The sequence below is a fragment of the Mauremys reevesii genome, linkage group 21, assembly GCF_016161935.1.
Source record: "Mauremys reevesii isolate NIE-2019 linkage group 21, ASM1616193v1, whole genome shotgun sequence".
Lineage (NCBI taxonomy): Eukaryota > Metazoa > Chordata > Testudines > Geoemydidae > Mauremys > Mauremys reevesii.
Genome location: NC_052643.1, coordinates 9066048 through 9208737, shown reverse-complemented (window position 1 = coordinate 9208737; position 142690 = coordinate 9066048). Strand labels below are relative to the sequence as shown.

The 142690-nt window shown below is 47.9% G+C and overlaps 4 protein-coding genes across 11 annotated transcripts; 1 reads left to right on the top strand and 3 right to left on the bottom strand.

The window, feature by feature from the left end:
• Positions 1-66576: 66576 nt before the first annotated feature.
• On the top strand, positions 66577-73292 carry LOC120387681 (TAR DNA binding protein). 3 transcript variants are annotated; one of them, XR_005590294.1, is made up of 7 exons: positions 66577-66715; positions 67540-67792; positions 68605-68768; positions 69562-69702; positions 70749-70919; positions 71385-71971; positions 72455-73292. XR_005590294.1 is itself a non-coding variant. In XM_039508650.1 (6 exons), exons 2-6 carry the CDS (start codon positions 67555-67557, stop codon positions 71913-71915), a joined length of 1245 nt encoding a protein of 414 aa, XP_039364584.1. In that variant the 5' UTR covers positions 66577-66715; positions 67540-67554; the 3' UTR covers positions 71916-73292. The 3 variants fall into 3 exon arrangements, 2 of the variants coding, with proteins under 2 accessions (XP_039364584.1, XP_039364585.1); XM_039508650.1 differs by having other exon boundaries at positions 71385-73292; XM_039508651.1 differs by having other exon boundaries at positions 66623-66696; positions 71385-73292.
• Positions 73293-74598: 1306 nt separating this feature from the next.
• MASP2 (MBL associated serine protease 2) lies at positions 74599-118502 on the bottom strand. Of its 5 annotated transcripts, none has more exons than XM_039508646.1 (13): positions 118366-118500; positions 117366-117462; positions 97380-97518; positions 96896-97115; positions 93042-93219; positions 91960-92091; positions 84300-84496; positions 83612-83759; positions 82501-82619; positions 81207-81285; positions 79846-79983; positions 79032-79106; positions 74599-76721 (listed from the first exon to the last, which is right to left on the bottom strand). In XM_039508646.1, the coding sequence occupies exons 3-13, from the start codon at positions 97382-97384 to the stop codon at positions 75952-75954; spliced, it is 2061 nt and encodes a 686-aa protein (XP_039364580.1). In that variant the 5' UTR covers positions 97385-97518; positions 117366-117462; positions 118366-118500; the 3' UTR covers positions 74599-75951. The 5 variants fall into 5 exon arrangements, with proteins under 5 accessions (XP_039364580.1, XP_039364579.1, XP_039364581.1 ...); XM_039508645.1 differs by lacking the exon at positions 118366-118500 and adding an exon at positions 117944-118288; XM_039508647.1 differs by lacking the exon at positions 97380-97518 and having other exon boundaries at positions 118366-118502.
• A 1362-nt stretch (positions 118503-119864) lies between these two features.
• Positions 119865-124112, bottom strand: LOC120387683 (somatostatin-2-like). The gene is made up of 2 exons (XM_039508653.1): positions 123865-124112; positions 119865-120263 (listed from the first exon to the last, which is right to left on the bottom strand). Exons 1-2 carry the CDS (start codon positions 123964-123966, stop codon positions 120042-120044), a joined length of 324 nt encoding a protein of 107 aa, XP_039364587.1. The 5' UTR covers positions 123967-124112; the 3' UTR covers positions 119865-120041.
• Positions 124113-133339: 9227 nt separating this feature from the next.
• SRM (spermidine synthase) lies at positions 133340-142058 on the bottom strand. Of its 2 annotated transcripts, none has more exons than XM_039509125.1 (8): positions 142037-142058; positions 141113-141233; positions 140638-140730; positions 139262-139415; positions 137236-137319; positions 136466-136611; positions 135210-135332; positions 133340-134345 (listed from the first exon to the last, which is right to left on the bottom strand). In XM_039509125.1, the coding sequence occupies exons 2-8, from the start codon at positions 141155-141157 to the stop codon at positions 134328-134330; spliced, it is 663 nt and encodes a 220-aa protein (XP_039365059.1). In that variant the 5' UTR covers positions 141158-141233; positions 142037-142058; the 3' UTR covers positions 133340-134327. The 2 variants fall into 2 exon arrangements, with proteins under 2 accessions (XP_039365059.1, XP_039365058.1); XM_039509124.1 differs by lacking the exon at positions 142037-142058 and adding an exon at positions 141804-142015.
• Between the last annotated feature and the right edge of the window lie 632 nt (positions 142059-142690).

The following is a 142690-nucleotide window of genomic DNA, read 5'->3' as shown; positions in this document are numbered from 1 at the left end:
TTTAAAAATACATTATATCGTTTTTTATTATTAATGGTAATGATCTGAGCCTGCTCATTATCTTTTCTTTTGTAAGGAACCCTGTAATCTGATGATGCCATGCAATGTGAAATGGATAATGCAGCAGTACCACTGGATTTTGTTTATTTATTAAAACAGAACCAATATAGAGAGGGATGGATAGATAGATATGGGGATAGAAAGAGAGATCTCAGGAAAATCAAACAACAGTAATACTACTTTGTTGCTCTTATAAATGGTTTGATTTGTCACTACTGAGTCAGTGGGAGTTTTGACATTGATTCAATGGGTGCAAAGTTTACCCCAATAGCACCTGGGACTTGGAGATCTCACAGGCCTTTACTCAGATGGCTATTATCCTCATTCTACAGCTGGTGCCACTGAGAGGCACAGACGTTAAGGACCCAGTCCTGGAGTCTTTATTCCATTTTTACTAAGACAAAACTGCTCGAAAAATGCAGAGACAACTTCTGCCCAGGGTAGGAAAAAGACAGACAGCCTCATCCCCAGCTCAGGAGAAAACTGCACAAGGACAGGAGAAGGGTCTAGCCAGTCCCCTCCTGGCATGTGATCCCTTCCTATCACAGGCCAGGAGGAACTCTGGAGTTTAAACCGGAACAGGGATGCTGCACCAAATGAAGAGCATCATTTTTCAGTCCTCTTCCAGCATGGGAACTCTGGGGTGATGGAGAAACATGCATCCAGATCTGTACTCGCTGGGATAAAATGCAGAGGGAGATGAGCTTCCAACCTGAGCACCTGCAGCGAATCACAACAGCTGCAGCAACCCTCCTTGGTGTGGTTATGTGCGTATGTAAAGGGGTAGAGGGTGAATGCCCCTAGATGAGGTGGGGTTTTCATTTTAACAGAGAAAGGGTCTGTCGGAGGTGGAGGGGGAGAGAGAAGGAACTTACACAAATATAAACACACCACAAAAAGCCTCCTCAAACTCCTGGAAAGAGGAGACAAAGCAAAAAGTGTTGGTTGAACTGGAAGGAACTGGTTCCCCCCCTGGTCTCCAGCTGTTAATGATCTCGGTTGACGTGAGCATCATTTCCTCTGCATTCTGCCGTGTCTAATTGAGTGGGTCTGCGAAGGGGAGAGCACGTGGCCGTTCCCAGCTTCCCAGTCAGCAGTTACTGACAGCCTAATCTTGGCTCAAGAAATGTTGCCGAGGTATTGGCTTCTGATGCCATGTTATCTCCCTGGCTCGAGCAAGGCGAGCGCTCGCCCTTCCGTGCAAATATAATAGGAGAGGACATCACCTTAATTCCACCTCCATTAGACCTCCGAGAGTAGACTGCGACCCCTTTCACCTCATCAATATTCAAAAGCTTAACAAAAAAAGGCTATAACCGGGGAAGTCAGAAATAATGTAATGCAGTATTGATTATTTTATGGTACAATTAGCTGTAATTACATCTCTCAAATTTTATTTTAATGTTACTTTCTACTACTTTTAGCCTTTTAAAATTGTCCAAAACATCTCCCTTTAATGGAATGAACATGCCTTCAATTTAAATGTGAAACACTCTTTTTCTGCTAAAGTGTGACCTCAATATATTTGAAAACATAAATTACTGCTATGTATAAACCATAAAAAATGAATGATGAATTTAATTCTGGTGAAGCGTGAGGGACTGGGAATGCAAGGGGTGGGGGGAATGCTGCTTATCCAGAGGAGAAGGGACAGTCGGGGGGGCGGGGTGGGGGGAGGTGACCTTCTCTAACATTGCAATGGGACAGGACACTCGAAGGACTTGTCTGACTTACAAAGGGGGTAGTGAGAGAGTAATTCATTCTCGGGACCAGGTCCTCTGCTGCCGTCAGCTGGCACTGATCTGCTCGCAGCTAGGGAGTTATGCTGATTCATGCCAGCTGGGGAGCTGGCCCTGTGTGATCGTTTAGCCCTTGGTGCCCTCAAGCTCTGTAGCAGGAGCAGAGAGGTAGACACCATGCTAGAGAACTAGACACTGACCTTCTACTGCTACCACCACATCCCAGGCCTCTCGAGAAACTGGAGGAGACAGAACTCAACAGGGGACAATTGACCCCTGCTTTAAGGCCTCTTTGCAAAGCCAGAGCCCTGGTGTAAATGAGAATCAGGCCCAGGGAATTGAGCTTAATTCTACAAACTCTTCCTCCAACAAACCTCATCCTAACTTGCAGGTATTGGCTCGCCTACTATTATTACTAGCTATTTGTATTACCATAACACCTGGAAGCCCAAGCCATGGAACAGAACTCTGCTGTTGAAGAAGTAAGAGAGAAATTGTAGTGGCCCCATTCAGCCCTAGTAGAGAGCCTAACAGAATGGGACCCTGACCTGGCTTGTCCTTAGGTACTAGTGTTAATAAATAATAATATCCTACCACTGCTTCATCAATGGATACAAGCAAGGATGCCATCTCCCCCTGCAATCAGCCTGAGATGCAGACTCCATGGTGAAATGTAATGTAATCCTGGGCTTCTCCAATGGTCCACATGTCTGGGATCTCTCTCCTTGTGTGAGAGCGGGGAGTTCAGATGCCATGTTCCGTCTGAGGCCTCAATCAATAGACCTCCCCATAAGACATGGAGATGGTGGAGGATAGGCTCTCACCCCATAAGTCTACAGGATCATACATGCGCAGGCCAGAGAAAAGAAGCCTGAAGCTAGGCATCAGTGTCACAGATAATGGACATGGAGCCCCTCTGGGCCCTGTGCAAAGAACAGACCATGGAATGAAAATAATTTTTGCATTAAATATTTTTTGAAATTGAATAATTGTGAGCTTGGGCTCCCTGCATCACTGTGGGCAGAGACAGATTGAGGGGTGTGTACAGGTATAGATAAAGGGAAAGAATCTGAAACAGAGTGGCTGGTGGATCTTAGCCTCCCTGCTAACATGTTCCACATATTCGTTGCAAATGGGAGACTCTAAACAATACGGGTACCAAATACCTGGGGAGGGTTATTCTCCTCTGCCTCTCTCCACTACATACTCCTGAAGACATCAACCACCACAGAGCCTCCCTCAATATGAATGTCAAAGAAGTCCACAGAGGGTAGCGGTGGGCGTATTTAGCAAGCTGTCTTGAAATACACAAACTTGGCTGAACGCTTATTGATCTGGGAGGTCAAAGAGGGCATACCCCATAAGTGGGAGGTCTAAGGAGAGCTGGAGTATCTCTCTGACAATTAGACGGGTTTGCCCTAAGTGTGGACTTTCAGGACCAGTGCAGTACGTGGAACATCAGAAAGGGAACAGTGCTTTGGTAAAAGGAGAAGATTCACCCTCGGCCCAGTAGTTAATACAGACCACGAAGACAACTGCAGGCAGCAGCCTTCTATGTCATGCCAACGTCCCGGGAGAAACCTGTGTTTTGGAGGAACTTTGGAAAAACTGGCAGAGAATTTGCTCATCACTAGGAACAATATGTCACCTGGGGAAGCGCTGCAGAGCTGCAGGGTTTATTCAGCAGCCTTTAGAGAAGGGCATTAAGGGTACCAGTAAAGACGAACTTGTCCATGCATTAAATGGTCTTGCTCTTCTACTGGGTATCGCTTCTCTGAGTAAAACTGTCTCCTGGTAGCCACAGTCAGCTAGGAGAACCTGCCTGCTGCAAGTAAAAGCATCTTACATGAGGACTCACCTTCCATGTCCTACTGTATCTGCAAGTAGCTTCCATCGGGGAAAGGGCTTTATGCATTGCTTCCCCCTGGCTCTCTGCACCTAGCAGATGTCCATACTCTGGCAGCTGTTGCGGTTTCATAGACTTTTAATGAGAACCCTGTCCAATGAGCTTACTCAGACAGCTCGATTTTGTTTAGTACCCCAAGAGATGAGACCTTGCGCCTCAGCCTGACACACTTTGTTTCCCTGTAGGTCCTGTTAGTTTGTTCCCCTATTTCTCTGTCTCTGCAGGTTCCTTTTTATTCTGCCCAGCCTTCATTTCAAGGCTAAGATACACCCCGGTTTCTGCCTGCTGACTTCCATGGACTTCTGAAGGAGATGCCACTGCAGTTTGCAGGCAGGATCTGGAAGAATATTTAAGTCATAGGGGGGTGTCTGCCATCAGCTTTCCTTCTGCTGGCTGTCGTCATTCCTAGAGAATGACTTTGTCCCTTCCTGACCAGCCAGGAGTGGCAGTTGTCTTTCTGATCTTGGCTGTGCCCTGGAACTCTGCCTGCCAGCTGCCACAGCACTTCAGGTCAAAAGGGGGTCTTAGAAATGGGCACAACAGGTACTGATCAGCCCCTCATTTGACAGCACCATGTGAGTTAGTGGGAAATCAAGTTAATTCAGAGGAAGAGAATCTGAGGCCTTGCCAATAATCAAAAGCTTACACCAAAACGCATCCAGTTCCACTGGTGCAAAACAGACTCTTCTAAACAGATTGAGCTGAATGCAGTAGTTGACCCCACAACGCTAACCCAGTTTAAGATACACCGGTTTAAGGTTAAGTGCATCTATAGTAGGGGATGCACAGCACAACTGGACCAGCCTCAATCACACCAGGGAAAGTTCTCCATCACAGACAAGGACTCAGACAAGTGATGTTAGTCATCTGAATCAGAAGAGCACTAAAGTTGGTCTGGGTTGTCCTTTATAAACCTATTCTCTGTGATGCCTGTGCTGCTGCTATCACAATGGATCTTCTCCCCTTTGCATTTGTTCAAATTGTTTTACTCTGAATCAAAGTTTGATTGACAAGCCAGTCATTGCCCAGCATCACTCTTCTTGGCCTTTTTGGAAGATCGGTACCAAGCTGTCTTGGTTCCAGGCCGCAGGGATAGAATCAACATCAAGGACCTGCTCGTTTAAGCTACAACTTTTCAAAAATATCCACCAACAGTTCATTGAGTTCAGCATCTCAGGATGCTTATCAACTGGACCTGCTGATCAGAGCAAGGAAGGAGGCTGTGGCATCCTAGAAGACTCCATAGTTAAGGCTGGGCAAATGACAATCCTTCTGAAGAAGCAGCTACCTTAGCTTCATGTGGGACTGTCTCAAAGATCTGAGGCTGCTTTGAATACTGGAAGCCATACTGTAAATGGAGAAAGGAAAGGGAAGCCAACTAGCAAACAGAAAATCAGTTACAGGGCAGGTAAACAGAGCTAATGTTGGCCCAGGAAGAGCTGCTTTCATAGAATCATAGAATATCAGGGTTGGAAGGGACCTCAAGAGGTATCTAGTTCAACCCCCTACTCAAAGTAGGACCAATCCCCAGACAGATTTTTGCCCCACATCCCTAAATGGCCCCCTCAAGGATTGAACTCATGACCCTGGGTTTAGCAGGCCAATGCTCAAACCACTGAGCTATCCCTCCCCCCTTTGGAGGAAGGTGCAAGAGACCACAGGGAATGCAGTTATGAGATAACCTGTCCACAAGGAAAGTTTCCTCCCAATAGCTAGAGACTGACTAACAACAGAGAGATAATACGCTTCCTTCAGATCTAACCCCTCGTGCTACTATATTCCTATACAAACCAATTTCTTTGTGTGCTGAATTGAAGGAACTCAGGGTCACACACCCCAGGTTCCCAGATCAGTTGCTCCCTGTTGGTAAAAAAAAAGGGGCCTAAGATGCCTTTTACTTTGGCTCCCTTGCCTCCGCTTCCTTGGCACTTCCCTTGCACTGGTTTGGTTACTGGTTGGGCTGCTGTTGGTCCTCAGTCTCCAGCTGCTTTATCATCCTGCAACTTGCCTTGTCTTGACTGAATGGCGCCTTGTGTGTCTGCTCTTATCTTCTTCACTCTGCCTCCAAGATCATCTCATTCCATTAGATCCCACTTTTGAACATTTTCCCCCCTTCTCCAACACAGGGAACAACAGTGTCCTACTACAGCCCTCAACTCCAGTCAGTACAAACATACGCTCAGGGGCTCAGCTTTTCAAGTAACCCTAAGGGAGTTAGGCACCAAATCCCATCGACTTTCAATGAGAGATGAACACCTGATTCCTTTGAAAATTCTGCCCTGTAGAGAGAACCCTACTGGCTGCTAGTATGCGCTGGATTTTACCTCTCCTTCCAGATGAGCAATTTATTCATAAGACCAAGGTGAGGAAATCCACCCCTCCCTGGCCTAAATCAAGTTTTCACATCAATTAGGCAAATTGATATCAGATTTAACATTGTTTTCAATTATGCCTGCAAAAATGCTGTTAAAGCAAACACCCAAATTGATTCAAACAAAATGCTGTGATAAAATACTCTCCGGAAAAAGCTTCAAACAGGTAAACATGGTTAATGAGGACAAGAGAAAACCTCTAACAGAAGATCAGCCAACCGCAAAGAGGTTTTGATCATAGGGACCAGAATATACAGTACAGCTTACAGGCATGCTGGAGTCTTCATCTTCGGACAGTCTGCTCTGTCACCCAAACAACCACACATTGAGGGCAAAGCTGGCCAGATGTAGAGACTCGCAGGTAGCCTCCACCTGCCCATGGTGGAGGGAAAACTGCTACAGCCACTTGTGAGGCTTCTATTATGTTGTAGATTAATGAGAGGAGGATGTTTGGGGAGATTTGGTTAGTGATGCCATGGGAATCAAATGTGCAGGTGTGAATGGCCTGCTGTGCCCGTGCATATTAGAAAGCATGTGCTCTGGGATACGCTCATGCAGGCAGCTCCCTCTCAGAGCTGGGGGCACAGTGCTGAATCCTGGCCCCATGCAGGCTTGGAATGACAATGGGGGAGTGGTGACACCCCACTGACCTACATTTAGTCACTCTTGGCCACAAACAGACTCCCCACCATTGCATCGTCCCTCTGGTTTGCATTTGGAAAAAGGAGGCCAAACAGCAGTTCCCAATGGCATTCACTTCCAGGCAGCTCAATCATCTTTCCATTTCATTTGTGAGAAGCAGCTATGTTATTCCCTGGTGAATACCAAAGGCCATGCTTCTTGTTCAAAGGATGTCTGGTGGCTGGTTAGGTGGGCGTATATTTCTGATGAACAACCCAGATGATCTAGCCCAGAATCTGTTGTATATTCAAGGTTGGCACAGTGACCACTTAGAGAGACCCCATAGGTGCATCCCTTATGGAGAGTCCCAGTATCAAGTCTCCTAGGACAATACCGTCCACCCATTATTACATAGTAGCACCTAGAGAAGCCCACCGAGTTCAAGGCCCCACTGTCTTTACGCACTGTACAGACAGACAGTCCCTACCCAGAAATCTTGCAATTTAAAAAACAGACAAGGCAGACCAAGGATGGGAGAGAAAAAGAGGTGCAGAGAGGTTAAGGGATTTGCTCAAGGGCACAGAGCAGGTCCGTGACAGAGCCAGAAGTAGAACACAGGTCTCCTGACCCCCTGTTCTGTACCCAAACCATTAGACCAATAAGTAAAATAGAACATGAGCAACAGAGGGCTTTTTGCATTATTTTGTAGCCGGTACTCATTGTCTAGCAGGATGTATGACAGGTTTCCTTCCCTTGCCTCCTACCCATCCTGACTCCCTATTCCATCAGTATTAGACAGCACAGAACCTCCAAGATGTAACAGCTCAGAAATTATTCTTGCATATTCCCTGCATGCCAGCCAAAAAAGCTTGTTTTGATATTTGCAGAAGTGAATTAATTTGGGCTTTCAGATAAGATCTCAGCCACTCCCTGATGACACTGACACCCACAGCCACAGAGGCTGATAACATCATTGGCTGACTACTCAGCTGCAGCCTTTTTCAGTCATTTCTAGGATTATGAAATACATATTTTGTTAGGCTGGCTAATGCCAAAATTACAAAATCCATGTAATTAAGATTAATTTAAGAGCTGGATTGGATCATCCTGTGGCATCCACCCATTAATTAAAAGAAACACTTTGAATTTCAAGTGCCTGCCTTAATATTTCACTCTGTGCTGGCATTATTAACCTCTAGTTGGCAAGAAAGATTTAAGTGCCCAGGTGTAAGAGGCTGAGGGCTAACAGAAGGCTGTCTGGGCTGGGAAATAGGTGCCCTCTTCTGGAAGGTATGTATAGTGGGAGGCTAAACAAATGTACTGATTCTGTGTGTACACAAATACATGTACATATCTCTCGCTATATATATATAAAAACAAACGCATGTATAAAGCATATTTATATTTTTATATATACACACACACACTTATATGTACATATTCTACATGCACACTTATAATGATGTACACATCCTGTACATGAATGCCTGGGAGAATATATGGGCACATAGATATGACTTACAAACATGTGGCTACACGGAAATCTGTAGGTGTGCACATCTATGCAAGCAGTGTGAGTAGACATCTACACTTGTGAGAGTGCACATGGCTTTCTGAGTGTACATATGCATGCGTGAAGTGCAAGTTTAAATAGATGGACACGTGCCCTGTATCAGAGTGCGGGAAACAGAGCTGAGTAATCAGATGACCAAGTTTCTGCAGAATGTCATGTGAACATTTTTGATGTTTCTTTTGAGGCAATTTCATGCCCCCCAAATTTCCATCAAATCGGACAATTGCTACTGTCCCTAATTACCGCACTTGCTTTGCAGCAGCACCTGAGGTCCCAATCAGGCCCTGTGTGCTAGATGCTGTACAGAGAAACAGGTAGACACAATGCCTGATCGGAAGAGCTTTTAGCTAAGGCATGGCTAGTTAAAACCATGCCAAATATTAAAATGCTGAACTTCAGACTCCTAGTACTGTCACCTTTCATTTAAAATAGGCCCAACACCCCAACTGGGCATGAAATGGAAAACGGTACAGCTTTGTGCTTCACTGTGAATATTTTGTTCACCTCTTGTACATCAGTCCTCGCATATTCAGATGTGTGAACACAGGTGCATACATGTACAAGGAAGTGCACTGGCATACATGCATGTGAGTCCATGTTAACTCATAGGAAGCTGGGTGGCTGAATATAAGATTTGTGTGAGCCCGCGTACATCAGACATGAAGTATGCAACACATATACATGGATGTAGGAGTGTGAATGTCCATATGGATATGTACACGAAGATGGATGAGCAAACATGCCTGACAACATGAGATGCATAAGCAGCTGGGAGGAAGTGTGTCAGCACATTTCTTCCTTACTGATACGATACCAAAAAAAAAAGTTTAAAAATCTTTTCCAGATCCACAAATTTTCTCTCTGATTTTACAGCTGCGGGGCCTATTTGTTTTATGTATTTTTTATACTCTGAACTGCTCTCATGCAGAGACACAATTTTAAATCAGAGAATAAAATCTCTCACACTGTTCCATTTTCTGCAGTGCTCAACATTGCCTGAGGCATATACTGCTCTAACCACTACACATCTCACTAGTCCCCGTTCTCTTCAGCACCCCGTTGGCTGAAGCAGAACCCGGTCTATCCCATGTGTATCCCTTCATTTAACCCAGAGCCTGCAGCCAAAATGGAGATCAACATCATGTTGCTCTGCATCTAACCCACTCCCAAGAGCGCCTTCTTCTGGTTGAGACCAGCCTCTCTCTCCCTGCCTTATTCCCTCTATGTCAATGGTTCTCAAACTGTGGGTTGGGACCCCAAAGTGGGTCGTGACCCCATTTTAATGGGGTCACCAGGGCTGGCTTAGACTTTCTGGAAAGCCAAAGCCCGAGCCTGAGGACTTCAGCCCTGGGCGGCAGGGCTAAAGTTACAGGCCCCCTCCCTGGGGCTGAAGCCCTTGGGCTTAGGCTTTGGCCCCCTGGTCTGGGGCATTGGCTTTGCCCTCCCACCCACCCAGGGTGGTGGGGCTTTGGCAGGCTCAGGCTTCAGTCCCCCCTCCTGGGGTCCTGTAATAATTTTTGTCGTCAGAAGGGGGTCACGCAACAATGAAGTGTGAGAACCCCTGCTCTATATCATTCTGTGCAGCACTTAGTGTTGCCTGAACGCAATGCTTTGATAAAGTCAGTAGCTTCGCTTCTGGACACCATCATGTCGGACGCCTGACTGTTCTCCTGCAAGGCAAACTCCAATTCCTCCATTAGCTGCTTTGTATTTTCAATATATGGCAAATGTGCCTACAGGCCAGAGAAGAATTTTGGGGAGGGGGGGTGGAGTCGGAACGGGCATATAATCTAAATAACTAACATGAACTAAATTCTCTTCCATCTACAAATCTGTTACATAATTCCCAATATTACCAGCCTTCCTTCTCTCTTGAGATCCTGAACAGCAGAGACAATCCATTTATATAGAACCTTGCACCAAAGTACTTCACAAACTGATGCATATAATTTCACCTACCTGTGAGACAGCAGCTGTTTAACAGAGCACAGGAATGCAGCACACCAATGAATCTGGAAGGGGAAGACAGAATGCAATTAACCAAGTTACAAATTGAAGAGACAAAAATACCCATATTTGTCAAACTCGCATTATTAATTTTTATTACCATAGCTGGGTAAACTGAGGTACAGAAAGGTTAAAGTGACTTGCCCCAGGTCACATGCAAGTCAATGGGAGAGCTGGTGACAGAACACAGGTCTCCTGGACTCCCCAGTTTCTGCTTTAAGTGCTAGACAATAATGCATCTCAATCTAGCACCTCTACTCTTGTAAAAAGTTCAGTGGGATCTTTAGCAAGCACAAATGGCCAGGACTTTAAGTGTCATTCAAAAAGACAGCAATGAAGCAGCAGTGGCTGATAACCAGCGCAAGGATCGCTGTTGGGACCCACAAGTGCAGCCATTTCTGCCAGGGATGGCAGAGCACAGAATGCTGCCCTGTGCCATAAGCAGGTCCCATGCCCACCTGCACCTGAAGCCAGGGCCTGGTGCCGTTTCTCGAGGTGTCGGTGTACTCTACATGTGTTCTCATTCTTGGGGAAAACGTTCATGATTATTTCATTTTGTGGCAGTAATGGAAAATACATTTTAGTGCTTGTGTTCTGCATTTGCAATTCATGTTCTCATACATGATTACATTAAGTCTGTGTTCTGTCATTTTTGATGAATGTAGCTTGTTTTCCGTAAAAAACAGACTCCAGGATGGAAAGTGACAGAAGTGAAGCTATAACAAAGGATGATCAATTTTTTATGGCCAGCACCAAATGCAGGGGGAAGTCCCTAAGTGTCTCTCTGTAGTTAGGGACCCTTCAGTCACAAGCTGAAGTGTGACCCATTCCTGTCACCACAGTGCCTCTGGCAGTCACAGGGCAGCAATGGCTAATAGCTCCTCTCTTTTCTTTTTTTTTTCTGAAATTGACAGACTGGCTTTTCATTAGCAGCTCAATGGTTCAGGCGGCAGCAGGAGCCGATTGGGTGATAGTGATTTGGCCTCTGCTCCTGAATTTCCACAGGTCATGAGTAAGTAGAATGGCTGATGGCAATGGGTAGGTTTGAACTAATTTAGAGCTTCTTTGGCTTGTTCTGAACTATTACCAAGGCAGTGCCTATGAGCACCAACCAAGATAAGGGGCCCCCTTGTGAGAGAGTATTCCCGTCTCAAATTGCTCTGTTTCTAACCCTCCTTGTCTACTAGACGCCACGAAACTTACACAAGGCCAACAGCAGAGCCAGGTATAGAAGCCAGGTCTCCCCTGTCCCAGCCTAGGGCTCCAGCCATGAGACCAGACAGTCTTTCCAATTGCTTCTCCACTTTATTTAGTTCCTGGATAAACATGCAGCAGGCTCTGTCTATCTCACCAGAATGGTTCTTTAGCATCATCGTCTGAATGCCTTGGTCGGCCAATCCCTCAATGGGGAGGGTGGAGAGTATGCAGGGCAGGGCTAGATCTTCAGGGTTTGGCCTCATGGAAGTTCTGCCTGAGTAAGGACCTAATTAAAAGCTTGAGTAAGAAGATTTGGCCCTGTGTGTTTCCAGCATTCATGATCTTCCTCTTGACCCACAGCAGTTCCAAATCCTGGCGTGAGCTCTGTCCCTATGACCTTGGGACAGATCTTGAGCTCGGGTGAAGCTAGAGAAACCAGCCTAAAGTCAGTGGAGTAACACCAGTCAACTTGGTGTAGCAGAGAGGAGAATCAGGCCCTTTGTCATATCCCTTGAACCCCCTCTCCTTTTTTTTTTGTTGCTGTTAAAAATCCTTGCTCTGGCTGCAGCAGAGTAAGGCAGGGGTTTGCTTCACCCTCAGGGAAATGTGCTTGCCATAAGCAGATGGTTTCGGAGATTAAGTTCTAAGAAAGCATTAGCAAGAATATCTGCGCACAGGGCCCAGGCAGCTGTCTCCTCTTGCACCTGTTCAAAGTTCTACAGCTTTCAAAGAATAAGTGTCCTCGGGGTTGGTTTGAGGGGGGTTTGGGAAGTGTGTTTTTTTTTTGTTTTTTTTTTAAACAGAAGCTTTCGGGCCAAATGCAGCTGTAGCTTCCACAGAAGCTTGGATTTTTCTCCCCTGCAAACAGGCTTGCTCCAGCCACGCCATGGCCAGGAGTTTCACCTGCTGTCGTCTCAGCTCGGACACAGAATCAGGTTATTTCCTGCAATCTGGGAACTGTGATGACAAGAAGAGTTGCAGCCAGGGCAGAAATCAAAGGTAATTGCTTTTGCACCAGACGAAAGGGAAGTTCAGAGATTAAAATACACTATCCAGCCCCTCTCCACTCTCTGCTCCCATTCCCTTCACTCCTTAATTTATTTCTCCAGCAGAGCTCAGTTCAGGTGGAGGATCCAAGGTCTGGGGGGGAGCACAGGCCAGAGCAGCACTTGAGACATCTTCTACATGCTGTAGCACATGCTCTTCACTATGCTGGACCAGTACCAATGGGATAAGGAGGGGACATAGAATCTGTGACAGGGTCAGGCCAGATGGCTACAGGAAAGTGATAGAAGGCAGATATATTAGCCCCAGGTTAAGGTGGTCCCTTTTCCCTGGGTAAGGTAACAGGAGCAGTTCCAGAACAATCAAGAACTTGCTGGAACAAATTAAGGCAGATAGGCTAATTAGGACACCTGGAGCCAATTAAGAAGCTGCTAAAATCAATTAAGACAAGCAGGCTAATCAGGGCACCTGGTTTAAAAAGGACCTCACCTCAGTCACTTCATGTGTGAGGAATAAGAGGTACAAGAAGCAGTAGGCATACTGCTGGAGGACTGCAAAGTACAAGCATTACCAGACATCAGGAGGAAGGTCCTGTGGTGAGGATAAAGAAGGTGTTGGGAGGAGGCCATGGGGAGTAGCAGCTGTCACCCAGCTGTTACAGGAGACACTATAGATATCTGCAATCCACTGGACTGGAACCCGGAGTAGAGGGTGGGCCTGGGTTCCCCCCCCCCCCATCCCTTCAACTCCCTATTTGATCTAAGAGGAGTTGATCTGGACTGTGGGTCCAACCGCAGGGGAAGGTCTCTGGCCTGTCCCCCGACCCATTAGGTGGGCCAGCAGAGACTGCTGGGATTGTTCTCCTCCTTTTCCCAATGCTGCCCGGTCATGAGGTTAACCAAGTGAACGGCAGGTTTGTGCCACTAACAAAAGGAGCCAAACTGAGGACTGCCGTGCACCTCTGAGGCGAGCAAATTCGTCAGAAAGCGCAGAACCCACCAAGGCAGAGGAGGAACTTCATCACAACTCATAGAAGATTGGGGTTGGAAGGGACCTCAGGAGATCATCTAGTCCAATCCCCGCTCAAAGCAGGACCAACCCAACTAAATCATCCCAGCCAGGGCTTTGTAAACCGGGCCTTAAAAACCTCTAAGGAGGGAGAGTCCATCACCTCCCTAGATAACTCATTCCAGTGCTTCACCACCCTCCTAGTGAATAGTTTTTCCCTAATATCCAACCTAGACCTCCCGCACTGCAACTTGAGACCATTTCTCCTTGTTCTGACATCTGCCACCACTGAGAACAGCCTAACTCCATCCTCTTTGGAACCCTGCCTTCAGGTAGTTGAAGGCTGCTATCAAATCCCCCCTCACTCTTCTTTTCTGCAGACTAAATAAGCCCAGTTTCCTCAGCCTCTGCTCAGAAGTCATGTGCTCCAGCCCCCTAATCATTTCCGTCACCCTCCGCTTGACTCTCAACAATTTGTCCACATCCTTTCTGTAGTGGGGGGCCCAAAACTGGACGCAATATTCCAGAGGTGGCCTCACCAGTGCCGAATGAGGGAAAAGATTTGTTCCCCTCTAATCTGCTAGCAATGCTCCTACTAATGCAGCCCAATATGCTGTTAGCCTTCTTGGCAGCAAGGGCACACTGTAGACTCATATCCAGCTTCTCATCCACTGTAATCCCCAGGTCCTTTTCTGCAGAACTGCTGCTTAGCCAGTTGGTCCCCAGCCTGTAGCAGTGCATGGGATTCTTCCAGCCTAAGTGCAGGACTCTGCACTTGTCAAACCTCATCAGGCTTTCTTTTGGTCCAATCCTCTAATTTGTCTAGGTCACTCTGGACCATATCTACTTCTCCCCGCAGCTTAGGGTCATCCACAAACTTGCAGAGGGTGCAATCCATCCAGATCATTAATAAAGCTGGTCCCTAATTATGAGCCATCCCACCCCAGCATACGGTGTTTGCCAATGCCAGAGCTAGAACACAATCTAGGCCCAGCAAGTCAGGGGTCAGAAATGCAGCAGTTCTAATACGTTAGCACATACAGTAGCAAGTCCATCGTGCCAGGAACCTCCTCTACAGACCACCAAGCTCTCCACCACCATGTCATTGAAAGAAGCTGGCCCCTCCTGAGCCCACTTGGAGCCGTGGTACCCAATGAGTTATATGCTATTTGAGTTAATTACAGAATGGGTCTGGTCTAGACAAGTTGTGGGAGAAAGGAGAACCAGATCCTGACTTTATGGGCCTAATTGCTGTCATGGGTCTGAACCAAAGCCCCAGATCCAAACTATCTGAACTTGAAGGGAATTCAGATCTGAGCAACAAAGTTCACATCTAGATCCATCTCCAGATTTAATTAGCAAGTATGGCAATGATCCATAAAGATGACAAGTGTTATCTATCATCTTCGGCACCTCCCATCCAGCGATCTCAAAACACTTCATGAAAGGTATTATTAGCCCTGTTTTAGAGATGACCCTGAATCAGTGGCAGAGCGAGGAATAGAATCCATGTCTCTTAATTCTCATTCCTGGGCTGTAGCCGCTAGACCACATTGCCTCCACCTTCGAGGAAGAGTTCACACTGAGGGTACATTTCACCACAGGTCACTAGAAGAAAGGGGCAAGGTCATGTCACAGCCAGCTTGTCTCAATCAGCAGCACCACCAGGAAGGTGTACAAGGCCACACACAAAGATCTCTCAGAGAAATAAATGGCCAACAGAGTTACTTGTTTGTCTGGCTGGGAGCAAAGGAAGCCAGGATGTTCCTCGATCTGTTTCTCTGCATTAAATATTCCTATGGGTTTTTCCAATCTCATTTGGCATCTTGGAGTCAGTGACTGGGGATTTTGGTCAGCCAATCAGGAGTCTAACCAATATTAGTTCAGCATTCGATAAAGGAAGAAAAAGAACAAAAAATCAAATCAGCATTTGAAGGGGAGGTATTTCTGAAGATATTTTAGATAGAGGGATCGGTAGAGCCAGGCAAATCTGCAGCTTGATATCTGTGGACCATGTTTGCAGATCATGGATGGATGCAGATCCAAATTTTACATCTAGAGCCCTGCAAATCTGCAGGTATCTCTGGACCATGTTTGCAGATAGTGGATCAGATGCAGATACAAATTTTGTATCCACACAGGGCTCTAGGGATCGGAATTCTCTCAACTCGATAGATGCACGTTAGCACATGGTCCTCCATTTATCACCTGAGTATGTATGTACAGACAGACATCTTCAGATGTGGCCAGCAATTGTAGACACCTCACTGTTTACATGCTCAACCTGAGATGCCTAATCTTCAGAGGTGCCCACTGACCTCAAGCAGAGCTGCAGGAAATCATCACCTTAGAAAATTAGGCATCAAGGTGGGTCTCAAGTCCAGGTCTCCCATTTCCAAAGGCTAAAGCAACAATCTGATAAGGTTAGAAAATCCAGTCTTCCAAGTAGTTATGAGTGAACATCACAGAGTTCGGAACGAAGGCTCAGGTCAGATAAGCAGCCAAACGTTCTGATGCTTCTCCAAAGGGACCCATATTTTTGTCCTCAGTCCTGACACAACCCCTACCTACTTCCCTCAACAGCCAGCAAAAAAACTTCCCTGGTCTTGAGAGAACCCCCTACTGTGACAGACATCCCTTAATACTGTCAGGTGCTGAGCAAGTGCTGAGACAGATGAAGAGGAAGAGGATCCCTGATGGGTGACAAGGAGTACTCCAGGCCGAGGAGGCAGTATGAGACAGGGCCCAAAGGTGAAAGCGGAAGCAGAGCAGTAAAGAGAAGCAGGACCAAAGGATTGGGACCAACACAGGGAATGGGAAGCAGAGAGGGGGGAAGATTATATAGAGGCTTGCAAATGAGGATAAGGTGCTTCAGTGTGATGCATAAGAGACAGGGAGCCAGTGGAGGGGTTCAAAGAGCTAGGGGGGCAGCAAAACAATCTATCAACAGTGCATGCCTTCAGCCATCAATGCCACTTTATCCCACTGCGTCACACATGTCTCTCAGTACCAAGGTGCCATCTGCATTTATTTACTAATAGCAATATGTCATCTGCATCATCCACCAGCGCCAAAGCACCGACAGTATCTATCAATACCCATTTGCTATTCACATTTATCATTGCAACCCACAGCTGTCAGAGGTGGTTCACCTATCATAAACAATGTCTGATGAGCACCCTATGTGCTAGGCAGGGCCGGCTTTAGGAAGTGTGGGGCCCAATTTGAACAGTTTTGACGGGGCCCCGGCAGGGAAGACGAAAAAAACCCCAAAAACACGTAAAAAAAACACGTGAGGCTTGTACTCACCGGGCGGTGCTCCGAGTCTTTGGCGGCACTTCGGCAGCGGGTCCTTCACTTGCTCCAGATCTTCGGCGGCACTGAAGGACCCGCCGCTGAAGTGCCGCTGAAGACCTGAAGCGCCGCCAGGTGAGTAAAAATTAAAAAAGGTGCCTCTAGCCAGGGAAGAGATTCTCACTGGGCGCGGGGCCCTCTTAGGCGCGGGGCCCGATTCGGGGGAATTGGTGGCATTGGTCTAAAGCCGGCCCTGGTGCTAGGGTGCCACCTGCACCTCCCTAGAAAACACCTCACTCATTAGAATGTCTTGGGTGGGAGAATTAGTTAATTCTCTGGTGCAGTCTTAATGTAATGCAAACGCCTGTGCTTAGGACAGGCAAGTTGGGGTGCTTCTTCTGGTCAGAGGAAGAGGCTTAAGCCCTGCCCTTTCAACCTCTGGATAGGGTCTGTCTACACAACCCAACAATGCCATCTGCAGGGCTTGAGTTGGGTCACTTTGCATTGGCTCTGCTAGTCATTCTATTTTTTTTTTTAAGTCTTCCCTTTTTGAGCTACTGATTCTACACCTTCATTTAAAAAAAATTAAGCTTCTATCCCTCCTGGTTGTGATGATAATCTTCAGAATTTGAACTGAGTGTAACTGATGTAGTGATGTGTGGCTAACTCTGCAGACTGCCTGGAACAACTGCTCTAACTGGTAAAGGTGTGAACTATCCCCCTCTTCAGCTCAACAAAAAGTTAACTCTGAAACCTAATGAAGCCCATTTACATGTCAGCAATATTAACCATTTCACTGCTGACCGAAGCACACAAAAAAGGAGGGAGGCAATCATATTATGAGGAGCTGCACAGTCTATGGTGAGTATCATCTCATTGTGGTGTCTTGCATGGGTGAAGCTGGGTTTGAGGCCAGGACACAGGAAAGTACGACAACTCTTTTGTATCCCAATTCACCTGAATCTATCAATTCCAGGGAACTATTTATCAATCTGCCATCTCCATCACTGGATATCAGCCTATTGATCTTGGTATCTGCCACCTACATCTATCAGCGCCACGGTAAGCCCTGCTTCTGTCATTGCTAGTGTACCACCTGCACCTATCAATGCCAGTAATCCGCTAGCATCTATCAAAGTCCAAGCATTTTCCATAGTGATTCTACACAGCTGAGGGTGGGGCCCATGTGATAAACTGCCGGGAAATGGAATTTGCTATGCACTTGGATCGCCTCACCTGCATGCTCCCCATTCATCCCTCTCAGCTGGGATTGTTTCCACCTTCCCATACCTTGCAAACAGCTGCATTGAAAAAAAAAATCCCATCCCACTACCAAATCACTAATCATGTTTGTTATGGTAACGCCTCAGGTCCGACCAAAAGTGGGGTCCCGTTGTGCCAGGCGCTGCACAAATATAGAAGAGTAGTCAGTCCCCGTCCTAAAGAGCTTCCAATCCCAATACATAAAACAGACACAGAGTGGGGAAAGCAGCAGAGGATTGAAGCAAACGTCATGTTAGTGCCACTGTGTTTTGGTGGCCGGGGAGGATTAGTTAGGAGAGAATCAGGTAAATGAAAATAAAAGGGAAGGGAGTGGATTAGGAGGACAGAGCACGGGAGAAGAGGGTAAGATGGGCAAGTGTGGAGGAAAGGAAGGGGGCCCCAGAGGGTTGGTGCAAACAGCCAATTGGCACAGGGCAGAGACGGGCAATACCCAGCTCCTGGACCGGTGACCGGATTTCAAGCAGGTTTTCCTGCAAATCATTAGGGCTCAAAGCGGGAGCCTCATCCTCATGGGAGAATTGTTGAGAATCTCCTCTCCCCAAGGGTACAAGGAATCTGGTTCTTACCCTCCCAGACAGGTGAGCTCGCAGGCCTTCAAACCAATAGGGTTGTGTACACAGAACAGCTCCCTGAGATCATGGTTAGTCTGCCTGCCCCGCACTAACCATCATTTCCTCCCCCCCAGAGGTCTGTGCAGTTGGATGCATGGCCCTAAGGCAGTCTGGCTTTGCAGGAGGAAAAAATTGTGCCGATGCAACATTAAAACACATTCCTAATGTTGTTTTTCAGCAAACTATGTGGCATAACCATAACCTCGGTGGATGTGACGTGGTCTAATGGGTTCACCTCCACGCATTTGCGATAGCTGACTCGTGGCAAAGGCAGCCAGCCCATGTTCACGTCAATGCAATGTTTGTGCCATCCCCCATCATGAGGTGTTCTCTACCAGTGCAGTGTACACCATTTACTCACGTCCCTGCACAACCTGTTCATGCCCGTGATCCACTGGTAGCCTTTGATGCTACCCATTTGATGGGTTGCTATCACTGTGCCCTCTGCATATAGCACTGCCAGTGCACCCTCTGCATTTATTGCTTCCTGTGCATCACCCAGCAATACTAACGTTCCATGTGCATCAAACACGAGAGCGCCATCCCTATCCAATCATACTGGTGGCCTACCTGCATTTTGTAACACATGCCATCTGCATCTGTGTAGCCAGCAATACCAGTGTGCCATCAGCAGCTGTTACCTTCCATAGGGGTTGGCACCATTGTATTTTTTTTTTTTTGCATTAGACACATTTGAGCCTCTTTCCAACCTCTTGTTGCCAGGATGCCAAGAAAAAAGGGGGGCCTGGTGGTATAGGGCACAGATTCTGCCCCCAGCTATACCACCAACTCACTGTGTGCTCTCAGGCAAGTTGCTTTGCCCACCTATGCCTCAGTTTCCCCATCCACAGAATGAGGATAAGAATTTTTACCTCAGAGCCTGGGGCATTCAGCTCCAACAGCAACGAGCACCACAGAAATTGCCTATCAATAAACAAATAGAGATGGCACCAAGGGACCAGAGGTCCCAGTGAACTCCCCTTCTCCCATCCCATCGCCAATCTTGCCAGGGAGAACAACTGCCGGGGCTACCCTTCTTCTGCCTGCAACTGCGCAGAAGTCCAGCCAGTTCCATCCTCATCGAACCATCCTGCCTCTATTTGATAAAGATGAATATTGCTTTTTAAATAAATATAAAAACTCTGCTTCCTCCTTGGCGAGTTCATTTTGAGTCATTTTATCTCTTTCATCCCCCCCCCCCAAGATTTTTTTCCCCAAATAATGTGATTAAGTGAGTCAGCGTTCTGCTTTCCCTGGCAGTCTCTGGATTTAATTCAGTTTGAGGACTGCAACCTTTGACTCCTTTTTACTATACTAACCCAGCTAAGAGAACACTTAGCGATTTCTCCGCTTCCTACTGGGAGAGGAGCTGGGGGGGGGGCGAGGGGGAACCGAGGTTGGGGGGAGGAAGGGAAACAAACTTTCACATAAAATTATGGTATATGGATAATTGAGAAGTTTAAAAACATGAATCTAATTGTGCTGTCCCCTGAGAAGCAGATATTGAGCCATCCTATAAAAGGCTTGGAGTATCCCAATGGTGATTTATTGCTAAATCCTAGTATTTTTCAATACATTATAGTTTTTAAATTGTGTTTAAATTGAGTGTAGAAGAGCAGAGGCCATTAGGAGATGCAGAAATGATGATTATATTTAAATATTCATGCACGCAGTACCTTATTATTGAATCTGAACACTAACAAAATCAATATTAAGTGCGGTTTGACATGAATTTATTTATGAATTTCGACTTTCTAAGTACTGTATTTTTTCACTCAAAAATTGTGAGTATAATGTAGTAATGATATCAAAACAGAGTGTCAGAGAGCATTAGCCGAGGAGGTTATAAACCTCCATATTACAGGGCCCCATATCGCCCTCAAAAGTGCTTAGTGCACAAAACCAAAATGGGTTTTTTTTTTTTTTGAAACACGTAAATATATACACACACACGCACACAGGAAGGAAATTCTCAGGTCGGAAATTGCACTGCAGCAGCTTTGATTACTCTCAGAACCTGCTTCAAGGACCAAGTGAGCTGGGATTTGGAGACACCCAAATCTGAATGGAGTTGTTTGGGCATGTGGTTTTTGGGGGAAGCTCGGCGTGCTGGTAAAAGGAGCACAGCCAGCAGCATGGCCTGGCATGGAGTGTACCCAAGATCCCTATCAGAAGGGAACCAAATATATATAAATCCATGCCAAGAATCCACCATCACCTCCCTCTCCATCTGTTCCTGCTGGGTTCAGCTGTTCTGGCACCTCAGGGAGGAAATTGCCCCAGGTGGGAATCTCACAGATAAAGAGGGTTAGATTGGGAATTTTGTGCTGGATGGTGAGGGTAGAGTGAGGACGCCCTCAGCTCATGCATCCCGTGTAATACCAGGAAGGGGCATGGGAACAGGATTGGGTTCATAACAGGCTCTGGAACAGACAGCGGAGCAGGTGAAGATAATAATAGCTTGAAGCCTTCACCCAAGGCTCTCAAAGAGCTGAGCAAAGATGGGGGAACATCCCCATTTTATAGGTGGGGAAACTGAGGCAGCAAGTGGTGCAATCTCATTTTTTTCCAAAGATCTCCACTGATTTAGGGTGTCTTCATTTTCAGGCATGAGCGTCTCATGTTGGGCACCCAGCAACGGAGGACCCCAAAATTAGAGGCTACTTTTGAAAGCTGGGGCCTTGGTGACTTGCCCAAGATCGTCCAGTAGAAGAGTGAGGATTAGAACTCAGCTTCCCAGACTCCTAGCCACCGCACTCTGATCACTAGCAGAATGGCATTGTCTAGAGTTCCTGCTGGTGAGTCCTGTGTGGATCCTTGCCAGCGTTTGTACCACCCTGTGATTAAATGTGGTAGCAGTGCTTTCATTAGTGGGAGGTCGAATTTTTCAGTTTGGATGCAGGGGGAAGGTCCAGACTGAAGCCCTGCTCAGACTGGACTCAACAGACTGTGGTGAGGATATGTATCTACTTATGCACCTGGGCAGCCTGGAGTGAGAGCTGTTGTGGCCTCCTGCACCTTGGAGTTCTCAGTTATGGCACAGACTCCCCGAACTCCATCCCCATTGACTCGCGGGGACCGCTCTTAGATGTGAGGGATTAATTGAGCCTCTGGTGCCCATCCACACCTTGGCCTCTGTGCTGAGGCTGCCAACAAGGGGTGAGATTTGTGTCATGTGTAGAGATGGTTTGGGGGAAGGGTTAGTGCCCTGCAAGGAACAAGACTGAGTCTGCTACAGGCAGAGGCGGCTCCAGGCACCAGTGCAGCAAGCCTGTGCCTGGAGCGGCAAGCTGTGGAGGGTGGCGTGCCGGTCCCCATGAGTGCGGCAGTCAGGGAGCCTTCGGAGGTGTTCCTGCGGGAGGTCCGCCGGTTCGGCAGCAATTCAGCGGCAGGTATGCCGAAGGCGCGGGACTGGAAGATCACCCGCAGAAACGCCACCAAATCCGTGTGACCAGCGGACCGCTCGCAGGCGTGCCACCGAAGGCTGCCCAACTGCCGTGCTTGGGGCGGCAAAAAACATAGAGCTGCCCCTGGCTACAGGGACCACCATGCAACCATCTAGACTCTGTCCGATAGTCCGTGGGCCGAAGCAGCCAATCACTCACTCTGCTCTCATTCTCTAGTGTAGGAACTGCACCCATCCTGGCGTCATTCTCAATGGGACATGCTCTCACTGCTATATGCAAACTGCATCCAGATTGGAGTCAGGTTGCAGACTGTGTCAAAGTAAGGTGGAACCGGTTGGGTTGACCTCAGTCCAGATCACGGTTCACAAGTGCCTGCAGCACAAGAATAAACACCATAAAGGGCAATGATGGGCACTATGGCTTAACCACCCTTCTCTGCCCCTGGCCTTCTGGAGAGGCTAATGCAGCAGCAAAACAAGTCTGGCATGCATATATGAGAGAGAGAGAGAGAGAGAGAGAGAGAGAGAGAGACACTGACTCTCAATTTTTTCTTACTTCCTCACTGGGGCATGATCCAGTGCTCACTGAAGCCAGCAGAAAGGCTTCCGTCGACTTCGGTAGGCACTGGATCGTGCTGTAAGGGCCACATTTTCAGGTGCTCAGTACCTGCAGTCAGGTCCAGATGCTCAAGAGGGCGCAGCTCCCACTTAGTCATCTGAATTGAGCCAGATTTGCAGAGCAGCCCACCACCCGATGTACCCTCAATGTGCTGAGTTTCCTTGAGAATCTTGCCCTAGGAGCCACGAGTCAGGGATGAAGAGCAAACAGGGTACCATGGGAATGTTGTCAAGAGCCCAGGGTAGAACTCCTGAGCTCAGAAGGCTCTTTGCCAGTATCCTCCAAGGTGAACAATTCTCTGCAGCTCCCCTCACCCTCAGCAGCAAAGAGAATGCTGAAGACGATCCCCCGTGAAAGCCATTTTCAGATACTGAATTTCTGCTCAAACTAATCTTTTCTTCCTCTTTCCTGCCTCCTTATTCTCTAGCCTGCATCTCTCCTCCCCTCTTGTTCCAGCATTTCCCTGTACAGCCTGCCGGGCTCTTAATGGACTGGCAAAGTTCTTTGGGGACTGGAACTGACACAGAAACCCTTGTAAGGTATCCCCTCATGGAAGGAGTTTGATCACAGAATGCTGACATGATGGCAGATCGTGCAGCACAGCAGGGAGGGGGGCACATGGCAGGGCAAGCGGCTGCAAAAACATCACTCATTAAAATTAATTCTTTTCTCATTTTCATCTTAAAAAGAATGCTTGGATTCAGCTTGGGCTGAGCCCCCGCGAACAGAGATCTGCATTAACAGCCACCAGCATACCCAGTTTGGCTCAATTCGTGGTCTGCACATGGAGACTGGACATGCAGCAAGAGAGGTAGCACACTCTCCAGTCCAAGGGTCAGGAGCCATTGATGAAGCTCAAGACTGCATGGAGATGGAGGAAACCAGTCCCCCTCTTGCCCCAGAGAGAAGAATTGTGGGATCCTGCCAGTGCCTTTGAGGCCTGAACACCATCAGTCCAAGAAAGACCCCAAGCAACTCTTGTCATTGGATGTCAGAACTTCTGAGCTGAGAATGGGCCCCCACTGTACCAGGCACAGTACAAACATGGTAAGAGACGGTTCCTGCTCCAGAGAGCTTACAATCTACAGAGACAAGGCAAGCACAAGGCAGGAGAAAGGAAAGATTACTGCCCCATTTTATAGATGCAGAACTCAGGCACAGAGAGGGTAAGTGACTTGTTGTCTACACAACAAGACTGCAGCAGAGCTCAGAATCGACTCCCAATGCCTTAAGCACAAGACCATCCTCAGACTGGGACCCACAATTCACCACTGGTGGTAGTAATAGTGGAAACTGGAGCACAGACAGAGCTGAGGAGTTTTCACCGTCAGGCTGTCGAGCCCTGTTCTGATCCCCAACTATGCTATGGCTTCCACCTCCACTACCACCCGTGGCAAACCACAGGACCTATATTTGCCAGTGTTAGATGTAGTCTCGGAGACAGGATGCTGGACTGGATAGGCTGGAGATTTGACTGGATGCAGCAGTTCCAGAGTTGCACTGAGGTCTTGTTTTCAGACGAGCTGAGCACCAGCAGTTTCTAATGGTTTCGGTGGAAGCTGTGGGTGCTCAGCACCTCCAAAATCTAGCCCACCTTATCTATAGCCTGGTTCTCCTGAATGGATGAATTGTTGCTCAGCAAGAGGTGCCCTGTCTTGAAGATTCTGCTCGCCAGGAGATCTCTAGCATGGGCACTCTTTTTAAAAACTAACAACTAGTTAATGGAAAAACTTAAGTGTCTGTATCAATATTTTAACACAACTGTTACAAGGAAAACTGGGGGAGGCTGTCTCCTCCCCACTCTCATTAAATCGGTGTGGCAGGCTGTTCCTTAACTAAGTGAATATCCTGGAAATTTAAAATCTCCAAAGCACAATGACAGATTCCAAAAGCTTTCCAATCAAGAGGTTCCAATCCTCCCCTCCTCTTCCAGCAGCTCCAACCAGGCTGCCTGCAAGAGTGCTCCACAAGAAAGGAATCCAACCAGAGGTAGAGAGCCTGATTCTGACCTCTCTGTAGTACAAATCAAGAATAACGCCACTGAAGTCAATGGGCCTGAGTCCCCATGGCCTTGCACTTTGTATGGGCATCAACAGCAGCATAAAGCAATTGCCAAACCCCAGCCGTTGTGACTTGGTAGCACTTTACAGCCCCCTGGCCCTGGGGTAAGGGACAACACAAGTAACAGCAAGGCAAAAATCAGTGTAAGTGAGATCGGAATCTGGATTGGAGAATCTAGAGATAGAAAAGGACTGATGAGGTCCCCCCCCAGTTCAGCTCCCAGCCAGTGCAGGAGGACCGGCCATTTACCAGGGATCTGCAAATTCGTGCTTGGTGCAAATAAAACACATGGTGGGAGGAGAGAGAATTATATCAGACACCCATAGAAGAATGAACCTGGACTGGCGGCACCAATCAATGCTCTACAACAGGGGAGAATCCGTCAACGGTCAAGATGAATTTAGAGAACTTTGAACTGGAATATTCACCAGTGTTTTAAAGGTGGAGGCAGAGGGGAAAGAGTGCTATCATCAAGGAGAGGAAAAAAAACGAAAACAAAAAAAAATAAACCCTCTTTTCCAGTAAATCGATGTATTTTGCTCTAATTTTATTAGGAATATAAAAGGAGCCTTTTCAAAAGTGCTTAGAGAGCAGAAAGAAAAAAAAAGAAGAGATAGGGAAGGCTAGCAGTGGAAACATTAGTCTGTCTGTATTAGGAATCCCATACTCACATTTTATTGTTACTGTCAGGATGCAAAAGGCAGCGCTTAAAACAAAATAATACATAATGTATTACAGGGGCATAAACATCAGCAGTCATTTTTATTTTAAAAAGAAAATGCAAAAAAAAAATAATAATAATATGGAGATGGCTCATGAGTGAGGGATCGGAGGCACACCATTTATATCTGTGTCCACCAAGATAATCAAAAAGGTATTAGAGCAAATGATGGAAGGGGGGATTGCAAAGGACTCCTCAGCAGTTTAGTGCTGCTCTTCTCTTTGCTCGGCATCAGAGAGATGGGGAAGTGAGAGGTGGTTTAAAGGGGCCGTTGGGGGAATTTTCTGGTAGAGAAAAAGGGAGCCTTGAGCTCTGGAGAAAGGGGCTCTGCGGGGAAAGCGTAAGTAATGAGCTTTGTACTTTGGAGATGTGACATCGACATGAGTCAGTGAGAACGGAAAACAGGTCTGTGTTTTGGTGAAAATTTTGGCCCATTTTGGGGGCGAGGGGGTGTCAAAATCTGAAATTTCAATGGGAAAAAAGGTCATTACATTTTTCCACCAACTCTAGTTATTTTTTTTGTCTAGTTCTGCCTATTTAGGACTATCCATTTTTTGAGGCCGGCTTTTACCTTGTCAATAGCACCATGGGGCCCACGGCCTGAATGGGGTTCTCTAAGCTCTACCATAATACAAATAAATTATAAGAACCATTTGGAGCTGAAAAATCTAAAAGTGAGCAAGGGCAGGGTGTGGGGGGAAGCTGGCTCTTCCCCCCCCCCCCCAACTCCACCTGCCAAGACCTCTCTCTTCCAACTGGCAACTCAATTCCACTATTTCCTTCACAGGCCTTACTCAGCTCCCAGAGACTCCCTTGCAGCTTCAGCATGCATCAGGGACTCTCCCTCCACACCTGACCCCAGCCTCCCTGCCACACATCAGCCAAATTCTACCACCTATTTCCATAAACCATTGCATCAGCTTTTCTCCATCCTCAACTTCTTCGCTCAGCCCTGTCAGCACACAGCCTTCACCACCACCCTACACTGTAGAGCATGCCCACCACTCCCATTTAGCGTCTAAGTTCTAATGCAGACACTGGCAGTCGCTTCAAAAACCCACCCCAGTTTCTACCCTACTCCTCCTTAAATCCCATCACAACATATAGGGCCATCTCCCTCCATTCCACCATTGACACACCCCCGACCCCGTCCCATCCATATCATCCTCCATCACATTTAGGATGTCCCTGCACTTTTATAGCCTGCTGCCAGCTCCACCATCCTGCCTCAACATCTCATCGCAGACTTCACCTCCTCCTTTGTATTCCCACAGAACCTACCCCCACCAGTCAAATCCAGCACAGCCCTGCTATCCCACACCAACATTTCTCATAGATTTGATCATCTCAGCAGTTTTCTGTAGAAACCTCTGTTAACCCACTTCAGTTTCCACCCCACTCTCCCACCACATTACCTCAGCTTTGGGGACAGACTCACACACACCCTGTTGCCCCAATGAGGATACAGGGTTAATTGGGTTTGTTATGTGCATGTCTCAAGGGAGCCACAGTTTCTCTTCAAACTGTCTCCTTTCCTCACAGCTTCTCCTTTTGTTTCACATTGGGGACAGAGAAGGCCCCCTGACCGGCATGGGTTACCATGTGTGAACTGGGGCAGAAGTGAATCCTGAAGGGAAGGGGACAGGTGCATAGAAGAAGGCACAAAGATGAAAGTGTGGGGAGAATGCAATGAGTGTGACTGGGGTGAAGTAAGTGGAGAACATAAGAGACAGGATCTGAAGTTAGGCCAGGGCAGCATCATCCGCGGTCTTGGAGAAGTCTGAAATGGATATGGCAGCCAAAGGTAGCCTCAGGTTGGGAGTGGTGAGCTCATAGCAACAGGGGAGGGAGCATTGTGGCTGGAGTGAAGAGGAGTAATGCATAGCTTATCAGGCAGTCCCAGAGAGAAGGAGATTCCAGTCCTCAAGGCAGAAGACCAGTACCTGGACCAGTTTTAGTCCCCAGGATGGAAAGGAAGGGTCAAATTTTTGAAATGCTTTGCAGGAGGGAGCAGCAAGATGTGGCAACAAGCTGGCTTTGTAGGGAGGAAAAGAGCCAGGAGTCACAGGGGGCACTCATGTTTTGGTCCTGAGGAGGGTAGAGAAGATGGCAGTGGTGGAGGAAAGAGGAGGCAGAACATGGTTAAGAGGACAAGAAGAAGCTTAGTTTTGGCCCTGTTGAGCTGGAGTTGCCAGCGCGCCATTCAGGAGAGCCAGCTGGGTCTAGGCACTTAGCAAGTGAAAAATAAGTAATGCAGTTTTATGTAGTGGTGGGGAGAAGAGACACCACAAAGCAGCCTGACCCAGGGGCGGCTCCAGGCCCCAGCATGCCAAGCGCATGCTTGGGGCAGCATGCCACGGGGGGCGCTCTGCCGGTCACCGGGAGGGCGGCAGGCGGCTCCGGTGGACCCTCCACAGGCACGTCTGCAAGAGGTCCACCAGAGCCGCTGGATCAGCGACCGGCAGAGCGCCCCTCGCAGCGTGCCGCCGTGCTTGGGGCGGCGAAATGGCTAGAGCCGCCCCTGGCCTGACCCCCTTGAGTACATTTCCTTTTTGAAAACAGAGAACATAGACTTTAAATATTCCAGCTGATAGCTGGATCCAGCACCCCTCAGACCCTCTACATCCGGGCACCCCGCCCTGGAAAAAGCAGCTTTTCCTTTTCATTCCCTGCAGGCTCTCAGCAGGCCTCAGGGGTTCTTCCCCCACCCCCCACCCCATTTCCCTCTATGGTTGCACCAGCTTTGTCACATTATATCATGCACAGTGATGTGGCATGGCCATAGTGATCTGATGGGAGGGCTGTCAAGAGGATGTGACAGTTGATGCCCTGAACAGGCACTCATCTGGGGCGGGAGGAGGTCACAGAAATGGTGTAGGAACAAAAATAAAAACAAGGATTACGCAGCTTTGGGAATGGAACAAGACATGATATAAGGGGCCAAGAACCCTGAGATGGGAACACAATGGGCCGACTCTCAGCTGCCCCCCATCTTGGGTCACAGGGCACAGAGTAGGGGGTGAATTAGGCGTGCTGAGTTCCTTGACCTGGACCAATTTAGGAAACTGAAAGGTTGGGCCCTGAAGGTTGGATTTGTTCCCCTCTGTAGCTGGGGTGTCACATTGCCACTTCCTGCAGTGATGTGTGATGCTCTGCAATTCAGGGGGCATTTGCTGCGGGGAGATGGAGAAGGACTGTCAACTGGGAGCTAGTGCCGGGGAAACAGATTTCCATCCCCAGCTTCACCAATGATTGGCCGTGCGACCTCAGCAGGTCACTTCACTTCTCGGGGCCTGAGTTTACCTGTGAGGTAGCCAAGTGTTATGGGTAAACATCACCCTACCTCTAATGCTCGGAAAGAGCGTCAAGATCCTAGGATCAGAGGCCCTATATAAATGCAAAGCACTGGTGTTATTACAGTGGTTTCAGATATTGGGGGGGGAGGGTGTCACAAGTGTCAACCTTCAGGGCTCTGCAGATGGTAGGTGTTGGGAGCTCTGAAGGAGATAAGCTCTACAGGTGTCTCCTAACAATGAGCACAGTTACTGGGGGCTCTGCAGGAGTCTGTTCAAATCCAAGTGGTGACATAAGTGGAACGAGTTTGCTGGTCTCAACCTTACTTTTGGACGTGCTTTGTCTGTGCCATGAAACAACTATGTGTTAGAGGCCTCTGTTCAGGAGAGGATCATGGACAGCAAGTCGGGGCTGAGATGCACTGCTAGAACTGAATAAGTGGCAGTATTGGGGGCAGAAATGGAACAGCAAGATCAGTTGCAGACCAGGAGTGAGGGGCACTGGCAGAGCGGAGTATGGGGAGCTTGCCCCTGCCCATGGTATACCTGGCTCTGGATAGCCCTCACAGCCCCTCGCTTTCATTTGTACCACATTCAGCCCAGATTTAAAGAACAAAAAAACCCAGAAAGAGAGAGATGAACCAAATACCCTGTGAAAATCCTGTCCTCAAGCCATGGCCCAGAAGATAAACCTCCCCTCCCCACACACCAACTAGTATCTGTGACATCTTTCCACTCCAGAAATCTCCGCCTTGATTGCTGGATACACAGGGGCCTGCGAGCCCAGTCACTGAGAGGCAGATCTGGGAAACAGCCCCTTGGGGACCCGGCGAAGAACAGTTCCTGAAAAGCCTCCATGTGGAGCAAGAGGCATCTTCTCATCATGGTACAAAGCAAGCAGGGGCCTAATGCTCACTGCAACTGCACGAGGGTTCTTGGCACCATCTAGTGCCAAGAAAGGAGACTGCGGCATCCCTGTCAGCATGGAGAGAGCTGTGAGAGAAATTAGACAAATCCTCTGCTCAGGTGGAACCGGCAGCTCTTCTAAAAAGCAGGGAGGCCCTGCAGTAGGTGGGTGGCTTTCCCCCATTGCATTCACAGGATAGATACTCCCCTGTAACAGTCTCACTGGTGGGGGGAATCCCACTGGGGAAGGAAAATGGCACCTGAGCAAAGGGTACAGGCTCCTGCCATGCTCTCACTGGTGGTGCTGTCAGCTCCTGGGAGGCTGTGCATGCTACTTCCTTTGCTGCAGAGTCCTCCCACAATTCTCAGTTCCATCCAGCGCAAGGAAGGGTCTCCGCTGACGGCTTCCATGGTTTATACCGACAGCCTGCAAGACTGTCATGCTCCTCGGCTGCAAGAGAGGCTGCCTGGCCCATAGGAGAAGGAAGGTTCTTTCAGGCATAATGGCAGCAAGAAGGAAAAACAAAGAAGGTAACATCACTGGTGGGAGAGGGAGACCAAGGCAGCTGGGTTGGGGGAGTGGGATGAAATGAGTGTAGAGACATAGGCAGAGGCTAAGCAGTGACAGAAAGACAGTGAACGTGTCAAGTGGGGTGACATGGTAAGAACAGCAGGAGAGGAAGAGTACTTTAACCATATTGTTTTGGGAAGGTCAATAGGGAGTGAGGGTATGGACAGTCATTGCAGGGCAAGAGAACCAAAGCAGGAACCAGCAGAGGGAAAGAGAGGAAGGATGGGCATTAGGAACACTAAAGGAGGAAGAGGCAGGATTTGACCAAAGCCTCAGAGAACAAAGGATTGAGAGGGATTGAAGAGGACTCTATGATTGGGAGGCTAGGCGACAGGGAGGCTGGTGGAGGTGACAGTGGGGAATGGGAACAGGGCAGTATCATACTGCGATATTAGGAAGATTGGAGTATGGCACACTCTCCCACATTTCTGGCAACAGGCACTAGCAAAGACCAATCGACTGCCTTATCCACCATTTGCCCATCTGTCCATTCACCATCCAGATCTCATCTTCAGTGTGCTTATCACCATGGAGTTCGGATCCTACCTGCAGTCACTGACTACAGTCTGAGAAAGTGACACAGGCTGTCCATGCAAGTGGTGTGGAAATAAAATGGTTGATTGGACAAAGAGTAGGGTAAATTGAGTCTGTCCAGCAATCTGCATGTGCATCCCCAGCACAGGTGCTGCACTAAGGGGACAGGGAATAACGGAGGGAATAGCAAGGATGTGTATTTGGCATGCTTGTGTCCACCCACCTGCATGAGGAGGTAATTATCACCTCAAGAGCAAGGGGAAAGTCATACAGCAGGGCGCATTATTCACCCACTCCCTTCCTCTCCTGTACAGCATGGATTAGTGAGCTGCTGCCCGAGCTATCTAATGCAAACAGCGTGTAAATAACACTTCTGGATTTTCAGATTTTCCTTGAGCTCCTCCTCTTCCTGCTCAGGTGCAATATCCTTCCCTCAGGCCAGGATGTGGGATGGGCAATTGCAACAAGTTACACAGAATCATGACATTGCTGAACCCTGATATAAACAGCTCCCAGGCATTCATCACCTGGGACATGCTCTTGGCCTTCAGTCTTTGACTGGAGGTTTGGAACACATCAACCTTCTGAGACAGAGTCATCCCCAGCTGGACTCTATTGAAATCAATGGAGAACCCATAAGGGATCAATTTAGCTCTTTGGAGAGTAACATTCAAAATCAACCAAGTCCTTCACCTTTGCCAGGTAAGTAAGCCAAGGATCTGTTTGCTGTGGGGAGCGGGAGGGGGCATGTGTAGGAGACCACAACAGGCGCTGGCCATGCTGTGGACATTGAAGATGCCATGGCAATTCTCCAAAGAGCAGGCATGTGCCTCAGTGTCCTTAGCCAGCATTTACTCTCCTTGCTGTGGTGAGGACCTAGCTATAGATCATCTGGCTGGCACTTGATCTGCAAGGAGGCTACATCCCTTTGGGATGTGCCATGAAGAAGATGATGATTGCTGATGTGAAGTGTGCTGTGAGCCAATGGGGTGCCATTTGCCAGGGCCAGGGTTGCTATAGAAGAAATTGGGGGCCTGGTTCTCCCCTGCCTCGCAATCTGCACCATCATTTACACCTGTGCAAAACAGGGGGGGGAAGTCTGAACTCTCCACTCACTTACAGTGGAGAGAGTGTTTGATACACCCTTTGCATAGTGCAAGGTGGCAGTGGGGAACCAGGGACTGGGATTGCTGTGTGGATGATCACTGCTCATGGCTGTCACTGACAGGGGATCCATCTATAAGGGTGTGACCTTGACAGTGCTGAGAAAGCAGAGTGCTTGGTGCAGGCAGTGCTCAGCCCCACAGGATCAGGCTCTTATCCTGGTCCTATATCTTTCCTATGAAGACATGAGTGCACACAGCTCTCTTCAATCTTACTTGTCCAAAACAGTCTTGCTGAACCTAGTTACCAACAGCCTTTCAAGAGCTTTAAGCAGCTAATTAGGGCATCATTTTTTTCTCTTTTCTCCCCACAAGATAATAATTGCATTATAAAAATGAATATGTAACGAAGCAGAAACCACAGGCGCGGTGTTGGTAGAGAGGGAGATGGAGTGTGTGCCAGTCCTCACTCTCCAGTCGCAGGGGGAAGCCCTCACATCAGAGGGACTAGGGAGCCAGTGCGGTTTCCACAGCCGTGGGGAGGAAAACCTCGAAAAACCACTATGTCGTTTAGAGTCACAAGAGTCAGCGGATGGCTTAGTGCTTAAACAATCGATGCGCAGGAAGACAGAGGATCCATGTGTGTGTGCACGTCTGTGTGTGTGTGTGTACGTCTGTCTGTCTGTGTGCGTGTGTGTGTTCATCTCTCTCTCAGTCTCCTCATATACGAGGAGAAAATGTCAACAGCAATGAGGGTAATTTAGAGAAAAAAGCCAGACTTGGCTTGGCTGCTAGTTGTACATGTGAAGGGAAGTACAAGCACGCGTCAGCTGGGCCCAGGGATATCTGTTAGAGGGCTAGAGCGGGGCCTGGAAGGAGCGTTTGTGGGACCTTGAGAAGCGTCCCAGGGCAGCGTGGCGAGGCCAGCAGCTGAAGGAGAGATGGCGTTGAAGAAGCTACAAATTGATGCAGTTCCAGCCTCCTGAACAAGGAGTTAGTGCAGGGTGTGGATTGGAAGCAAGGGCTATTGCTGTTCCTCCCCCCACCCCCGCTATGGGTATCACTGGAGAGACTGGGGAGAGATGTGGCATGTTCTGGACAGAAACAAGCATCTTTTTAAGAGCAAACAGCTGCAGGGATAGTAATTAATGTGCTAGGATTTCGCTGGGGGGGCCTTTTCCCTCCCACTGCCCATTCTTTACTGCCCCCTGTGGTGCAAAAGCAGCCTCTGCTCTCCTGGCCTGGCCTCCATCTCCAAAGCGCAGTTATGAACCCTCCAGCACACACAGTTAATTAGGGAAAATATCCTTTCTAGCAATTTAAATGATTTTGGCATTTTCAGGAGGGCACATGTAATATTCAAATTACTTCCACTCCACGCTGCCTTGTCTTGCCTGGCTCATCTTCCCAGGTGAATTTGTAGTCTCTGAAATGCTCTAATTTCCCACACAAGCCATGTCAAATATAATTTTGGTGCAAAGTTGGTAATTATACGTAACATCAGTCTGATGTTAAAAACACTGAAAAATTTAGCAAGAAGAGACGAATGGAGAGGCACAAGTCTGAGACCAGCCAACGAAAGGCGTGCGGCCCCCTTAGTATTTGCGCTCTTTAATTAATAATAGCATGTTTTCAGGAACTGAAAGGATGTGTTTCCCGAACTGACTAGAATTCACTTATGTCCCAATTACATTGTCTTGGTGAGAACGCTGGTCAGGTCTGCCAAAGAGCCATGGCTGCACCAGAAACAACATCTGGGTCCCCGTCTGCAGTCCAGCAGGATCATGAGAGTGTAACCAAGAGCAGAATCTCATTCTTCGGTGCTAACCTGGAGTCTAGACCCCCCCACACACACACACATGCTTCTCTTCCCTGCACAGCCCCTTTGGAGAAAGCCACACGGATTTGCATCAATGAGTCATGCAGTAAAATTATGTATTAGAATAAATGGAGTTTTACCTCCGGCCCAAATGTATTGAACAAACATTTTAACAGACTTGGTACTTGGCCCAAAGAGATGAATTAACATGGAGAGTGAATTATCCGACACCCCCTCCCCCACCAGCAGCTCTTCCCCAAGGATGCTGGGCCTGCCTGCTTCACATAATATTCCAGCCTTCCTTGCTTTCTGACATCGCTGTCCCACAGAGTGGCCTGTCCGGGATGGCGCAGAACTCTCGGAGTTAACCCAGGCCATTCTGAAATGGGTGCCTGTTGCTTAGACTGTTATGGACTGAACGGTTAAGCCCCTGGAAACCACTGCCCCAGGGATTTTGGAGGAGACAAGCAGAACTCGGGCACATTGAGACGTTTCTGCCTTTTGCCTCACACGAGTGAGAACTCAGACCAGGCTTTGTAAAGTTCCTCCAGCATACGGAGAGGAGGGGTGTGGTCAGCCATGGTATTGTCACCTCATTCTCCTGGCCACCATTCTCCTTAGCAGTCCATGGGTCAGCCAGAAGGTGCTCATGAGCAATACAAGGGCCTTCTTCCCCCAGGCACTGAGACCTCTGTAGTGCTTCCAGCACCAGCCAACAGCAGAGCCAAAATTTGCAAACTATCGCACAACCATTAGAGCAGCCTTGCAGTTAAAGTGCAGGACTGGGGGTGAGAACGCCTGGGTTCAATTCAGAGTTCAGCCACTGACACTAGTGATCCTGGACCCGTTCCTTAAGCTCTCTGTGCCGGAGATTCTTTATCTGGAAAATTGGGATAATGAAACTTACTCAGAGGATTCAATGACTGTTAGTACCGCACTTTGGATGAAAGGCGTTATTGAAATGCAGAGCAGCCCCACCACTTGTATGACTGGTCCCAGTCCTATTGCTAATAACCAGTGCACCTAGTCAGCTATGAGACATGACCCACAGCTGTGCCTAAGACTATCAGCACCACAGGAAACATGCATGTCACAGCCAGCAGAATCCTCTTATAGTAAGTGATTGTTTTCACAGATCACCACCACTCTGAATGGAGACTTACTAGAACCCCAATAGCAATGCACCAGAGCAAATCAGGATCTGCCCTCTAGCTTCACTACCTCCAAGTTCACTGCCAGTGAGACCCGCTGTAATCTGATCACAGGACTTTGACTATCACAACCAGGAGCATCACTGGCCTTAACCTGACACTTGCCACATGTGTAAATCTACCGCATCGAGGTAAGAATCTGGCCCCAAAGAATTAGGGAGCAAGTCCCATCATTAAGAGAGTTCACATTTTAGAGGGATAAGTTTTCAAAGATAGGTGCATCCCCAAAATATGCCTGCACCCTTCATGGCATATGTAAACCCCTCATTTACCTCACATTTTGCCTGTGCAAAGCAGATAACCTAGGTATATCAGGCCTACTATGCTTTAGCACAGTGGTCCCCAACGTGGTGCCCACAGGTGCCATGGCACCCGCCGGGGCATCTATCTGCACTCACGACTGGCTGGCGGACAAGCATCCGCCAAAACACCGCCAAAATGTGGCAACATCAAGAGGTGTCGCCGCCGAAATGCCGCTGATTTTCGGCGGCATTTCGGCGGATGCTTGTCCACCAGCCATGGTCCTCGGTGGCTCGTCATCCGGTGCCCGCCAGACAAAAAAGGTTGGGGACCACTGCTTTAGCATATCCTGCCCTCCAGTGTCTTCCCCAGAGTCCAGCTCAGAAGAAAGAGAAAGCAAGCTCTTTAGAGAGTGATCCTTCTCCAACCTCACACAGATCTTCCCTTCCACCCCCTGAAAACTAGCTCACCCTTCTCAAGCCCTTGCACAAACCAAAGAGAGTGTTGCTCATTTAACAATGACTGGCTGTGCGTAAACAGAAAATCCATCACACCGCGACCACACAGGCCAAAGAAACCCTAAGAACTTTCACCACAGCTTTGTGGCAAGAGATGAAAAAGAAGGGACTCTTTTCACCCCTGTCTCATTCAGAGCTGAACAATCTCTGGCTCCAAAAGGCAGGTCCACAGTCCTGCTAAAGAGCAGTTTAGGCTTCAGTTAGGGCAAAGAGGAATACAGAAGATCCAGCTATTGCTTTTTGCTCCCCCAACCAGTACACAATGGAGAGTATAACAATACCATCCGCTACTGGAACGTGCAACAACCCACCTATAAGTGTAGCAGCAGAAATAGAGGGAAGCAGAGGGAAGGGCTGAGAAAGATTTTCTGCCACTCCCACTGGGCTGACTGACAAACTGACTTACCCTACAAGTGTCATCATGGGCTCTTTTAGATCCACTCACATCTCTGCTGACTTCCAGGAGCCTGTTTTTATGGTGTACTAAAGCACTGCAAAGCACCCACATGGAGCCCTTTACCAAGATGCTTAGCTTGCATTAAACAGAGAAGAGATTCCAAGGCCTTTGCACTCAGCACAAATCTGTGCCCTGACTTAATTAGACACAGGTTCAGACTGTAACATTAGTTGCAACACTGTACCTTTCAGTGGCTGCACTGCAATATAACACTGTGCAAAGCACATCCAAACCAACTTCTACTGTCCTGAGCATACACCTTAGAACCTGCATTTGCGCACACACTAAACAGGTAATTGTGCGAGCAAATGGACACATATGCACAGTTACTCAGGTGTGCAAGCAAAAGCCTATTTGCAGGCACAAATGCAGGTTTAATTCATTTCATAGGTAAAATGTTGTTGCCTGCATGTGAAAATTTGACCCATGACAGTTCTCTTGCCCCCACAATTTAAAAAAAAAAAGGACTTGTGGGTACAGTCATTGCTTCACTCAGTACACATAACCAGTCAGGGGAGCCCCACGTGACACAAATCTCACAAGCTGCACATGTGGCAATTTACACTGGATATTTTCCGGTCAGGATTTCAAAGCACATTAAAGACATTAACTAAATAAGCACAAGCTGGATGACCCACTGCTCTCACCCTGTAAATTTATTCCACAGGCTTCAGGTCCCAAACACTTTTGCTACCTCTTTTCCAAATCTCATCTGGGGAAACCAATCAACTAACCAGAAAAATACTCTCGTATATGGGGGTCGCTAGGAGGGCTTTTATGCAATGATATGGGACCAGATTTTCACCAGTGCCCAGCACTCAGTATACTGAAGATCTGGTGGCTGGGGCTAAGGATCCATTTTACCTACATCAATGGCAGAGGGAAAAGGTTTGTCTCACGCCACTGCTTGTCCACCTTGCATTAAAATGCCGCCAGTGTGGCCAACTGACTAGCACAGAGCGTTCACAGCCAGGAGACCTGGATTCTAGTCAAGGCTGTCACTGCTTTGCTACTCTATGAAGTTATTAAACTATCTCTCAGGTGTGCTGTTAGGATTAATTAGTTAATTTTGCAATGGAGTGTGAATATTGAGGGTCCAATTCACTATTGCCATGCACCTTGTGCAAAAGGTGCAAAGTGAGTGTGAAACATTACCACTGCACTGATGTCAATATTTGCATGAGTAGTAGGACAATGGTAAATCTGGCCCACAAAGCACTATACCTGGTAATAGAGATTAGAGCAGGGGTCTGGGCATCAGGATAGTTCCCAGTTTTGCCATTGATTTTCTGAGCAAATCACTTACACTGCTCTGTGTCTCAGTTTCCCCAACGACAATGCTTATTTCCTGGGGATACATGACCAAATCTAGTGCTGGTGTAGCTCCTTTCTACCTCAGGTAGAGGCTGATGCTCCAAGGCCCTTGAATGAAGCAGCTCTATAAGCAGAAAGGATTATTTGGTGAGGCTTTTCCCCCCTCAGTCTGACTAGATAATCTCTGGAAGGGAGAAGAGCCAGAGACAAAGCCATCCGTGACTCTAAAGCCTGACAGTTCTAAGTGGCTCTGCTTGCCATTTCATATCAAGCCAAGCTTTGTCTCAGACAGAAGACCAGGATGTGGCAAGGTAGCGGGATGAGTAAATAGTTCCTTTGCTGCCATGGCAGTGGTGCAAACAGACTGAAGCAAACTCAGAGGGAAATGGCCATAAATCACTACATTGTCAATTCTGTTAAGTTTCCATGAAGGAGTTTGGTATGGTGGTCGGAAAGTGCCTTGTTGACAAGCCCACTTGCATTTTCTCCAGGAAAGGAGTGTGGTTTCACTCCATTTAATGGGCTCTCTGATGCAGGCTTTGCAGGAGAATAGCCAGAAGCTCCAACCCAACGTCTTTTTAGCCTTGCACCTTGCTCTGCCTCGCACTGAGAGGCTGTTCCCAGGTCCATCACTACCTGTGCAGCCCCAGCTCCCTTTAGCAACTAGCAGGCTGCCCGTGCAGCTTAAACTCTGCCAGGGTAACAGGGGCAATAAGGGCCGGGGGGGTCTCAGAAGTCAGACTACTCCCACCTGTCATTCCATTAATGTCAGCCTAGGGCCAGATTCTGCTTTCACTGACAATCCTGAGAAGCTCTGCTGACTTCAGAGAACTTATCTGGAAATCTGCTGGTGCGAGGCCAGAATGCAGTGCCAATGTACAGGCTTTCATGTGTTTTCAGAGAGCTGCTTTCCCTTCCCAACCCATCTCTCAGCAGGGTTGTGGTCTGGGTAACTCTGCATAAGAGACATGGTGGGATTCCCTGTTTATTCTCACTCACTCAGCAGGATAGTCATTCCAGTTGCAAATCCATGGGATGTTTCCTCTGACTGTCGCCACCACAAATCCCACCTGGGATCTGAACACATCGCTGGATTCTTTCTGCTTCTTTCATCACCACCAGGAAATAATGATTCTGCACTCACAGCACTGATGTGCATGGATCCATGATGCACAGGGCAGAATAGAATCCAGCTCATTCATCTACACCAGTATCGGCTCTGCAGGGCAATGTCAATAAAGAACCCAGGAGCCCCCTCAGGCTGCAGCTTTGGCAGCATCGGCTAGTCCAGTCCAAACCCTGACCTGCCTTGCAAGGTAGCCATTTGGCAACCACCTCCCATGCATTGTTGTGGGACCACCTGGGAGGGCCAGCTAACAGAGTTGTTCAGCAAACCTTGGAGAGCCCTGTCAACACCACATTTCAACTGGATTAATTAAAAACATGTTGGAGGCTAACCGCTCCTCGCCTCCCCCGGGAGGGTTCAGATACAGGTTGTAAAATGTTAGCGTGCTGACAGGGTCTCAGGCAGTGGGCTCCAGTTGTATCATTAGGCCCATATGCATCACATTCCATTCTTGTCCCTTATGGCATTTTACTTTATTCTCAATCCAGACTCAATCCCCATCCGCACGTTACCACTATTAACCACTATTAACCACTGGGCCCAATTCTCCCCTGCTTTGCACCTTGAGTGTCATTTACACCCATCCTAGGAAAAAGGAAAATGCTACTTGATCAGAATGGTGCCGTTTTCACACTAGCCGGTGCATAGAATGTAAATGGCACAAGGCAGGGAAGGATCAGATCTCCTTCCTGCCGCTTCCCTTGGGCTGTTCCTGAACTACCAACCTGCTTAGCTGAATGTGCAGGTACAGGAGGATGGGAATGTTTTCCCAAGCTAGACAGTACCCTGCTGACTGGGTTATTGCTAGCCTGCCACCATCTGAGTTACCGGTCTGATCCAAAGCCTATCTAACTCAATGGAAAGACAATCAGCATCAGTGGGCTTAAGGATCAGGCCCTGTGAGAATAGTGAAAAAGCACCAGCTCCAGCCATGAAAGTCCTCATAGTCATTAGCTGATGAGATTCGCTTCTAGTGGGCAGAGGGACCCCACAAGCTGCTCCTCATTTGGAATAATACATGAGCAAACCGTCCTACCTGAGACAGCACCAAGGATATCAAGAGTTGGGTGAGTCTGTGCCTCTCCATCATGCATTACAGCATCACCCTGGGCCTGGCTCAGGTCCAAGGGCACAGACAGGGCAGAGTGTGCTGAATGCTTAAATGGGATCTGAAAGAGTTTAACTGGTTCTGGTTCTGAAATTGTTGATTAGATTAGAAAGGGGGCAAAGGGGTGGAGAAAGAGAGGAGGGATTGGCCTCTGGCCATTTCATTTCAGCATGGTCAACCCTAAGCAGGCAAAATTCATGAATCAGGCCCCAAATAATCATGAGATTGGCTTAAAAATCATGACATTTAAATATGAATAAATGCTGAGTTCTTATACTGACCTTCTGATTCTTAGCAATTTAGCGGTCACCTTTTAAAGTTTTTCTCTGCAACCAGCAGGTCTAGAAACTAACTTTTTTTAAATGAAAGCCAAGATTGTCACCTAATCACTTGACTCCAGGAGTTGAGGCTTTAAGAAAAATACTAAATATTGCATGAGTAGTCAACACCACATTTTAATTGCACTAGCCCTCACCCTTTCCCCAGAGTCTGAAACTGAATTACTACTAGGTAAAGGTGGGTGGGCTCAAACCAAAACCCCAGATCCAAAGAACCCAAGGCTCCACAATAGGAGCCATTTTATTATATTTTTAGATTTTGCGTTAATCCAGAGGGAAGGTGGGGAAGAAATTGAGACGGAAGATATTCTGTGGGGCAGGCCAGGTGGAAGTAGAGGGCACTGTGGGTCAGTAATGACTACAGAGGCAAGTCCACACAAGGGATAACAGCCTACTACTGCAACTAGCAAGTGGAGCCACTCTTTTAGCTCAAAACAGAGAGGTATGTGCTGGGGTGGGTGTAGGTCTCATTATGATGACCCAGGAGGCACATCCAAAACCTTGGGAGGCAGCCTGTTATTTCCAATGGGAAACCCTACTGTTGCCTCACTACAGCCCAACTATGACATCCAGCCACTCTGTTACCACTGGGATGACACAATCAAGCAGTGTCTGACAGGCTGCTGTGACCACCTTCCTCCCAACACCAGTGGATATGTCAGAGTGAAAGCATCCCTGAGTTTTTCCTCACCCTGGGGTCACATCTGGTTCAAGTTGGGCCTCTCATTTGGTTCCAATCTGTTGATTTCCTGCTACTGTCCATAAAAAGAAAGCACAACTCTGTGGCTTCCCCTGGGTGTAATGGTCTAATCTCTACCTTGTTGCATGCTGTATGGGGGAAGGGGAAATCAGGGCTACTTGGGAGTCAATTTCTCTTCCTTTATGGCAGCAGCCTGTGCTTATGCCACGCACCTTTATTCCTGCCAGGAGCAGCAGCCCTAGACATCCCAGTGCCCAACCCCCCTTCACCAGAGTTCCTCTGGCCTCTTAATTGAATCCTTCCCTGGCTGGGACAGGTTTTCTTCATTACTGAGGAGTCGGCACATGGATCCAATCCTGCTTCCCCCTTCTCCTCCCCTTATGAACCCAGTGCAGGCCCCAGGAGGCTCCTGCGGGTGGGTGACCTCACCAGTGAACTGCTCCCACAGCTACTGTAATGCTACTAATGAGGTCAAGGAGCAGTGAGGCCCCAGACAGGTACAGGGCAGCAGGAGAGAGTTCTCAGTCAAAATTCTGGCAAGCACCAAGATGCAATTCAATGCTGAATTACAATACCCAACACCTTTAATCTACAGAGCTTACTGCACTTCAGAAAGGAGGTCAGTACCATTATCCCCATTTTACAGGTGGGGAAACTGAGGCACAGAGTGCTGAAGTGACTTGCCCAAGGTCACCCAGCAGACAAGTGGCATAGCCAGGAATAGAACCCAGTCCAGTGAATCCCTGCACCGATAGTCCTAAAAGCCAGCTTCCATTCTGTACAGGACAGCATGGGCAGTGCAAGCTCCTTCACTCCAGCCCAGCCTCACACTCTGACCCCTTCTAGACCCGAAAGGAGTCCATTCCCCAGAGTCCATTCAACCCTTGGTCTCTCAATAGTGCCACACTTGGGGCAAGCCTGAGACCCAGCAACCTCACACTGGCCACTCAGAAGCCACCATTTGCAATAGATCATTCTGGTAGGGGTATTGTTGCCATGTTGTCTTTCCCCTTCTTTATAGGGAGAGATTCCTTGTGAATGTCTTTGGAATTAAAGACAGAGCTCCAGGGGTGAAGCTGGGTCAGGCTTGGGGCAGAGCTGACAGCCAGGGCCGGCTTTAGGCCAATTTCACCAATTCCCCCGAATCGGGCCCCGCACCTAAGAGGGCCCCGTGCCCAGTGCGAATCTCTTCCCTGGCTAGAGACACCTTTTTAATTTTTACTCACCTGGCGGTGCTCCGGGTCTTTGGCAGCACTTCGGGGGTGGGTCCTTTGCTTGCTCTGGGTCTTCGGTGGCACTTTGGCGGCGGGTCCTTCAGTGCAGCCGAAGACCTGGAGCGAGTGAAGGACCCGCCCCCAAAGTGCCGCCGAAGACTCGGAGCACTGCCCAGTGAGTATAAGCCCAACGTGGTTTTTTACATTTTTTTTTTTTTTGGTCATCCCTGCCGGGGCCCTGTCGAAACTGTTCGAATTGGGCTCTGCACTTCCTAAAGCCGGCCCTGCTGACAGCTGTTACTCAGAGCTGCAGTCCACTCACAGACATCTCACCTCAGCTCCACTTGAGAGTTCCAAAAGACTTTGGATATTAATATTGATGAATATTTGCAGCCACCAATGTCGAGAATTCTGGGCAGATTCAGCACCAGATCTTATGCACAGGCTCTCTCTCCCAGGACTCTCGGGTGGGGATTTCTTTACAAACTGCTGTGGAAATCTTAACCATCAATATATCCAGCAAAAGGCAAGGTAGGAAATATCCACCCAAGCATAACACCTCTCCCGCAAATCCCAAAGACCTAGAACTGTGCTGCCAGGAGTCTCTCTAGTGGAAGAAATATACAGCAACTTGCCTTGGAGGTCATACCCAGACTCCACTCATCGGAGAGGCTACTTCATTTCATACAGCTCTGTGCTTTATAGCCAGGTGCTAGCATCCAGACTTCACACAGCACTATGTAATGACTAAACTCAGCTCTGCCCCTTCCTGGAAATAGGTCATTTCAGTTCCAGATAAATCTCCTTTCTCATCATGTCTGCAGGGAGAAGTGGTGTCACACTGCAGTTGCTTAGGTCGTTCCCCAGTTTGCATTCCCTATAAAGGGAAACCATCCCAAGTTCTGCTTCCTATAAATGTAAGACCGTGGCTAGTTACATTATTCTTTGGCATTTCCAGCGCTAGTCCCTATGGATTTCCCCTGAGAGACACTTTTGGCTATTTTATAGCTAGAGAAAAAAGTCCGGATTCAGTTCCGCTATTAACACTTTGCTCTTAAACTGTATCTTTGAGGCATTCAAAACACTTTTGCAGCAATCAGCAACACCTCAGTGAGTAACAGAGGCACAAGAGAGGGTGGTTGCGTTGATTTGCCCACGGTTAGTCCATAGCAGAACTGGGAGTAGAACCCAAGAGTCCAAATTCCCAAGTCCCCTGCTCTGACTGCTAGTCCACACTCTCAAACTGCACTAGCTACATATGGATTTCATCATGGTCTGAATATTATTTAAACAAGAACCGTTTGGGGAAGAAAAACCCTCTGATCCAGAGGCTTTTTAGTAGTGTGGGGAATGAGTGGTGGTATTATTATTATTATTAGACAGGATCTAAAGGCAACAGAACAAGAAGTGGACCTTCCCCTACGGGGCTCAAGTATGTTTGTTATGAAATGATTTGGATCCACAGAGGAATTCCATATGTGGCTTCCCCCCACTGGGTAGAGGTTCTCACTTTGGCACCAACCCTGGGCTCCCATGCCTATGGGCTCGGCAGCGTGGAAGGGGAGGGTGGACGCTGGAGGAGTAATGGGATTGTCAGCCGCTGAGGCTGCTGTTTGGCAAGCCGACAATGTTTGTTTGCACCTCTTTGAAGATGAGAGATGAAAGTGGGGCCCACATGGGCTGCCTTTGATTAGCTTCTTATTTTTAACATTGCAGCTGCGATTATTTTTCTTTTTCTTGACGCATTTCTTCTACAGCACCAGAAACTCTAAGGTTCCCTTCTCTGGGGAGGTTCGACTTCAAGGAAACATAACAAAGAGAAGTGTGAATATAAAGAAGACTGGACAACTCTGAGCCAAGAGGGACTTATGTCATTTTATTTTTAATTTTACTTCCATTTTTTCCCCAGCCCCAATGCACCTTGGAAAGAAAATATTTGTTTACTTCTGTTTTAATAGGGAAAATAAATGAGTCCTGGGATTGCGCAGAGCTGTCATGGAAAGGCAAATGTCTAATGGTTAGAGCAGGGGTCTGGGAATCCAGAGTTTTATCCCCAGATCTGCCATCCTGGCACTTGGGGAAAAGTCAGTTTGACCATCTCTAAACAGGGATTGTAAAGTGCTGCCTCCTGGAGGCAAGGGAAAGCGTAAGCAGGATCGGTGAAGTGCTTCATAAGCTTTGACAGATGGTGCAATAGCCCTGTAAAGTATTGTCATCAATAGATGTTCAGCAGACTATGTGCTATCTAGGTACTTATATGGCCTTCATCACTGCAGAACTGAGGGTCTCACAGCTACAAATGGATTTTATTCTTACTACTTCCCTATTTTACAGGGAGATTCTCAGGAAACTAAGGCACAGGGTAGATTAAGTGATTTGGTCAAGGTCACATGGGGAGTCAATGGCAGAGCCAGTTACTGCTCCCGTATCTCTTCAGTTCCAGTCTGGTACCCTATCCACTGGACCATCCCTCCTTCCCCACTGATTGGGCTTACAGACAAGAGATGCCCCAGGGAGCCGTCCTGCCTTTTCCATGTGTCAGTCAGTCAGTCAAACGTAAACACTCAGGTTGTGCCACTCCTTCTGCTACAGAGGGAAGATCACTGACTGATGTCAATGGATGCTTCAGGTGCTCAGCATCTTTAAGAGAGTCCCATAATCTTTTGAGAAGCCCCTACTCCCATCTCAGCGCACACCCAACTTCTTCCACTGCACATTAAAAGACAACCAGGACAAGGACCCTTTGCTGAGGGTGGCAGTTGATGAGTTGTGGCACCACAGAGAAAGGATGAGAGGAAAGCTCTATACGGACAAGTCATGCTCAGGATCACAGCGCCCATCTATTAAAATAAATACCACTTTCCTGGTACTCCTGTCTTATGAACAATTTGCCAAGACATTCACCAGTCAAAGAGAAAGGTCTCAGGGAGAGGGTATAATCACACCATGACGTTTCAAATCCACTTCATCCTGAGAAGAGGATCTAATTCCACCAGATAAAAAGCCCACCAAAAGGGCAACCCCAGCCCAATTTGATCTAATCCAGCCTTATCTCAGACAACCCAAAGAGACAACTTTCCCAGTCTTTCTCTATCTCATGCAGCCCATTCCACAACCTCTCACTCTTATCTCCCCTCATTAGCTCCAGTGCAAAGACAATCAGCTGAACCAGCCCCACTAACCATCCATCCCGAACAATCCAAAGTCATTTCTGGCCTACTACCCACATCCCATCCAAACCAGCCCTCTCTAAAAAGATAAGCCATCAGATCCTCTCCAGTGTAATACATAGAGACAATCTGCCCTACTACATTCCATCCCATGCATTCAATGCAGAGAAACAACCCACTTCCACCCAACCCCACAGACCCCCAATAAAAACACCACAAACCCATTATACCCCATCTGATCAATATGTCCAGCCAGAGCAAAGAGGAAACCTACACCCAATGTCAGTCAGGGAAGAGGGGCAATCCAGTGCAGTCTTATTCACGTCACTTCTAGATCACCAGAGAGCCCAGACCCAAATGCCAAAAACCTTATGCTGGCAAAAATAAAACACAATAAAAATATAACATTATTAAAGGAAAAACTAATAAGGTTAATTCAAGGGCTGTTATTTTTACACAAGTTTCCATGACCAACCCTACAGTTTAATGACCTAGGTAAGGGAGCGTAAGTGTGGACACATAATTAGGAAAAGGGAAAGCAAATCATTCTAGGCACACACTCCTTTCTGCCGCAGGTGATTCAGAAATCAAGGCACACAGACCTCCATAGTGAGATACAGCACTAGCCACTTTGTGGAGCACGTCTACATAGCATGACCATTCTATACTCATTGCACTGACCAACCTTCCCAAGTCTGTCCCATCATGCACTGGGCTTAGGATAAAACCTGGGATGGAGTTTCTGGAAATAGTCCCTTATTTGGTTGCTCCAAATTCCAGGTGAGGAACATGGAGGGGATTCTTCAAAGGATGCCTCTGAAAGGCACTCCTACAAGGATGTTCTCCACTTGAACGTGGGTTAATCTCCTGAGTCAGATGGCAGCAGGGCTGGTGAGGAGAATGTGCTATAGAAAGAGCTTGTGTTGTTGGATGGAGATGAAGGTAATTCACACCGATGAGGTGAACTTTAAAAACAATAACTTGGGATATTTACTAAAGTTATAAACCCGCCTCAGCCCTTTCCTCAGTGCTCTTGGTATGCACAGCAAAGATCCTTGATGAAGTAGGTGTCATCTATCCCAACTGCTGGAGAGATGAAAGTTAAAAATCAAATCTCACCTATCTCTGGGGGGGTGCTCTGAAGCTGAATTAATTTAGATTTGCAAAAGGCCTCAAGAAAAAGTGGTGCAGAAGGGCAAAGTATTATTATTAATATAGAAGATATTTTTAAAGGGACAAGGTTGATCAAATAGAAAAGCAGCATATGAGAGGCAGTATAGTCTAGTGGATAGAGCACTGGCCTGGGACTCAAGAGACCTCACTTCTATTCCTGATTCTGCCACTGGCTGGCTCGGTGACCCTGGGTAACTCACTTCCCCAGTGTTTCCCATCACATCCTTTGTGTCACTTGTCTAGACAGACTTAAAACTCTTCAGGGCAGGAACTCTCTCTTGCTGTCCATATGTACAGCACCTAGCACAATGGGGCCATGATCTCAATTGAGGCCTCTAGCTGCTACTGTAACACAAACAATAATAGCCCTGGCTTGGGACTGCAAGTATAAGTTCAAGGAGATGGGAGAGAAAACCACACGAGGAGAGAGTCCATATACTTATCCCTCCACTGGGAATTCTAGCCCTCACCCTCAGTCCAGTTATTCCAACTGCAGCAACACATCCAACTCCCACAGCAGAGCTGGCTGCCACATTGTGGCCTGTTCCCCTGCACGTCACATCTGGCTGATGTAAAACACACATGTTTTGACTGAAGCTTTTTCTTTAAAACGCCAACATTAAAGGAAAGTTTGCTTTGTAAAACTGAAACTGTAAAACTTCTCTGAAACCCAATCTGGGGGATTAAAAGAACCACATGAAAAGGGCTAAATATGACCTGGATATTTACTTCCTGTTCAAAAGTTCGCTGAACATGTGCCTCCCAGCCTTTCAGTAAGAAGTAAGACCTTCAGGAACTTCTCCTCTTTTGTTTCAAGAAAGAAAGGAAGGAAGGAAGGAAGGAAGAAAGGAAGTTTGGAAGCTGCTAACTCTTTTTTAGCTCTTGTCTAATTTTAAGGGTTTTGCTTTCTGTTCAGTAGCATCTCAAACTTCTTGGAGGCCCAATGAAGTTGCACCGCTGGGAATAACCATTTGTCTACTAACGGATAAATTGTCCCTATGTGCACAGTACCAAACAAAAGGCCTAATTATGCTATTGTTAGAGGCAGTGGCAAAACTCCCATTGATTTCACAGTGGGAACAGGATTAGGACCAGAGATGTTATGGAGGGGCAGGAGCAGGTCGAAAGATTCTATGATGATGCACATGAGGATAGATAGACAGACAGATAGATAGATAATCTTTTTCTTCAGGCAGTCAGAAAGCAGCTCTTTTTCAACACACCACTCCAAAGGATCTTTTTAATAGTAACATCAACTCCACACATTCAAAAGTTCATAGATTAATAGCTTCTAAGGCCAGAAGGGAATGTTGTGATCTTCTAGTCTGACCCCCTGTATAACACAGGCCATACAACTTCCGTAAAATAATTCCTAGAGCAGATCATTTAGAAAAACATCCCATCTTGATTTAAAAATTGTCAGGGATCTGTAGATACTTAATAGACTATAATCAAATAACCCCTTAGACTTCTCTCTGTTAAGCTAAATAGATTGAGCTCTTTGAGTCTATTAGTATAGGGCATGTTTTCTAATCTTTTAACCATTCTTGTGGCTCTTCTCTGAACCCTCTCCAATTTATCAACATCTTTCTTGACGTAAGTCTGGCCTACATTCTTTGTTCCTAGATGTATTAAAACACATATTGTTTGCTTGCACCCAATTTACCAAGAGATTCAGATCACTCTGAATCAATGACCTGACCTTCACTATTTATCACACTAACAATTTTTGTGTCATCTGCAAACTTTATCAGTGATGATTTTATGCTTTCTTCCAAGTCATTTATAAAAATGTTAAATCATTAGTCAAGCGCCCCCAAAAAATCATGAAATTAGCTTAAAAATGACATTTTTAAAAGATAATAATTATGGATTCTTTTTACTTGCCTTCAAGATTTTGACCCTTTGTGGGTCATTTTTTCCAAATTTTCTCAGAAACCATGAAACTGCTAGAAACATGGGAGGTTTTTAATGAAAGCTGAGAGTCTACCATACTATACCATGACTCCAGGAGCTGGGGCTTTAAGAAAAAAACAACTATTGAAAGATTTGGCAACACTATGGAGTCATTTTTTACCCACAGAACAATGTTATTCTGTGCTAAGGGTCCAATATAACTCGTCTGCAGTATAACTGGAATTGAAGAGTTCATTCTTCTGTGACACAAGTGTTGCTTCATCATGGTCAGGTTCTCTATGAGCCAATTCTACTGTACCTTGCTTTTAAGGGGGTGGGGGGTTTGAAAGACCTTTTTTTCATTGATTTTCACTTAGATAATAATGCCAGAGCATGGCACTGAAAATTACATGACTGCCCTGGGGTCTACTTGGAGACCACACACTACGGGAACACTCTGTTTCAGCTGCAGATAGGCTTCAGATGCAAAGCACCAAATCCTACAATTGGAACAGTGTGGGCTGCCCCACCCCCATCCTCATGTCTATATGCAGATCCCCACTGTCTCTGCACCAGTGCAGGGATTCACCCATGTGGATCCAGGTGCAGGATCCAGCTCACAGTTTGGATTTGGATCCGTGGTTTTGGTTCAGCTCAGTCACCAGTTCAAATATATTTGCTCTTTTTCATTATGATTAATTTCTAATATGTTGCCATCTCTATGCGCCCCTCTCCATTTGGGGAGGCTAGTAATAATTCTGGGTTGTACACACTCACACATTTCCACACACACACACACACACTTTGATACGTGTTCCCAGAGACCCTCGCATCCTACGTACGGCCTGATTTTCAGGAGTAAAAGCGCATCACCCCATTTGTCCATCCTCATTCAGAAGTTATCATTCTCTCATTCTCACTGAAGCACTTCATAACCCCTGGCATCTGTGAGCGCCACTCTGGCAAACTTTTCATTACATCAGTCAAGATCTAGACCAGGTAGGTCACAAGGAAATAGAAAAGCTCTTTCATGAATGAGATGATTTTTGATTTGCTACAACTTCGAACATACACACTGAGAAGGAGAGAAGAACCAGTTTCTGAGCCAGAAACAGGTCAATTTCTTAGCCAAAAAGAAGCCCATTGTCTAGCCCCTCACAAGCCATGGTGTAAGCCAATCAATACTAAAGAGCAGGATGAGACCTATGTGGGTGGCAGATCATCCCACATCTGCTACTGCAGGGCTCTCTCTCAGTTTCATGGTTGCTGAGAAAATTTGGAAAAAATGACCCACAAAGGCTCAAAATCTTGTAGACAAACCCATAGAAGCCAGTGTCCAAAGCCAAAAGAGGCAGGTTTCTGAATAATTTCCACCCCAGAAAGAGGCCATTTATGAGCCAAAAGCATCCATTTTCCAAGTCACTCCTGAGCCACAAAGGCTATTGTCTGAGTCAGTTCCAGAGGGGATATTTGGCACTTCTCCAAGCTTGGGAGTGTTGCTATCACAGCAATTGTTTGGTGATGCCACCCCAATAAAGCTTCATTATGGTGTTCCTCTTTCTATAAACTTCAGTGCCCTCCAGTGTCCCCAGCAATCACTTATCTAATATTAGGATATTAAAAAATATGGAAAGATTTTAAAGAGACTTATTAAAATGCAATTAGCGGCACGTACAACTTAAGCAGCAAGATTATTTTTAAAAACGACTTGATTGTGTGGAATGCCATGCACCTTACAGAGATAATAAAGCTGCCAATCAAGTCCATTTTCAAATTAGGAAATTTTCATTCTTTTTTTACTGCCCCCTAAGTGAATATTAAAACTGATTATTAACCTCAGAGTGCGGCAGCGGCCCCTAAAACCTGCATGCTCAAAAAAAAAAGAGGGTTTCGTAATTGTTAGGTTGGGCTTTGTTCCCCATTTGGGCTGAAAGGGCTGTGATCTTTTAAAGGGCCAGTGTCCCCACTTTGAACAAGGTGGTTTAAAAAGCCTGCATCCCCTGGTTGGAAAGGGGCAGCACTCCAGATTTTGCCACTGCAACTTGGGAGGTAGAAGTGAACTGACTGTAATGAACCATCCCCTATATTACACAGCAAAATGAGTTTCACTGCCAACAAACAGCAGATAACACTGCCCCCTCATGTCCAAAGTGTGAATCCCACCAGGTCTTTAAAGCCCCTCACAAGTAACCCTGGCTTTGTCTGAGCAAACAGGGACATGCAAAGCAAATTAACGCTAATGTAAGAACACATACCTTTGTCACATTCAGGTAGCAGGTGTGCAGGGCTTCAGTGTATGTTAGTATTTGCTTTTCCTATATGTCACGTGTCTCCCCCTTCTCTGATTTTTTTTTTTTAATTTCTACTGGCAGTCAATTGAGTATGATACTTCCTGGCATTTGATTTGGCTGGCATTTTTATTCCACCCCATAAAATGGATCTTTCTCTGAGAAATAAAGCCACATCATCAGCCTGACATGTTACTTCTTTCACAGCTCTTTATCCACTGTCAAAGTGGATTTATTGATGCTTCCTGGATTTCTCTCCATGAGTCTGCAGCTGGAAATGACGAACGCTCCAGAAAGTAGTAGGCTGGGTCTTGGCTTGGGAGCTTTGTTTTGGGGGACAAATGCAAAGATTTGGGGGCAAGAATTTAGTTCTATGGGCTCAGTCTTCCAAGGTGCTCAGTACTCTAATCCCAACCAGCAAAGCACACAAACTCATGCTTAACTTAAAGCATGTGAATAGTCTCATGGACCTCCAGGGGACCACTCACATGCTTAAAGTTATGTATGTGCTTCAGTGCTTTGCTAAATTAGGGCCAGATTGCTCAGTACCTTGTAGGATTGGGCCCTTAGAAAATATCTACTCAGGGATAACGATAAGGCACCTGGAATCTATTTAGGATTCACGTGGAAACAATCTATGGCACCATTTTCAAGGAAAATAATCTTCCAGGGCTGGAATAAGGGGGTTAGGAGGCTGACAAATTGGGTTAGCAAAGCACCACCACAAATCCAGATTTCAAATATGGAGTGAGTCACAGGTGAAGGGTTTAGTGGCCAGAGCCTTACCTTAGTCCTTGGTGGATATTTGACCACGACACTAAATGACCACGTGATCCGGCATAATTCAATACAATTGATAATCCATAATAAAGACACAAGGTCATCACCAGCAGGGGTCCGCAGCAAGTCAAGGTAATGGAGCATTGGCAGAACTGTAGGGTGGGGTAGGGTAGGGTAGAGTAGGGGTGGAAGAGCAGGGGTGCTGTTGAGGAGGACTGAGGAGTATTGGCAGAGCTTTGGGAGGGCTGGAAAACCAGGGGGTGCTTTGGGTCAAGACTGAGGTTCATCAGAAGAGCAGTATGGAAGCCTAGGACAGGAATAGCAAGGGGTACCATAGGTGCATTGGTAGAGCTGTGTATGAGAACCATGCTTCAGCCAATTCTAAGATTTTCTCCATGTCATAAAAATGACAATTTACAGCTAAGCAGAGTTTATAGAGACATGAATCACAGTAACAGTATCATGTTGCACGTAATGCATGGAATTAAAGGGCATATAATATCAATATAATCTTTGGGTTCCTGAGATACTGCATATACTGTAACACCAGCACAGTAAATAACTCAGTTATTAACACACTCCCAACAAAAATAACATTCAAAATCATAGGGACAATTCCTGTCTTGGTGTAAAATTGATCCCAAAAGCTTGAGTGATTGGTGGGATGGATGCCTGGGGCAATTGCCAGCTTAGGGGTTGAACATTAAAATTATGCAGATCATGTCCCTGAACCTGCCCTGTGCCCCCAATCATGAACGACTTCAGGAGCAGCCTCTCTGTGGCTCCTGGGAGAGCCAGGGGATGAGGAGGACAAGTTCTACCTGATGCTCCCCCTGCTGGGTCCTGGTTCTCCAAAAGGCAACCCCCAGCAAGCCATTATCCCAGAAAGTCACAGGCCAAGATTACCCACGTAATAAAGCAGCAGCTATAAGAAGCTGGCACATAGGGAGAAATCTGAGATCCAGCTATTCAAAAGCATCAGACTAAAAAAAAATAAATGAGAAACTAACCTTAGATGTTGTGAAACAACTGGTAGGTAGGGATGGGTCCTGGATCCAAACACACCTGAACTGTGAGGGAGCGCAGATCCAGATTGGATGGAGACTTTGCCTCATCTCAGACTCATCTCCACTCCTGAGAAACAGAGGTGGGAAATCTGGAGTGAAAAGCTTTGTTTCCTTAATGATGGAAAAGAGGGGAAATAATTAGTGCTACTGAAACCTTTATTAGAAAAGGAGGGAGGATCCAAGAAGCTGGTCTTTTCCTTCCCCTTGCAACATTTCCAAAGCTGAGTTTGCATCTTGCGTGGAGTTTCTGGCTTTCTCATTAAGACCTAGCTAGCTACACCTCAGCAGTTGCCCTCCAGGTGTCAGCCTTGCACTTCACATGCAATTTCCTTTCCTCGGCCAACATTGGAGGGAGGCACCTGGCTCAATGCTCAGAGCAGTATGGATCCTCCTCAAGGAGAGATCATCAGAGCCCTTAAAATATTACATGGATTCTGTAATCTGATTTCAAGAAAGAAACTGAAAAAACACACACACCCTTTGCCACGGCAGAAATGTCTCAATGCCATTGTGTAAAGGGAAAACCTAAATGGGCCCATTAGCCTTCTTCAGGCTACATCTGCCAAGAAAACTACAGACAGAGCTGCAAGGCCAGAAACAATTTAGAAGCCAGGACTTTCACTTAAGTTTTCTTTATTTAGGATGTAATTGATATGCCTGTCCTTCTTTCTTTGGCCTTATTTCCCAACCGCTAAAAGCCTCCACTCTCTTCCTCTGCACTTCCGTACATAACTGGACTGCATTAGTAGTCTTCTCAGATGGATTTCTCAATCAGTGCAGCTTCATTGGAAGCTAGCATGGAGATGAGGCACGTGCAGGCTCAGGCATTTTTATCACTGCATTGAGGTCACATGTATCACCTGCTCTGAGGTCAGGATCGAGGGCTTTGCCAGAGCTGGATTGGCATGTATTAGAGTGCAGGTCAGGATGTTGAGGATGAGGCGGCAATTGCCCATTAGCAATACCCTGAGTCATCCATTCCTCCTGTCGTCTGCCTTGATACAGTGTAAACTTCATCACTGTGATGAGGGCTTATCCTGTTTCCCATGAGATCACTCACAGGCCAAGATTTTTATAGCTGTTGGGAGGAAGCTTATACAACACCTAACCCAATGAGGCCCTGGTCTGTGACTGGGGCTCCCAAGCACTAAGGTAATACAAATAAATAATAATAATTCAGGCTAAGGACTGGGTATCAGGAGGCATGGGTCTCCACTAGAGACTTCCAGTGTGACACTGGGCAAATTACTTTGCTGCTCTGTGCCTCAGTTTCCCCATTGGTTGGCTTTAATGCTAACTGAATAGCGCCGGAGTGAGTAAATGCAATATAAACACAAGGGTGCTGAGAAGAGTCAGGAGGAGACGGGTGGAGCTCTTACTCTTTTCATGAGTTTGCCTAAATAAGGAGTCCATCGGGTTCTATGCTGCTGGCTGCTTGCTCCCCTCAATCTAAATACTCATCAGTGTCTTAAAGCTGGACCCCACTGTGCAATGTGTATTATGTGCCCTCTCTCTGGAGCTGATCCATTGTCTCACTTTTCCATGACTACTTCTAGTTCTAAAGTGACCTATATTCCATACCAAATGATGGCGCCTTGCTTTCATTGTAGAACATTATTCATATGAGAAATTAAGACTTATGAAACAGAGGGTACAGAAGGGGTTATTCACACTAGAAAAATAGCGTTTAAAGTCTCCAGCACTAATAATTTGTGTGTGCGCTCCTCATCTGGGATCTTTGTCACATATTGTGTCCCGTATTTGGGCCTTGGCAGATTGAGAGGTCTGAGGATAACTTCCTGCTACTCTTCCCAGTTCATGGATTTAGTCCTTTAGTCACAGAGGTCTCCGGTGAAGGTTCATACCCTGTTATCAGTCCGTGGTGGGGGTTGCGGTACACAAGAAGGTCTCTGACTCCCAGCTCCAATGGACTGTGAAAGGCAGCAAGTTCCACTGGGAACTCCATGTCACCCTCCAACCAAGAATTCAACTCTGGTAACGGACAGGATGAGTCCCTGATGAACACAACCATGGTGACAGTTCTTCCCACACCCTGCTGTGGATGGCCCTGCAGTTCTGGGGAGGTGGCTTGTGAGCAATTCCAGCTGACCCTGCAAAACAAAATGGGATGAATGTGATCCGTGCGCTATTCTTGCACAAGGCGCCAGCATTTGACAGTTGGTTGGCTCTCTCTGAAACAAGCGGGTGGAGATCTCAGAGCCTACATCCCGCTATGCTTTGCCTCCAGATTGCCAGCTCCTATGATCAAGGCTAATGTATGAAAAGAGACACAGAGAGATAAACTTACCAGTTTAAAACTTCCAAATGTGCTGCAGGCTGCTAGGACTATAGGCCACAGGGAGTGGGACATATTACATAATGTCCAGCCCTGCTAAATATTAATGACACACCCACCCATTTGCTGGCATTTTCCCAGTGCATGTGCCACTAGCTGGGGGGGAAACATTTCCCTAGCCCATTGCACAGAGAGCAGGTAAACATTTCTGCCTAAATGTTCCAGAGCTGGCAGTTACTCCAGCAGGAGACTATAACAGCATTGTTTCAGTGCGGCTCTCTGCTCATTAAAACAAGAAAGACATTTGCACTTGGGGATTTGCAGTGTCAATAGATACACCGGGAAATGTCTCTCACTCTGCTTTCATGGATCTCTCCTGTTCTCCAAGGCTTATGCACAGCACATAAACAAAGATGGAGGTTGTGAGGTCCAACTGCAGGCAGCAGCTGTGGAGGTCAGGAGTTCCTGGGGCTCAGGACGTCTCCTGTGGATCAGAAGGGATCCTGCATTTTGTGTTGATTTTCCAATTGCCACAGTAGTGTTTTCTTCCCTGACTGAGCTCCCTGACGAATAGCCCTGCGGATTGTGGTAGGGTTCTGGACAGATGGATGGCTGTTGGAAGCACATCAGATCTATGGGTGGTTGAACCCACTCGTACAATGAAAAGCAGCCACATCAACCCTGCCCTCAGATAATTCCACTGGCTCCCTTGTTTGTTTCTCTGTGACACCAGACAGACAAAGCAGGTGAGGTAATATCTTTTATGGGAACAACTTCTGTTGGTGAAAGACACGTTTTCAAGCTTACACAGAGCTCTTCTTAAGGTCTGGGAAAGATTCTCAGAGTATCACAGCTAAATACAAGATGGAACAGATTGTTTAGCATAAGTAGTTAACAAAATATCAAGGGAATATTCAAGGTGAAGTGGCCAGTTAATCCTCTTCCTAAGAGCTAATCCACCTCCCCAACAGGCGGCAGCTAGGTCGATGGAAGAATTTCTCCATCAATCTAGCGCAGTCTACATTGGGGGTTAGGGACTGGTCTACACTACAAATGCTGCATTGGTGCAGTTGCACTGATGCAGTTGCACCACTCTAGCATTTTGATGAAGACACTCTAAGCCGATGGGAGACAGCTCTCCTGCTGGCTTAGTTACTCCACCTCCACAAGAGCAGTAGCAATGTCACCGTGAGAAGATCTCCCACCAACATAATGCTGTCTCCACAGGGGGTTACAGTCAGTATAACTATGTTGTTCAGGGGTGTGGATTTTTCACACCCCTGAGAGATGTAGCTATGCCTATATAAGTTTCCAGTACAGACCAGCCCTGAGATACCTAAAAATCAGGCCTGATCTATACCAGGAAAACAACACCCATGAGTGACACAGTAAAACTGATTTAACCCCCAGGGTAGACAGCACTAGAATTCTCCCATCGACCAAGCTACTGCCTCTCGGGGAGGTGAATCCCTCCCATCGGCAGGTAGTGTCTTCATTGAAGCGCTACATTGGCACAGCTTTAAGTGTAGACAAGCCCTCAGTGGCCACTGAAATTTTTCCCTAACAAAATACAGTAAGCTATCCCAAATAAGGGCATTGAGAGGGGTATAAATATTGGGGCAATGAGACAAATTTTACTGTCAGGTATTTTGCATGTGTAGAGTTTGACCAACTATATTTCAGTTAGGGAAATGTCCTGTACCATTTATTCCCAGGAAGCAAAGTGTTGCTTCACTGCTCTATCATTAATTTACAGAATATGTACCCAGAGCCAAACTGCGCTGAATGACCCAGGTTATCCTACTTACTTCAGTGGTATTATCCAGTGCTGATGAGAAATTGGGCTCCACACAATTTAAAATAAAAGTTCAGGCAATAAAGAACCTTTAATTGTATCTATTGTAGAGTTTCGTATTAGCCCCCATCCTGGTGGTATCTGAAGGCCTCCCTGGTTAATTATATTAGCCTCGGGCTGGATTAGCACCTTGCTATCCAGGCTAAAGAAGGGGCATCACAGAGCAAAATTGATTGTGCTGCATTGTGACTGTGAGCCAAAGCTCTGCCCCATTCCTGCTTGCCAGTTCCTTAGCCACCAGACTGGGAAGGGGAGTAGCATCAGGGTTTGGCCATGTGGGTGATCTGTGCAGCAGGGGAGCTCGGCAGTGAGACCATGGTGAGTCCCTAGTGGGCTTCACGGAACCTTGAGCTCTTCTCCTTTCTCTGGACATGGGAAACTCTGCTAAGGGGAAGGTAAGAAAATGGATAACAAAAAAGCATTGACCTTAATTTTTTAAACATGTATTTTTCAACTTCAGCCAATAGCCAAGAAGCTCTGATGATCTCATCTCCCCAAGGAATAGCACCTCCCTCTCAAAGACATGGCTCCTGGGGCTCTAATCTCTGCACGTAACAGCCCCAACAGCTTTAATCTATAAACACGAATAACTGAACTGCCTCCAGGCAGCTGTTTGTCCCCTTAACTAGTGACACTCAGCGTGTGCTCACTCAAGGTGTGGGGCAAAGAAGGTTGTGCTGACATATACAAGAGCAGGCATGGGCTCGGCAATTTCACTTGCGATGCAGGCTGCTTCCGGATGCAGTCCCAATGGCCCTGCGGCAATGAATGCCTTATTATTACTCTTACAATTATTTCTAATGGGCAGCAGCCCAGTGACCCTGATGGTTCTATAATGCCCCCTACAGGCTGCTTTGCAGAGTCCAAAATATGGCTACCCTCCATCGAGCTAAAATGAGGTGGCAGGTTGACTCAGTGGCTATTTAGTGTGAGAGGATGACTAATGCAGGATTAAAAGAAGGTAAGTGGGGATGTGCATCGAGGAGCGAAGTTTATGAAATATTTACAGACAACAGGCCTGGTTCTGATCCCAACTACAACAGTATCATTCAATTGAATCCTCCTGCTTTATACTGGCCTAAGTGAGATCAGAAACAGGCTGAAATGCTCTGTGTTTTTGAAGTACCCATAGCTAATTCTTTAGCACAAGGTTATATTTAGATGCCCATAGATGTTCCTTTGCACCTGTGGGCGCTCTTTATGAGGGTCAGTGGCTAATCATTATACTGAGTTTGCTTGTACCCCTGGGCACACTTAGCCCAGGGCAACAAATAGTTATTATATTGGATTATGTTCTGTGCCTGTGGGCACACTTAACTGAACACACATGATGGCTACTATCACTGCATTGCCTTTGTCTACACCCATGGGCATGCTGAACTGCTGGTGTGGAGGAGTCAGTGAATTAAATATCTGCATGCCCACCGGTGTGCAGTTAGCAAATGCTACTGCTAATTGTCTTACTTGAAACTTAATATTAAGCTCAAAGTACAGCAAGGAAAGTGCTGCAAAAATCACAACTGTCACTGAGAATTAACAGATGGATTTGAAATTGCTTAATTCTGAGCCTGTATGTTGCCAGAACTGAGGAACCAGCTTTGGGAAAAAGTCTTTATTGCAAATAATTGTCCTTTTTCTGACTATTTTACAGCTACAAGACTCTGAATCAGACAGTTCACTCACCACTCTCTCCAAGCTGCTTACCTGTGTGAAATCTAGTCCATGGTTGATGCTTACTCTGCTCATTAGTGAAGTTACCACCAGATGCTTTGTTAGCAAGAGGTCACTTTGGCCAAATGCCACAGAAACCTCTTGAAATAGTCTGACTGCTAACCTATACATTTCACTTGACATGGTGCAGTCTGGTAATGCTGACAGCCTGCAATCACAGCTCAGTACTTACAGCATGTACAAACAACGCTGTTTGACTCAATGCCAGCTTGGCACCGTCAAAATGGGATTTAGGATGCACATTGAGCATGGATAGAAAATGTGGGAATCTCAGGATAATGGCAACCTGGAAAGCGAATTCAGTTCTTTAACCTAACTATACAAAACATGGTCCTTTCACAGCAGTGTCAGGATATGCCAGTTAACTGATATGGCCAAGCCTAATGTTAAATCAACATAGATGGCTCGGTTTTCAGAGGTGCTGAGCACCTATTGCTCCTACTGATTTAAATGGGAGCCATGAGTGCTCAGAATCTCTGAAAAAATCAGGCCAAGAGACTCAATCCACTATTCCAAGGAAGTGTTCCCTCTAGAACTGAGATCTAATGTTGGTTTAGCCCCAGTCTGACTGGCATTAGAAACTGAATCACCCTCTCCCCTCAAGTGAGGCTGGCTTGGGTGGAATAGTGTAGGGAACCCTTGATTTTAGCAAGGCTTTTGACACAGTCCAACATGACATTCTCATAAGCAAACTAGGGAAATGTATGGTCTAGATTATTATAAGGCAGGTGCACAACAGGTTGAAAGAGCAGTTATGAATTGTTCACTGTCAAACTAGGAAGGTATATCTAGTGGGGTCCTGCAGATGTCAGTTCTGGGTCAGGTACTATTCAGTATTTTCACTAATGACTTGGATAATTGGGTGGAGAGTATGCTTATCAACTTTGCAGATGACATCAACCTGGGAGGGGTTGCAAGCACTTTGAAGGCCAGGATTATAATTCAAAATGACCTTGATAAATTGGAGAACTGGTCTGAATTCAACAAGATAAAATTAAATAAAGACAAGTGCAAAGCACTTCACTTAGGAAGGAAAATACACAACTACAAAATGGGGAATAACTGGCTAGGTGGTAGTACTGCTTAAAAGGGTTTGGGATCACAAACTGAATACGAGTCAACAGTGTGATGCAGCTGTGAAAAGGCTAATATCATTCTGGGGTATATTAACAGGAGTGTTGTAGGGAAATCATGGGAAGTAATTGTCCCCCTTTACTCAGCACTGGTGAGGCCTCAGCTGGAGTACTTTGTCCAATTCTGGCTGCCATGCTTCAGGGAAGATGTGGAAAAACTGGAGAGAGTCCAAAGGAGAACAACAAAAATGATAAAAAGGTTTAGAAAACATCATAGGAATAGTTAAACAAAACTGGGCATGTTCAGTCTTGAGAAAAGTAGACTGAAGGGGGACCTGATAATAGCCTTCAATATGTTAAGGGTTGTTATAAAGAGGACGGTGATCAATTGTTCTCTGTGTTCATGGAAGGTAGGACAAGCAGTAATTGGCTTAATCTGAAGCAAGGAAGACTTAAGTTAGATATTTGGAAAAACTTTCTAACTCTAAGGGTAGATAAGCTCTGGAATAGGCTTCCAAGGGATGTTGTGGAATCCTCATAATTGGAGGTTTTTAAGAACAGGTTGAACAAACACCTGTCAGGGATGGTCTAGGTTTACTTGCTCCTACCAGAACACAGGGGGCTTCACATGATGACTTCTCAAGGTACCTTCCAGCCCTACATTGCCACAATAAATATAACTGACTATCAAAATGGAACTGTCCTTTCTCCCCAGAATAGGGTGGTACAGCCATCTGTTTTAAGTTACACTGAGGGAATTGCATGGGGAAGATGCACTGAGCGTTTTCTCTCCACTTGTCTTGTAAAGAAGACCACAGCCAGAACTATTTGGAGTCTTTACACCCCTCCCAATGCTAGCATTATATGGTTTCCCCTTCATATATATTTGAAATGAAAAATCGATTGAGTTACAGATGTCTGTCATATGTGACTTTCAACTAATGTAACTGTTTTATATGACTGATGCACCAATTATTGAGTTTATCATTTTATTCTGATATTTTTAATAATCATTTACAGAAACGTTGAAGGGCAATTATCCAGGCACATAAAAAGTGATTGCTTAAAAATGTGGAAAAGCTATTAATTTATTGTTTTATAGTATCACTGAAAAGTATGAAATGAGAGCGTTTAATGTATCTAGAGGGGTACCCCATGGAAAACAGAACATGGATATCATTAATGCAGCCATACCAGGTGGGAATAGCAGCATTCTTAACAGCCATTGCTTCTCCCTCTCCATGTGGCTCTTGGAGACCCAAAGTTGTATAATCGGGGAGAGGGAGGACAACACACCACTCAACACTGTCATGCAGTCAGCAGTCCTTTCCATGACTGCAGGAATTAGGATGATCCTGAATGGTTAGGGTAGGCAGCACAGGCTATGCTAGTGAAGGAGAACTACAGGCTCCGTGTGTGATGGATTTGTAACTACTCTGTCATAATTAAAGCTGTGTGTCTGTCACGGAGATCACGGATTCTGTGACTTTCCATGACCTCCATGACTTCTGCAGCAGGCAGCCCCATTGCACCGGCTGCTGCTGGGGCAGTCTTGGGGCCCCTGCATCCCCCACAGCAGAGAGCTGCCTGGTCACACCTCTGCCTAGCAGCTGAGCGAGGGGGATGTCACCACTTCCAGAGAGCCCCCCAGGTAAGGGTCGCCCAGAGCCAGCCTCACCCTGTCCCGTGCCCTCAACCCCCTGCCCCCTTCCACACCCAAACTCTACTGCTGCTGGGGGGGAGGCACGGAGCCAGGTAGGGAGCCTGCCAGCCCCGCCACCCACCCACCCTCCTCCCCAGCACCACTGGGGGTCCCAGGCCGTGCACCACCCCCCAGTACTTGGGCCACCCAGCCCCAGCACCTGTGTGGCCCCCAGGCAGCCCCCCCAAGTTTTAGTCACGGGTATTTTTAGTAAAAATCATGGACAGGTCATGGACCGCAACTTTTTGTTTACTGCCTGTGACTTTTATGAAAAATACCCGTGACTAAAACGTAGCCTTAGTCATAATTTATTAATATTCTACATTGGTCTGGGTAGTAAGGTATTTTCTGTAGGATCCTATTGGTTTAACTCAACAGGAGGCTGTCTGGAAAAACATGCTAGAAGGAAAAGAATAGCTCAAGGTAGCCACCTCTCAGCAAACAATGACAAGCTGTTACAGGACAACGCAAGAGCTATTCGCTTTGATGATTTTGCCTCCTCTCCAGCCTACCTACTCAAATGGTTCTGACCAGGACAGGATAAGACCCATGAAAACAGGAGAATAAAAACTCTCTCAGAATTAAAAGGGACCCTCTCAGAAAAGTGAGGGTGTAGTTGTTCAAGAAGAACCAGATTGAGGCCCAGGACCACGTAGGTCTGAGGAAGATAGGCCTGTCTAGGATTTCCAGCAGGAAGTGGTAAAACTGTGTAGACTGTTGTTTCAAAATCCTATTTTTTTCCCCTGGAAGCTTTGTTTTTCTTGCTAAAATGCATTACATTGGTTTGGGAAGGCTGCCTGGTTGCTGGATACCAGCAGTCACAGACTCCAGAAGGGAAGAATCACAGGTGCCCCAACTCAGTCGGATCTGTAGGGTAAGCACAGTGGGTACACGGGATACTCTAGCCCAGGGTCCAGTCTAAGAGTGGGTGAATTGCAAGAGTCTGCCCCAGCATAGGTAAAGGCCTGACATGTGAGGGAGTCCACTTGAGAGAGACCAGAGGAGGGACAGACGTGCAGCCTGTCCTGTAATCTCACCATACACATCCAGTAGCCTAAATATCAAATCCCTTCTATGTTCAGTCCTAGTGAGTCCTGTCTCTTCTCTACAAGGGTCACTACAAACACCCTTTGCCATAAAGAGAAATTCATGAAGCAGAACCTCACAAACAACCTTTTGTAGAAAAGACCACAACATCTGAAGGGGTTGTACACCACCAGCAGCTACAGTTCTAGCCTCTCCCTACCACTTTGCCCACAACATAGCAGTAACGAAAAAGGGAAATGAGGAAGACAGGTGAATGGGGATTCAATGCTCAAATGAGATTCCTTCTTACTCAGTAATAGAATAGTTTATCTCCCAACCTTGGCAAAGCTCCAGGGAACCACATGCTGCTTGTTCCATGAATATTAACCTGTCCAGATTTCAATTAATTTGGTTTAGCCAATTCTTTTTTAAATTAAGAGGAAAGGCCACAGTAAAAACACAGATAGAGAACAGACTAGAGGAACCCTCGTCACAAGATACAGAAGGAGGCCACATGAGTGACAAAGTGCCTGAGGTTCAAAACCAGTGCTGCTAACATTACAATACAACCTTACAGAAGGTGCTGTCCAGTTAAATGCCTACATACAGCAGTACTAGGTGAATCTCAAAGCCTAAGAGCCGTAGATCTTGCTCCGGGTAAAACAATGGGAGTTCTTGCTTGGGATCTGACAGCATAACGAAGCTATTAGAGGTACTAGGCTTTGGATAAGACATGAAACTAAGCTGATACTGAAGATCCCCAGCATTTTATCTAAAGAAAGGGGACACATGCCCTACCTACATTTCCTCTCTCATAAAACAGTATCTAATGTGTATATCTGTCTGCAAGTCATTGCTGAGAAAACGGTTGCCCAGTTTGCCTATACAGTCACCACAATACCAGTAACTACTGCATTCACCTTGAGAATGAAAGATGCTATAAGGAAAACAATTTTTATTCTATGAATGCAGCTTTGTGCAGTGCATTTATCAACCCCAGACTCAAACCTGTCAACCACTATGTAAGAATTATGATGGTTTAAGCAGATTGTCAATCTAACATGTGGGATCTTTCTTTCTTTGGGCTTCAATGAGATGACATATGGAAACATGCATTTAGACAGGGTCCATGTGAGTAGCTTTGGCTCTCTAGAAAGACTCAGACCAAACTCTGAGCTCCTGTCTCATTGCATAAAGTACAACCTGTCATTAAGCAGGAAACTAACATAACACTTGTCACATACACTAACGCTTTGTCTAATAGTTTTGCACAGTTATCTCACATTTCATTCATCCAAAAAGCCAATCTCCACAAACTTTTTGAGCACTCAGCAAAGGAGCCTATTATGTTCTGAAAGCTGCATAACTTGTTCACTTTGTTCTTCGTTGCATTCCCAGCAAATGGCCTCATTAGCCTTGTGTCCTTTGATGCATTTAACTCGCCTTTCCCTCCCCCTCACATGCTTTGAGGTCCTGCCAACTTTGTCTGAGACAATGTGCAGGGAAAAAACATGTATTCAATTAAATTACAAAATGAAGGAGCAGTTTGCATGAGCAGGGTGAATGCAGCAAGACTGTCTAAGCACAAGGGTAGGTTGGGGGTGTGGTGGTAACAGCCTAAGCAGAAGAGCAATGATTTAGAGAGACATATTGTAACCAAATGAATGGCTGGGGAAGACCATCTTTTGGTGGTAATAAGAATAAAACCCTGCAGATCTCTAGCACCTTTCTTGGTCAAAGAACTTGACAGATATTAATGAATTAAGGCTAAAAAAAATACCTCAGTGTTATGTATTATTCTCCTCATTTTACAGGCAGGCACAGCAATAGGAAGTTAAAGAATTTGACTACGGTCATAAAGCAAGTCTGTAGCAGAGATAGGAATAGACCTCAGGAGTCCCAGCGACAAGTCCCCTGCTCTAGCCACTAGCCAACATCCCACAAGGGTTAAAGGGACAATATTGATTTCCCACACTGATTAACAAACTCCAGGCTATAGGTTGTCCCCTTAGGAGCATCACAGGAGTTTAGCAAAAAAAACAAAAAAAAACCCACGAGGAGTCCTTGTGGCACCTTAGAGACTAACAAATTTATTTGGACATAAGCTTTCGTGGGCTAGAACCCACTTCATCAGATGTATGAAGTAAAAAATACAGGAGCAGGTATAAATACATGAAAGGATGGGGGTGCTTTACCAAGTGTTAGGTCAGTCTAATGAGATAAATCAATGAATAGCAGGATATCACGAGAGGAAAAATAACTTTTGAAGTGGTGAGAGAGTGGGTAAGCCCTGAATGGAAAGCTCTGCATGACTGAAGATCCCAATTAGCTGGACTTCAGATTGTCCCCTTATACCTTCAGAGAATTGGATTTTACCTGTAATAAACTTTAACACTATAATACTGTAGTACCAAGAGAAGTGTTTTCATTGTTTTAAATACAATCAGCATAGGGGAAATGTAACAGAATTAGGCAAATACAGCAGAAAATGTGTTAAGGCATCCTTAATTCAGCCATCACATCCCCAGGAAATAACCATACAGTTACTACTGATGTATTCCAGTGTTTGTGGCCCACATCCTCAATAGTATTTAGGCACCTAAATCCTATTGAAATCAGTGGGAGTCAGGCTCCTAAATACCACTGAGCATCTGGGCGTATGATCCAAGATTAAAGTACGCTGATTTTTTGTCATTACAGGGAAGAATCATGTTTGAGTGTCTTACCTCAAATTTAATATGAAAAAAGTGTCTTTAGAAGTCAGTTTAATTTGATCTAGGACTACAAATATTAATATGGATTGCATCACTCTTGTAGGGCCCTTTATTTTCAGTTTATTTTATTTTATGTTTCCTGGGAATTTATCAGTGTTTACCACCACAACAACAAAAACGGGTGAAAATCTGTGCAAAAATTATTCATTTTTCTGGGTAAAATAGGGATTTTGGTGGATGGAAAGACAGGGGGGAAAAAAGTATTCAGTAGATTAATGCTTTGAATTCCATTCATCAATGTGGTTTGCTGCAGAACCAAAACAGAAATCAAAACATGCCACCTTTGAGTTTAAGAAAACAATATATCCCTAATCAAATAAAACTTTTTATTTGAATAAACAGTTTACTGTTGTAGACTTAGAACTATTAGCCCATAAATATTTACATTTAATAATTGGGCCACACCATTTGTAGCACATATGCTCAACTTCATCCTTTTCTCCTGTTTGTTTTTCCTTTAAACTTTTGAATACTTCCTAGTGTTCTGAAAGATATTGATACAGATTTTCATTTTCTTCCCATTTTAGTGTGTCAAATCTTTAAACCTGTTATCTGCTAACAGCTTGAATGTGTACATGAGATTCATCAGTACGTTCAGATGCACACACTTCAGAGCTTCCACGTGTGCTTGTGTGTATCTTCTAGACTAATACATAGCCTTATTTCAACAGGCAGCTTTACATATACACACAGACTAATGTATTATCATAATACATATATCTCATGCAATGTATTGTATTTTCCTAATAAAACAAGTTATTTTTATATGTTTGAATGATAAAAAAAAGTAGGGTGAAAATCAGAAAAAAAATATTTTTTGTAAAAACTGGGAATTTTTTGGTAAAAATTGGTTTAAACTGAAAACGAAGGGGGTTAACTATAGAGAAGAGTTAAAGTGGCTTGAGTGCCTTAAATGTGCTTTTCCATATCAACTCTGAATTTCATGTGCTGTAATGCTTGTTTTGTTACACCATCTCTAATGTTTTTACCCTTACATTTATCTGAATTCTCAATCTTAATTTTAAGAGGGTTTGCTGGTGGAGAAATGGGGGGGGGTGTGAGAATGTGTGCACACATATGTACACAAATACTTACCCCATTTTTAAAAAATTAAACATTTTTATGTGCACAAGGAACAAAAAACAGCTGGCCTTCACACTTCACTCCACTGCACCATAAGAGAACATGAGAGTCTGAGTTTTTGATCAGTACTTGAAACAAGTTTCACACATGTACAGCCAAAACCCCCTTACGTTTTCAGTGGCAGCGTTGTCCATGGCACGGTGCCATCCAGAGCTCAGTGGTCTTTTCCGTGCATGCCTGAGGCACCGAATTGAGCAGCAGGCAGGCAGTGCAAAACACCAGCTGCTGCCCAGCTCCCTTAGCCTTAAACGTGCTTTTGTCTTTAAGGGCAAAAAAGCAAGGGAATTAAATGCAATAACGCTGCGTTAACATCACAGAGGAAGGCTCCAGACCTAGTGCTGGTGGGGTCAGTGCCGAGGCTACCATAAGCGTCGCCTGCCTTCCAGGGGAGTAACGCCGAGGCCAGGTTCTAAGGCCCTCCCGCCAATTTCCCATCTCTCCCCCGGCCCAGCCTTACGCATGCGCGTTTCCGGCGGGACGGATCATACCATTGCTCTGCGGAGCGTGGGGGGCGGAGAAATCCCAGCTTTGCTACCGTCCTCGCCCGGAGGCACCGCTCCGCACCTCCCGAGCGACGGACACGAAGGCCTGTGTGATCTCTGCTCTACGCGGTTCCAAACAGGCCAAGTTCCCGACGTTGGCTCTTTCCAGTCTATTTCCAGTTCGCCCCCCCCGAGGGAGGAATGGTTCGCCCAGAGGCCGGGCTCTGCCTCTGAGGGCCGGGGGCCGCCATTTTGTCAGCGGCAGGAAAGGAAGGTGGAGGCGCCCGGAGCCCCCTCGCCCCGTGTAAGGCCCCCCTGGCCCGGTGAGCAGAGCGCGGCGGGAGAGCTAGAGGCTCAGGCGTCTCGGGTCCCAGCCGCGGCTGGGGCGGGCCGGGGGGCGCGGGGAGCTAGGCCCAGCCTGGAGCTCGAGAGAGGCGGGGCGGGCACGCGCGCAGGGGCTCGGTGGTGAGGCCTAGCGCGCGCGGGCGGGGGGGTTATAAGCTAGGCCTCATTTAGGCGCAGCCTATCGGTGAGGCATGTGGTCTGGTGCTCGCGCCCGTCTCCCGGAAATGGTTTGGTCCTGACTCCCTTCCTGCCTTTCCCTATGGTCTGACCTCTGCTCCCCCGTTCCCAGACTCCCTCTTCCCGGGGTGAGCTGGACATTCAGCTCCCGCCTTGGAAATGGTTTGGGCCTGGTCTGAGCCCTGCTCCCCCTTTCCCTTCCACCCCCACTGCAGTATGGTCTGGTCCTTGGCTTCCCCCCTTTTTTCTCCTCCCAGCAATATCAGTTGGTTGGGTTCTTTCCTTGCGCCCCGCCCCACACAGGCTTGGCCCTTGCCCCATCCCCTCAGTTGGGGTGATTGGTGAGGTCATTGCAGATTGTAAACAAATCCTCTTTTAAATAACTTTGTTCATAACCCCTCCTCTTCAGGCGCTACCCAGAAATGTCACTTCATATGTCTGTTGTTAGAACATAACACAACACTTAAAGCTTAGAGAAGATAAAATGCAACATCTCTTGGTAGGTTCTTAGTGCCTAGTGTCAGTGTTTTACAGAGAAACAAACTGATTTATTATGAGATTAAAAATGAATAAAATAAGAGGGAGTAAAAAATTGCTGATGCCCCCCTTTTTTTAAATCCATTAGTAAAATCCAGCAAAGATGTCTGAATACATCCGTGTTACTGAGGATGAGAATGATGAGCCCATTGAGATCCCTTCAGAGGATGATGGCACTGTGCTGCTATCCACAGTTACTGCCCAGTTCCCCGGAGCATGTGGCCTGCGTTACAGGAACCCAGTGTCTCAGTGTATGAGAGGAGTCCGGCTAGTGGAAGGGATTCTGCATGCTCCAGATGCTGGCTGGGGAAATCTCGTCTATGTTGTTAATTATCCCAAAGGTTTGTCTTTGTTCCATGAATTTTTGGTACAACCATACTTTCTTAGTTACAAGGAATTTTACATCAAGACCTATAGATTCCTTAGTTTTTATGTTTTCCTCTTAACTTACTAACGAACCATAGCAGCAACTGCAAATAAGTCTTTTTTTCACTTAAAGTGTGTGCCTGGCCCACAGAGTGAATTTCAGAGAGTTCCCTATTATTTAGCACCATAATTGTACAAGGTACTTTACAAATAAGACTTTGCCTTACAGTTTGTAAGGCATTTAACAGTGTTATATAGCTACCTTCCAAAGGTCCAATCCTACAATGAGCATCGTGCAGGGCTGAAGTTTGCCCATGTGACACTTATTGCATGATCTGGGCCAAAGACATCAGTGTTGTAGGGGAGGGTGTGGGAAAGGTGAAGGATGAAAAGGAAAGGGAAAAGTAAGGAGAGCACTTTTCCTTTTTCATTGAGTAGCTATTGTCTCAAACTATATATAATACACACAAACTCTGGTCAGGCACATGAATGTTATTTGGCAGTACTTCAGTGGAAAACAAGCTGAAAGTGTGTTTTTAGATGAGAGTTTGAATCTGCCTGTTTTCTGCACTCCTCTCCCCAATATTGTAGGGCAGTTGTATGCGGATTATAACATATATGAAGCAATTAGTATGTATCTGGAAGAGTCTTAGTTCTTAGCTTCCACAATACATCCTGCAAAAAAGAATCTAATCCTTGTGCTATGCTGTTCTGACCAATGGAAGTAGCTATCCTTTCCTTTGATGTAATGTGGAGATGAGTTTCTGATGTACATCTTTACATTCAGATAACAAGAGGAAAATGGATGAAACAGATGCCTCATCAGCTGTGAAAGTAAAACGAGCAGTACAAAAGACATCTGATTTAATAGTTTTGGGTCTTCCCTGGAAAACCACTGAACAAGATCTAAAGGAATATTTCAGTACATTTGGAGAAGTTCTCATGGTGCAGGTAAATTTTTGTTGTACTTGACTCTACTTGAGTCAAAAGCTATGAATTCAGATGGAAGTTTTTCTGCATGAGCCAGTACAAGGCAAAAAGGGCAGTATAAATTTAAGAGCATTGTTGTAACATTAAAATTTGCTTTATACTATTTTTTCTTGGAGATGTCTTGGTATGTGTTCAGGTAATTGACCCATGTCAAGACTGATTTCTCAAAAGGGGATGATTCTGAGGTTACACTAGTGTAAGCAAGACATTATGTGGCCCACTGTGTGATGTTTGGTTTTTGTGCTTGCATATTAGTTTATTGGTATGGGGGTAGTTGTAGCATTTGTGAAGACTTTCTTTTTACGGTTCTTGTTTGATTTTGAACCTTAACTTTAACAATAAGTTTGAGTTTAGGTTTAAGGATTTGTTTTATATTGATATTGGATTAGCACTTTACCAGGATGCATCAAACCCATGTTCTTTTGAACATTGTTTGCTATAATGGTAATTCACAGCCTGATTTTGTAAGTATGAAACTGTCAAATGCTTTTGTGTATTGTCATTGATCGTACCAGTGGCCATTTCATGAGGGATATAGAAGCTTCATTAAATTAGGATCAAAACTTTTCACATTGCACTCTTTTCATCATGCTTTGGTAATCCTAGCATTCCTTTTGATCTAGGGAAAGACTACTAATTAGCAGCTAGTTGCAGCTAGTCTAAGAATACCAGTGCATATTACTGCTTCAGTATTTCAGCTATCTAGATTATCTTTTTCTCTCCTTTCCCCATCTCCCCACCCACCCCGCTTTAGGTTAAGAAGGACATTAAGACTGGTCACTCAAAGGGATTTGGTTTTGTTCGATTTACGGAGTATGAAACCCAGGTGAAAGTGATGTCTCAACGACACATGATAGATGGAAGATGGTGTGACTGTAAACTTCCTAATTCTAAGGTATCGTTCCTTAAATTATTTTAGTGTTTGTAGAAACAAAACATGCACTCCTTTAAAGAATCCTGTTGAGTGAAGAGGGGATTAGATATATATGGGCAAACAAAGGGAGAGGGGGACTTTAACGGGATCCTTGAGGCAGATGAGAAGACAAAAAGGAGGAGTGGAACCTGGAGGTTAGGTGAAGGAACAGTGGGATGGGGGTTTGAGAAAACAACTAAGCACAGGGGAGAAGATGTCGAGTCTGAAAACTACAGAAACCAGCCTGCCGACATCATAAATGTCTAGCAGCCCCTACTTCAGATACTGCCCACATTTTGCAGAAGGGAGGAAAGTGAGGCACAGAGGATAGGTACGTAACTTGCCCAAGGCCAGACTCGATCAGTGGCAGAGCTGGGATCAGAATCCAACACTTTTGACTATGTATATTTCCTCATTATATATGTATTCAGCTGAAGGATTTAAAGCACAAGGAATGCTCTGCTGCCTTCCTAACCAGTCCTCATTTGCCATCACTTTTCAATTCTCATCTCCTTCCCACTCTCCATTTTTCACGTATATTCTCCTGGCACCACAGCTAGGAGATCCCCCTTGAGCAAGATGTTCTAAACAAATCTCTAATCATCAGAAGAGCTTTAGATTATGGTTAGTAGATATGGCTGTGGTCAGTATATACTGGTGTTTCCACCATTGTCAGCACTACTGGAACTGCACCACTACAAGAGCAAAGATAGGAGATTTCCCTACAACTTCTAGTGCAAAGGTCCTAGGGGGTAAGATTGCTTCCATCTACTCAGGAATTCCAAGTTCATCCTTGCAGTCTTCCTCTCAGGTGGTACAGTTTTTAATTACATTATCTCGGGTAGAGTGGAGAGCAACTGGAGGGTTGCTTTTCTTTAGATCTTCCTATAGCTGTGATACACCCTCATAACCTGGTTAATAGTTTGTTGTGAAGTTCTCTATCACAAAAGAAACTAAGTTGTATTTGGTATTCAGAAGGATGATTGCAGTGTTTTGGTCAATATTTCTTTTTCTGCGATTCTACCCAGCAAAGTCCTGATGAACCTTTGCGTAGCAGAAAGGTGTTCGTTGGGCGCTGCACCGAGGATATGACTGCAGATGAGCTCCGGCAGTTCTTTTCTCAGTATGGAGAAGTGGTAGATGTCTTCATCCCCAAACCCTTCAGAGCTTTTGCTTTTGTTACATTTGCAGATGATCAGGTATTTCTTTAAAATATTTTAGCCCCTGACATTTAGGAAACGGTTTCCTAAGTCTTTTCAATATCTCTCTTTACCATTCTGACTATAATGTTGACAAACACTGTCACTTAGCATGTAATTATTGGAATTGATTGTACAGTGCTTGTTTTTGTCATTGCAATTTGAGAATTTCACTTGTACTTTGAATTTCTATTGAATTACATCAATATGCTTACAGTTCATGTCTACAGATTCACACTTTTCAGCTGGTACTGTGTATATGGATCTTCACAGTAGACTAAGTAACTTAAGTTTATTCAGTAAAGCTAAAGGATCTTGTTTTTAGTTTGTGTCAAATCTTCACACCCCCTTCCTTTACAGTTTACACTTGTATTCAGAATCATGTGGTTTGTCTTGTTATGTTGTAACAAGTACCTTAAAAAATGGTCTAATTCTATATTTATTTACATCCCTTATTTCTTATAGGTTGCCCAGTCTCTTTGTGGAGAGGACTTGATCATTAAAGGAATCAGCGTACATATATCCAATGCTGAACCTAAGCACAATAGCAATAGACAGTTAGAAAGAGGTGGAAGATTTGGTGGTAATCCAGGAGGCTTTGGGAATCAGGGTGGATTTGGTAATAGCAGGGGGGGAGGAGGTGGTTTGGGGAACAACCAGGGCAGTAATATGGGTGGAGGGATGAATTTTGGAGCATTTAGTATCAACCCTGCTATGATGGCGGCAGCCCAGGCAGCATTGCAGAGCAGCTGGGGAATGATGGGCATGTTAGCTAGTCAACAGAACCAGTCTGGGCCATCAGGAAACAACCAACCTCAAGGCAACATGCAAAGGGAGCAGAACCAGGGTTTTAGTTCAGGAAGTAATTCTTACGGAGGATCTAACTCTGGAGCAGCAATAGGTTGGGGGTCAGCATCAAATGCAGGATCAAGCAGTGGGTTTAATGGAGGCTTTGGTTCAAGTATGGATTCCAAATCATCAGGCTGGGGAATGTAGACAGTGGGCTCTGATACTGACTCTATGGTGGGAAATCAAATTTTTCTAAACTCATGGTAAGTATATTGTAAATTGCATATATACTAAAATTTTCCTGATCAATTTGTTCAATGTGCAGTATATTCAACAGTATTTTTGACATTTTTCTTTTGTAAAAAGAAAGGTTAAAGGAATTTTATAAGTTTTGTTACATAATTTGTTGGAATATTGAATGATTGAAAGTGAACTGCTGTTTGCCTGATGGGTAAACTAACACACTACAGTTGAGAGGAAGGGTTTCTCCTGTAATATTTTATTCCATGTTTCCTGGTTAGCTGAATTCTTTGCATGTTCAAAAAGGAAACCATTGGTCAGAAACTACATTCTTTCTTTTCCTCTTGTTTGTTTTAATTTGATCCCCACCATAAGAATCTCTCCAAATGCCCCAGTTGGAGAACGCAGCGTCGGTGTTGTTTTTTGTTTGTTTGTTTGTTTTCCTTTTAACACTGTCTCCCCTCATATACTAAGTACAATATGAAGGCTTCATTTAATCTCTGCAGTTCATCTCATTTCAAATGTGTATGGAAGAAGCACTTAGTTGAAAGCAGTGCTGTAAATATTCTGCTTTAGGAATACTTCTGTCTACATGCTTTCTCATCCAAGAATACTTCATCACACTGCACATGCTACGTCTTAGACGGTGGGTGTTCCATTTTTATCCGCTACTCTTTATTTCATGGAATCGTATCAACGCTATGAACGCAAGGCTGTGAGATGGAACCAGAAGGCTGTTTGAACTTTTGAAACCTTGTGTGGGATTGATGGTGGTGCCGAGGCATGAGAGGGCTGGTATGTGCGAGAAAAAGGAGAGAGCGCATGCAGAGACCTGGTGGTGCATTATGGGATTTTATTTTACTTGGCGAGATGTCTCTCAATCCTGTGGCTTTGGTGAGAGAGTGTGCAGAGAGCAATGATAGCAAATAAAGTACGAGTGTTTCTTGCATTCAAAGGACATCCATATCTGGAAGACTAAATGGGTTTTATACCTAGTTAACCAATTAGTTGAATGTGTTAAGTGAAATGAATATCTGTATTTTTTTTTCCTTATGTCAACTGCTGTGAATGTTGTATGGTGTGTGTTCTTTTCTGTTAATGATATGTAAGTGTGGTAATGTGAATCGAAGATGATGGGGTTTGTGACGAGAACATTGAGTTTGTGGTGTGCTTTGCGGTAGTTGTAGCAGAGTTCACTAGCGAGCTCAGTGTGCCTCTTAAGGGTGGAAGTTCCACTGTCTGTAAGATATCCATAAGAATGCTGTTTGCTGCAGTTCTGTGTTTGGATGCTTTTTATAAGACTTGTCAATGTAGGAAATTCTTAAATAAAACTGATTTAAGTAATATGTGTCTTTGTTTTGCAGCCCTGAATGCAAAGAATTCATAGCAGTTAATTTATTTTGTCCTTTGAGATGAACTTCTGTAAAGTTGTTTTTGCAGTAATTCAGTTTGTTTCAGATAAGCATGCTTTAAAAGTTGACAAGTCAAATGGATCCATCACTCTTCATGCATTGATACCTGACACCCAACTTGTAATCCACTGCCTATTTTTGCATTGTTCTGAGATACATATCTAAAATCCAGTTCTCACAAGGTTGAGTGCTCTCACCTAAAATGGTAAGCCATTCCCTCCAGCTTGCACCCTCACCAAGGAAGCTCCTACTTGTTTTTAGGAACGAGGGTGGATTTTTTTTTTTTTGGAGTTGGGGAGAAAGGGCGATGGGGAAGTAGCTAACACATATACCTGTCAGTAGACTTGCTGCTCTTAAATGTATTTTCCAAAGCAGCTCCTTTGAGGATGAGAATGTAAAGCAAAATAAATATTGTAGGCTGCTTTAAATCAGCCTGCTGATTGGGAACAAAAGGGAAAATATTCCCACTCTAATTTGAGCACAGAAGAAACTGTAAACTTGTGGCTAAAATAAAATATTAGCTCATGATGAAGAATATCCACCTGAAGAAAGTATTGATGAATTGATGAGGCTTCTTATCTCCAAAAGAGAAATGTATCCAGTAGTAACACATCCAGCAAGGTTACTTCCATAAATATTAGATCTTCAGAAATTGATATAGTGTATGCTTGAAATCCACCACCACCACACTGATCCTTTTATTACTGTATTTCATATTCTGCAGCTTCTGAATATGGAAATTTAAGGCAATTTACTTTAGTTTCTGCTTTGACTTGAATATTTAGGTTCTTAAAGTGGATCTTAATTAGGATGTATCCTATTTATTTGAATCTCAATATGGTTTATCATGAAGGGGAGACTATCTAATTTTTAGATATTTGCACTGGTATTACTTTAACTCCAGTCCAAGGGGATAGCTGTCAACTAAGTCTCAATCTACATACTTTATTAAAAAAAAGGGGGGGGGTTGCGATCTCTCCAGAGATAAATTGTAATTCCACCTCTTCACTATTCAGATCCCTTTGCAAAAAGTTGCTTATTTTTTCTGCACCTAAATCAGATACGATTTCCAAACTCTGTACCATCTGTGAATTTTGCATTTTAGCACTTGCACTATTACCAGCTACTGCTGCTGAGTAACACTTAAAAATGGTATTCTGGGACTTCCAAAGACTTAAACGGTGGCATCCCTGCAAGGAACCTGATGGTAAGTTTGTCATTAGCATGGCTTTAATATATTTAAACTTGTTTAAGTTGAGGATCAGGTATTAACAGGTTGGCAGCATTGGGTAATCTTGACTATGAATTTTAGTCTCCCTTGACCCTCAAAGAAATTCCTGAATGTTTTATAGCAGTTTTCAGACTTTATTGGTCATTTTCTCTATATGCTTTTTATATTCTAGTGTTTTAAGTGAGTTAATAAAAGGTATTTTTGTCACCACCTGCAAGCGTTGTCTTGTTTTTTAACAGTTTTCATTTCAAGTATGACAATATCATGATTAAACAGACAAAGGATGTTTATAGAAACAAACAGTTTAACACAATTAGGCTATACTCTTCAGGCTCATTTAGCAAAAAAAAAAATTGCATTTTAGTATAACAGCTTCTGAGCAAACATTTTAGGGTAACCTGCTAAATCTTTCTTAATCTGACTAGTGGGAATGTACTGCTAAAACTGATGGGATGTTGACAGTTTCCTGGGTAGTACTGCTTTAAATATGAGTGAATATGGAGACTGGACCACTACGATTTAATTACATTTCAGTAATGACTGAAATGTGAAAACACCTTCAGAATCTTGATTATACTATCTCTTTGCTATGTCTGTTTTTTTGTAGAGGCAAGTTGTTATAAGATCCCTGCAATTGTGATTAAGGGTGTTTACTCTATTCTTAGTAATATCCAAACTGGCTCTTAAGAATAGAGCAGAAACGTTCTGTCCATACTTTGCCATCATCTTGCAGAGCTGGCCGGCTGAAGCTGTTGGGATTTTATCAGAGGCAGCAAGCATCTCAAAGAACTAGTAAAACATTTTATTTCAACATTTGTATTCTAATTTGAGGGGAATTATTTATGGCTGTGCTAATATAACAAGTGCTAAACTCTTTCCCGCTGTCTTGACAAGTATGTTCTTCTATTAACTAGATTGGTAATACTATAGTTTTATTGCATATGTATTTTTTGAAAGGATTGTGATCCACAATATTAAGTGGACATAATCAATTTAACACTAACTTTCAGATGGAAAGTATTTAACACTTAAGATTGAGTTTTCTGTAATACTTGCTTTTTTAGTTAATGTAAATAAACTAAACAAGGTGCTGCTAAATGCACAGTTTCCCTTGATCATTTGAGCCTTCCACCTAGCAACAGGTATGGAAAGCAACTTTAAAATAAGATTTGAGTGTAAAACTAATTGATTAGGTTAGTTGGGCAGATAACACCTGAAAGTACTAATTGACAAAATGAAGTCTATTAAATCAACTTTAAAAATATTTCAAAACTGGAATCTGATCTGTTAATGTACCCAAAGGGAAAATGTTAGTTTTACTCCCTTTTCATTGTTAGTTACTGCACATAAGAAAGACTATTTAAGAATTTTTCAAAATGATGTTTTCAATCCATGAAATGTAGTTAATCACTTTCGTATATACCCCATATTGGCCAGCAACCCCACAGTCTACGCCCCAGGACACAATACCACCAACAAACCATTTCTTAGTCTGATTATCTAAGAAAGTTAATGGTCCCCCACTGTCACCCTGGCAAGAATCTTTTCCCCCTTCCTCCTCCCCAGCACACAACATGTTTTCTGTTACTAGCAGAGATTTTCCATCTGGCAGCTTTGCAAATGCCTCTTTACACTTTCTGTTGTCAATAACTACTAATTCAACATACAATAGATGAGGGGAAGGCCTCCTTTTCTCAGTTTTTCCCCAGCCAGCTACAGTTCCCATATCATCTGTTTTCACATGGAATCTTTCTTCTTTTCTTGGCAAGCAAATAGGGGTAATATTTGCATTAATTGGGACTTTATGTTTCAGTTTAATCAGTGCAATGTCATTGTTATAACTGGTGCCATCGGTGTAACCTTCATGTACAAAAATTTTTTCTGCCCAGGCTCGTTGGTAGTGAACTGAATTTTTGTTCAGAAATCCCATTTTGATTGTCAATGTTGATGGGTTTATTTGACTGATGAGGACATGAGCAGCAGTTAAAACCCAATTGTCATACAAGAGGGCGCCACCACCTGCTTTTCCATCTTCAGTAATTAGCATAACTTGCCAGGGGAACTGTCCAGGCTTTGCCGTTTTCCCTCCAATTATACGTTCCAGAGTTGTCCTGGTTTGTATTCCACAAACTGATAGAGAAGCACATGAAGTGATAAATACTTAGTAAAGATTTGGACTATGGCAAGTGGTTACTAAGTCTGGCTCAGCTGAAGTCACCATGTGTAGACATTGCATCTAACTAGCTAATCAATTTTGGAACAGAGAAATCAGTCATCTGTGACCAGCCCGAAAACTTAGACAAGAGCACAGTTGTAAACTTAAGTTTGCAAATGGGTTGACGTCAAATAATATTGATTTAGGGGGTGATTTTCAATGGGCCTTGTGGTCCTAGCACACTTATGCACGTCTGAAACTCCCACCTTTAATTTCTTGCACTGTGAGCAGAATACACGTAGGGACCATCACTTGAAGAATCCTACTTTTAATTTCTTAAGAATAAAGAAAGAGGCTACATATGAAGTATGGGCATAAGGAGAAGATGAGGAGGTTCTTTGTGCTGTGTGGTCCCTATCTGTATTCCACTGTGGTTATGCATGTGCCTGGAGTCAGAGAATTTGAAAGTAGGGTCTGGTCTGTGCATGCACTCTGGCTCATCTTGTGCCTCTGATGGAGGCAAAAGAGGACAGAATAGAAGCAAAGGGGAAGGAGTGCAAGTAGTGGATAGGGGGACCACACATCTCTAAGAACTCCAGTTATAGGTAAGTAATTTCCTCCTCTTCAAGTGATGGTCCCTATTGTATTCCACTGTGGGTGATTGACAAGCAGTACCTAAGTAGGGGGAAGATGTGAGGATGAGGGCAGTAGGGTTGAATGGAAAACCTCCATCCCAAAGGATGGATCAGCAGCTGAGTCCTGTAGCAGGGTGTAATGCCTTGCAAATGTGGATGGAGCTCCACGTGGCTGCTTTACAGATATCTAGGAGCTCACTAAAGGTTTCAACCTAGACCATGCAGCAATGAAAAGGAACTGAAGAGGCAATAGGTCCGTCCCACCCTGTATTGCTTTGGTTGGAAGTGGGAGGTGAGCAGGGTGCATGCACAGAGTAGTGGATGCTACTTTCAAATTCTCCAACTGCGGGTGCATGGTACACGTGTAATACACACTGGAATACAATAGGGACCATCACTCGAAGAAGAACAGAAGGGAACAAAAACATTTAGTGTAAAACTATAGAGGTGGATGAAAATCAATTTTAGTGTAAAGGATGCTTAATATAATACCATGTGAAATTACAGAATAGCACAAAACAACTTCATGGGTTTTCATGCTCTCTAAATACCAGCTAATTAGGAAATAATTTAATTGCCTAAACATTAAAAATCATGACATTCTGCAGTAAAACTACCTGACAATGGGCTCATTTTCACTCAAGTCTTTCTGTTCTAGCCTGATACTCATGCAAACTGGACCAATGTTGAATATACAAACTACGAAATTCTAATTTTATTGTGAAACTTTTGCCTGCTTCTGGTACCAGGCTCAAAGAGGCATCTGCTCTACTGTAAGTTGGGTCAGACAGAATCAGGTACAAGCTTAAGAGGTACCGAGAATCCACAGCTTCCACTGTGCTTGACATAGGCAGCGAGTTAAATGGGCCCAGGCTCCACCAATAATTAAGTGGGCCTAGCTCCACCAATGTTTGGGCTTACCGTGTTTCAGGGGGACACGGGGTCCAGGATGGCCTAGAGGGTTAGTAGGGGGGGGCCTGGCGCTGGCAGCAGTGAGAGACTTGGTCCCAGCCCACCCCTGCTCCGCCCCCGTTCCATCCTCTTTCCAGCTTCCATCCCCTCCCCCGAGAGATGCTGGGAGCCAGTGAGACAGAGCTGAGCAGGGCAGGCTGGGTTGCTCGCTGCTGCTAGTGCCAGGCCCCCTGCTAATCCCCCAGGCTGCCCTAGACCCCACGTGCCCCTGAACGGCCCCCCAAAGCACATGGCCCAGGGTGGTTGCCCCGGTCCATCCTATGGGTATCGCAAAAATTTAGACCCATAATGTGTCATCTTTTACTGTAATTATATCACGTTCCTCATCCTGTTGAGTCTCAGATTACACCACTTCTAAAGGTATGTCTACGCTGGATGCTTTTTTCGGCAGTATGTAGAGTACCTACATGGGTAGCTCCACCAGCACCATTATAAATAGCAATACAGATGATGAAGCATGGCTTAGGTGATAGAGTACAGGCATGCCTGAAAGGTACCCTACATGCTGCTGGATCCTTTTATATAACGTAATGAATAATGACCATGTACTAGTGTAATTTTTGGCAACAAATATTTCTAAGACAAATTATACTAAACAAAGCTATACTTATTATCCTCATACCAAGTTCTTGCTAATCTACATCAATTATAAACTTCTTGTATAAATCCATACATTACCTGGCTCACAGATTGGCAGTACTTTTTCTCCCTTGGAGTTCTTCCAGTATCCATCAGCACCACACTGATATCTACCTGAATGTCACAGAAAAGGCAAAAATACAAGAATGCACATGTTAAGTGGCCATCATGTTTTTAAAGCTCTGCATCTACGGAACATGGCTGTATCTGACCATATAAGTACAGAGTTTTTCAGTTCTTAGAGTTCAGGTCCTAATACCCTCTTAGGTTTTGTGAATTCCTATGTGAAGGTGGCTCTGTGCATCATCCCTCTCACTAACTGGGCTGTGAGATGTGGGAGGTCAGGGCATTATGCAGCATAAGTATCCTACCTAAGCCTGAAGCCACCACTGTCACTTGTAAAGTGGCACCGGCAGATGTGACTTGAATGTAAATTCCACCCCCTGAAGGATAAGGGAACGTATGAAGTGTTAGGTACATTAATTAAATCCTCTGAAACATCTTTTGTCGCACTCCAGAGCCAGTCCTCACATAAGGATCGTTTCTTAAATCAAAGATACACAATGTTTTTGAGATCAACATTAAACTGATCTTGAATATAATATTTTAGGGCCACGTTCTACTGAGCTGAACGTATTGCCTGTACGTGCTACCACACCATCCCGCATCCACCAGCTGCAGAAGAAGAATTCTGTCTTGAACCTCTCAGTCAAAGTGACCGGCTGAATTTTTTGTGCCCCATGCCTGATTTCTAAATGTTATTGCCTAATGCAGGGCCTGGACCTGGGAGGTGCTGAGTTGCTTGTTTTCAGCATCTGAGGAGCAGCCTGTAAGGAATAATGTCTCCCCTTACCATTATTAGTTGCTTTCATAGTGTAGAAGGTGCTCTCGCATTCGTACTGAATCTCAGCTTTGTAGGTAGTCACCTCTGGACCTGTGATGTAAGTAACCGTGCCGTTGTCTATGTCTTCAGGTTGACCACAGTTGACAACTGAAAACAGTTCCGAAAGACAGAATTGTGAAAGGTTCCTCTAATTACCAATGTAAAAATGGGCTGCAACAGTCAAGCCAGGAGGGCACGAGTTGATCGGCTCCTACCCCTGTCAAGAGTGTGGCATGGGAGGAAGTTTGCTGTCTTCATGTCCTACTATATGGTGGCCATCTGAGACAGGAGATAATCTCTGTAACTCCTTAGGATGCACTTTGAAAACTGCTTAAAGGGAACCTTTTAAAACTAAAGAAGACATTAAAAAAAAAAGTGGCCCTTTTCAGTATTTGTGCAGACTCTTGAGTGCTGATCTGCAGGGAGGGAATGGGTAAAGACTTGTTTTAACCAAGGTTTTTCCTGGGGGTGGGGGAGGAGGTTGGGTAGTGAGTATGAGGGAAAGTCTGGGTCAAGTGGAATTATTGGACTATCTTCTGAAGAGTAAATTATAATGCAACCAGACACACATTTTTATAAAATTAAAGTTAAAGGTAGCATTTTTGGGTGCTGGAAGCAGTTACGCCCAGGGCCTTACAAGGAAACAGACATGCATTCTAATCTAGACCAGATCTACTATATAAAGTATGTCATACTGCATGTTGTTCATATAGGTTATTGTTATGACACACACCTCAGAAGGAAGTAGGAATAAATCTAGAAGTTCTACTACCAGAGGATTCAATGTTTCTTATAAAGGAAGAGACTATGCCTAATAGTTCTGTTCTCACATGCTAGTGACTTGCTTTGTGAGCTATACCAAGTCCCTTTTACCTCACTGTCTCCATTTACCCACCTACAAAATGGGCACATCACTACCTACAGTACCATCTAGGTGTTGTGAGGATTTGAACTTAACAAAGTAGTTGTAATCTGTGGGGGGAGGATTGAACAATCGGAATAGTTTTCCCTCTATGCTAATAGCCCTCATAAGTTTCTGGATACCTGTAGTGTAGTTTTCAAGTAAACTAACTTGGTGTTGCTACCATCATTGCATTTTAAAACATGCTTTTAAGGAATGGTGGGAAAAATTCAAGACAGCTTCCAATTTTTAAATATGAAATACAATTGAAATAATAAGAGGGGTGACTTTTACGCAACTAAAAAAAAAATGAAGCCTATATTGCCTCCTACATCTTGGCACTTATGAAGGTAATTTTATATTCTGGGTTTGACAGGAGAATTAAGACATTGGTATACTGCAAAGTTGAAGACAATTAGTGTTGACTTACTGATGCACTTTGCCATCGGTTTGTTCCAGGAACCACCCTTTTGACATTCTGCTTTAAAAGACTTTAAAACCAGTTCATTCTGCAAGAGGAAATTAAGAAATGTATTTATTTCTCTAAAATGACTAACTTGGCTTCATTAATAATCATGATGTTGCTTATTGGGCGAATGTGTCAGTTAAATATAATGTATAGAGTTTTAGCTCACTGATATGGAATGAAAAATATGCATAAAACAGATGTATATAGGGTTTGTGATGCTATTCTCAGATGTCCTACTTTGTTCTTAAACAGTAGATGTATCATTTTAGTGAGTGGTAAAGCTATTTCCTATACTGCAGCATCTTGGATATAAACATAACCTTTCTTACCACGATTTGGTGGAATAAGTGAGGGTAACTTAACACTTCTGGATATTTGTTTTGGAGTGGCAGTTCTACCCACTTATGCCTGCCCTGTGCTCCTAAAGGTTAACAATGGAGACGGCTAAAGTCATATAAAAATATTTCAAGTAAGAGCATGCTGTATCTTCTGGATTTTATCTATTTCAGTACATGAACACACCCTTTATTGCATCTCATTTTGATTATTAATTTAAACTAACACAGCTCAGATGCATTTAGTTATCCTGGGTCTGTACATGAACAACAATGTCCTCAAACTGTCAAAAGCAGGACAGATTCTAGAATCTTAATGAATGTATAGAAAATGGAGAGAAGACTATTAATGTGGGACTAGTACACTTTTTATATTGATCATGAAGATGAGCCTGTGTGAAACAAAATAATAAAGGCCAAATTGTGATCTCAAGCTTACTCTGAGTGGGTGCTGTATTTGGAATATCTTCAGAAATTACCTAATAAACACTGAAGTTGAAATGCTATAGGAATGAATATAAAATGTCTTCCAGTGCAGCAATAGAGAGCAAACATCTGCAGAGATGTAACAATTTAAAGAACTTTTTAAAAATCATTCCGTTCCATTAAGACAACATGGCAAATGTTTTTAAAGTTATTCTCTAGCTCCCAGCTCAATTACAGACAAATCTATAAGCGATGTCCGGAAAGTTTCTAAATCCTGACACTAAAACTTGTTTGGGAAAGGATAATTTCGGAAGGACCACAACTGCACAATAACTAATGCAAACTGTGTTTGTATAGTTGATGAACCCACAATTACACTAGGAGCAGCACAGAAGTTAGCCACTGTATAAAGTCATTTAACTGGAGAGAAACACATTTAATTCCACAAATTAACCTCCCTAGGGAAACCAGAGGAGGAGCTGTAGTTTACCTACTTCCAACAGCACATATCCAGTATCACAGGATAGAGTATAGTAGTCTTTCAGGATGTATTTTACTTGCACTGGATTGATGCGACCATGGGGTGGTGCTTTAGGACTGGGGCATGGCAAAGCTGTAGAGGAATGGAAAACAAAACATTATCCTTCCTCCTAAAGCAGATTCTAATCTTTGTTTCTAAATCTGCTGTTAGGAAACCAAGTACCATGTTTTCCCCTCACAACATAACTAAGACCAAAAGGAAACATTTCATAGAGAAATGTGCAAACTTGCTGTGTTGTACTCATGACCGATGGCTGGGTCACACAGGACTGACTAGTCTTCCTGAAGCTGTGGAGTGAAGGGCATCTCTATAGCCTAGACATCAATTCATAGTTTACCAAGCTGGGTGCTTGTTTCTTAAAGCCAGAGCTGGACCTGACTATTCTGACACTAGACCCAAGGAGAATCTCACCATGCGCCGTTGTTCTGGCTCTCCTCGAGGGGTTTTACATTGGTTAATGAACCAAGTAAAAACTAAGTATGAAAGCAGTTTAGAACGGTTTGCTTGCTGTGCACGCCTCACTGGAATGAAATCCAGGGAGTGCTCTGCAGCTGAAAATTAAGTAGGGGAAAGTGTCAGAGATGCGCTGTGTGGTAGTGTAACGGAGCAGTAGCAAACAGCACGGCATCAGTCACTACTGTGCTGTACCCCTTGGCCTTTTGGGACTTCACACTGATAGAAATTCTCCTGCTCCAAAAGTGCAAGCCCTTACTACTTGAGCTAAAGGAGAATCACTGTTGAGCAGCATCGAGCCTATGAGATGCAGTTGATTCTATCCAGTATAGAGAAGTGGCACGCTTACACAATAACCAGTTCATTACATGATCAAGCTTCTGATGCAACAGGAAGTGCAGGTTAGTTTGAAATGAGTAGCACAGCAATATTGTCAGTGAAATGGATCTCTCAGAAATACCCTTACTACTGATCCTAGCCAAAAAGGTGATAGACTGAGAACGTAGCCAGAATTAATATCAGTAAAAAATATTGGTTCTGGAATCAGCATCAGCAGCCCTGCCTCCTACAGAAGAGCTAGATTTACAAATGGCAAGAACTGAGCTACCCACCTGTTGTAGTGTATGAGATCTTCCAACCAGTGTGGTCTCCGGAGATATCGGTGGTGAAAGTAATATCCACAACGTTGCTGCCTGTCTCAATTTTTGGAGGTACATTCTGTCCACAGAACGGGCCATATTCCTTTTTGGGTGTTTTAATCTGAAACAGTGAGAAGAGTCAGACAACCATGCTTTGCCCATTCCTGGGTATTCAGATCATCTAAGGAGCATACAACTTGACTTCAATATGACACCCAGGTAGGAACTGTGAAGACCTCTAGCTGTGGCTCTCTTAGGGGATGATAAATTTTATTAAATGTTCAATAGAAACAAAGCTATCGTTATCTCACTGATGACAAGTCATCAATAATTTCATATCGAGCATCTTTCATCAAAGCATCTCAAAAGTGCTTTAGAAATATTATTAAGCCTCACAATATCCTCATGAGGTAGATATTACGTCCATTTCACAGGGCGGCAACCTGGCACAACAAGAGGTTAAGTCACTTGCCTGAAATCACACAGTGAGTTTAGGGCAGAGCTTAGGATAGAAGCTGGGAATCTTGCTTCCCAATCATTTTATTAAAGTGTGTTGTTCTTGGTGACGTTCACAAACAAGAAAACCTTAAAAGGCAAGGGATAAAGGCACAATTTGAGGAAGGTGAAGCAAGTGATGACAAAACAATGAGACTCAACAGACCTTAAGGGCATCATAGGGACACACTGTTTCCACGTGACTTTCCACGTTAAAGGTTTCCACAAATTCCAGGATGATCATGAAGCCATCTTCCACCCGGATAGTGTAGCTGCAGGTGGAGAGTTTGGGATAAGGCTTGGGATAATCGGGGCTGGTGATCACTCCAGATCTCTTAGTAAAAGCATTGTTTTGACACTGAGCTAGAAGAAAAACAAAAACGGTAACAGTGATAATTTCCCCTACAGTTGCATCTCCTCACATAGTAGGAATTGTAGGGCCTCTGCTACACTAGACTCTCTTCTGGAGAATAATTTTCAAATCATTGCTTAGGACACAAGGGAAACAAATTGTGTATGTGGAGGGGGTTGCTTACAGATGTCCCTAGTCTGGATTTGTCTCTGTTGCAAAAGTCACTAGATTGGTCAGTGACTTTGGGGCATAGTTAGAGGCCCAGCACAGCAGTTCTGTCTCAGGAATGGTACCTTGACATGGGCAGAGATTGAGTGGGAAGAAGAGGAGGAGCCAGAAACTTAATAGCCAGGGTGTTGCAGGTCAGCATTAAGAGCCCATAGTAGGGCTGTGTCAGTCCAGCAGTGGCTGGCTGGGAAATATTAGAATGTGACAGAGCTGGGAGGCAGGCAGGAGTGAAACAGAGAATCTGTGATGCTCCAGCAATGCTGTAAGCTGCTAAATGCAGGGCTTTCCTACCGTAGCCAGACTGTGCATGGTTCTAGCCAAAGCCATCAGTCCCTCACTTCCAGAAGCCCCACAATACATCTCATCCTTCTTCCTTTGCCAGAGATTGAAGATATTTTATTCTCTGGGCAAAACCAGCTGTGCCCCTTGAAGCCACAGTGCTTCCTGCTGAAGAGAGACAGGGAGGAACAACCACAAGGCTCCCTGCTTGTTGATTGCTGTGAAGTGGTGCTTGGATCAGCTGGGCACCAAGGGTTTATGATGTGCTGCCAAGAGTCAGATGAGCAGCTTCCTTTAATTAATAGGGAATGATGGACCGGTTGCTAAATTTGGCATATTGTTCAGTCTATAGCAGCACTGGTAAAGCTAAATTAATTATAAAAGGGAAAAACTGTTTAGCTTTTAAAAACATACCCACAGGCCCACAATGCTAATCCCTGTCATCAAAAATGCCATCACAGCCCCTCGCCTCATTACACACACTCAATGCTCTAAAACAGAACTTTCCTATGCGTTGCCCATCACATTTTGTGGTGTCTAATTAGAGGGCAAGTGTCTCAGGGACTGTCTATTGTATGGTGCAGAGCATGTTCGTGCCACTTAAATTCTCAGGTTTCCTATGGTAAAATTGGGGGCTCCTCTTATTTTGGAGAATGAAACCTGTTCTCACCTGACACTCAATTATACAACAATCCAGTCTGCTGATGCTCAAATTGACATTGTAAACTTTTTGAGGCAGAGATCATATGTTTGTTATGTGTTTGAACAGTACCTAGCAGACCTGCACTACCACAATACAAACAGTAACGTGCTCTGGGCTCTGCTTACATGTCTTTTAGAAAGGTAGTATCCTTCCAGAACAAGCTGAAGTTTCAGAAACATAACTCTGACCAGCTCTTCTGGAGCAGCTCTGAGCAACTACATAAACCTATTTATCGCCATGGTACCTGAGCATCAGAGTGCATTGTATTTCAACCTGGTCACCCAAACATCAGAACAACAACATACAGATTGTACATAAGAACATACAAGAGAAAGAAAGGGCGTGCGGTCAGACCACCAGTCCATCATCCCCAGTATCATCTGTCTACCGACAGTGGCCAATGCCAGGTGCCCCTGAGGGAGTGAACCTAACAGGCAATGATCAAGTGTTCTCTCTCCTGCCATCCATCTCCATCCTCCATCCTTGTTAGGCTTTTTGCTTTAATACCAGGCTCCTCTGTCATGGACTCTGAACACACTCTCAATTTTAAAGTCCAGGCCGAAGTGCCCGTCCCGCCTGCAGAGCGCAGTTGCTTTTGCCCTGAAGGAGTAAGTACATTCTCTGGTGCATTAAGTGCCAGGAGTTTGGGAGCTGATTCTGACTCTGCTCTTGCAGCCCGCTGCTCACTTCGTTTCCTGTAGCTGGTGTAAAGGAATCAGTTGAGCTATGTTAGATGTTGACACCCATCTCTTCCTCCCACTCCACACACCAGAAGAATAATTGGCAATTGCTTTTTTCTTTAAGTCACTGCCACATTTTTTCCCACTAAATGGATGGCCCTGTAATTCTACGGTCTGTGCCTCAATGTACTGAAGCCTTTGGTGAGTATTAGAGAGAAAACTAGGGCCTCACAATGCTATTAATCTTCTGTGATATGCCTTCCTGAGCCATTGATGGTGTTGCTTACAGTACTGACTGGGAGACTTTGGGTTCCTTCCTTTGCCTTAAGAGCTTGGTGGAAAGTAGCATGACCACATCCTCACTTTCATCCACTGCAGGGCCAGAACAAGAAGGAAGTCCTATTCAATACAAAACATTAACTCCTTCCTGGTCACAAACAAGGTAGTGGAAAATCGCTTGCTCTCCAAAAACTACATTTCCCTTGTATCACAAGAGGCTGGGCTAATCCTATCACCCTTAGGAGTGGTCATAAAACAGGTGGGAGCCAACGGGCAGTACCCTTCTAGCCTGGAGAAAGAGACAGTGCATGTTCTAGTACCAAAAAGCCAATACTTTACCTACACAAGCCTTCACCCATGCCTTGCTTCTACTGCATGAATTAGGAATACCCGTGGAGGCGAGAGTGTGGGACAGGGCCATCTCTGTTACAATGACCTCTGTGCTAGGCTACTTGATCTTGGCTTCCATTTATTATACATGGGAAGTTATATACTATAGTTACTGTAATCATCATATATATTGATATTTAAAATACTGGGATTAGTTAGAGAAGAGATTAAAGGGGAACAGGATAGAGAAATCTAAGATAATGAATGTTACAGAAGTGGTCAGTTGGGCTCCTATATTTTGTGCATATATTACCTATCACCACAGTATCCAAAGACTCCTTACTTTCTCTGATAATACAAGAACAAAAGGACACCTACATGAAATTAAGGGCCAAGAAATTTAAAATCAGATATAAGGAAATACTTGTTTTTAAATGTTGCATATAATTAGGGAGTGGGTAATGGGGTAGATCACTTGATGATTACCTGTTCTGTTCATTCCCTCTGGGGCACCTGGCATTGGCCACAGGGGGTTGGACTAGATGATCTATTGAGATTATTAGGGTTGGAAGGGACCTATGATTCTAAGACAGGATCCTGGGCTAGTATGACCATTCTTATGTTCCCTGTGGAACTTGCTGACACATGATGTTAATAAAACTAAGAGTTTATTGGGATAAAAGCAGACTAGACAATTACGGCTACACTAACTAGGACCAAAATGTTTAAGGGGGATCTACAAAGGACATAAGGCAGCAGCCACCATTTAGGGTTAGGAAGGAACAGCTCACAGAGGTGTATTTCAGAACCGTTGATTATGAGGGATTTATACCATTCTCTGAAGCATTTGGAACTGACCATTGTCAGAGACCAGGCACTGAACTAGATAAACCACGGGTCTGATCCAGAAAGGAAATTCCTATGTTCCAGAATTGCCCAAAAAGTGTCTCTCTCCTAACATAGCACAAACGAGGTTTGTGGAGAAGCTCTTTGGGGCAGGAACAGTTCAGACAGCGCCTCGCACAATGGGCCCTGGTTTGTGACTGGAATCCCTCAGTGCTGGCACAATACTAATAAGAGGAAAGTGCAGACAACTCACTAATTCAGAAAATGGGTCCTCACAATCTTAACTTTGTGCTGAAGGACTGAGGAAGGGCAAAGATGGAGGCTAATTCATTCTTCATGCTTACGTAAACCTGGCTCCTTTGAGCCGTGAGTGTCCACTGCGACTCATTGTGGTTGGTGGTTTTCCAACAAGAAAATTTGGGGACCTGTGAGCAGACACCAATAAACCCTCTTGATGCGTAGCCACAAGCAGCGGCAAAAACCAGCTGACCAGACAGGAACAGGCGCCTCATGCCAGACCAAGGGATTTGCAGCTTGAAGATGGAACACTTTAGGACCTGTTCTACTTTTCTATTCAATAGCTCCTGGATGTGGCCATGGGGAGCTGCCTTTGAAAGGGCTGTATTTTTACTTCACAGATCTGCAAGTGAGAAACTCATAAACTAGCCAGCACAAAAAGAATCAAATCATGTTCAAACAGCGCCCGGCAGGAATGCAGAGCCTGGGTTTCTCAGACCAACCTTTAGAGCTGCCCAGAGAGCACTCAGTTCTACTTAGTCTGTATTTTTTATTCGAATCACAGTGAGCTGTTCGCCAGAGACTTGAACTCTAAGAAATGGGCCCCTCTAAACTTGTGAGCTCAGAGCCACTGGCTCATTGGTTTCTAACAAAAAGTGGGTTGTAAATCGTGCCATCGAGCCACCAGAAAAATCTCAAGCTGCTATAAGCATGGAAGCCAACAGAACTACTGTGAGCATGAAGCAGCCTTCAAGACAAGATCAAGTACATCAGGACAGAGCCTTCCTACCCATGAAGAGCTAGTCAGTCTGAGATTGGCATTGATATCTCTGTCTAGGTTTGAATGTAGCTTCATCACCAGAGTATCTAAGCGCTTCACACTCATGGTGCGTGGGGGGGGTTACCCTCACAACATCCTTGTGAGGTGGTGTTGTTCCCATTTTACAGATGGGGAACTGAGGCACAGGGTAGATTAAATGACTTGCCCAATGTCACACAAGAAGTCGGTCACTGAGCCAGGACTGAGCCCAGGTGTTCCAAGCCTGTGTCTGATGCTCTACCTATTAGACCATCCTTCCTCCCAGTTTTCCCTTGGAACAGGGATTTGGGGTATGCACGAACGGAGCATAGAAAAGTAGAGATTGGAGTAGAGAGACTGAGCCTCTGAGGCTTGTTTTAAGTGTCCTCCCGCCCTTATTTTTTTACTTCAGCAATGAAGAGGCTCCACGGCCATTAAACTATCCTTGGGCTCATGAACTTACTGATCTTTTTTAATTTATCTTCAGGGGGATTTTCCTGGAGCCTCTCATTTCCACTAGTGAATGTCCCACTTGCAGCCAGAAAACAGGGCCTGGAACCTGGCCAGTGAACACCCCACTGAGGTTACCTAGCCAGCTCCTGTGTTACCTTGAAACAGGAAAGGGAGGCATGGATCAATGCTATGGGGACATTAGTGGAGACTGCACCCCAGGAGTTCACCTGGCCACTACTGTGCCACTTATAAAGAAGGAACCAGGCACTGGATGGAGCCACTTATTTAAATCCACCTCTTCACTCTGCTGTATCCAGGATACTATCTTTGTCAGTGGCAGACAGAGGACACATGGCAGCATAGGAGACCTCAGCTGAGCTGCCTTGTGGCTACATTTGGAGCTCTGGATCTGTCAGGCAAGAGATGGGGCTTCCTTTCCACACCCAGCGGAAAGACACCACTCCCCCAAAGCTGGCTGCTTTGCTTACACTAACCGCTTCATTATTTTCTTTAGCAAAGCACCAGGAGCCCTTTGCAGAGGGCTCACCAGACTGCACCATAAAAACAGGGTTGGGTTTCCAGTGGGAGATGTGGCTAAAGTCATAAAGTTTGGGTCCAGATCCAGATTTTTCCCACAGTGTCAGCATGCTCAAAACGGGGGCTTTGGGCTTGTCTGAAAACAGACACAGGTTCTCTCTCGGAGTCGAACTTACCAGTATTCAAACTGGGGGAGGAGTTCAGGCCCTGTTCTAGTTTAAGCACTTTGATCAGTCAAGCAAGAAAAGCCATGGGGCTTAAGACCAGAGGCAGTCCCACCTCTAGGTAGCTTCACTGCCAATAGGACGGCTCTCTCTTATCAGCCTCTGCCTTATCTGCCTTCTCCCTTCCTCAGCAGCACATGGCAATGCAAAGAAATGATGGGGAGGCTGCAGTTGACTTTAGAAACAGGAAAGGCCATTTTATTGTCCTCAGGAGGCAGGTCTGGAAGGAAGGAAACCGAGACACGCGCAAGTCACTAATCAAACAAGCAAGCGGAGCTGGTGGCCCTGTGACATGCAGCTATGGACAGGTCAGGAAGAAGGACGAGCCAGCTCTTCCCAGCACATCTGTCTTGATCTCTGCCTATGCGAGGAGAAGCTTAATTATCTCACACTGGAAAATAAAGGAGAAAGAGAGTAAATGAATAAGAGGGCAGCCAGTCTCAGCCTTCCCGGAGCGGGGCCAAAAACTCAAAGGGGGCAGCTGTCAGCATGTTTCCAAACAGACCTTTGGAGTCTGAAGGATGGAATGAGCTCAGCGCTTGCCGTTTTCAATCAAGATGGGAGATTTGCTTTAAAAACAACAACAACAACAACCCCAGCCCCCCTGCTGTTACAAGCCCCAGTGATGGGAAGAGGAACTGGGGCAGCAGGCAAGAGTTACCAATGCACTAGAGATATGCCTGAGTTGCACAGGCTGGCTCTCACATCGGGCCCAAACATCCCCACAATTTGTGCACGTTTGCAATGGGCTGGATTGAAACTCTAGATCCAGAGATCCAGGCTTGAGCTTGAGAGTTTAGATCTGAATCCATAGCGAAGTGGTGGGAAAGCTGGGCCGCTGTGTCGTTCCACTCCAGCCTTGACCAAAAAGGTAAAGGTAATAATTGGAGATATACCTATCTCCTAGAACTGGAAGGGACCTTGAAAGGTCATTGAGTCCAGCCCCCTGCCTTCACTAGCAGGACCAATTTTTTTGCCCCGGATCCCTAAGTGGCCTCCTCAAGGACTGAACTCACAACCCTAAGTTTAGCAGGCCAATGCTCAAACCACTGAGCTATCCCTCCAAATACAAAGTAGCCCTGGTTCTCCCCAGGCTCAGGAGCCAGCTCCCGGTCAGCAAACCTGCATGCAGCAGGGAGGAGTCTGGCACCAGGAATCTGCACGTTTTGCTGCAGGCAGAACCAAGCCCGAGGTGTTGATCATTGCACTGATTCAGACAGACATTCACTCCTTATTGTCAGATCATAAAACCTTCCTTCAGCAACACGTGCAGAGCAGCAGAGGCAGCCATTCTCTGTCGGAACTGGGAATCCACTATCATTCATCAGCAGATTGTTCCTCCTCGAAGCTGCCCCGAGCTCAGGTCCTGAAGTGCCAGAAGACTCAAAAGTATTATCCATCGCAGCACTCAGAAGGCAGGAGTGCTGGCCGGAGGGGCTGGGCTGGCAGCCCTGCAGACTGAAGGTCTCTGATACGAGCAGCCACGGGGCAGGCTTCCTTTCTCCAGCCAACATGCCGAAAACCTGATCTGGAGGGATGATTTCTGGCAGCGTTCTACCCTCCACGTCTAGCCAAGCACTGGCCTCTCTTCTGAGACTGCTGACACTAGGGCTGGTGAATGCCAGGGGCGGGAATCCGGGATGCCTGACTTGCAGGAGCTAGACTGAGGCTCCCCTGCACTCTGCCATCAGCTGAGGAGCGTGTGCACTGACTCACACCCTGCACCATCAGGGTGACTTCATCTGGCCTGCAGGGGCCGTAAGCCAGCTCTGAACTTGGCTGCGGCGTGGGTTCCTCACTGACCTGTTGTCTAGAGTGGGAGAGGGACACCTGTTCTGACAGAGAGGGGGCAGCCCACCCAGCACACGGGCAGACTCACCTGCGCAGGTCCTCTTGTTTTCATGGAGGACGTAGCCAACCCTGCAGCTGCAGTAGAAGCCGCCCAAGTAATTATGACAGCGATGGTCACAAAGCGGTTCGTCGTCAATCAGCAGCTCACACTCATCAACATCTAGCGGGTTGAAACACAGCAGCGTTAACTGGACTGCATCGGGTGGGGGGAGCTCTGAGCAGGACTGAAATGGGAACTGGGGGGAGGTGGGAACAGAGCAGGGACATGTTTTTGGAAACTGACTTGATACCCTTTAAACGTGTGTGTGTCTGTTTGGGCCAGGCTGGTGTTTCTTGGTATTCTCTGTAAAACATAAAGGGGGGGCTTTCAGAGGAGTCTAAGCCGGGCAGGGGCAGGTTACCCCAGGAAGCGAATGCGCCTGGTGCTTCTGAATCACTCTGGGGCTTTTCCAACACACTTCTCCTCCCCTTAGCTTATACAGTTGGACGATCCCCTGCTCTAGGCACCATATGCAATTCAAAGCCAAACACCCACCACAATCTGACAGCTTGTGAAGGAGCATACGGGGATTCCCCCTTCCCCAGACACCAGCTCCGCCTGACCCACTGTGACAGTGCCGTCTTGCACAGTGATTACTGCTGCCCACTTTGTATTCTGATCTCACACGGATTCCTGCCGTACTCCCTTGTCCTAGGAAGAATCTACCTCCTAACACTTTGCTCTCCTCCAGCGCTCTCAAATCCTGTACAGGCGTTAATTAACCATCCCAGCAGCCCTGGGTGGTAAATGGGAGTCTCCCCATTTTGTCCATGGGGGAAGAGCAGGTTCAGAGACAGGAAGTGACTTGCCCAAGGTCACACAATGAGACAGTGGCAGAGTTGGGGCTAGAACCCAGATGCCCTGAGTTGTAGTCACCTACTCGAGTCACTACCTGTAGCTAATACAGCTGCTCCTAATCCATTCGCCAGTAGCAGCAGGCAGAGTCTCCATTCACCTGGGAAGCCCAGCCGTCTCCTTCGGCCAGCCCCTGCTGCTCGCAGCCAGAGTCCCTAGCGTAGCTGGGTTGGTTTCTCTACCCCTGCCTCCTCACTGCGGGGCCCGTCTCTCACCTTCAGCTGCATAGAAGGCCTCGAAGCCAGTGAACGGGTTCTCGTTGGAGTAGTCGGATCGGAACGTCACAGTAAGGGTGTTGTCAATGGAGTGGTACGTCCTGTTGCCCGGAGCCTCCTCGGTGTCTGTGCTCTCGCGTCCACACAGCGTGGCCACCAGCTTCCCGCCGGAGCTGATCTGTGCAGGGGATGGAGGAGTCAGTCACGTCTACGCTCAGCTGCAGCCTCTATTTCCACACCCGCCCCCCACCCAGTGCATGGAGCCCAATCAGGGGGACCAGGAGCAGGTCCTTGTGCAGGGCCACACCCAGCTCCCTCCCTCACCATGGTATGCCCCATGGTCAGCTCCATATAATTATCTCCACCCCTGCCTGCTTCCAGCTTGCCTTGATTCCCCCACCCCCACCTTTCAGCTGTGGCATCCCTCCCCGTGCAGCCTCGGGAGCATGACCCAGCAGGGATAGAGGGACTGGAGATTGCTGGAGAGGCAAGAAAAGGAAGGAAGAACCATGACAGGCACTAGCAAGAGCAGCTTTAACTTGTAGCCAGGGCTCCACAGGACCCTGAATGAACCAGCACATCCACCACGTGCCCTGGCCACGTGCTCTCCACTCTGCTGGCAGAGCTGAGGCTGAAGGTCCCCTGCTCCTGGCGGACTTTCCACCACCAGAAACTTTGTCCCCCAGTGCGACAATCAGGGGGTTTAGAGATTACAGCATTTGTGATGAAGACCATCCATCTGGATTTGGTTATACAATTGCGGATGTCACATTTCCCCACACCCTGACTTGCCCCCCCCATTTGCCTCCCCTCCCCTAAATCCTTGGCTGTAAAGCTCATTGCCTGAACCCTCCCTTCCCCCCAACACACACACACACACACACACACACACACACACACACACACACAGCCAGCTTGGGCCACCAGCCCGGGGTTCTGTTTGCTGTGGGTTTTGTTCCTGTTTGCTTGCCCCTTTGATCCTATGTGGGAGCAATCCCGCTGGGCTATGCCCAGTCACAAGCGAAAGTAGGGATGAGGTTTAAACGCAGGTTAAACACACACAGCTTTGAACTTACCGTAAAGCCCTGCTGAGCTGGGTCTCTCCATTCCCACATTCTCTCTGATGCAATGTTTCCTGGTGGGAAACACCCACTGGATTCCCCAATTGTCCCACTCCCCGGGCCCCATGTCCCTGAACATTTTGGACGCTGCTACTAGGCCAATTTTGATAAACAGGGTTTGTGCTGCCCCTGGGGGCGGGGGGATGAGAGCTCATGCACACAAGTTCTAGCAGCGGGTAAGAGGCTGAGCAGTCTGACCGACAGGGTGCAGCCTCCGAGGAAGGCGTGGTGAAAAGCACTATGGCCTTAGAGCAGTGGGTTCCCAAACTAACAACCCACGAACCCTTTTCACTAAAATGTCAAGTCTGGTGAACTCCTAAAAATGAATATTTCCAGGGATTTTCTCCCTTGCCTCAGCATAAATTATAAAAGCAGTGATCTTGGAAATATAACATTTGTTTTTATGACATGCTTATTACACACTATTTATTAACTATGATTTATCATCACAGTATTTTTATTACATTATGAAAATGGCAGCACTCTTCCAAGATCTCACTTTTGTAGCTTGTGTCACTTTTGATTATGCCTCTTATAAGATAAGGCTCCTATCAGAGGCGCCAGTAGAAAAAAGGGTTGCGGGGGCAAAGCCCCTGCATACCCTTAGTTCTGGGACGGCACTGCCAGAAAAGTGGGGGGGCCCAACGGGGGCCACTGGAAAAAAAGGGGAGGGACCCACCGGGGGGGAGGCGCAGACGCGGGGGTGGCATGTGACCCTCATCATCCCCCATACTGGTGCCTCTGGGTCCTATGTTTCACCAAGGGGGATCAGATGTGAAACAGCAGGAAGCTATTTAGGAAGCCAACTCAAAGAGTTCCTCCTCCACAAGCATTCAGGTCTTGAGCAGTCCAGGCAAACAATGACCATTACAACCAAGCTTAAACTTGTTCTTCATAATCATTTAAAAACAACACTAGCAGCCTATTAAATTTTTAAAACAGCAGAAAATATCCACCTCAGCGTGATAGAGACGCTTGCTTTGATCGGCTTGGCTCTTGGAAGTCCCCAAGGCTCCAGGCTGCTGGCCCCGTGCTGCCCAGGGTCCCTAGGGACAGCTCTGGTCGCCATTAAGGAATTCCCCCCACCCCCTGAGAACCTCCTGTAACATTTTGTGAACCCTCAGGAGTTCACAAACCCCACTTTGGGAACCACTGCCTTAGAGGAACATGAACATCTCGCCCAAGTAACTCAGGGATTAAGATTTTACTTAAGATGCCTGATCTGGTTCTAGTGACCTTAAAACAACCATTGCCAATGTGGGCACACCACCTGCTTCCTGCATGTCTCCTGCAGAAACGGCTCCCCCAACCACACACTGACCTTTGAGTACGTCCCCACTGATATCAGTATGAACATGTGGCTGGACAGCTGGTGTGCTGAGATTGCTGCCTTGTGCTCCCCTCGTCCCCCATTCCTTTGGCCACTCATCATACGCTAAATTCTCTGGGGCAGGGCCTATCTTTTTATTAGATGTATAAGGACATAAGAATGGCCATACTGGGTCAGACCAAAGGTCTATCTTGAGCAGTTTAGTATCATCTGCAGACTTTGCCACCTCACTGTTTACTTCTTTCTCCAGATCATTTATGAATAAGTTGAATAGGATTGGTCCTAGGACTGACCCTTGGGGAACACCACCAGTTACCCCTCTCCATTCTGAAAATTTGTGCGCCTAGCACAACGGGCCCCGATCCAGCTATCAGGGCCTCTAGGTGATATTGTAATAAAACAACAATATGTAGGCACACAAGGTTCTGGTCAAACCTCCAAAATCCTCCCAATCAGCCTGGCTTTGAGTTTGACCCAGCAGCGTCTCCTTTCAGGCTTTTTCACCCAAATAGTCCTTTGGCCACTTTCTTTTCGCAAGCTCTTCCCCATTATTTATGGACATCCTGATGCTGATGCTTGGGCCGCATCCCAGCAGCACAGCTCTCATGAGACACAAGTATTTTGTAGAGCCAGTCAAAAAAATTCAGACAGGACAGAAAATGCTGATTCAAGAAAACCGAAACGTTTCCTCAGAATATATCACTGTGTCAAAAAATTTGATGAAAAATTACTGAAGGGTTTCATTTAAATAAGAGTGAAGTGTTTTGCTTCTATTCTATTGCATTATAATAGATAAAAGTCTTATAAATTATAATATAATATGAGAGGTGAGGCACTTCCGTAAGCTTGTTTCTGTATTTCCAAAATGGAATTGCAGCAATATTATTTTGTGAGAAATTCTGACTTCTTGTTTCCATGTGGGATGAAAGAAAATTTCAACATGTCCCATCTGCCCAGGGCACAGAAATTCAGCATTTCCACCAGCTCTAGTTTTCTTCCAGCGATGCTTCCTGATCCTGTGGGCTTATGTGACTGCATCACTTGCAAATCAGCTGAGCCCAAACATTACAAGGAGATAGGACCATAAGAAAAACAGATTTCTTGAAACCTGCGACCTCAGACGGAGCTGGTTGTGCCATATATCGGTATCCATATTTCAATCTGAGTGTGGAAGGGGATATGCAGCTCCAGTAGACACAGACAGTGTAAAGCAAACTACCTAGAGAAATGCATGCGTCTCTACAGAAGTGCACGTGCAATCCCATATTGTGAGTAGAAACATACACATCTCATAGGTCTCGTATACATCCAGCTTTCAACGTGCACAGACACAAAGTTCTATATTAATACATACGCCTCATGCATGACCACGGACACCCTCTTTGCCCTGAGGCTCCACGTACCTTCACGTAATCATATTCACAGAGGTAGGACAGCTCCATGTTAAAGTGGGTGAAGTAGATCCGGATGGTGTATCCCTTGGGGACGCTGATATTCCAGGTTCTCTCCTTGCTGTTGGGGTACACGTTTGGGAAGTCTGGGGATGTGATCCTCCCATACATTTTCTGCAGCTGGATGTTGCTACCCACTCCATGGCAAAGGGCCGCCACGAGGAGGTACAGCCTGCCCCAAATGGAACACAGACAGTAACAAGGGGGGTGAACGTTAGCTCAGAGATCACGCTCGCTACACACCGAGGCACTAGGACACTAGTCAACATCTCTGCACCTGATGCTCCTCTCCTGTGTAAATGCCCTGGGTGTCAAAGGAGTGCTGCTGACAAAAGACCCAGGAGAGGAGAACTGGGCTGCATCTCCTTGCATAAAAACAGGACAAAGAGCTAGAGAACCCAGGCTGCCTGAGAAGAGCCTCCTTGACCGCACTCACCTCATCCTTCCACTGTCCCTCCGGAGCCTGCAGCAGCTTCTCCTGGTGTGCTTGCTCTGAGGGTGAGTTTGCTTTGCTGTGTTTGTCTGGCTCTTGAATTCTGATGTTTATCTCCCTTTCCCCCCTCAAAGGCTGAGTTCTGGGAACAGCAGTTACAACAGAGCGGGCCTGAGCTCAATGCACAGGACCCGAGTCAACCCCGGCTCAAAGTGCAAAGCAGAGCTGAAAGCGCAGCTGGATTCCAAACTTTCCAGCCCCCACCTCTCTGGAGGGATGAGCAATGGGCCTGGTATTTGTGCAGAGAAGCCGGGAAAGGGGAGAGGATGGGTGGGGGCAGGTACAGGGTGGTTCAAGATTGTGTGTGCTGGGGCATGGTCAGGGTGTTTGGGAACATCATTCCCCCTGTTACCAGCTGTTCAGTTGCTACTACCCAATAAGCCTGAGCCCACGGAGCCAAGGAGGAACCGGATGGGAACCCAGGTCCCTTTGCTGATCCGTTTTACCAGCAGCTTTGACAAAGGACTATCACAGAACACTTTAGGGCACCAGTCGTACAGAACGCTGTAACCAGCCAGGAGGCGCTTAGGTACTACGGTGATGAGGGCTCTACGAGGACTGGGGTACACAGACCTATGGCTGGGGCACAGAGCCTTTAAGCGCCCAGCTGCTGGTTCTAATCCGGCCCAAATCTGTTGTTCTGTGCACATCCAGCCTTTGCCACTTTGCGTCCATGCTGGAGCACTGGGCTGATAGGGTTAAAAATCCAGCTGTGGAATTACATGAAGGGTGCCATGCCAAGCGGCAAAGGGAGAGGGGGAGTCAGAGGAAAGATGGAGAGTTGGCCATGAAGAGAGATGCAGGAGCAGCGCAGGAGAAGCTCTCCCCCCACCAGCACACAGATGCAGGAAGCCAGGCAGAGGGAAGTGGTGTGGTAGGGAAGGGGCATAGCAGGAGAATAGAGGGAGTTTCTCCTTATCCAAATGGGACCCTGCAGTGACCAGCAGCTTGGGGTCCTCTCTTTTCAGTCGACAGATGGTGCAGGCAGGGCCAATCCCTGCACACCCGTAGCACCAGCCAAGGCACAGATTCCTACACACTTTACAAGCACAATAGCCTCCTGGTGCTGGGGGGAAATCCCAGTCCATGTAGAACAGTCTCCACTGAACCAAACGGGTGATGTCAGCTATGGTGCAAGTCAGCGTGGCTTTGTCAATGTCTCACCAGCTGAGGATCTGGCTCATAGGTCAGATCCTGGTTTCCCTTGAAGTCAATGGCAAGATTCATACTGAAGTCCCCGGGACAAGGATTTGGGCCACTAACTCCCAACACAGGGCCAGATTCTGGAGCCATTCGGGCTGTACTGGAGCTCAGAAGTGGGGCCCTCCTTAGATTTTTTAAGTTAAAGATTTTCTAGAAACACCCCTACCCCAGCTCCCCTGCGTACAGGCCACAGCAGACAAGCATCAAAGAGGAGTGAGTGAGCTCCATGGAGATTGCACAGGTGCTGTCTCTCTCCCACACCCGTCACCCAGAAGGGAAGGCGACAAGGGAAGCTGACTTGCAATGAGAAGCACAGGTTCCTCTGTGGTCTGTGAAGAGGAGTTGTGCCAAGACATCCTATGATCCTCTTACCACAGCCAGTGCTCCTTCTCCCAGGGGTCTGCTCCTCTAGCCAGCAAAGCTGCCAATCACCTGCAGTCTACCTGGGCATTTTCCACCAAATGAAACCAAAGCCAGGGAGTGACCCCTACCAAACTGCAACCAGAAAACGCCATTTCACAGAGGGGAAGGGGCAGTCAACACCAGTCCATGCAACAGCAGCAGTAAATGAGATTAGTGGGCTAGACCACACAGGAGCTAGAGAGGACTAGATGTTTGCAGGGCCCACTGATTGCTAAACAGCCCCCACTGAGCTCTCACAGCTCACGGACTTTACACAGGCCACAGACAAAAAACTTTGGGAAATCAATAAGTGCCAAGCTGAATGCTGGCTGTTTGCTCGGCACTGTCACCGCTTGTAATTTCAGCTATGTTTGTGTCTAGGAACACACCTGGGTGTTGAGTGTGTGGGTGTATATACAGTCATCAGGCGACTGTTCATGTGGTGAGAGCGAGTGTGTACATGTACAAACAATTGCCTGATCACTGTACGTACATGTCTGGATTAAGCAATCAGATCCCAGAGTGCAAATCTGTTTTGGTTAACTTCCATGTCCCACTGCCAGTATTTCTCCTGTCCTGCAATGTGCCCTCTCTGTGATTGGACGTGAATTATTCTATCGTCGTCCAACTCCAAACTGTCTCCCTGCAACTGCAGGCTGCTCTTTTCCTTTGCATTACCAGAGCGCCTCAGAGCCACAGTCACAGACCAAGACCCCATTGTGCAAGTCACTGCACAAACACAGAACACAACAGCCCCTGCTCTTGCATGTTTTAGCAGCATTGGTCCCAAGCTGCAGGGGTCAGTCCCAGAATGAAAGTATCAGCTCTATACTTGTTGTGAAATGTCTCCAGTGTATTGAGAGTTTGACCAAGCCCTTCCATCCCCGTCAGCCCCAGGTCCTCCTGTTTGATGCTTGGATTCTAACCGGTCACACGGCCTGCAGCTGGCCCTCAGAATGTCTCTGCATCAGAACATGGAAGCTGACCTGGCAAGAGACCAGGGAAGGTGTTGAATTCTTGGTGCAAATACCAGGCTCCCACCTCCATGGCCTTTGGAGAAGCCAGGCTGCTAGCCGGAGCTGGGGAAAACCTTTTAGAATTAAGTGCCTGGGATGAAATCCTCACCCACTGTTTTGCCTGTTTCCTTGCAAAGAGCCCTTCTCATTTCAAGCAGCAAAGAATCCTGTGGCACCTTATAGACTAACAGACGTTTTGCAGCATGAGCTTTCGTGGGTGAATACCCACTTCTTCAGATGCAAGAAGAAGTGTATCCAATGAAGTGGGTATTCACCCACGAAAGCTCATGCTGCAAAACATCTGTTAGTCTATAAGGTGCCACAGGATTCTTTGCTGCTTTTACAGAACCAGACTAACACGGCTACCCCGACACTTCTCATTTCAGCACATCTTGCAGCATCAGCCAGCCATTTGCAGCCCTAGCTTAACAGCATCATGCTGAGTAACCGCAGGCCCTATAAAATGACTCCTAACACCCATCCTCCTTCTCCACCCAGCCCCAAGCAAGCCTGAAGGCTGGGCGCACCCACCCCCTGTCCCTGTAAGATGCAGCTATTTGCCAGTTGCCTAATTACTGACCCAGTTAAGGAAGCTTTGGGTTATTCTATGTGACAGGAGCCCATTGTGAATTCTGCCCAGCTGTCTCCCCACTCCCAGCCCCGTCCACGCTTGAGGGACCGAGGTAGCCCAGAGGGAAGAAGTCGCTTTCAAGAGGAAAGTGTGTGTGAAAGCCAAGCTCCAGGGAAGGGGCTCTGCCTTCGAATCCGTGTCTCCGCAGCAGCAGACATGGTGTGACGTGAGAATGCCTGAGAGACCCCATGTGGGGACTGCAGCAAATATCTGCCCCAGCTCCCCTCTGTGTTCGCTTTCCTGCTCCCCCTACCTCCCACCGCAGCACGGCCTGTCAAGGAACGGTCTCAGATCCCCTCCGGGGCAGCAGCTCGGATGCAGGCAGCTGAGCCGTGCTCATCAGTAAGTCAGTGCAAGCAGAGCGGTTCAGTCGGGGCCCAGCAAATGTGGCTTGCCAGCCGGGACGTCTACCAGCCAATGGCCCATCTGGAGTATTCCGGGAAGGCCAAGAAGCAGGGCGTGGGAGGAAGGTGGTGCTGGAGAGCAGAGACAAGGCTGTGCTGGAGGGACATGAGGGGGGGATACACAGGAGACACACCCAGAGGGCTGTAGGTTTGACTTGCTGAGGTCTGCATGTTCCCTAAGCTCTGCCCCCTGCTGATTTGGGAGGCACCCGCTTTCCCCAAATATAAACCTCTCCTCCCATTTCCACAGGCCCCAAGCCTCTCCTTGCACCAAGGTGAGGTGAGCAAAAAGGGTAAATTGATGTCATGCTTCAAGACGGTTTCTCTCTTCTATTAGTATTTGTCTCCCCTTTGCCCTCACCCTCCAGGTCACTATTTCCCACGGCTCGCCTTCCAACTAATGCAGGATGCTACGGCGTGTCTCCGCAGCAACACCTCCTAGCATGAGAGCATGTCACACCAGTTGTCTGCTCCCTACCCTGGCTTCCGCAGATAGAAAAGTAAGCCAAGTTCGAGGTCTCAGCTTGATCTTCAAGGCACTCTGTGGCCTGGGCTGAGGGATGAAGACCGTGGTCAACCACTCTGCCCCAGTGGAGCTCTCTGTAATAAGCGTAAAGCTCTTCTGTGGAAGAGACAGCACTTTCCTTGGGGGCTGGTTCGAGACCATGGAATGAACTACCCCCAAGAACCAAGGACCATCACTTCCACTCCAAGTGCCAGGCACATTTCTTTGACTTGCCTTCTCTAACATAAACCTACACAGACACACACGCGCACACTCTAAAACAGAACACTCCACTGCTCACGCATCTCCTGCAGAGGAGAGAACAAACATGACAGATGGCAGTCACGTTGCTGAAAGCACCGCTGGAAGGCACTCAGATGTACTCCTCGCATCGCTGTAAGAACCCATATAGAATAGAATCTCTTTTCTCTTGCCTGGCTGTCTGTCTTCCCCTCTCCTGTTTCCGTTCACCTGTCTCTCAAAGAAGGAAATCACTCACATGGCCCCACGCCCTGGGTACCTACACTGTGTCTGCCACATTGGCTCGGAGTCTGCCACTGCAGTGGAACAGCTGTTTCTCTCTGCAGAGAGAGTTTGGTTTGAGTTCAGATAAAGTAGGAGCCAGGCCTATGTTGTAATACTGTCCTCTGCCTTCCTCTCTCAGATCAGAGGAGATATGCACGTTACAGGCACAAACAGCCTGTTTCCTAGATAATTATGGCTCAAAGCAACGGATAGGAACTAAGGAAAAGTTCATGTTACTCATACTCCCGGGACAAAATCCTAGAACAGTGAAGGGAACATGTGGTTAATGATACGGGGGAGTGACCAGGGCAGGACACAGCTCCATTGCTAGTCTCCAGTTCTTCTGCTAACAGAAAATGGGCTGCAACAGTGATTCCTCACCACGCCAGCCTCATTTAGATCAGCACGCTGGTGCTGTTACAAGGACACTGCAGTCTTGTTTAACAAGCAACCTGAACAAGCCAAGCCATTCTGCTCCTGGAACAGCCCCCAGGAACCAGGAGCATCTCCCTCCGCAACAGTGGTTCGGGTTTGTACACCTTCCATGGTGACCAGGTGAGCTGGAAGATGGCCTGCCTGCTAGGCGATGGCCCTCTGCAGCATGCTTAAGCCTCCAGTGAAAGACCCCCATCTCCTGTGAAGCAGCATCTCTCCCCATGGACACTGGTGTCTCGGGGAGAAATGATGAACAGCTTTGCAACAGGGCTCAAATCCCTCCCCCATCCAAGGTTCCATTTCTCTGCCCCTGCTCCAGTCCTCCTTAGATAAGGCTCTGTTCCTGTCCATATGAGTCACAGTTCCTACCCATCTTCAGCCCCATCCAAAGCTCTGCAGAGTGCAGCTATAGCACCTTCTAGCTTACAGGTTAAAGTTGCCCTTGGGTGGAAACACCTGAATTACTGATCTCTGTCACATCTCATCCATTGAGAACATAGCAAAGGGACCTAGAACCTGCCGAGATTGTGGGTCAATCTAGGAATATGGCTGCAGATCTCCAGTTCCTTCCACTTCCATACGTTCTTTTAAACTTCATCACTTCTCTCCCTCCACAGAAAAGTAAACACTCTGCAAAGTACTTTCTTCGCCTTCCAAATGAATTGCTGGCTAGCTACAGATCAGAGGAAATGCAGAATTAACTGGATCCTCTCCCCTATTCAGTGAGTAGCAACTCTTGATGAAAAGCTACCATGTCCCAATAACCTACTGACCTCCAGCCTGCACTGGACTTCCTTATAACCTTGTGCAGCCAAAATGCATTGCTCCCACACCTTGGCCCAACACCCAAAGACCTTCCTCACCACTCCTCTTCCTCCAGAACTGGCCATGATCATTTCTGTGCAAAAGAGGAGTTGTTAGCCCATTGATCCAGCAGATCCAGCCTAAAGTGCTTCCAAAACTATGACTCAGATACTGGAATAATGGCAGCTACAGAAAAGTCCAGAGGGTGGCGACAGAGACACCTCCCTATGGCTGAATACCCTTACTGAATATCTGTAGTTCAGTTCCTGCTGCAGACAAAGTGGATTGAAGATGGTACCATAACCACTGGCAGCATGAACCAAAATCTGCAGCATTCCAGAAAGAATTTATCTACCAGGCAGCCAGCCAGCCGTGGAAAGAATAATGGAGAGAAAACGCATCTCCCACCCATACCCAATGTGCAATAATTATACTTCTTGGCAAATCCGAACATACAGTCTTAGCAGTAGAGAGATTCAGGAAATAAAAAACAATAACAGCTCCATAATGGGGCTCAGTAGAATGTGACTTAATCAGAAGCATCTTGAGTGAGGAGTGGAGTTCTGTATTCAGCTATTCTTCACTACTTCCCCTAAACTGTTTAACCGCACACAGGAATGTTACACAGCTGCTGCGTTCCTTCTGAGAGATGGCTGCATTTCAGGGGTGGGAGAAGTAATCCTGCCAAATAGGGCCACATTTTCAGATGTTGCTTATGTGCTCACTAGATTCACATGCACAAAAGCAGATCTGCATGTGGGATTGGCACATGCAATTGGTGCATCCACACACACATTTTGCTAGTGCTGTTGTGGCCTCATTTGAAATCTGGCTGACAATTTGTCGAGGCTACCTCCGGAATTGCTAGGATCCTTATTGACAAAACACTACTACAGACTGTTGACTTATCCTGGAGTCTTTATGTCCCTCGGCACAGGCAGAGAATCTGGTGGATGTAATACAGGCACTCAAGCCATTTAATTCTGAATTAGGCATGGAGTCTGTTAGAATCTATCCCAAAATGCTCCTGGTGAAACTATCTTCTAAGGACAGGTGCTGGCAGTGTCAGACGGTCATGCCAGCCTAGTCTGCTACAGTAAAGCCAAACCTGTCTGGAAGAGAGAACAATTTGGCCTATTCGAGAGAGAGACTGGAGAAGTGAACTTGGCTCCTGACTCAGAGTTCAGATCTAGGCTTTTGACAGGGACTCTGTCTCCAGCAATGCAAAACAGAATGCCTAGTACCAAACTGCTCCCAAGCCCTGGTCCGAAATCCCAGGGTACTGGAAGAGCTTCATGCCAAACTGATTCATCCAAGTCTTGGGGGACTGCTGGCTACAGGCAGGACATTGGAACATCTGGTAGGTCAAAATGCAAAGTGTGGTACCAATATACCATGTTAGCCAATACACGTTAGGTATAGTATACACTACTAGGTATTATGCACATGATGTGTATATATATATTGGGGAGTTATGTCAACTGAATGTATTATGATCTTCCCCCCAATTCAGTTCACCCGCATCAAGTATCCCACAACACTCTGCAAAGCTGAAGTCAGCTTTGGCATTAGAAAATAGGAAACCTGTCAAAGACAAGTTCTGTTAATATTGTGCCCTGGGTACAAGCTTAGGAGATGCCTTTATGCCTGTTAGTACCTGGAATCCTGTGTCCAAAACAAAAGGTAAGAGGGGGTACACCGTGGTACCAAAGAAACAAGTTGAAATTGGTGGGTGGAATCTTAGATGACATACAGAGGGTCTTAGCTTGTGCACAATGTCATCATAAATAGAGGTAGTTTTGGGAGTGCGCCTTCTGCATAAGGCAACCTGAAAACACTGTGAGAACCCGCCTCCTGGAGGGACTGGTGCTGTATTAATGCTCTCTGTCTCTCTCTCTCCCCTGTACCATATGGTTTTGTCTATAAACAATAGAATGGCTGAGCTTCGTTATTTGCTCTCAAACATTTTTAACACAGAACTGCAAATGGAGTCAAAATCCACTGGCTATGCGAAAAGCAAAACAGAGGGCATCAGCATGCCGCTTCTTCCTTTCCTTGAGAAAGGCTATGGAGAGGAAACAATTCAAACCTCCCCCGAAGAGCTGGTTCTAGCTCCAGGTTGTGTGCTTCTTAGCTCATGGTGTAGGTGCATCACCATGGGGTTGGAAGGAAGGGGAATACTTACACTAGTCAGGTCCTTATACTGCATGAGTTCATTTGGAGTAGCACGAACGAGACAGACACACAGAAGCTAGTAAATGACAAGATCTTACTGCATCGTTTAAATGTTTTGATGGGATCTCTAAGGCAAGGGCCAGCAAGAAGAATTTTTTTGGGGGGAGGGAGGGAAGAGGAGGGGAAGGTAGGAGGCTATTTCATTGGCTCTACATTAGCGAGGATGAGAGGGAGCCAGAGTGATAGAGGGGCTGGAAAAATCACTCTTGCTGAAGTCAGATTAATCTCTCTCACTTGTCTGTTAGCCTCTGCTTAGCAGCATTGTAATGACCTGAAATTGCAACTGATAAATCGGTGCTGAGGGTTTGTCTCATCACGGCTGCCACACGAGGATGGGCCATTATTCTTTCAATTTAGGTCTCTGATGCCTGTTAACATATATTAGGCTTTTCCATATGGTACTTTTTAGCCTGGTGCCTAGGGCAGCTGCCCTGGTCTCTTCCCCCGCCCACACTCTCAGGCCCTGCCTAATGAGAATGGATGACAGCCCCGGCTCAGTAATGGGACACAGATGGTCCAAATGGCTTTTCACTTTTCTACTTTGAAACATATTTTCCATCTTAGACATTCTCATACAAAAATAAACCCTCCTAATCTTTGGCGCTGTAATTTTGTGTTTTCTAAATTGGCAAGGGACTCATCGGAGAGGGCAAAATCTTTGAGAGAGCTGCAGACTTTTTATTAGAACGGGTCGGGCACTGAACTAAGAGTCAGGAGACCCGAGGGTCTAGTCCCTGCTCTGCTGCTGGGTGGCTTTGGGCAAGTCACTCCCCCTCTCTGTGCTTCCGTTTTCTTTCCCACTCTTCGTCAGTCTTGCCTCCTGTAAACTCTTCAGGGCCGGGGCTGTCATTTACTAGGGCTTCGCACAGCCTCTAGTCCAATGACTAGTGTTATTTATAGCTCCGTAGCACCTAGGCGCTCTCGTCACAGCCCAGATACCCCATTGTGCTAGATACTGCACAAACACAATGACTCCCCCCGCACACTGTGGCCTCTAGACACCACCACAATACAAATAATAATGAATTAAACAATTGGATCACTGGAATTAAAGTCTGGTGCAGGTAGGACAAAAGGGGAGCCCTGAAAGAAGACAACCTCGCAGCTCCATGCAGTAGCGAGTGACCAAGGGGTCTAAACAGCAGGTTTGGCATAGCTAGGCTCTGCGGCATGACAGGTTCAAACCCCAGCAGAGTTAACACAGGCTCTTTATCCTATGAATATTTGTATTCCAAGAGGAGCTATAACTGCACTAGGCGCTGTCCAAACACACAGGAAGAGGGAGATGCATCTGCTTCCCTGTCATTTTCCATGTGCATTCAGTCCTGCGCTTGCCCAGGCTGCTTTACCAGCGTACTTGTATCGCGGCTCATCCTCTCCGCTCCCTTATTAAAAACTATGATGCATAGACAGCCGGTTTCTGCGCAAGCGGGCAAGTTCAAATGAGAGGGGAAGAGGCATCTCATATGCTTACCATGCGGACCAGGCAGATCGGAGCCTCATACACATCCAGCATCACCCAAATGCATACAGCGTCTTTGGGTAGAAGATGGCTCCTGGCATACTTCCTGAGCAACCCTAGAATTTACAGCAGCACAGGAGGGAGTTAGGCTTAAAAGAGAGATGTATCTAACCATCCTCTGCCAGAGAAACCTAAGGGCATGGCTGGGGTTTTTCTCATTGCTTCCTTGTGCTCCCCTTGTCCGTCTGTCTGTATCCACGTGTCTTATCATTAGAGTGTAAACCAGGAGTGGGCAAATTACAGCCCACAGGCCGTGTCCAGCCCGTCACAACTTTTAATCCAGCCCTCGAGCTCCCACCAGGGAGCAGGAGCAGGGGCTTGCCCTGCTCTGGCGCTCCAGCTGGGGAGTGGGGTTGGGGGGTTTCCACGCAGCTCCTGGAAGCAGCAGCATGTCCCGCCTCCGGCTCCTATGCACAAGGGCAGCCAGGGGGCTCCACACACTGCCCCTGCCCCAAGTGCCACCCCCGCAGCACCATTGGCCAATGGGAGCTGCAGGGGCGCTGCCCGGGGACAGAGCAGTGCACAGAGCCACCTGGCCGCGCAGGAGCTGGAGGGGGCATGCTGCTGCTGCTGCTTCCAGGGTGGCGCCTGCGGACGGGGCAGCGCGCAGAGCTGCCTGGCCGCCCAGGAGCTGGAAGCGGGACATGCTGCTGCTTCTGGGAGCTGCTTGAGGCAAGCACTGCCCAGAGCCTGCACCCCTGAGCCCACTCATCCCTCTGCACCCCAACCCCCCGCCCCAGCCCTGATCCCCCTCCCACCCTCCAAACCCCTCAGTCCCAGCCCGGAGCACCCTCCTACACCCCTAACCCCTCAACCCCCGCCCCACCCCAGAGCCTGAACCCCCAGCGGGAGCCCTCCACCCCCCCGGGCCCCACCCCCCGGCCCCACCCCTGATCCCCCTCCCACCCTCCGAACCCCCCCGTCTCAGCCGGGAGCACCCTCCCACACCCCAAAGCCCTCATCCCCAGCCCCACCCCAGAGCCTGCACCCCCAGCCGGAGCCCTCAACCCCACCCTGTGCCCCAGCCCTGATCCCCCTCCCACCCTACGAACCTCACAGTCCCAGCCTGGAGCACCCTCCTGCACTCCAAATCCCTCATCCCCAGTCCCACCCCAGAGCCCACTCCCCTAGCCGGAGCCCTCACCCTCCCACACACCCCAACCCACAATTTCGTGAGCATTCATGGGCCGCCATACAATTTCTATACCCAGAAATGGCCCTCAGGCCAAAACATTTGCCCAACCCTGGTGTAAACTCTTTGGGGAAAGGACTTTCTGTTCTGAGTTTGTTCAGTGCCTGGCACAATAGGGTTCTGGTCCACGCCTGCAGGCTCTTGGGTGTTACCACAATCTTACTGCTACATTTGAAAGAAGGATGTACCAGACATGTCTTGGAAGATGCTCCCGTCTCTTCAAAGTGCTGGCGGCTCCTTTGTATTTATGGAATCCAGCTTTGCATTAAACCTTAAAATATGGAAACCATCATTTCGCTGTTCACCAATGGGGCCCACTGGAGGCCTCAAAAAGGGTATGGGGTTAAGGGTCTCATTAGGAGCCAGAATCAGGGTTGCCTTGTTTCTGTCTGTGACATCTCATTTACTAGGAAGTCTCCCCTCCTGAAGGTGCACAGTGGTAATTATATATGCCTCTGAATGATGGAGGCAAGGGACTCAGGAAAACAATTCCCTCGAATCCTTCAGCTTTCATTACAGTTCTCCTTAAAAACGCCAGCTCTGATTTACAGCCCGTGAGGGCCTGCAGTCAGATCTCACCAGCTGCCAAAGCAGGACTGGCAGAAGCATGAAACTTATTAACCCACCCTTCAACCTTTCCAGATCCTGGGCGTTGAAAGAGATCCTGGGGCTGGGCTGCTCCATACATGAGCAGACAATTGTGATGTAGGCACTTGCTGGTTGTGCGGGTGTTTAAATCTGAGCTGCCCTGTCTCTGTCTGAAGACTGCAAAGGGGCAGTAACTTGCAGGCAGTCTTGCCTTGTGCTCAGAGCAGGGGAGAAGGCACCAAGGCTTCTCAGGGCCTATTCCTGAACATAACCACTCCATGGCTGCGTGAACTTGGATAAGTCACTTCACCTCTCTCATGCAGTTTGGCCAGCTGTAAAATGGGGATAATCTAACTTGCCTGCCACACACGGGCACCGCAAGTCTGGATTAATCAAAGTCTATAGCACTCCCCCAAGATCACTGCATGAAAGCTGCTATTCATGTTGCAGAAGTGAAAACATATTGTTATAATTTCTATCCTATAAAACAAGAGAGACACACATCTGATAATCCCCAGGCCCTCTCCAAGCAGTCACACGCCACAACACACACACACAGAGTAACCTCACAGTGTACTATACCCTGTGGATGTCTACACTGCAATCGGAGATGTGACTGCAGCCCATGTAGACATGCCCTAGCCGGTGTGTAACAATCAAAGATCAAATCTAGTTCAAGTAACAATTGCAATGAAGTTGTGATAGCAGGGGACGTGGGCTGCTTGAGTATGTACCCAGGGTCCCAAGCAGACAGAGCTGGCTTGATCTACAGCAAAACTAGCTTGTGTATGCCTACAAGTGCTGCAATCACACCTCTCAATTGCAGCGTGAACATATCCCCAGTGAGAGTGATAAATGACCTGTGTAAGGGGATGTGTATATGCGCCTGGGAATGAAGAGCTCTGGGATGCTGCTCCACTCTCACCTTCCCCTGCTGTACCCACGCATTGCAGTGCACATCTATGGGTCACGCCCCATTCAGATTCCTTGGCAATAGAGTGACACTCCCCTCTCCTCTCCAGAAGGGAGATGCCACCGCTGGCCTTTCTCCTCACTTGTTTTTCTCCTACCGCCCCGCACACCCTCACCCTACAGCATGCTACGCCACTCACCAGCACTGAACAGATTTGTTATCCTTTCCGGAAGAGCAATCAGGAGGCACTTTCCAGCCTGCTGGCTCCCAGCAGTGGGCAAATTCTTCATTTCACAGACTGAGCCAAATACCACCTGGAAGCAGCGATTTCAAACCAAGAGATAGACACTCACTCCCTGCAGTGTTGGGCCACTAATGTGTGTGCCCATGCCCTTTAGGCAGCTGCAGCTTCCCGCACGCACACCTGCATTGAAGCTTCTGGCTGGCTAGCTTTCACCCCAGAGCTGATTTACCTCCGCAAACAAATTAGCAGCAGCAGAACAGGGAAGAGGGAAAGTTTTCTTAGCACTGCAGGCTCGCCCATGGGTGTTTCTTTGCTCTGATGGTTTCCGCAGGGACTCCCTGTGCAGAAACTTGTCCTGAAGGGGGGGGGGGGGTTCAACCTACAGTACAAAGGAAACAACATGCTAGCCCCTCTTCCTCCCCTTTCCATTCCATCACCCCAACAGCTGCCCTTAACCTCTGCCAGATCCACCGGCAAGTGCAGACTGAGGTGTTCAAAGCCACCTAGGGAATTTGGACCTTCAGCTCCCATTAAAATTTAAAATCTCAGCCACAGCTAAACCTACCACCCCTGCTATCCTCATGTAACCTATGGGCCCCAGCCTGCCAAAACAGTGGAGACCAGTGCCCAGAAAAACACGTTCTAAACCTCTCCTTCAGGCAACCAAGAAGCTCCAGGACCATATCTAGATATTATGGGCCAGGAGCAGTCAGCTTTCATGGCCACTCATCCTTGGCCTCTCTCTTGGTCAGGCCTACCTATTAGTACCAGTTGAGAGGACCTTTGTAATCCAGGCGTCCATTTACCGAGCTAGATTGAGACCAACAAATTTATTCCATACAATGGCCAATTTTTAGGCCACGACCACCCTGAGCAGGGTTGGAACTAGTCGCCTCCAAGTGAAGTGCATCCTGTTTCAATACCAAGCCCCTGAGCCAGCCAGTCCATCTGCCTCTCCCCGCCATCATCATGTTTGTAATCAGCCACTGTACCGGGACTAGAAGCAAGAAGGCTTAGATTCTCTTTCCTGAGCTTGCCACTTTCAGAGCCAGAATTCCTTGTCACAAGAGGAATGAATAATGATTCGTCCCAAGTTTGGTTCCAAGACCTCAGCCACCCCACTCTGCAGAGCACAAGGGGAAGTTTGCAATCAAATATTTCATGTGTTTGTGTGCAAGGTTGGGGGATTATTTAAGTAAATAAATACAGTGAGAACTGTCTCTATTTCCGTCAGTTCCTAAGTGGCTTCGTCTCCCTGGGTCAAGTCACGTGAGTCTGAAACGTTCTGTCGGCCTCAAACACAGTTTTAAGAGGCAGGAGGAGGACACGTTTGAAGATATTCATCCACATAGGTGTCTGTAGAGCTCCCATCCTTGGACAAGCCAGTACCCTTTCAAGGCTGTGAAAGGAGATATGAATAGGGAAACCAGACCCAAGGCAGCTCCAGTGCTGTGGGAGCCTGTAGAGGGGAAAGCAGAAATAATATGCAGCTGGCAAACAGGACTTGCCTCTAGCTAAGCTTCAGGTGACACAAGCAACCCTTTAGGAATGCACAGGTCTGCTCTCTAAAGGGTTGCATGATTTAGAGAGGTAAGTCCCCAGAGACCTGGGTTCTATTCCCATCTCTGCTACTAAGGGTGTGTCTACCTAGGGAAACTAACTAGAACAGCTAATGCAGGAAAGCTCCCCAAGTGGACACTTTATTCTGGAATAATTACTCCACTTTGGAAGCATGCCGTTCTAGAACACAAGTGACTACTTCGGGTTTTTTTCTGGAATAGCGTATCCACATGGGGAGCTAGTCCAGAAAAAGCTATTCCAGTTAATTTCCCCATGTAGACAAACCCTAACTTGGTGTGTGAACCTGTGCGAGTCATTTCACCTCTCTGTGCTCTTATCTATCCCTTTCTTAATGATTCCCAACATTCTGTCAAAAAAGCAAACAGAATGTTGGGCATCATTAAGAAAGGGATAGATAATAAGACAGAAAATATCATATTGCCTCTATATAAATTCATGGTACACCCATATCTTGAATACTGCATGCGGATGTGGTTGCCCCATCTTTAAAAATATATATATATTGGAAATGGAAAAGGTTCAGAAAAGGGCAACAAAAATTATTAGGGGTATGGAACAGCTGCCATATGAGGAGAGATTAATAAGACTAGGACTTTTCAGCTTAGAAAAGCGATGACTAAGGGGGGATATGATTGAGGTCTATAAAATCATGACTGGTGTGGAGAAAGTAAATAAGGAAGTGTTATTTACTCCTTCTCATAAGGGGTCACCAAATGAAATTAATAGGCAGCAGTTTTAAAACAAACAAAAGGAAATTTTTTCACACAACGCACGGTCAACCTGTGGAACTCCGTGCCAGAGGATGCTGTGAAGGCCAAGACTATAGCAGAGTTCAAAAAAGAACTAGATAAATGTATGTAGGATAGGTCCATCAATGGCTATTAGCCAGGATGGGCAGGGATGGTGTCCCTAGCCTCTGTTTGCCAGAAGCCGGGAATGGTCGACAGGGGATAGATCACTTGATGATTCCCTGTTCTGTTCATTCCCTCTGGGGCACCTGGCATTGGCCACTGTCGGAAGACAGGATACTGGGCTAAATGGACCTTTGGTCTGACCCAGTATGGACGTTCTCATGCGCTCTAGCTTCCCCATGCATGGAATGGAGAATAATAAGCCATGTCCATCTCTGTAAAGTTCTTTGAGATGCTAGAGCCGTGCAGAGCCCTGTTATCGTTCCTCCTCTCTCAAGTGCTTGCAGCGTATAGTATTTCGAACTGTGGTTTAACTGAAAGCACAGTACGCTCTTTCTGCCCATGCTACAAAAGCAAACCTACCTGTGCTACAATGCCTCATCAATTCTCCCCCGACCCCGGCCCACTTACATCCCTGAGAGTTTTATCAGGGCTAGGCGAGGCTGTGGAGAAGCTATTGTTTCAGATGTTATTTGAAGATGCCAAAGGGTCGTTTGCATTCAGGAGTCTCCTGTGCTGTAGGCTTCTTGCCTGAAGCTGCTGCGCCACCTTTATAGTCAAGACAATATCTTTCTTTCATTGAAAGCCCTCTGTCTGGTATAAGGATGTATTCACAGCCTGCTGTTGCTGGGGGTCTGGTGAATAAAGTTGTTCAGAGGAATAAGTGAAGACACAGCTTAGGAGCCCACTTCACAAATGAAAGCCTTCGCAGCTCAGATATGAGGTCAGGGAACTGAGAAACTCAACACTATCTAGCTAGAGTGAGTAATAAAGTGAGTGAACAAATGGGTCATTTGACCGTGTTACATTTCCACTTAAATGAGACTGAGTGAGGCAGAAAATTCACTAAGGTCATGTGCAGAAACAAACACAGCCTCGTGGTTAGAGCAGGAGACTGGGCGGGAGAACTTGTGGGATTTATTGCCAGCTCCGCCAATTACGAGTCTTGTGACTTTAGGCAAGTCACTCCAACTCCATCTCGAAGATCAATGAAATAGGGACAATGGTACGAACGTACCACGGGATGTTGTGAAGCTAAATTCATTAGTGCCTGTAAAGTGCCCTGAAATCCTCAGATGAAGGGTGCCAGATGCAGGTGTCTCATTAATAAATCCAATCAGTGAGTGAGATCCAAAGACCTCTTGATGCCAACTGGCAGAGGGCACAGGTAGCCCAGGGGTTATTGCAAAGTCTCTAATAAAAGCCTGTGTCATATTGATTCTCTTGACCATTGTGAGATGTAGGTACAGATGATATTTAAGGAGTTACGTATCTGTACAAAAAAGATCTTCTTAAGGTGTGTGTCTAGGGACTGGTCGGCAGCAAAGGTGAAAAGCGGCAAGGAAGAAATGTTTAAACATGTAAATGAAGTATTGTATGGTTCACAATGGGCATCCACTCACAAAGTCTGAGCCAAATGCTAATGAAGGATTGTGAAATCTTCAGAGAGTGGAAATTAACAGGAAGACATAAATAGCAGGAGTTATGGTGGGTAGGGGTAAGACAATGAACTTTTGAAACAACATTTGGGGTAAAGATGAACCCGTAGGTATTCCTTCCATCTGTGAAGATAAGCTGTCAGCGGGCTTGCTCTTATGAGAAGGGTCTCAACCAAACTGGCTGAAAAGGCTGAGGAAAGACCTGGGGGCGGGGGGAAGCATCCTGTCAGAGACAGGGGAATATTTGGTTAGTTACGGTAAGTTTAGTCTCTAAAAAGCATATTCTAATGTTTTTTATGTAACCATTTGTCTCCAATATTCTCACTCATTATCTCTTGACTCCCTGTTCTTTGAAAATAAATGTATTTGTGTTTTCACTGTACATATACCTAAGTGCCATGCGTTCACTGAAGCTGTGTTCTACAGTATTACTAGTAAGCTGCAGCATACTGTGCCTTTGGGAACAGCAGGCCCAGTAATTCTGTGAGCGCTCAGTGGATAAAGGGTTGGACACGACAGGGAATGCCTCAAGGACTCGGATGTCAGGGGGTTGGCTATCACCAACCTGTGCAGAGAGACTGAGGTGGCCTGGAATGCAGGACTTGTGTGGCCAGAGCTTGGTGCAGTCAGGGAACTGAGAAAGGACAGATACAGACATGACTTCCTCACACTGACAGCAGGAGGTGGTGAGGTGCCTCAAAGCCCTGGGTACCCCTAGGAAGTGACACCGCTCACTGAGTTCAAAAATGGAATCCACGGCTGCTGTACAGCTGGTTGCCCTTGTTCACTCCAGGTCCTCGCCCACTTCTCTCTGGCTGAACATATCCTCTCACTCGTGTTCCTACTCACTACCAGCCAGCCAGGGCTCTTCTACCACATGGTCATTCCAATATCCTAGGGGAGTGGGAGGTTATTTATTCATGGTATGGCAGTTCTGAAAGCCATGTCCTTAGTATGCAGGTGAGTTGCTCCACACAATACCAAAGCTCACCCGCAGATGTAGCAAAGGAAGTGCTAGAAGCCCTGTCACCTGAGCCATCTATGACTAGAGAACAGCATGAGTATCAGTTCTGCATTGCCTAGAGGAGATGGATTCATTAATATACTTGGCACGTCTATGGCACTTTCCATTCATGAGTCTCAAGGAGTTTTGTCACCACTGATTAATTTAGATCTACAGCCCCCTGTAAAAGCATCGATTTTCAAGAGTGGCCATTGATTTTGGTGAGCAGCTCGAGAAACTTTTGGGCTTGCTTTTCAGAGGGAATGAGCACCCACAGCTCTCATTGGAATCACTGGGAGCTGCAGGTGCCGAGCACCTTTGGTGATGGGGGTACGGGATGGGGAAAAATACACAGTGGCCACTTGTGAAAAGCTGTGCCTAAGTGACTTGCCCAAGGTCAAAGCGCATATCTGTGGCAGATTCAGGAGCAAACACCAGAACTCTGACCTGTAGTTGAGGCATTGGACTAGAAGACACTCGCTTGGCTCCACTAGACTTTTTTTTCCTGGAATTAATTGATTACAAAGGTGCTAACTATCTTTAGTTAATTGGCAAAGGTTAGTCTGGACATGCCTCAAGCCTTGGTGCCCAGGTACAGATTGTGTGTAGTTTAGCATAGACTCCCTGCTACCGTTCACCGAAGCCAGCGAACATGTAAAAAAAACAATGACTTATCCTTCCGATACTAGGTCCTTATCTTCACTGCTAAACAATGGTATATTTTTTACCTCAGGGAAACTAATGTCCATGAGCTAGCCCAAGATAAAAAAAAAAATAAAAAAACCACCACAGTGAAGACAAGGCTGTCTTGTTTTACCTCACAGTAAACGAGGCAAGGTCAACCCCAGGCAGGGGTATAGAGCTGCCTAGTTCGCCTCACGGTAAAACTAAAAACACCCACACGGTGAAGACGAGGCACTTTAGTTTTACCGTGAGGCGAACTAGGCAGCTCTATACCCCTGCCTGGGGTTGACCTTGCCTCGTTTATTGTGAGGTAAAACAAGACAGCCTTGTCTTCACTGTGGTTTTTACCTCAGGGTAGCTCATGCACTTCAGTTACCCTGAGGTAAAAATACACCTTTATCAGTGAAGACAAGATCTGTGGCTATAAACGTGGTCGCTACCATGTTTTCAAGACACCTTTTTCCCTAGGGGTTGACATACCCCCAGAAGGCTCCCAGCGCCTGTCTAGAAGTCTGGGCACTTTTCACTTAAAAAACAAACAAACGAACAGCCAATCAGCCACATAGACAACATTCAAAGTAAAAACCCACTCAGAACCACTCACAGACCTCCCCGTTCATCGATAACCAGCACATACCACCCCCACCATCTCCACCTGGGACCCAAGGCCACTGCCCCTCCCCGATCTCTCGACTTACCCTGAGGAAAATGCAAGAATAAACACAACAGCCATACTGCAAGCACAGATTTCAGTGCTAGTGAGAGGTGCTGGCTCCACAGACCTGGAGAGACTGGAAGCCTGTAGCCAGTGGTTCTCAACCCACGGCCTGATCAGCACACAGCTGCAGCCCAAGTGAGGTGACATCCTCGGGGCCATACAGGCAGTATATGGACTGTGTGGATGTGGCCCACATAACACACAGAAAGCTGCACATGTGACCCACAATAATTGAGAACCACTTCTACCCACAGCAGAGGCAGTGCAAGCTTCCTCCTCAGCGTTCAGCCAGAGTGCCTCAACCCAGCCCAGAAAGGCCCATCAGCAGGAGTGAGAGAGGGAGCTCAGCCTCCTGTCCTCAGCTCCACTACAGGATTAGGCTGTGACCCATAAACATATTAACCTATAGGCCACTGAACAGTCATGTTGCAGGGCTTGAGACAATTGCTATTAGGGGTTAGAATGAGACAGATTCTCCCACATCTGCCGGCCGGCTTCTTGCTCCATCCTTTAAAGCACCACTGCCAGAAAGAAGATTCTGTGATTACACCTTTTGGCCCCGACTAAGTTGGGCTGGACTCATACTGGTAAGCAAGGGTAGGAAGGCTCCAGATCCCGTTGCTGAGTTCCCTAGCACGGATCTGATTTTTTCTTTAGAGAGTAAGGAATAAAACAAGCTCCAAGATTCCAACCGCTCCCAAAAGCCAGACAAAGAGAGCCAGAAACTTCCATGGCAAACGAGGTGGAAAATGCAGCCTGACAGAGAACGAAATGGCAGAGATGAGCTTGCCCATCTGGGTGCCAGAGTGGCTGTATCACTCATTACGCCGGGAGAGCGGGGGAGTTGGAAGCGTTACCTCAGCTGGAAGAAGAAAACAGGCCGGGGGCTGATTTGACTGAAACGCTGCTGAGAGCAGAAACCTCAGTGCCACTCACATTCAAAAACCAAAGCAAAGATTCTTACTAAAACCAACCGTCTAATTCAGTGCTTCCTCGCTTCCAACAATGGCCCCTCCGACTTGGGTGCTATCGCCTCCCAGCGCTTGGTTCTCTCGGTCCCATCATTCAGACCTGTGCAAAGAGGATGTGAAGTTCTACCACCAGACAGGTAGTGTGGCCTAGTGAACCGGGAATCAGGAGACCTGGGCACTATTTCTGTCTCTGCCACTGACTTGCTATAGGACCTTGGGCAAGTCACTTCCCCTCTTTCGGTCTCTATTCCCTTTCCCGCACATTGTGCGTCTCATATATTTATCCTGTTAGTTCTTTGAGGCTGGGACTGTCACTGGGCATTCATCCAGCATCTAGCACAGGGCAGCCCTGCTCTCAGTTGGGGTCTCTAAGCTTTCCCTTAATGCTACTACTGAGAATAACGGCAAATCTGAGCAACAGCCTTTTATAGCCATTCTGCACCTGTGTCAGTTATTGCCCAGGTAGAAGGCAGGAGAGAATCAGGTCCCCACCGTCTGCTTTAGAGACCAGCATCCATGCTGGACTGAGCTCCGCCACTAGGGCCTACCCGCCATTCAGCTGCATACATTGCCTAACCCACCTTCCAATCGCAAGGGGAAGGATCGAAGCTAAACCAGCTCCTCGGCAGGCGAGCATGAGCCCAGGCAGCAGGCCTCGCTGGTCTCAGCCTGGCGAACTAGCACAGTGGCCCAGAACAGGAGCAGGAGTTTGTCTGGTGAGCGAGCACATGGGCCACTCACTGCCGAAGAGCCGCTTATTGTAAGAGACGGCTGTACTTGGGTTTCTTGCAGCCACCTGGGCTGCAGAGGGAATTTTCCCTTTTCTGGGCCAACCCTCAAGGTCTGGTCCCACAGGGGTCAGGGAGAGAGCTAGCCGGCTGGGCTCTCCCTCCCACCCCCAGCTTCCCTTCCTCAGCAGGGCCAGATCTACTGAGTCTCACTAATGGGGCAATTAGAGTCCTGCCCTTCTGACATCCCCCTTATAACGTGATTAGCCTCCTACCTTGGTATTTCCACTCTCCTTTCCCTTGCTCCAGATGCTCCAAGGCAGCCAGGCTGGGGGCGGTGCCAGCTCTGGGACTAGCAGGGTAAATGCCCATCTGAGCAGGGCCTGGATGAGTCTGGTCACAGCTGTGTCCCATTAGTGCCTCCTTAGGGCAGCAGCACCATGTGCTTCCTCACCCTCCCTTCCAGCAACCGGGCACTCCGACAAGCTGCAAACCACCACCAGCTGCCCAGACCACTTGTGCCTCCGCACTGCACATGGCTAGCACTGAGCAGAGCAACTCTGCCCCTGCCTCCACTGGGCTCAATGTAAAACTTGGCACGGAGCCTCCCAGAAGCCAGTCTCTGGTTGCTCCCAAATCCTGGTTAGGAGTATGGAGGGGATTTCCCTAGCCCATTACCCCTCAGCACACTGTCTTGCCTGAACTGGCCTCCGGTGGTATGAACTTCCGCCCACCAGGGCTCCAGCAGGCTGAGCTCTGGGCTTCCTTATGTGTGAAACACCTGTTACCTTTTATGCCTGTTGATAAATTGTATAGTCAGTAGCTTGAGCACACTTTGGTTTGTTATGAACCATACTCAAGAGATCAACTCATCAAAGTCAGTCCAGTTTATTACTATGATGCAGGAAAAAGGTTTTATATGATGCTAGTCTCTGAAGAGCAGTCCTGTTCAGCCATGTGACATGCACCTTACACGGAAGGCATGCTCCCTGAAGTTATATCCCTTTTCCTATCAGTAAAAGGTACTATAGATGGCATCTGAAACTGGATTTAATAATCAGGTTTTCACCTTGTTAGTTGCTGGTACCCTGATGCACCCCTTTATCCTCTGTGATGAACCCAGGTCACGATGCAACCTTATCTTAGTTCTGAGCACAAAAGGGCCTGGAGCCATCCCCTGGGCTTCTCCCAGGGTAAATAAGTTTGTGAGGAGGGTAAATCCCTTTCTGTTGCTGTTAGAAAACATTTATATCTCCTGATACTGACAGTTTTCCTATCTACTTAAGCCAAAGTTTACTTCTGCTAATGCAAGGTGTTATGGGATACTTAGCACAACTCAACAGGATTATAATAAAAGTATAGGACAGTATATAATTGCTATATTAATGCTTAATAATAAGTAGACTGAAGTGCTTGGAATATGTATTGTGGGTAGTATTATCAACATAATGTCAAGTATCAGAGGGGTAGCCGTGTTAGTCTGGTTCTGTAGAAGCAGCAAAGAATCCTGTGGCACCTTATAGACTAACAGATGTTCATGCTACAAAACATCTGTTAGTCTATAAGGTGCCACAGGATTCTTATCAGCATAATATATGTGTATGCTAGCCTGCGTATATTAGTCAGCATGTCCTTTTCCCCCAACACCTTCCAGGCCAGCCCCTGACCTTTGTCCAGCACCCACTGAGTGTGTCAGAAGGCCCAGATGTGTGTGTGTGTGTGCATTTAGCTGCAGCAGGCACAAACAAGCAGACACATGTTCCCAAGGTGCCTCTCAGCCATGCTTTATTTGTGAATGGAGTAATAAACAAACAGAGCTCAAATCATTTGAGAAAAACAAACCACTGACATGTGGATGCTATTTACAATGCAGGTACAGTTCTTGTGTTCTAAAGGGGACAGGGAAAATCTGAGAGGGCCAGGATCCAGGGCTGGTAGTGGGGCTTGGGGGTTAACAGGAAGTGAAGGTTTTCCAGAAGAAGTTTTTACAGGGGGCTTTGCGGTCTCGCTGTGATAGCTGGGCTAACCGCCCCAAAGCCAGCCGCTCCGCCTCCAATTTGCTCTCCGGGGGCTCTTCAAAGTCAGTGGAAGCTGCCTCGCGCCCCGTGTCCATCCCATCCAGGAGACCCACCAGCATCTTCAGGATCATGTCCTTCCGGGCCTTGGTCTGCTCCTGCAAGTGGGAAGCACAAGAGAGGTGATGCCATCTCCTTAGATCACTCTGCAGGTACTGGCCTAATGCTCTCCATTCCTCGTCACAGAGCCCAGCTCTAACCCTTAGGACACGGGGCAATCCTCTGCGGTGATTACCGCAGAATGGCCAGTTTCATAGTGCTGGATGGGAGTCACTGGGGTCTTCATGATGGTGGGGGGAGGGGGTATTGAGGCAGAAAGGTGGGGACATTTGCCAGTCCCAGTTGGCCTCCTCCTCTTCCCTGGTTCACATCTCTTGGCCCGTGAGCCAGCAGAGGGGAGGGGGGCAGCATGCACAGGAGGAAGGGCTAGCACAGAGGCTCTGGCATAGAGCCCTGGATGGTTCTCTACAGTGGCAGATTAGCCATTGGCCCAACGGGGCCTGAGCCCAGGGGCCACAGCCAGATGAGGGGCCCTGGATGCTCCACCCACCCAGCACTCCTGTCCCCATGCCCTGAGCCCATTTCCCCAGCAGGAGTGCCAGGGGTGGGGGGACTGCAGGTGAAAGGCGTGAGGAGGGGATCCCCACTTGCTCTGGCCCAGGGCCCCACAAATCCCTAATCTGTCTCTGGTTCTCTTCTCAGTGGTCAGGAAGCCTGGGTCTCATCAGAGACAGGGGAGGCGGAAGAGGGGGACAAAGCCAGGATCCCACTTCCCTTGGTTCTGTCTCCCTCACCACAGGCTCCTGGCCTGAGGGCTCTCAGCACCTGTACAGCGCTTGCTCTGCAGACAGGAGCTAGTTAAGCCTCACCCTGTCTCCCAGGGTAACAGGAAACAGTTACTACCACCACCATACAAGAGGGGAAACTGAGGCACGAGGGGGCATGACTTAGACTCATAGACTTTAAGGTCAGAAGGGACCATTATGATCTTCTAGTCTGACCTCCTGCACAATGCAGGCCACAGAATCTCACCCACCCAAGCTCGCACAGCAAGTCAATGACAGAAAGAGCTCAGGAATTTCTGGCTCCCAGACCCATGCTAGATCATGCCGTACTGGCCAGCTGGGCTGAGACAGCAGCACCTGTGTGTCATTAGATCAGTGAACAAACTGGTTCACTCCGTTACAATATCCCCTGCTCCTCCCACCCTCCCCAAACCCAGCTAGCTATCAACCCGCCCCCCCCCGGGTTACTGTCCCCACTGCCTGGCAGTCCCAGCACCCACTTGGGAAGGGCTATCGAGGGGCAATGTGCTGAGAAATGTTATTAACAAGGGGAAACTTCATGCTGCGACTCCTCTGGCCAACCATTGCCAGGAAGCCAGAGTTAAGGGTGAAGGAAGGAGGCAGTCGTGGGAGCAAGGGGGGGGAGAAGCTGTAGCCCCAAATGGCTGGAAACGCTACTCAGACCACGGAGATATGAAACAACCCACATTGCCTGCTTTCAACTAGCCTCGGGCCAGATTCTGATCTCAGTCACACCAGCCCTGGTCCAGAGAAACTCAGCTCGGTTTCTTTGTTACCCTCAGAAGAATCTTGCCCCTTCGGATTCAGCGTTTGCTCCCCGCCGATGCTCAGGTGGTCCCTAGCCACGAATCCCTGAGTTAGGCTGTCCCCGGGCCACGAACCCCTGGCCTCGGCTCTTCCCAGGGAGTCGCCACATTAATCTCCCTGGGAAGAGCCAGGAAGGCTCTTGAAGGAAACCTTTGTGGGTATTGGTCAGGCTCTAATTATTTGCCCTTTAGACAGACGGGGAAACTGAGGCACGTAGCTGCCTGCGGCCGGGGCAAGGGCAGAAGCCCCACAAGGCAGGGCGGGGGGCTGATTTCCCAATCCCTGCCCCGTCTGGCAACACCTGGATCGCCGCTCCGTCCAGCCCTGAGCTGGGAAGCAGCGCTCCAGCCGCCTACTGGGTGTCCCTGCTACCTGGGCACGGGCTGCCTACCCGTGAGCCGGGCGGGCGAGGCACAGCCCTGGCTCCAGTCCCTGGGAACCAGCGGAACCAGGCAGCGCTGGAAACCGGCGGCCACTGGACCCAGCGAGGCACCGGTGCCGGGGGAAGGGGCCACAGAGCCGCCTTGCTCCCTCCAGCCCCGTGCGCTCGCCCCTTGCTCCCACCGCTGGAGAGCTCCGAGCCGCTAGAGCTGGTTACTGTTCGCGCCCTGAGTCTTACGGCTGCTGGCTTCTCTGCGCCGCTTCCACCGGGACATGGGGAGACCCCGGCCGCTGCTTTCCCGTGCATTTGGGGGTGTATTTCATAACAGCTTATGTCTCAACCCCGGGGGTGCTTCGCCTGAGAAAGGGACCCGCGCCTCTCTCCTCCAGCCAGCAATCCACCCTCCTACCGCTAGCTGCTCTCCGCGGGACTTTGGAAAGTCATTAACTGTGTCTCTCCCCTCCCAGCAGCGGCGTGGGACCTGCCACTGAACCGTTCCTTGCACTCACGGACTGCGCTTAGCCGCCTAACCCCGCGCTCTTCCCTTCTCCCTGCGCTTTAGACTTGGGATAAAAACGTGTCGGTCACCCAAAGGGTTAACCTGTCACCCAAAGGGTTAACCTGTCGTTGTGGCGACAATCTGCAGAGGAAAGAGACTGTGACCCCCCCGCCCCAAAGGGTTACGGCCGATCTAAGGGCCGCTCGCTAATGGGATGCTGTTCCCAGCATCTCACTGAGTGTGTCTGTCTCTTGTTCCGTCTCCTCGTTCGCTACTCATGGGACGCGCTCCCCCCTCCAAAGCGCCCCAGAGCCCCCCTCCAAAGCGCCCCGGAGCCCCCCTCCAACGCATGATCATCGGACACTGATGGGGAACCACCTCTCAGGCTGAAAAAGCGACCCCGGGAACTAGAGACGGGCGCGAGAGGAGTTGGTGCCTTTACGGGGTACCCCGGGTCCCTCCCTTCCCCTTTTGTGCAGCCGCCGGTTCCCAGGCTGGGAGGCGAGTCTGCGAGCCGCGCTGCTGGGATGGACGCACACCGGAGTGCGAGCTGCGCAGCTAAAGGCGCGGAGCCGCTCCGGAGGCGCACAGGTGCTGCTTGGCGGAGCGCAGGGCGCGGGGCAGAGCTGTGGACACCGACTGGGAGCACAGGGCAGAGGCTGTGTCGCGGTGAAGTGCCCCCTCCCGTTGGCTATACCTCCTGGGGTTTATCTATCGGGGGAGGACTAGCGGTACCATTACACTGCTCCAGCTATGCTGGCGTATCTCCCATGTGAACACTCTATTCCGGAGCAAAGTGACTTTATTCTGGTGTGATTACTCCGCTTCTTATTTCTCGGTTACCTTCCTTCTTTCCTATTGCACCGGGTCCTTCCTGGAGCAGGGACAGGACCCCGCTCTAGCCTTCCGTTCTCCTACACGCCCCTTCTTTTCCTGCCCGGCTCCTTCTCGCCGGACTCCCCCAGCCATCTGCGTTTCTCCTCCCCGCCTTCCCCTCTCTCCCCTTCTTCCCCGTGCCAGTTTGCGCCGAGCGCGGACTTTGCTTTCGCGGCCCCTCTGCGGTCTGCCTGGACCCCCTCCCACCTCACCAGGTGCCCCGCCGTCTCCAGCCCCCCGCGCCGCAGCTCCGGCGGATCCAGCAGCACAGAGCGCCCACCCGGGTGCCCCCCTGCCCTGCCTCCCGCCCCGGGGTGCGCGATCCTCACCCTGCTGTTGGCCACGGCGGCTCTCTCCTCGCCGGGCAAGGCGCTGGCTCTCACGCCCCACACCAGCAGCAGCACGGACACCAGGCTGGCCACCAGCTGCATGATGGATCGGCGGGGACTGCAACGACGGATCGGGCACGGCTGGGCGGGGGGAGCTGCCTCTGGGCTCTGTTCTGCCACAGACAATGGCTGCAGCCCCTTTTATAGCCCGCTCCCGAGCCCTGCAGGTGACGCAAACAATCCAGTCCCTATCAAAGGCAAATTAGACTCTGGAGGGGTGTCAACACTTGGCTGCTGGAGCGGGGCCCTTCAGCGCCCCGGGGCTTTCCAGGTGCCCCTGCTGCAAAGGCCTCTGCGGGGGAGGGGGGAGCAGGGACCAAAGTAACCCACCGTCCCACACCCGCAGGTGCTAGGCACTGGCCGCAGCTGCCACGTCCAGATGGGCTGCTCCTGTGGTCCCAGACACTGCCTGCCAGAGCAGGCCAATGGCCCCTCCAGTCCTGGAGCCTGTGGCCAATGCCGGATGCTGCAGAGGAAGGGGTCAAAGCCCCCCCCCCCCAGTTACAGATGGGCCTGGACCCGAATCCAAACAACCCAACCCCGAGTTCTTGAGAGGTTGGGGTCCGGATCTCTGCAGCTCACCCCTGTGTCTCCCCACAGTGCCACTCACCGGGGAATGCCGAGCTGCTCCCCGCTCCCATTCTAGTGCCTCTGGGTTCCGGGAGTCTGGAGCCATCCCCCAGTTCCAGACTGTAGCTTGGCAGAATGGATCCCAGCTGCACCCTGCTGGGGTTGCATGGTGCTAAAGAGAAAAGCAGAGGCTTAGCTGGGCTGGGCAGACTTGGAGCAGCTGTGCCCAGCAGGGCTTGCTCATGGCATGATGCCCCCTGCTTTAGGTTCCTTCTGTGCTCCCCTTTCTCCCCAGCTCTGCCCTGCACAGCCCCTTTTCAAGCAGCCCTTCAGAAGGTTCCTCCTGCCCACACTGATGTCCCTGTAGTAACAGGCTGCAGCCCAGGAGAAGGTTCTGTAAGGACACTGCAGCCTACCCCCCTTTCCCCTGTCACTAGGGTGTCATCTGGCCCCTGACTCCTGGGATCTGAGGACTCAAAGTTCACATCTCTTCTCATCCTTGAACCCACTGCCCCTCTCCCCTGGGAACACTCCTAAGGGGAGGCCCAGCGCTGCAGCTCAGGTCTCTTCCTCCTTCCAGCACCCCCTGTAGAGCAGGTAAGTTCTCACTTTCCAGATGTGGAGGGACAGAGAGGTGATGTGGACAAGGGGACACAGTGACTAAATGGCAGAGCTGAGGATAGAACCCAGAACTCTATCCCCACCCCATCCTCTCTAACCACTAACAGCCCAAGCACCTCCACTGTTGTTTGAATGAACAGACCCCAGGGCAGTGGAGCCTTCCCCTAGAACCTGATGCCCAAATATCAACACACAAGTGCTAGAAGAAACCTTTGATTCCCTCGCTGAAAGGCACAAAGGAAAGGAACTATTCTGTGTGAAACAGATTCTCCCTGGGAGATTCCTAGGCCTGAATTCTAGTCAGGAAATACAGCACACTAACAGGGGTGCTGGAGCAATTAGCATAGGGGGGGTGCTGCTGAGAGCCATTGAAACAAACCATAAACTCTGTATATAATGGAAACCACTTCAAGCCAGGGGGGTGCTGCAGCACCCCTAGTTCCAGCACCTATGTGCCCTGACTGCCTTTCCCACCAGGCCCTGGGATAGCTGGGGAGTTAAGGTCATTGCCAGCTTGTGCGCCCTGATCCAGGATGAACCGTCACCTGCTCCCTTCAGGAACAATTGCGCCGATTTATCCGAACCCACCCTGCTGCCCTCCCTAACGCAGCCCATCAAACTCCTCCAGCCCAGTGAGAGCTGCTGGGGCGCATTGTGCACTGATCTACTGAGCCCCAGTTACTGAGCCTGGCATGGGGACCTGCCAGCTGACCCAGGGCTGAACTGCTTGGCAGTGGGAGCAAAACCAGGGGATTGCAAATGGGTCCTGAAGAGGAACTGGGGCCTCATCCCATTCCAGTCTGAGATGGGTCTGAGATAACAGACAGGCAGGAGGTGAATCCAAGACAGTCACTTACGAGACAGGACTCACCCAAAGGGCACATTAGCCCAAAAGCTAGACAGACAGCAGCGGAGGCGGACAGCCAGCACAGCTGGGTCTCCACTCTGGGGACTGTCTAGGCGAACCAGACCGCTTGTTTGCATGGATTCAGCTCTGTGCGGTGCTGTGTCTTACATATGGGCTGTTCCCCGAGACACCACAACAGAGTGAATGGAGTCACAAGCCGGCAGCAAAGGGAGAGGTGAGGGGGATAAGCGGTGATGTCAGAAAAGAGCTGGAGAGGCAGGGGGATGCCCAGGGAGGCAGGAGCTGTGGAGATGGCTTTTCCACCCAGGGTCAGACAATGACCAGTCTGAAAGGTGCAGACGTTGAGCAGGTCTGTCTCAGGCTGCAGCAAGACCGGCAAGAGAGCCCTAAGGGGCAGGAATGCCAGGAAGGAATTGTACCCTCCTCAGGCAGCAGGCCCGGGAGACAGCGTCTGCCCAGACACGACAGCAGAGTCCCTGTCCCCACTCCCAGCGGCCAGCCAGGCTCCAGCCGGAACATTCCACGATGCTTCTCCCAAGAGCTGAGCTCGGTGTCCCTGCTGCTGTGTGCACTGAGGGACGTGGCCGACGGACACCCGCAGGTGGGATGGGTTCAAGACCACGCGGCCCTGGCTCTGAATGGTTCAGACAGGCAGCTGCTGTGGGCCACGCAAGAAGTGATGGAATTAGCTGCTGGTACTAAAGCTGCTGCCTTTTCTCTCAGGCTCCCTGAGAGGCGGTGAGCCTGGCTGGGCAGCAGGATCCAAGCTGGCTGCCTCAGAGGTGGTGATGGGCCACACTACAGCTTCCTTTGCCTGCAGAGATGCCCCCTCCCACAATATCCAGCAGCTTCCTTCCCTTCTCCACCACAGACAACTCCTCCTCTGCCCTCCCCAAGAAATAACCCTGTGGGGGCTTCAGTCTCATTAACTCTGAGGTGGGGATTTGCCCATGAGCCCAGGCCGGTTGCCAGCTCAGACCTGTGCTCTGTGATCTTGCTGCCCCCTGCATAAAGACCAACTGACCTCTGAGGCACTCCCTCCTCCTAGCCCCCTAAGCACCTGTACAAGGAAAGTCAAGAACTTTTCTGACTGTGAGGGATTAACATCACCTTTCCCTTTTGTCCTGTCACTTCATCTCCCACAGTCCTGACCTCACCCATTGGCTTCTCAAATCCCTGCCTTGGCTTCCCCACTGGGGTCACATCAAGGTAAAGCTTCTCCACAGCTTCTGAGTCCTGCATGGCTCCAGTCCCTGGCAACCCCCACCCCCCACTGGGGTCTTCTCTTTTCTGCTTTCACCATCTCCTCCTCCTATTCTCTAGCTGGTGCTACTGCTTAGCCTCCCAGTGAGGCTATATCTCCTTGTGCTCCTCTCGCTGTCTCCTCAGGACTCAACTCCTCTTGGAAGCCTGTCGGTGGTAGCACCTCCATAACACTATCTGCCTTGCTGGTGCCTCCCAACTGACCGTCTCAAGGCAGGGGCTGTTCCTTGGCTGGTATGTAGCTCACAGCCCCTGGTGCTCACCCTCCACTTCTCATTTGGGGTTAAAAGTACATAATTAGGACTGCGACCGCTGTTGGACGTGGGACTAGTACGGATGGCCCCACTCTGGACTGGGACTCAGGAGATTGGCTTTGGGTTCCTGCCCGTGGCAAAGGCTCTCTGTGTGACCTTGGGCAAGTCACTTCATGGCTCTGTACCTGTTTCCCATTCTGTAAAAGGGTGATAATGAGCCTTCCTTTGTCTATTTAGCCCGTAAGCTTTTTGAGGCAGGCACTCTCTTCCTATGGTTATGTGCAGCACCTTGCACAGCAGACCCTCCTAAGTGCTGCTATAAGAACAATAATAGAGCATTGTGGAGGCAGATTGTCATGTTGAGGGGTGGGGATGTCCCTCCCAGCTGCTTTACTCTGTTGGCTGGATGTGCATGGTCTCCTGCCTATTTCTTGCCTGGTCTTAGACCAGATCACAGTATTTTCTTGCTGCACAAAATGGAACTGGTCTGGCTCCCAGAGGCCAGAAACTCAGTTGCATCTGAAGGGTTCAAAGGCCTTAGCTTTCCTTGGTAGCCAGACGCCTCCCCAACATCTCCACGGGGATCTGGGTGCCAAAGAGCAACACAATAAACAAAGCAACAGTCAGCTGATGGCAGCAATCCTCCTCGAGAGGGGAAACCAACTGGCAATTTGCTCACAGGCCTGAAATTGTAACTCATTTATCAAGGCAGTCTCAGAACGGTCCCGTAACACCAGCAGCCCCATCCCTGAGGCACCTCGGTGCAGCATGGCTGCACACCAGATGGATGGTTCAGTCACAGCTTTCATTAGCACTAATATAACAAGCCAAGGAAGAGAGAGTATCTGAGTGTGGCTTGGAGCCTGAAGTCCCTGCTCATCTCTGAGCCAAGTCTCAAAGCAGGTGCACGGAGAGGAAGGAATATCACCAGAATGTGGATGCCACGAATTACTGAGTCTTTTGTAGTTCTCCAGGGAAGCTGAGCTGGGAGACAGGTCCTACCTCCTCTGGCCACTGCTCCATAAACCCAGCTGGGCTTGAGAGAGGCTGAATAGAAGGTGCGGGGGGGCTGCTTGCAGAGGAACGTTCTAAAACGTCACAACATTTCATTTCAATGGTGTCATAACCTCAGCGATATCCGTACAGTGCGTCGTGGGGGAGCGGGCACCTGCCCACTGTTGCGGCTGCATCAGAGTTTGCCATTTCAGAGTAATGATGTGTCCAGTTCTAAGTCTTTTGTTCAAATATATGAGGTAAAAGACCAAGTAAAAACAAAACATTTCAAAAACTTTCCATAGAAAATGTCAACATGTTCCCATGAAACAATTTCAATTTCAACTACACAGCATCTATCTGTGGAAACTCATTGATGAATTCTAATGAGGAGGCAGTTCGTACTGGGAAAGTGTGAAGAGGCCTGGGGTGGGGCTTGGCAGTCTGAACTGACTCTCACTGGGGCTGAGACCGACACACTCATCTCAGAGATGGCCAGAGATGCTGGGGAATGACCTCTCGTGCCATGAGATTTGTGAGCGGCTCTTTCATACAACAGATCATGGTACCCACAACCCCCTAGTTAAGTTTAATCCCAGAGATCAGACTAGTTGTATCAACACAAGAACCCGCGAGGCCAAGGACCCTTCCCCAATGAGTTCACAGTCTGCTCCCAGGGAGAGTCCAGCTCACTCCTCTGGGTACTCTCTTGGAGTTGAAGGGAGGTAAGAACAGGGACACATGCAGTGGTGCTGTACCCCGGTGTCTACAGATAGAGCTATAGCCTTGTTCAGCAAATCCCACATAAAGGAGTCACCGAGAAGATGAGTCTGCGGCTTCTGTGCACAAATCACACAGAGCCTTTCAGTACCATGGAGAGGGCAGCCCCGCTCTTGTCAAGGAAGTCTCCTGCTGGAGGGAAGCAAGTGCTTATCATTTGCAATAGCAAGAGGCTATTAAAATTCTATTAGCCATGCAGCTGGCAGCCTTGAAAGATGGGCCACCTACTTCCATAGCATTTGTGATCATTCCTCCCCACACACTTTATCTGCTTCACACATCACTGTCCTATAATTGAGATCCCGGTTTCTAATTCCCCACCTTTTGCATATTTTAAAAGCATTTAACTCCCTCCTATGCAGACAGTCAGAAAAGAGCTTCACCCAAAGTGCCCGACATTTAACTCTGGGAAATTTCTCATTTTACTTTTTAATGACATTTTGCCTGAGTCTCTTTGTCTGGGCCCTGGCTGGTTCCTCAGACTTTCCCCTCCTCTCCCTCATCCTTGCAAAGGAAACTGCTTCCCCCAGCACCTTGGGGGCAGTTGTTATCACTTGTAGATTGTTTGCCTGTGGAGGCGCCTGTTCTCTGACAAAATTGTCCTCAGCTTGGCAGTCTCGCGCTCTGGCTGGGCTCCATCAATAATCCAGCCAGGCCCTGAGAACATTAGCACTGGCTGAATGAGGTACTCCTGCCAATTAAGTGGCTGAAAGGACATGGGCAAGATATTTTTCATAATGAGTTTTTTTTTTCCTCCCCATAAAAACTTATGAAACTTTTGGGGAACTGAAGAAGTTTAATTGGCAAAATACAGGGCTAGGAGACAGCCCCAAGCCAGCAGACTTGACAACAGGCCTCTGGGGCACTGAGGCTGCTGCCTACCAATACCCTCTCATTGTGTTCCTCTGTCCATCTCCACCTGTTGTTTCCTGTCATGTTCTTACACTGTGAGCTGTTTGGGGCAGGACCTGTTTTTTTGTTGTGTTCATACAGCACCTAGCACAATGGGGGTCCAGTTTTAAGACTGTGATGGGCCCAGGTGGTACCTCAGTACAAATGGAGAACACCCATAGCCTCCATTCTTGACTCTGCCAACTTCCCTAGCCTTGCGCAAATCACTGAGTTTGGCTGGCCAAGCTTATCCCAAGTGACGATTGATTTTCAGGGCCCCGCTGGAGACACCTGAAGCCGGCCCAGTTTTCAGATGACAGCAGACGCTCAGCACTTTAAAGCTTCTTAAGTTTAGCACCCAAGATCACGTGTCACTTTTGAAAACCTTGATCTCTTGTACCCATGTTTCCCAAGCTGTAGATCAGGGAAAACAGCTGCAGCCCCAGGTGTGGAAGGGATAATCAGAGATGAAATGAATGTGCAGCAGCCTAGCTGAAACGCTATACACCATGTAAGTCCCATCGTATGGGCTTGAGTAGTGCACAGAGCCTGTGTCAGCCCTTGACGCAGGGGTGACTTTCACCCTCAGAGTCAAAGTGCTTGGAGCTGCTCAGACGGCACTAGCTACTGTTGTGCAAACTATCCTTCCATTCCCTGGCTGCATTGTTCATGAATACGATTCAGGCCGTGAGCTGTATCTCTCATTGCAGAGCACTGAAGCATTTACACTGCCTATAAAGAACAACTGTCTGGCCATTACTGCGGAGTTATGGGTAGGGCTCTACCAGTAGATCATGGGTAGCTTGGAGTGCAGATAGCCCTACCCTGCCATGGTGGTAACTGACTTGTAAATTAGGCCACTCTAGTGAGATTAAATCTTTGCCAAGAGCTAAGGAAAAAGGCAATCAGGGCGAGCTGTATGGAGGTGCCTGGAGCCTTTCATCTCTAGGGCACGATGCATAGGGGGCAGTAATCTTACACATCAAACGGTGGCTGCTCCTCTTGACTGAGCTGGCAGGCTCAGTCCCCTTCTCCATATACAGGAAAAGCCTCATTGGCATTCTCAGCAGGATTGAATAGGTTATAGGGACTGAACCATCCTCTGCCATGGGGGAAGCTTGCATTGCCCCCCGCCCAGTCTGTACCTGATCTGTGGACAAAGGGATTGGCAGAGGTGTCAATCCAGCACCAACTGAGACTGTAAGCTCCTGGGGGCAGGGCCTGGCTTTGGGTTCTGTTTGTACAGCACCCAGGGTCCCTGAGTAGGGCTCCTGGATCCTACAGCAATACAAATAATCAACAGGTGGGAAGAGCTTTCCAAAGGTGGGTCAGCATGAAGGGCTGCGCCCGGGAGCCCTTGAAGCTTTGCCCCTGTGCCCTGTTTAAAGGTGAACAGAAAAGCTTTTAAAATAAGAGAAGATTCAACAAGAACCACACGAGCAAGCAGGAGGCGAAATCGCAGCACTGGAAATCACCTCCCCCAGTACTTCGCACATCATCTGCGTGCAAAGGCCTGGCATTCTGCTGACACCAGGGAATGCAGCTCCCTGCTGGGCTTTAGGAGGATGTTATCAACAGAGGCAGGAGGAACAGACCCCATAGCCCTAGGCTTAGCAGGTACAAAACATCTTTATAGCTCTCCCTTCCCCCAAACCTTATCCATTCCCTTTTAGTGATCATCTCCCCAGCCTCCCCCTGGAGGCTTTGACACAGGATTACTTCTTCCCTCACTCGCCCATCACGCGGCTTTCGTACTCATGACTGCTGGCCCTCCTAGAGAGACTGGGCCCAAAGTGCTTTCGTAGCCTTACTGAGACACCACGAGGGAAGAGAACGACCCGCCCGTGCCAGGGATGGAAAGACGGCGTTGGGCCAAAATCAGTCCAGAATGCCAGGGGCCTGATTCCCCACTAGCAACTCCATTTCCACCAAGAGAACGACAGGCAGCAAACGGCACAGAACTCTGGTCAGCTGCCCTAGGGATGGAAGGGATGAGTTGGGATCAGCTCCTGTGCAGGTATCTTGGGGGTGGGGGTGGGGAGGGAGGAAAGGGGGTCAAACCAGAGTGTAAGGCACTAGGGCGACCCCTAGGGGATAAGAAAAGGCTCTGTTCTGGGGACCGCACTAAGACACGACAGCTGGGGTGGGAAGAACGTGTATATAGGGCAATAGGACAAACTCTTTGGAGGGGTAGATCGAACAAGGCCCGGGGCCCCAAGCGAAGGGAAGGGCACAAAGTTGTCACACCCACTTAAACAAGCTAGTTCAAGCCCAGACACCAGGGTGAAATCTGGCCAGCCTGCCCCCGACAGGCTCCACTGGAGCATTGCTTTGCAATGCCTCAGGCCAGCGAAGGAGCGGTGCTGATGGGAATCTGAGGAGTGGGGCCACACGCTGAGGCAATAGCTAGAGATAAAGCAGAAGGGGAGACTCCAGCAGAGGAGGCGGACGTGACAGACAGTCGCTGGCTACATGAGCTGCAGGCACTGTTAGGCAGCGGCTGTGACACAGCCTAGTCCTAACATGAGCAAAACACATTGCTCCTCTACCGTTACCGTGACAGAGCCCGTGGGGAACGCTCTTCCTTGGAAGCGCAAGCCCTTTGATTGGGGTTCTCGAGACGTCCCCTAATGGACATTCAAGGTTTGTACAGCTAGAGCCCCCTGCAGGATTGAAGAGCAGTCAGCCTCAGGGCCCAGCAGCGGTTTTGCAGAGGACAAGAAGAAGAAACGAGGACTAGCTGGGAGGAGTCAGCGATTGAGCCATGCTTGCTGGGAGATGGGCAGCTTCCTTAGTTTGACAAGTAAGCAGGGGGGAGCAGCTAGGAGCCTCTTGTTTGGACTAGAGAGTAGCTGAGGCCAAGGGGTGCTGACTTGTGCAGCACACATGGGACAGCAGGGGGGCTAGAGCTCTTAGTGGGTGGGGGCTGCAATGCAGAGCATGCACCAGGTCACAGCTTACAACATATGCCTTTTATACGTCCTGCAGGGCAAGGGGAGGAGGAGCCAGGCTGACTGGATGGTACCCCGAGATCCTTCCGTAAGAGGCAGTAGGAGGAGCACCCCTCCCTATCAAGGAAATGCACCGACTCCAATGTCACCTTAACCACCAGAACAGATTGTTTGCTTGGGAGTGACAGCTGCAGGAGGCTGCACTGAGAGAGGACACCAACAGCCCAGAGGCAGCATGGAGTTCTTTTAATGAGTAATGGAGAGGTGGAGTCTGAGCCTCAGGACCCAGTACACATGGAGAACAAATTACACATCCATTGATCTTGGGAGCAAGAATACAAATCATGATATGCCTCCCGTGGGCCAGCCAATACCCGGCCTGAGTCTTCTACTTACGGCTAAAAGGCGGAGGCCTTCAGGAGAGACTAGCTCGCCTGACATCCATCCTCGCTGCTATCCACCAGGCAACGGGTGGATATAAAGCACCGACCTCTGCATTGGGGAACATGCCTTGGAACCGATCCGAAAGCAAGGATTAAAAAACCAGGAGTTGTCCTGTTAGTGCCTCAGCACTTTGTTTCCAACCAGTTAAAAACAAAACAAAACAAAACACCAAACTACTAGACTTTGCTGCCAGGCGATGAGCTGGCCCTGTAACACTGCTGCTCCAACGGGACTAGAGACCTATTGTGAATGACAACAGAGGATATGAATTGTGACCTCTCCAAGGAAACAAGGGAGCTGGAGTTCAGGCCTGTTACCAGTTACAATAGCTCAGCAGCAGGGAGCTCTCTGGGGAGGAGAACAGGCTACATCCCTGCATACTAGTCCCTTCCCTGTGTTTAAGACTGAGTTAATGAACCATCTGGACACAACCCAAGTTCCAGAAGATTGATACGAAGACACATGTCAGTTATAAATACACCAAGGGAGCTGGGGCCAGGAGGAGGGGGGAGAAAAGGAAGAAAGGAGAAAGATATCTTACATTCCCAATATTGGAAAGAACAGTTTTGACCCCAAGCAACGAGGGGCTCGGAGAGTCTCATCTGGCTTATGCCTTGCCATCTTTAAAGCGTTATCAGATGGAATGTTGGCTGGCAACATTCCTCCCGCCAGGAGGAAGAGTTGGCAGCCTGCTGAGAGAGTCCCCATGCTGCAGCGCTGAAGATCTCAAGGTCCAAGTCATGAGGGGAAAAGCAGCTTCTCAGGCTCTCACACATCACTCAAGGCCTGGAGACACCCAAGAGAGAGGAAATCTGTTAATTGTCTAAAGAAATGACAAACCTGCTTACACAGGGGCTGGGAAGTGTATTTCTAGGCATGCACATGACAATGCCACTAGCTTGGGCAATTCCTCTAGCATGCCGAGCAGGTTTCCTTTCTGCTGCTGCACCTTTCACAGCCGGGGCTTAGGCCTGACTGGAACAGGGATGGTTCGAAGGGGGTGATGTAAAACATGGACAAATCCTTCAGCAATGCACAATGAACTCCACGCCCACTGTAGACCATCACCACTGCCGTTCTCTAGTCCTCTGATTTGCAGCAGGATCCACAGCCAAAGCCTGCATTACCCAGGCCCTTTGTGGGGCTTCTCTAATGAGAACTGGTCTATTCTAGTGACTCTCAGGGCCCACTGGTGGATCTAAAGCCTGTTCGGGGTTTGATTCAGGTTAGTTCTCTGTAGTAGTCTCCTCCTATACACGTGTATACTGACAATCTGTGTGTTCAATAAGCTCCTGCGCTGCCAGAGCTATTGGCCTGCGCTGGCTTCACCACGCCTCACCCAGAGCAGCCAGCACAATCTCCATGCTGGTAGCTCTGCAGACCTTACAATCCCACACCAACTCCCACGCTCCCAGGAATTAATCAGGGACAGTCCTTAGCTCAAGGTCAAGGGTCTCATAAGCTGGATCTGAGCATTCCCTGCCCAAGAAGGAGCCTTGTACTTCTAATGAAGGCATGGCACCAACAGCAGTTACAGAACAGCGGGGCCCCCAAGTGGGAACCCTCGGTCCCAGAGCAGTGGTTCCACTCCACAGAAGGGTGGGTTCTCACCAGCCTTTGTGGGGAAAGAGGGGCTGCAGCCTCACTTACCTTCCGTGCAAACTCAGGCAGGATGAAAGCTGCCTGATGGATGTCAGAGTTGTAGTATTTCAGGTTCATCTTTTCCACTTGCTGTTGCGAGAGCTGCTGCATGGGCTCCCGGAAATTTGTGCTCTGCGAAGAGGAAACATACATGCACTCGGTGTTTGCATAATCGTCTAGAGGGGTCCTGTGTCCTGGGAGCAGACAGTGAGAACACACACACCAATGGGCATTTTTTATGGCATTTTCCCACCCTGGGATCACAAGTCCTGCACAACAGCCTCTTAGGGTCTGGAGTCTGCAAACCCTGGATCTCATGACTAGCCCTTATTCCCAGGCTGAAGTCAGTGAGATTAACTTGCACAACCAGGGACTGTTTGCGTGAGCCCTGTGCCAACCAAAGCTTTCATGTCGTGACTGAGTGCCTGAAGATCAAACCCCTCACTCAGAGCAGAATCCGCATCTGTGTTCAGTGCAGCAGGGACTACACTGCCAGTGCCCTGGCAGAGAAATGCAGCTGGCATTCTGACCCAGTGGGAGAGCCCAGCCGTGTGCTGCGACAGGCCTGAAAGTGGGGGGAGTCGGGGGACAGGCCATATGCAGAGCCTTTCACTTCAGAGCACTGCTCCGAAGCCAGTCCAGTTATTAACAGCCAGTGACTGTTTGGGGCCCTGCATGCAATGAGTTTGGTGGGTCTCAACCCGGTTCCCAGTGGATAGCCACCCACATCTAAGAAACAGAACCGCAAGAGGCTGTCGAAACTGACTGTCTCCCTCATTCCTTGGCATGGCCCCCCGGGGTCAGGGCTGGGGCTCTTTGATGGGGAGCCTGCACTGCTGCTGAGCCCGCTCAGTGGGAACCACACCCTGCCTCTCACACATGTGCACAGCAGGCACCAGGACACCTGGTTACTGGTTACTGGTTACTGTAGCCAGCCAGTTCTGTCCCAATGACACACGGGCTGGGCAAGCAGGACCGTGGCTTCTAGACCCCGACTAGCAATGGCCGAGCACAGCATGGACCCAGAGGGGGCTCTGGTTCCTGGGAAGATGGGTCTAGGTGCCACATGTAGATCCTTCTGAGTTAGCCAGGGGCACAGCACAGAGGCAGACTGCACACGAGCGGGCTTCCTGGTCTTTCAGAAACTAAGAAGTGGCTGATGCTGTTAATTGAGCCAAGCCTGTTCCATGTCTCCCTCTCCCTCCATCCCCAGCACTCCCACAGGCTGCAGGGAGAGGGCAGCTGCTGGGACACCCGACACTCACTGGGTTCTTACTGCACAGCATGAAGCCGATCTGCCCGCTGGGATACGTAGGGATGGTGCAGTAAGCATATTCCACCACAGGGAACAGAGACTTGCAAAACTGACGCATTTCCTTAATGAGATCCAGGTGCAACCACTGGCATTCACCTGTGCAGGTAACAGGGACAGAAAGGTTAGAATAGACAATGGCCACCTTTAGCACTCTGAGCAGAGAGGTTTCAGGTTAAGGCTGGTTTTAAATCCGAAGACTAAGGCCTGGTCTATACCTAAGTCTTACCGGCATAGCTACATCGGGATGGACTGGGATTTTTAACACTGGGATAGCTTTGCTGGTAAAAGCCCTAGTGTAGACGCAGTGTGAGATTACTGGAAATGCACAGGAAGACTAAGGCCAGACTCAGACAGCTCTGGGAAGTGAGATTTTTGAACAGTAGATATTATACCACGGATCCCAAGTTTGGCTTTTTGCTGCCTCGGATATTTGTGCCTGGGGATTACAACATTACAGGAGATCCAGAGCAGCAGGCACAAGGGGACAAGATCCTCAGACCCACATTACCTGTTTGTTAGAACCCTCTGTTACAATAGGACCCTGGTACTCCCAGCCTCACCTACCTGAACTTCCCTATTTACATAGTTACCTTCAACTCTAGCCTGGGACTTGGGACACCTGGGCTCAATTCCCTGCTTCATCAGACTTCCTGTGACCTTGGGCAAGTCACTTCGCCTCTCTGTGCCTCAGTTGCCCAACTGTACCCTGCCTGGTCTCACCTTGGCAGCAGAGAATCCCATCCTCTCGCAGAGCCGTCTTCATCAGCTGGTAGTAGGATTCTTTGAACAAGCTCTCCGCAGGACCTGGGGGGAGGATGTTACAGAGATGGCTCAGGATCCATGAAAATTCCTTTGTGCATCTAGGGCATGGCTTTGCCGGGCTCCGGAAGAGACCAGAGCTTTGCTTCACCTGGGGGTCTAGATACTCAGATCTGATACCAGGCAAACTCAATTGTTTTAGAAAAGAAGGTTCTGAATCGCTTTTTAATGTATTGTAAATGACGACTAGAGGTGAGCTGGGACTGTGCAGTCTGCGGTGTTTGGATCTGGGGTTCCAGTTTGGCCCACCTCTAGCACAGCAGAACCACCCTAATTTTCTCTTTGGTAATCAGCAAACATAATACAAATCTCCTGATCTCACCCCACTGCTCGGCAGATTAAAGGGAAGAAGATAACATCAGCAAAGGGCACTAGGGTTAGGCTAGTTTGTCTATCAAGATCAGACAGTAGTAACTGAAGGAACCTCGTGCTATGGGAATCAGGAGAGCAGAACATCCCCCGAGGCACGTGTCCTCCACCTCTCCACCCCCTCCCAAAAGCATGGTAGTGTTGCAAACGGGAGCAGAAAACAATTAAATGGTCAAACCCGAGGCAGCATTATATACTCTGTTGAAGAGAGGACAGGTGGTCGAGGATCTAGGGTGCTAGCTTGGGACCCAGGTTCAATTCTGCCATGAACTCCCCGTGTGCCTTCAGCAAGTCACCCTGGGGCCAGATTTTTAGAATGATTTAGGTGCCTAATTCCCATTGATTTCCATGGCAGCTAGATGTCCAAATACTTTAAAAAATCTGGCCCTTCGTGACTGCGTCTTGGTTACCCATCTGTAAAACAGGGACAGGAGCATTTCCCTGCCTCCCACGGTTGTTGGGCAGCTAATACATTAAAGACCATGCGGCTCTCAGCTACTATGGTAATGGGGCCAGTGAGTATGTAAGGAAGGTAGCCAGCTCCCTTAGCTTCTCGAGGGGATGGCGAGGCGCAGACAGCAGCTCACTAGAGGTAGGAAGACTGAGAACTCTTACATCACTATAGCTGTCTCCGAGAAGCATGACAAATCCACACTCCTGAGAGATGTGGCTATTCCAACGTAACCGTGGTGCACTTTCTTTCGGGTTCTTTCTGATGGAAGAACACTTTCATCGAGTTGGCTACCACCTCTTGGGGAGGTGGATTACCTATGCTGACAGGAGAACCCCTCCTGGTGGCATAGGTAGTGTCTACACGACAGAGCGATGTTGATGCAAGGCAGCTTACGTCACCCTCACTAGGGAAGCGTCTACACTAAAATTTTGCTCCCTCCGATGTAACTTCCCCGCTCTGCCGACTTAACTCCGCCTCCACAAGAGTCAATGTCAACGGAGTTAGGTCGACACAAGGAGCGAAGGTGGACACGCAAAGGCAATTTAATGACTGCAGTGGCTAGATGCTGACGTAACTTAGGTCAACACAATTTTGTAGTGTAGACATGTCCTTAAATGGCTACAGATGTGCACATGTAGACATAGGCTGAGTAGGCAGGGATGGTTGGCAATTAGGAGTTCTTTTCAGACTCCAGGATCAACTAGTTACTAGAAGCGGTAATTAGATCACCTCCCAGGACTGAGGCACAGAGCCACGAAAAGGGAAGCAAGAGGGCTGGCGGCCTTGCTCCTAGCTGGCAAGGCAACAATTTTCAGATGCAGTTTCACCCCCCATTGCTCAGGGGCCAAAGAGACAAGGAAGGAGTAGTTCCAGCAGCTCCATGATTTGCCTCTGGAGCCCCACCCAGATCACTCCCCATCAAAGGAACTGAAGTGAAAGGGAGGGAGTGATTTCTCTGGGCTGGGAGAGAAGATTCTCTCTTTATTCTTCAAAAGAGCCCTGGCCAGCTCTGCACTGCCTCAGTGAGGTGTTTAGAACGGAGAGGATGAGAGAGAGAACACGGATGGGACCCACCCCACTCTCCCCTTTCCTTTGGGTTCTCACCCATGGGGTCGGAGGAGTCTGTGATAATCACATCAAAGGCTTCTTGGTTCTGTTTCATGAACTCAAAACCGTCCCCAACGTGCAGGGTCAGCTTGGGGCTGGAATAGCCCACCGCCATCCCCGGGAGGTATTTCTTCGATACCTGAATCACATCCTGTAACAGACAGCACAAGCAGGTCAGTACACAGAGCGCCATGCAGCCAAGCTGATCAATGTCTGAGTCATTTCCTTCTACGCCCTCAGCTCAGACCCACCTCACCAGCCATTCGAGAGCAGTCTGTTTCCAGCATCTTAAGCTAACACACAAGGCTCAGCCCTATCCTATGGCCTTGAGTTCAGCAACATTCTTGCACAATAAGTGCCAAACCCAAAGAGCTCTCAATTTCCAAAGCTGCCTGGAAGAACTGAAAGAACTGGGGAGATCATCTGCAGAGGCAGATCCCAACCAACACGGTGATTTTCTTTTAAACCCTGAAAATCGCCAATGTGGTTTTCAATGAAAGATATCCCCATCCCTGCCCTCAGCCTTCCTTTCCCTTTGCAAACTTCCTTGTCCAGGTGAGGAGAACACCTTGTCCCTAAGTAGAGGGGTACTTTCTTCCGGGTGAGAAATCATGGTGTATCCCCTAAACACTAGAATCCTTATGGCTTGCAGAGATGTGAGAAGACACTAGTGTCAGCTGTTCTGAGCCACTCCTTGTGCTCAATGGCCGTCACAGCTCTATTCACGTCAAGGTACACTCAGCCAGCAGCATCATTTGATTTTGTAGAGAGGTTAGGGATGGACTCTGGGCTTAGTTCTCATTCCTCACACAGCTCCTACTTTCCAGCACAACGGCGAGTGTTTCTGAAACTAACGCCAATATGAACTGACCAGTGGAGGAAGGACAGACTCACCTACCAGCAGAAGGCCCTGTAGGAAGAGACCCAGTTCCTGCATTCAGCAGTAGAACACCAACTCAGCAATGACCTAACAGAGGGACAAGGTCCCTTCGTTGGAGGATGCATGCTGTCCCCATCAGGGGAAGAAAAGGGGCCCTTCCCAAAGCCAAAAGAACTTCTCTTCTCCGGAGCTCAGCCTTCAGATCGTGCACTCGGCCTGGATTAGCCCCAGCTGTGCATGTGGAAGAGGCCACAGGAAAGAATCAGGCTGTTGCTATGGAGGGCTGCGGAGACAGGGCGGTCACTGCCATGCCAACATGGCAAGGAATGAAAGCGCTGTCTGTAGGGTCAGTAGCAGTGGATGAAGTAGCAGCACGAAGCTGATATTTTGAAGCAGCTCTCCCATTTACCTTGAGCTGCTCTCCCACTCAGCCTGCAGCCTCACAGCCCACTGAAATCAAGGACACAGCAGCCTCACCTCCTGCAGTACGTACCTCATCAATCTCACACTGCACCACAGAATCCACGGATGGGTGCTTGACCACTTCTCGTAACACTCCCCCATCGCCACCACCAATAATTAGCACCTGAGACAGGAGAGAGACCGAAAACAGAAGAGAGTCAGCTTGGTCCTGCCAAGCTAGAAGGGTCATAGCAAAGTCTGGATCAAGAAAGTTAGCCCTGCAAATCCAGTCAGGAGACTTCCACAGCTTTGCCACGGACACAGTCCCCTCCTATAAGGCAGGGATATTAGTATCTCTCAAGCTCTAAGGCCTGCTTGCGAGGTGCTTTGCAAGCCCGAGGTGAAAGCGCTACCGAAGTGTAGCGTGCTGGATTTGCATGGATAGATCACATATTTGGCGCCTGGGTTCAATATGTCAAAATGCAAATTAGGACAATTGTCATTTAAGCACAACTCCTAAAACCGTCAGCACAAGCGACCCGGCCATCAGCCAAGAGGCCACGTACCTTGCGGGGATTTGGGTGGCTGCAGAGAGGTAGGTTGGCAATCATCTCCTGGTAGGAGAACTCATCTCTCTCGGTGCACTGGATCACCCCGTCCAGCACCAGCACGTTGCCGTAGGTCTTACTGCGAAGGCAAGAGAAACGAAGGGTGCTCAGGGCAGTGCCCTCGGAGAAGAGGCTGGTGGCACCAGGTCTCGCTCTGCTGGGCAGGCCCCGCTCTGGTGCCTGGGGGAGGTATCAAGAATCACCCCTCCCGGGGCGCACGTCCCCTGCGGCCTCAGGGTGGGAGCCACCTGCCTGCACCCAGGACCGCACCTCGGCCAGGCATCCCGGGAGCAGCGCGGGGAAGGCGGCCACGGTCCACCCTGCTCAGGCACCGAGGGGTGGCCAGGCTGCCCGCTGGGCCCCGGCACCGCTGATCCCTCCGGCGGAGAGGACGGGGAGCCGGGTCCCCGAGGGGCAGCGGCTGTGGCACTGCGGTGACAGCCGGGAGGGCCCCGCCCCGCCACCTCACCGCCCCGCCCCGCCACCTCACCGCCCCGCATCCGGAGCCCGTCCCGGCAGCGCCAGCCCCGGCCCCAGCGCCCACGGGCGGGAGAGTGGATGGGGAGGCGAGTCACCCCGTCCGGCCCGGCCCCAGCCCCGGCCCGGCCCCGGCCCCGGCCCGCTCCGCTCCCCGGCTCCCGCCCGGCACCTCCGGAAGACCAGGATCTCCTGGTAGCGGGAGCGCTGCTGGTGCAGCAGCTCCTCCACCTGCAGGGACAGCGCCTGGCCGGGCCACAGGCTGCAGGTCTCCCGGAACCAGCCCTCGCGGATGGCCCCGGCCGCCGCCGCGGGCTCCATCCCGCCCGGGCCCCGCAGGCCGCGCCAGCCACAGCAGCGCGGGCACCTGCCGCCAGCACGCCGCCGCCGCCGCCTCACCCTAACCTGATAGCGCCCGGGGGCCGGGCACCGGCTGGGCCGCCAGCAGCCAATCGGAACCAAGCGCCCGCCCCTGCCGTGACATTGAAGGTTGCTATTGGTTCGCTGTCTCAGCGCGCAGCCTCTATTGGCGGCTCTAGCGACTGTCTCTTGCGGTACAGCGCGTTCAGCTAGCAGGTTAGTGTGGCCGGCTCCATGGGGGCCACGTGGGGGGTTATGGTTAGGAAATAGACCCTGACGCTGCACTGCAGGAGATGGGGGAGGGGATGGGGAAGCCCAACCCCCCCGCCGTGTGTGTGTCGGGGGGAAGCAACCCCCCCTCAGGGTGTGTGTGTGTGAAGTGAGTCCCCCCCCGCTGGGGGTGTGTGTGTGTGTGTGAAGTGATTCCCCCCCCCCCACTGGGTGCGTGGGGAAGCGACCCCCCCTCAGTATGTGTGTGAAGTGATTTCCCCCCCGCTGGGTGTGTGGGGAAGCGACCCTCCCTCAGGGGTGGTGGTGTGTGAAGTGATTCCCCCCCCGCCGGGTGTGTGGGGAAGCGACCCCGCCTCAGGGTGTGTGTGTGTGAAGCGATTCTCCCCCCGCCGGGTGTGTGGGGAAGCGACCCCCCCAGGGTGTGTGTGTGTGAAGTGATTCCCCCCCCGCCGGGTGTGTGGGGAAGCG

Bases quoted from the DNA above. Each gene is read 5' to 3' on its own strand.
- LOC120387681 (XM_039508650.1), top strand. From the start codon at position 67,555: ATGTCTGAATACATCCGTGTTACTGAGGATGAGAATGATGAGCCCATT. The intron at 68,769-69,561 runs GTAAATTTTTGT...ACCCCGCTTTAG, and splicing joins GAGAAGTTCTCATGGTGCAG to GTTAAGAAGGACATTAAGAC. The intron at 69,703-70,748 runs GTATCGTTCCTT...GATTCTACCCAG, and splicing joins GTAAACTTCCTAATTCTAAG to CAAAGTCCTGATGAACCTTT.
- MASP2 (XM_039508646.1), bottom strand. The intron at 81,286-82,500 runs GTAGGTAAACTA...TTCCTCTTGCAG, and splicing joins CTGGATATGTGCTGTTGGAA to AATGAACTGGTTTTAAAGTC. The intron at 79,107-79,845 runs GTAAGGGGAGAC...TGTGACATTCAG, and splicing joins TATGAAAGCAACTAATAATG to GTAGATATCAGTGTGGTGCT.
- LOC120387683 (XM_039508653.1), bottom strand. From the start codon at position 123,966: ATGCAGCTGGTGGCCAGCCTGGTGTCCGTGCTGCTGCTGGTGTGGGGC. The intron at 120,264-123,864 runs GTGAGGATCGCG...TCCCACTTGCAG, and splicing joins CCGCCGTGGCCAACAGCAGG to GAGCAGACCAAGGCCCGGAA.
- SRM (XM_039509124.1), bottom strand. From the start codon at position 141,952: ATGGAGCCCGCGGCGGCGGCCGGGGCCATCCGCGAGGGCTGGTTCCGG. The intron at 139,416-140,637 runs GTACGTACTGCA...TGTCTGTTACAG, and splicing joins TGCAGTGTGAGATTGATGAG to GATGTGATTCAGGTATCGAA. The intron at 137,320-139,261 runs GTGAGAACCCAA...TCCTCCCCCCAG, and splicing joins AGACTCCTCCGACCCCATGG to GTCCTGCGGAGAGCTTGTTC.